This window comes from Apus apus, chromosome 2, assembly GCF_020740795.1.
Source record: "Apus apus isolate bApuApu2 chromosome 2, bApuApu2.pri.cur, whole genome shotgun sequence".
In the NCBI taxonomy this organism is placed as follows: Eukaryota; Metazoa; Chordata; class Aves; order Apodiformes; family Apodidae; genus Apus; species Apus apus.
This window is the reverse complement of record NC_067283.1, coordinates 24,157,764-24,271,652: the sequence shown is the minus strand read 5'-3', so window position 1 is coordinate 24,271,652 and position 113,889 is coordinate 24,157,764. Positions and strand designations below refer to the sequence as shown.

Sequence of the window (113,889 nt, the reverse complement as noted above, 5' to 3'; positions counted from 1 at the left end):
ATTAATATGACATTGCTGTTTGCATCCCTAAAGGTGATAATGCTGGCTACATTGACTGCCATGCTAAAAAATGTGGACAGCAAGACTGACTGTGGCATTTGCAGAGTAAAAATACTAGTGCCTGAGCAAGACCTTTTTTCCAAATATATTATTGTAAATAAAATTGATCTGATAATTAGAGCAGAAGGTTCAGTGGCCAAAATAGAACTGATGAGTAACTTGAATAATGTTCACTGTTGCTCACAGAAAAACACCTAGGTTCATAAACTGATAAATACCCCTTAAAACCTGTTATGTAAAGGTAAATAATTCTTTGGTAGAGACCAAATCTATGTAAAAACCCTCAAGACAAAATCCTCCATCTTTTTTTCAGTATCATGTGGTGGGCCTGACATGTATGAAAACAGCACTATTATATATTTGCAATACGGAACATCTCTCTCGATATATGAAATATTTTCTTGCTTATATTCCATTTATTTGGATATTCATGCAAATGACCAAAAAAGAAAAAACACATGCAAAACAGCTTCTCAAGTTTGTATTTCACTGCAGAAAGGATTTCTGTGAAGATCAAGACCTGCATAATTTTAAAATAACACCATCCTGTTAACAATTTTTTTTTTTGTGAAATACAACCATAAGTATCTATGAAGAGTTAAGGAAAAAAGGGATAGGAAACATTTTTTCTTTAATTCATTATTCTATTTTTAGAGATTTTAATGAACTACTGAAATTGGTTTATGTTTATATATTTGGAGAACAGTATAAATTCTACACTAGCCTATTTTTTAAGTGGAATGAAAGCATATTCTTGCATAAATACACGGCTTCATTCATTTATTTACTCTCATACAAAGACTGGCAGCAAACAAAGCTTTATGGAGTATTTACACAGGATCCATTTCCTCCTTTTGATGCCCATCTAGTGCTTTAGTCCTTAGTTAAAAGGATGAGATGGTGAAAATTACACTAAGTTTTGAATCATCACTGACTTTTCTACATCTTTCAAGTTTCCAAATCTGGCTGATCTACAGAAGAGGACAATAATCAGTAGACTGTCTAATTCTGAGTAGACTGTCTAAACAATTTTTTAGTTAAGAAACTAGCTATCATTATATCCATGTTTGGCTTCCATTCTTACCAGGCTCTGTGAGTATTACAGTGGGAGACTCTGGGTGTGCTGGGAGAGGGGAAGAGAAGGAGGAGAAGGTAATAGTGACAGTGGCCTTGATCAACAGATCTCTGAAACTGGGCTGTGGGGTGTAAAATGTAGTAAAACTCTGCACTCGGTAACTGCAGCATATGCAGTGAAGCCACAGCAGCAGGTGATGATGGCAAGTGCCTTGCAGTGACTAATCCAACCATCTACATTAGATTCCAGCATCTTCACATGCTTGCTGGAGGAAGCTAATTAAATTACTGTAACAACAAACAGAATAGTTTAGTGCCTCTTATCATAATGGAGGCAGTCTGAAATTTCCTGGTAACAATGGAGACTGGATATTAAGTGGCACTTAAGTAACACTAATTAGCAGGATCTTCCTAAAACATTACTCCCCCCCACTCTCTTTAGCACCACTATTTGTAATGACAAGGCATTAATCTTTCCAAAAAACAAGGGCACAATATGGGTGTAGCAATTAAAACAAAATGGTCTATTTTAGATTTTGTTCTCAAAGCTTAATGAATATAGGTACCTTATATTTACAAATCAAAACATTCAACTTACGATAAGGGTCCCCAGCCAATCTGGCACAGGACTGAACAGATCCTAAAACTGTCTGTCGTCAGTCTTAACAATCTGCTACTGTAAGTCTAAGATGTAATGAGACAGAACGGAATTAGTTTAAGTAATAAATGTTTAATCAAAGAATTTTACATATTATTAACAGCATTCATTTGGCCAAACATCTACATGGTTGTAGTATCCTACTTGTATATAAAGTGGGAATGTATCAAGTATAGACTATGAAAGTGCAAATAACAATTCAAGGTTAGAGTAATTTTTTTACATTATAAAATTAACAGGTTTACAAAATAGTCTTGCCAAACTTTATTTTTGAATTGTAAAGTCAATGACTATGGTGTTAAAATAAGTACCAAGAAAATACAAATTTAATAGGCTAATTTCATGCTCTTAAGAGTAACACAGAAACAATGGATATACTGCACAACCTAACCAAATTACAAAAAAACCAGAACCCACAAACTTCACTATCTTCACAGAGAGCACTCTTACATACCTTACTGTAACTTTGCAAGACATCTCAATGCAATACGTAATCTTTTTGAGAGGATCTTTCTATTCAGAAATTACAATTCAAGGACGTTATTTAAGTTAGACAACTTTCAGACCAATTCATGATGATAGCTCACGAAGAACTGTTTAAGTTGAAGGATTTTATACCACAGAACAATTTAAAATAGGTATTCTCAAAGATGTCATGATTATGTCAGGGCAGCTAGAGGAAAAGTTGGAAAATTATTTGAGACTATTCTATTTCATTCTCTCTAAAGATGCTTGCAAAACAAACTAGGTTTTTTATGGGGTAAGGGTAAAATATTCTTATTTCATTCTTACTAATACGAACCTTGTGACTGCAAGGTTCAGAAGCTGGATTTGCATGAATTAGTTACCAAAACACTCACTTGAACTCACAGTAATCAATACATAAACTCTGCTATCATGACACTTGCCTATACACACTCAGTAGTAATAAACTTTTATATCTTATCAAATCAACAAATCTCTGGTAACAGTTAAGCAGAACTTAAAACGGAGTGTATGCAATTTGCTTGTTTTATGACAAGTTTTGATTATATGTAATTAAAACAGCCATTTCAACAACTTACTCTAGTTGTAATTACATAAGGTACCATTGCATCTCACTAACTGTAGACTGATGCTTTTAAGCAAATCTAAAACCAGTATTATTTTTTTTCACGGTACAACAACTAGGAAAAGGGGTTTTAATGTTTTTTTTATTATTATTATTTTTTGTACTTAAAAAATTTTTTTTTTACACTAAACATTAATCACACAGCAAATGAATATTGTGCAATTGAACAAATACCTAGCAGTGTTTTGTTTATGCAAAAACACTGACTGAACATTTAGTTATTTACTGTAAAGGCAAGGCCATGGGTGGTTTTATGGAGGTCTTTGCAATTAATAGCATAGTTACTCCAGAACAGACACTGAATTTGAATTACTTGTTTAACTGTGGCAACTCTCCAGTTGGGTTAGGCAAAGGCACCATAACATGTTGAGCAGAATGTGTCATCTGAACTTTAACTGTGGGACTGGCTAATATATGAAAATTCTGTATTCCTATATTTTTATAAAATGCTATAATTAAAAGTAATTGCACTATTAGTGCATAGAATGCTTTGTAGAATTATGAAAACAAAGAACTATGATTGCACTTCCATTAAAGTGTCTCTTAAAATACAGCATAGCTGTTGCTAACTCACTGTATTTTAATATTTAAAATAACTGTTTAACAGCAGCATTAGGTTTTTTTAACTTAAGATACAGGCTACATTTAATTAAATGCAGTCACCATGGCAACACATGCCAGTTAAATTTAGAGAAGCAATGCTACCCAGTGGTTTCTTTCACTGCTAAGAATTGTGGGATTAGTTTGATAGAGTAACACTGCACTGTTTTGTTAGGTTACTGCCAGCTAACTATTCACAGTTTGGCACATTTGGACTGAAATAGACATGAAAAAATCCTTGATTTTAATGGGAAAGTACATCCCCTAAAACTTGTTCCTGGAGCAGTACTAAAGAGAAGCATTAAATACACCTCTGCTCACACTGCTAACAAAAATGAAAAAGGGGTGAGGAAAAGTTATGGAAAACAAACCCAAATGAACTGCTAAATGTTACTTCGGTAAAAGAATGAGTTCTAAAAAATTGAATAAACTATTTCTTAGGAAAACCAATGAAAATAATCAGTGTAAGCCTTTAATCTGTACTTTCAAGTTAAGGATCATCAACCTAAGGCTAAACAGATGCTGCATTATATTAGGAATGTGGAATACAACCTAATTATTCCTTTTAATTGAGAGCAAAAAGGCAAGTACTACCTAATTAAATGCAAAGGATATTCCTTGAAAGGTTCACATTATTATGAAGAACTACAATTCAAGAGAGCTCCTACATATCCATTGTTACGTCAGTGGTTACAACTGAGCTGTAATTATGTGGATCAAAGCCTCCATAATGCTTACTCCACATACTGTACCATCTGTCGTTGCCATTCATTTACTCCGGGTTTAGTTTGCGTTCATACCAGATGCACATGTTCAATCCACTCACTTGAGGTTTGAGGAGTCTGACTCAAAGTATCTCCTGAAGCATCCAGGGTTCTTGTTACCTCTCTGTTATTATCACCACTTTGTGATACCATTTCACCTGGAATAATGTTTTCTTGAGAAGTGACTTCCTCTGTTTGGGTTCCTCTGCCTTCATTTTTAAGTGCATCCTCAAACAGTGCATGCTCCTCCTGAGGCTCCAGCCCTGGGTCTGTAATATTTGGCTGCCCTGCTGACCCATCTTCAGTACTGGGTTGCTGTGAATCCTCATCTGTTTCTGTACTTGTTGAGGGGATCAGAGCAATACTCTGTGGGTTCATGTCATGAAACCAGGCCATAATATTTCCAAGTAGATTTTCACTGGTATTGGGATCTTGACTGCTGGAATCAGCATCACTAGATGTTGAGTATAATCCACTTCTTGTGTCACCGCAGGGGTGGGAATGAAGACGATCACCTGAAAAAGGATCACTGCCTGCACCTAGTCTCATCAGACTGTCACCAAGTTCTAAGAGCTCAGAGCTGCTCAAAGCACCTCTTGGGTTATCTATACTTATAGGAGCAGGGTCCAATCTTGTAGGCAAAGAGGTACCTATTGCTCCTAAAGATGCCTCATTATTTAGAAAGTCTCTAGTTTCTTCATCTATGGCCAAGCCAGATTCTTGTAATGATAACTGAATAGCTAGCAGGATGTTTGGGTCATCTTCATCCAAAGAACTCAGAGCCTGTGGAAATACATAAAGTTGCTTTTAGAATAAAACTTTGATCTTATTACATATTTTGGCTTAGAAGTAATTTTGGCTCACATCTGGAATTATTTCATTATTCCTACATGTCATTTATCAGAAACAATTATGACTGACACAGTTGACAACCGAATTTGACTGTGACTATTGTTACATTAGTGATTCGTTAGCAATTCTTACCAGTGTGTGTGTATCGTTCGTTGTCCTAGATTCTCCCTTTCTCATTGAAGAATTAAGACAATTTTCAGAGAGACAAAAGGATACAGAAAAGCAGAGCAGAGGAAGCAAACAGAGCAGAGAGAATGGAAAAGTGATTAGGGGAGATACCTGAAGAGAATCCTGATTTTCAGAGCGACTGACAGGGGTATAGTCATGAAGCGAAGAGCTGTGCAGAATACCCATAGAAGCTGAACTCACCATGGAGGTGCCATGTCTTCTACTACTGCCACCTTCCTGAGTGTCTGTTTGGGCAATTAAAACAAAAATGGTTGAAGAACTAGCAAGGAAGCTTTCACTGTTATTTACTGACAGAACCTCTTCCTTCCTGTTGGATTCCACCTCTGTAATTTTACTCCTTTATTCACTCTGAACTAAATAATCTGAAACATTCCTTCCATACCAGCTCTCACACAGTGCCAAAACACCAGTCTCACTGTTTTAGGAGTGACTGCCTAGTTCATTTGTGCCTTTCTGCTCTCAATACCCTTCTTCTTCTCTTGGAAAGGCTGGGATATGCCATCAGGAGCACGAGCCTGCTGGCAGGAGGGGAAAGTGCTTCTAAGGCACCTAAAAGATTTATGGCAAGTCCTGGAAGATACTGCACGTGGACACAATATTGGATGCATTTACAGAGGGGATTACAACTAAAGTTTGCAATTTCTTTGTTGTTTCAAAGACAACAACTCAGCTGTAATATTAACATTACATTAATTTTTACCATAACATTGCAGCAGAATTGAGTCATTACTGTATACCTCAGCAATCACTGACATTGCAGTTTTCTTAAAAACAACCAACAAGAAATAGAAGTAAAATGCTCTTTGCAGAAAGTCTGCTCTCTAATAAAAATGAATGTAACTCTTCTGATTTTGAAAAATGGAATTTTCCACTTCAAAACTTTAAATGAGATGAGCTGAGACAAACTATTTCTCTCTTGCATGCTTTAACAGTAGATACTGGTCATCACTACAATATCCAAGTGTTCAGCCAAATTATAGTCCTCAAACTAACATGCTAGTTTTGCATTTTACTTATAACAGGGAAGGAACCAAAGCTCACCAAGGTTTTTTTTTTTACTGTTTCTAAAATAAAGAATGCAGTTGTTTATTTCTCACCAGCAAAGGATTTCTCCTGGTGTTTTTAAAGGACAAGCTGTATGTACGACTTAAGTTCATCAGACACAGAGATAAGAGTTTGTGCAGCATGACTTAGAGACTGAGCCCACAACTGGCAGCTCTGAAGAAACAGTGTCAGAATATGATTTAGATTCTAGCTACTTTTTTTAATGTTGCAAAAGCCCCTGGCAGAATGGAGACATCCCAGAAAGCCAAGCTACAGTGACCTTAAGGGACTGTGCCACCAGCCATAGCACTGCTTAGAAAAGCAACATGCTGGAAGTGGTGGCAGCCTTTGCCAACTTGTTTCCCGGCTGTCTCCACCAATACAGGAGTTTCTGAGCAGGGTTTGGGAATACAGCCTTATGATTATCAGGCCTGTAGCAGGGGAACCCTATTCTACACTCATTATGCACAATTAGTCCTTTTAATTGGCATAAAAGAGCTGGTATATAGATAAGACTGTCATATGAAGTATGTGGCCATCAGCATTTCTTCAGAATGAGAGCAAACCTGCTCTCAATAGCTGAGGAGTTGTTAGTGGGAAGATCAATGCATTTCTCTTTAAAAAGGGGAGCAGCCACAATGAAGTCAGCAACACTCCTAAGATCACATAAAAATAAGCCTTTACATCGGATCCTGGAAAATACAGTAATGTATTTGAGACTTCTTCAAAGTGCATCCACAAAAGAACAAAGCTGTGCTCATTACTAACATATTCTGAAGTAGGAAGAGACAAAAAACAGCCCCAGGCAGGAACATACCTAAGGTACTCTCACTGGGGTCATCAGGATCTGGAGTATTACTCAGCAGACTGTGCATGTCTCCGCGTCGACGCTGTCTGTGCCTCCTCCGATACTGAAATTCAGCATATTCCTGCATAAACCAAAGGTTACAAAATACAGGGCAGCATGCAGTAATATTTTTCTGATGTAACAAGCACCACATTCTTATAAAAAAAATGTGTGATTTTATAAACTTATTATAAAATCACCTGTTTTCAGAAAAATAAATTGCAAGTTATACCATGCAATGCGTAACATAAATAATAATAGAAAAATTCCAAGGTAATCCTAGATCTATAAAATAATGAATTAGCAAAGAAAAAACAAAATTAATACTTGCAATCTCCCTTTTTTAAAGAATTCCAAGTACACATTTTTTGTTTAAAAGCTGCGATGATTAATTTTATATACACACACATCAACTCACTTTTTATAAAAATATACCTAGTGATTTCAGAACATAAAACCAATCTGAATTAGACCAATAGATTATCTATCAGAATCCCTGTTGCCAGCACTTGACAGTAGAAAATAACCTTTGGAAGACTAGAGGAAGCTGGCAGATACACACTAGGACTGGTTATACTTTTCCCAGCCTTCAGGACACCATGGCTGAGGAACTTCTTAAGCCACAGCTGATACTCTTGTATTGAGCAGTCTTTGATGGATTTTTATTCCAGGAATTACAAATCTCTATTTTTGCCTATCTTGAGCTGTTAATGAGCCATACCATATGGATTTGAACTCCTGCAGCCTGTAATTTCTCACATTTTGTGTATTTATCAAAGACAGTTTATATAACATTTATGGAAAATACTCCCTTTTGGCCACATCAAGCTAATATCCCAAGGATTAATAATCTTAATACTTGGAAATAAATGCTTTGATTTCTACACCTTTCCTTAATTTTAAGAAACCAGTTCTATGCATGTAGGCAAATTTCCAGATATGCTTTCTGGTTAGTATAGCTGACACTGAATCTGACTATGTAGGTTAAGATCTCTTGTTAATCTCAATTAATTCCTTTACACAAAATAGCAACAATATACATACAGGTACTAACACTTCTTTTTGGAAAAGAATATTGCTATTTTATTCCCTAATACCCAGGCTTTGTTTGGCCAAATGACTTGGGAAAGATAATATTACCCTTACTTTCCTTTCTTAAATTTACTCTTCATCCTAGAATATCTCAACATCCAAAGTATCTAAAATTTAAAGCCAGAAGTGTCATTTCTCTTACACAATAAATCTTATTCTGTCTCCAAGCAGATGCTTATTAGCCTATGGAACAGAATAAAATCTAGGGCAAACATGATGTGATTCTTTCCTAAAATATTCTTCCATATTGTAGGAAGCTCAGGGATTTCCTTATGGTAGTAGGCAGCCCAAACAACAGAAAATCGTATCTTTATATGAAAAAATATAACTGAGTTATTTTAAATATATATAATTATATAACTATGAACTGGATAAGGAATAATGAGAAGTGATCACTGAACACTAAGATCTATTAGTCAAATCAGATCTTTTATCTGTTTGCAATAAAATAACAGATTTTACTGACAGTCATTTGACTTTTGGTTGCTTTTTAACCTTTGGAAAGATATCTCGATTGCTACTGATAAAATTTGATTTGTGATTACTTGGAACAATTTTATAGATGTGAACAACAGGAGTTTTAATTTTATTGGGAAGGAACATCATGGTTTCACACAATGGTGTCTAAGAGGCAGCATTCCTTGCAAAAAACAGTAAGATTTTGCTTTCTGTAATAATCTGGCATACAAAGACATTCTACTGCTTGTCAATAAAGGTTTATGTAAAAAAATTTGTAGTGAAATTCAGTAAAATAAAGATGACCATTATTAATTCTACAAAGTTCCTTTAGCAGAGGTGGTTGCAAGTATCCTGGATAGCTATGCAGCAAAGAAACCAACTTGCATCATACAGAGTCACATGGAGACAAAGGATAAAAACTCATAAGCAATCATCTAAGCACAAATCCAATGGCACCTCCTGCTAAACAGCTTATCAACATAGTTCTTATCAGCTTTTTCTCGTAACCAGTTCCACTGGTGATACAGCAACATCCCAATGAGTTTCATATTATAAAATGTGGAATTATTTCAGAAGAAAGGACTAGAGGAACTAGACAGGAGAAGCAAGTTGATCTTTTGTAGAGAAGCAAGCTATTTTATCACCAGCATGATGCTCACCAACAACAATAGCAAAGGAAATATATAGAAAAAGTTCATGGAGTTTTCCAGGATGCTTTAAAATTACTACCTAGAAAGAAAACAGCGTCAAGGAAATGTTGAAATCAAGCTTCCTTCCTAACTGAACACTTTAATCTAATGTTCTCAAAGTATTAAATAAAAATAAAGATTATAAAGGAAACCTTTATAGGAAGCTTCTTGTATTTAAGTGCAGAGTCTTGAAAATTATTTACTCCTTCCCATATAAAGACAGTGGAATATTCACTTTAAAAAATACAATTTTCATTCTTGGTTAAATAGCAGTAGTTTTCAGTATGCAATTTCCATCCTGCTTTAATACATAAACTTTAAAATGGCTAACAATATTTAGGTGTATGCCTGTATATTCTTGTTAAAAAGTTATAGAAGGATGGAAATTTCTGAAGACTTTTTGTCATACTCTGCTGAATTTCTGTTGCATTCAAAAGTAATCACAGAGTTTCATACATTTATTACTTGAAAGTTTCCCAACACATAGACACCAGTTTATACACAATTTAAAAACTGGTTATGTACTTGGAAAACTATGAATACAACACAGCTTGTCTAATGTCACCTTAAATAACTACAGCCATGTTAGAGGCATTGTTTAGAGCCACTGCACAATTTCCTATGCATATATTTCCTTCTATTGTGAAATAAATAAAATGGTAAGCTTAAACCAGCTTGAAATGCTTTGAATCGAAATAAGGAAGCTCTTCATGCACACTGTGATCATACCTGTGTTTCTAGAATATGCAGAACTAAGTTAAAAAAAAGAAAAAGAAATAGTTTACCTCGGGGGATGCAAATCCTAAATATTCCCAATCCCATGTTCCACCAGCAAAGCTATAAAGTGAAAAGATATACCATAAAGTTTAGAAGTAGAACAAAGCATGAACAACCTCCAGAGCTTCAAAATCTGCAACATCTAAAAACTAGTGCAACTGTAACTCTCTAAATCTAACAAATCTTCTGTTTTAATTCTCACATCAAAATTAATTTAGGAAACCATAGAATTAAATTGTTGACTATTTCAGAACTACTTGATATTTTTAGCAAGTACTTGCAGACTTTTGCAGTGTACCAGGTATGCAGTGACTTGAAGGAAAAACGTGAAATAGAAGCCATGCCATCTAATCATTAATATATTACAAATGGGGAAGCAATTTAGGTTAGAGCATACAGAGCAGTGATTCTCAAAAACATTTTTCCCCAGTAAAAAGTTGTAACTCCACAAGGATCAAATGTCCAGGAAAATGTCTCTACATGGTGATTTACAGCCACCACATTTATCAGCTCCACCTCACTGTCAAAGGCTGACAGTGGACTCACCCACCCTGGCAGCTCCCAGTGAAGAGGTGCAGAGCATTCAGCTTGAATTACCTGCGCCTGGGTGCTTCTGGGGAGTCTGCAGGAGCAACCCCACGGGCCACGGAGGCCAGGAACTCCTGCCGCTTCTGCTGCACGAGACAAGCTGCACGGATGATTTTATGGCGAGGAGTCCGAAGGTAAGGCCTGTTCACTTTCTGTGCAAGGTCTTCAGTGACCATTTCTAGGTCTGTCTGCAATAGTTAACAACATACAGAAAAAAAGTAATAAACAAATAAAATAATTTTACAGTGAAATGAAAATCGGGCAGAGCTCTACACCACCAATACTGAGCAGGATGATATCCATTTCCTGGAATTACCACTTGAAATATCAAAATACCCCAAAATGTCTGCCCTTCCAGCCTACCCTTTTAGAAACCTACATGCTGTCCTCCAGCTTGGAGCAGATGCTCTGCACTCACACCTACTGAACATGTTTGAGGGCCCAAAAGGAAAGAAGGCAGATGCCACTGACAGCCAGGTATTCCCTCAATTTTGTCCCCACCACTTCTCAGACACATTAGTAGAAAAAGTCAGGAAAGAGGAGCTAGAGAAGGAGATGAAGACTGAAGGTAAAATATTACCTTCAGAAAAGCAGGTTAACAGTAAATAATTTTCTTTTTTTTTCCCCTACCACCTGTCCTTATCCCTTATCCCTATCCAGAAAAGTGTTGTTTTTAATTCATTCTAAATTTGAACTAAAACCTACTTTGTCACAGAGTAATAAAAACGCATTCATTTTCCAACTTGGTTACAAATAAACACCATGTGTATCAGTTCTACATTACAACGCCAGCAAAAATACACCCATAACTAGTATTACAAATAAGAGTAACATAAGAAAAGCAAAATATATGCATGCATTACCTGCATAAGTTCAAATATTTCTTTCTTTGTGCTTTTAGGCTCCAAAAAGAATCCGTATGGATAAGAACACTTAAGAATGCGGCGAGTTTTTAGAAGCTCCTGTACTGCATCTTCAATGAATGTGGTATCAGGACAGCCTCCCTCAGCTGTAAGAAAATACAAGCACTGTGAAAATATTTTCCTGCTGATATCAGCATTTCTTTTACTATAAGTTTTCCTCCAAAATAATAGTTTACGTGCATGTCTATTAATAATTTGCAAGTAAACAGCAGCAAGTTCTCAATGACTACAGTGCTCGTACTACAAGAATTAAGCAAAAAAACCAGTTTCTCTTTTGCTAATGCTACTTTCTTCTAAAGTCTTTAGAATACATAGGATTTACTGAACATTTAGCTTTCATCCACTACTTATGAATTCTAATAGTGGAGGAACCACATCACACAGCAGACTGATGTGAGCTCTACCCGAAAAAAAAAAAAGTTTCAGTTGCAACAGAGTTAATTTGTTTTCAAATAAAACTCACAGATGACAGCAAATACTTACTTCCACTGAGAGCTCTACTCAACTGCTCCATCTTTTCTTTGGCTGTTTTTAGAAGGCGCTGTTCTAACTAGAAAAAATAATAAAACAATACAATAATTATTATTTTTGAATTTATAAAATACAAACAAAAATCAGTAAAAATGACTTGACCCACACCTGGTAGCTAAGTTCATGGTTCTTAAATCTTGTGTAATAGTGCATAAACCTATCAAGCTCTTGAAATCTTCTATGCTTCTTTTCAGCCTGAAAAATAATGGGGAAACAAAAGAAAGCAAGATAAATCTTATTATTTAACAGTCACCATTAGATATAATTACCTAACCAACTGTTTCTGTTCCGACTGTTCATGAAGTACTGTATACAATGCTGATGAGTGCCATGTAAGGAAAGAGACAAGGGTGATTTTTGAAATTTACAAGTCTGCAAATACCATAAACAAAGAGTTGATACACTGTGTCAGCATGCTATTTAGGTAGACTTTCCAAATGCCCAAATTAAGGCACCTCTTCCTACTGCACAGCAGCAAATTACAGTAGCAGCATGCCCATTTCACAGAGGAAAACCATACCACAGCAAGCGACTTGAGTAAATTCACCAGTGGTTGTTACCAAAGCTAAGAAAAGCAGAACCAAATCTTATGTTTCTATCCACAAATAAGCAGTGTTTTCTTTCTGTCTCTTTAACAGATTTAAGTTTGTATTTTTCCATTCAGAACTTAGGTTTGGAAGAGTTTTCATGAAACTTAAATAGAAAAAGGCAGCCTTAGTCCTACTTTTCAAGCATACACATTCATTTGTTACCTCTACTGTCATCTCCTTGGACTGCTCTTCTACATGTTGAATAACCTCATAGCGAGTGCATCTGTAGTAGCCTCCAGTGGAAGAGCTGTGTTTCTTCCATTCTTCTAAGCATATCCAGCAAAAGTCATATTTGCACTTCAGGAAAAAACAAGGAATAAGAGAGGAAAAAAAAAAAAGTTGATACATTGTAGTTTTGCAGTTACTCATCATCATTCCTCCATTAACAACTGAATCAACATAATTCTGAGTGTGCTTATGTCAAAACAATTTCTGAGGAGCCTCCATCCTATTTTCCTTACTACATAAGATCTGAGTTATCAAACCATGTCAGTCATAGTTTTTGTTCTTTGGATCACAAGGTTGTGTTGGATTTACAAGTTAAGCTTTCAGTGGATTAAATAAATCAAATTATAAACACAGCTGATCAGGTTTTGTTTTTGTTTTAAAAAAGACAATTCCATTTTTAAGTGACAAATAAACTGTTCATGAGAAAGAGTTATTTTTTTCCTAGCATCACTCAGAAAACCATGCTTACTGGTATTTTTGTCGTGCAGTGTTCCTGATGCAAAATATTAGTAACAATTACTAAAGCTAGAGAGAAGAAAACAGAACATAAATTTTGAAGAGTGATCACTTCAAGGTGAGCCTCTTCTGCATCAACTGAGTAGAGAGCTTTCCAAACAGGTAACACCTTACAAAGAGATCTGGCTTATCCAGGCTTTTCTGCATCAGAGAAGATTAAACTGTAGGAAATATTCTGAACTCAGCACTGAGTTCTTAGCTACTTTATTTCAAAATAATTGGAAGCTATTTATGGATGGACAGGCAAAAGACTTTATGACTTGGTGAACCGTGTTTATCTGTTTTACAGATAAGCAAACCAAAATCCTGAAAAAATGAAGCAAAATCATTAATATGAAGACATTAATATTTTAATTTGGATATATTAAGTCGCATTTTTTTCTCTCTTTGATAACTTTAACCTTTCCAGTAATACCTAGTCCATACCAGATGTGTTCATCAGTAGATGTTTTATACAGTCAATTAGATATTTTACAGGAAGAAATTAAATCTAATACTTGCATTGTACTTCTGCCAATTTTGTGTCACCAATGGTGCTGATTTTCTTCTAAAAAACAAGGCAGACCAGGGTATTTCTTCTTGCTATTGTGCTGCACTTTCTTTGTTCTGAGACATTTTTTTCAAGCTGCTTGCTTATAGAAAATGGTAAGAGTGCTGAGAACTAAGTATGAAAATGTGAAGTGTGCACCACTGCATCATTTGCCCATCATTCGAAAACACTCATATTCATTGTAAGAAAAAAAATTACAAAACATTAAAAAAGCATTATGAAACAAGTTTTTCCTCAAGAAACAGAATGAGTAAAGCTTGACTTCCTATTAATTTATGTGTATATGCTCCTCCTGCAATATTCTCACCTCTCCCAAATTACCTCCCTCCATGATCACTCTACTGTATCTGTCTTCTAATCTCTCACATCTCCAAAAGCCTAGTCAAAAACCTGAGACTCACTCAGTGTTCCAGACCCTCCTCCAATACTTCAGTCTCACTAAACACTTGAAACCACACCATCTGTTCCTACACATCTCCCAAACCCCTGAGCTCTGTTTCATGTGCCTTTGTGATCACCTAGCCATGCAGCAGCACTGCCTGGGCTTAACAAATCACATGTGCTGTCTGGCCACTGTCTGAGCCAAGCAGAAGAGGTAACTGCTGAGGAGGTATTTCAGCCTCTTTCTTGGTACTAGTACAAATTAAGTCTCTGCACCATACAGCTGCCAAGTTTCATGAAACTTGCTGTAATTTAGTATCTGTGAACTCCCTCCTGTTCCTTCATACCTGGTTCAAGGCACACGCAGATGGTAAAAAAAACACTACAGGAAGGAGACTGAGAGGCAGCAGGACTACCTAAGCCTGTCTCCTTAGAAACTGGGCTCATAAACCAGCATGACGCCTGCTTAAACACAGAAATGTGATTTTTATGAGTAAGAAGTATCCTCCTCTACACCAAAGTACCTGCTAGCTGCTAAGAGGCAGTCGTAGCCCATCATGTATTAAGCTTGAGCAGACCTTAATGCAGCACAGGCAGAAGCTCCCTCACAGACCTTTACTTCAGCAGAGGAAGAGACACTCGAGGTGTCCACTGTGCCTTGTGTCAGCCCTGCAGGCAGCTTCTGTAGGCAGAGATTTCTCCCCCACAAAAGTAATCTGACAGATTTAAGGTCACTTTAAGCTGTTTATAATTTATAGCATCAAAGAAGAAGAGAGAGCTGTGGCTGTCAGCCAGTGCCTCAGAACAGTACTTAATAAAACTATCCGCATGTAACAGTGTTTAATGGCCAAAGTCTTCTCCAGCCTGAAGCCACACTCAGATGAACTCAGTGGCAAAAACAGCAGCAATGTGCCTTTTACAGTTTTTAGTATTATGGAATTTATTAGCTCTTTAAAAAATAATTTATGAAAAAAAACCAACAACAGCAAACTCAGCACAAACCAAAGTGGAGGAGAATCTGTTCCCTGCTGCCGCAGACAAAACCAAATAAATGACATGAAAAAAAGCCCCAACTTTCAATTCCTATCACAGAGAGACAGAGAAAATGTGACAGTAATATAAAGAAAATGGGACCTGCAGAGCAATGGAAAGAGACTAACCCATTTCCAGAAAAACAAAGAAAATTACTTTCTAAATCTCTTAGCTTTTTATTGGAGGCCAACTAGGTAAAGTGCGTGCTACCTTCTTATGTTTAATGGTGTTCCTCAAAGAGATATTAGCTATAGTTACATAAGATATAACTAATTTGAGAGAAAAATCATTCTCAAATGATACAGAACTCATGGCAAAAAATATTTTTTTCTATTTTGGTACCACAGTGCAAGCTCATGACTCATATTCTGGCGGCTGTCACCAATAAGTTTCTTTTGGAATTACTCTTTGCTGTCTTTCATTCCTACTGATTAATTCCTGTTTACAGGTTTCCATTTAAATGTCTCTGTTTTGTTGCTATGTTAGAGAAATAATGCAAAACAAAAATGTAGTAAGGCAAAACCTTCATCAGAGCTTACCACTCCTTAAAATGTCTCATCTTCTGCCAACTAAAAATATTTTCTTCTACACCACTAATGATTATTAAACTACCAATTACTTCTGTTTCCTTACGTTTCATGCTGTATTGCCAGTAACTCTTAGGTGGTTAAGAAATTTCAATCATCTGCCAGGTTTCACTAAACATTAAACATTCTCTACATGGAACCCGCCATTTGCGAATTGTCTAATTCTTGCAACAGGTTCCATCAGATCTCAGGAATGACATTTAGAGGTTTTGGGGGTCCTAAAACGTATACATAACATACACTACCTGAATTATGCTTTCCCCGTCCTTACCTTTGCACACTGCATGTGGTTGCAGCCCTCGTTCTTCTGAATTGGAGACTTGCAGTTGGCGCAGGGTTTGGAGTTTGTCAGCAACCACAGGCAGTTGGCAGCATCCTCATAAGCCTCACTCACACCCACCACTTTTTGAGGGTGACAGGAGGATGTGAAGCATGCAAAAACAGGCAAGTTGAAAATGTAAGTGTACCTAAGTGTAATCCTTTGTGATAATCAGGTTACAAAAGACAGATGTTTACCTGTTTCTTGAGAGAATTCTAATTCTTCACTATGTATCTGACATACATAAATATGTACAACTCCTAGTTTACAAATATTATATGTGATATTATTACACATATTATTTATCTATATCTCCACACGTATTTCTAAACAAATGTATATAGATGATACATGACATTTATAATACAGAAATGAGCAAATACATATATGAGAAAAATCAGCACAGTTTGACAAAGTATGGTGTATTTTGCCTCCTTTTAAAATTTTCTATGATTTCCATAGTATTTATAACATATTACGGAAAAAGCTCTGAACTATGGAAACCCAGTTAAGTTTGTATTTGTTCAAATTACTCTTAATCATTCTTTTTGTTTTGTTTTGTTTCTGTTGACCAAGAAAATGCCTGTCCTGCACAAACCCAACCTTTATTATTTTTTTCAGTAAAAGTTATTTATCATCACACCATTCCCCACAATTCCCTTGCAACTCATCCTCAACCTTACTACTACTGTCACCTGTTGTTCTGAATTAGTTTTACAGAAACACGAACAACCACATGGAATATAACTCAAACAGAAGTGCAGACTGGGCTAAAATATTCAAAACTGCCCAGGACAAATAAAGTTGTACTCAGGAATAAATCAGTGCATTAATGAAATGAAACTGTAAGAGGAAGGGAAAAGAGTTCTGTATGCCCTGGCTGAACCACATGCAGATTTATGGGGAGGGATTTATGGGTTCAGGGAGAGTGGTCTACCACTGCTCCTGCCTAATAAGCAATTAATGTGTGAAGCAGCTCCTCATTCAAGGGTTTAATTTTCTTCCCCTTTTACCCTACTACTTTTCAACCCATGTGGAGTTTTTATTTAATGCAACTAAAAAATTCCTCTAAAACCCAAAGATAACAACAACAGAAAAAAAAAATAATCCCCCTCAGGCATGACTCTCACATTCTTCTGGTTTCATTTCAGATATTTTCTGTAGCCAGTCCTTCCATGTTTGGCAGTCACAAGGTTCATGTGCTTCACCAAGACATTCCCTGAAAATGAAGGTGTACATACAATAACTTATCATTTAGAGATTTAAAGTTAAAATCAGTTGAAGCTAAAACCATGGAAACTTAGCAAGTCAATGCTTAATTAAGTCAGGAAGATAAAAAAATGACCAATTGACATTATTTTTAAATACTCTTAAGACTACGTGCTCACATTTGAAAATTACAACCTGAAATAAATAATCTGATTTGCAGTTTGTTTAAGTTATGTCTGGGTATTATTTTAATGCCACAAAGTGCTAGTATAGTTTCTCTGATAAAGGTTAACCAGAGTAAAGAGATTATCCAAAACTAGGTAGTTTGCTGTATCTGAAATGAATTTCATGTAGTATTACTTGTATCTTTTCAGTTGTATTAAATACTCGTTAACTAGAAACAAGCTTTCAATCTAAAAAAAGACCCAAGCCCGTCAGCACTGATATTAAGTATTTATGGATGTTTACTCCTTCCACTCTGAAACAGGAGCTTTAACTTAGTTACATGGACACAGTGGAGAAATGAGTCCCCTGAGCTTCTCTTGAAGTTACTACTGGCTTCAAGGATGGTAATTGCTACAGCAGAACAGCAGATATATGGCTTCCAGATGGTGCTTGGGTGTAGAGTGTCAATATGGAGTCTGGATTTGTCATGACTCCCTTTTTTACTGGAATGGCAGCAAATAGCCTCCAACGTCTGCCACATCAAACAAAAATAATTCAGAGGGAGCATTTTTCAGATGGGCACCAGCTGCATCAGAGCATATGCAAGTTTTCTGAAGATCCAATGGTGAACTGCTCTCTGCAGTGCAGGTTCAGAAAATACATCAAGAGTCTTCTGATAGATCTTGTCCACATCTTAAGCAGGAATGCAGGAACAAATAAAAGGTTATGGCAACGGTTTCAACTTTTTTCCCACTTGCTAGTCTGCTATCAAACAAGCTTCATTACACAAGGACCTCTGAATCACAGAATCACAGAATATTAGGGGTTGGAAGGGACCTCCGAAGATCATTGAGTCCAACCCCCCTGCCAGAGCAGGAACAAGAAAACTAGGGCAGATCACTCAGAAAGGCATCCAGACAGGTCTTGAATGTCTCCAGAGAAGGAGACTCCACACCTATCTGGGGAGCCTGTTCCAGTGCTCTGTAACCCTCACAGTAAAGAAGTTCTTCCTCATGTTGAGGTGGAACTTCTTGTGCTTGAGTTTGAGTCCATTGCCCCTCATCCTATCACAGGGCACAAGTGAAAGAGCTTGTCCCCACCTCCTTGATGCCCAGCCCTCAAGTATTTATAGACATTGATTAGATCTCCTCTCAGTCTTCTCTCTAGACTGAAAAGCTCCAGGTCTCTTAGCCATTCCTCGTAAGGCAGGTGTTCCAGTCCCTTGTAGCCCTCTGCTGGACTCTCTAAAGTAGATCCCTGTTCCTCTTGAACTGGGGAGCCCAGAACTGGACACAATACTCCAAGTGAGGTCTTACCAAGGCCAAGTAGAGGGGGAGGAGAACCTCCCTTGATCTGCTGGAGACACTCCTCTTAATGCACTCCAAGATACCATTGGCCTTCTTGGCCACTAGGGCACATTGTTGTCCCATGAATAACTTGTTGTCTACCAGGACTCTAAGGTCCTTCTCCATGGAGCTGCTCTCTAGCAGATCACCTCCTAGCCTGTACTGGTGCATTTTGTTGTTCCTTCCCAGCTGCAGGACTCTGCACTTGCTCTTGTTGAACCTCATCAGGCTCCTCTTTGCCCAGCTCTCCAGCCTGTCCAAATCTCGCTGAAAGGCTGCACAGCCTTCAGGTCAATCAGCCAATCCTCCCAGCTTCGTGTCATCAGCAAACTTGCTGAGAAAACACTGTCCCATCATCAAGGTCATTGATAAAGATGTTTAACAGGACTGGACCCAGCACTGATCCCTGAGGGACTCCACTAGTTACAGGTCTCCTGATGGACTCTGCAACACTGATCACCACTCTTTGGGCTCTATTGTGTAGCCAGTTCTTAATCCATCTCACTACCCATTCTTTTATCCCACGTATTCTGAGCTTGCTCACAAGGATGTTACGGGAGACTGTACCAAAAGCCTTGCTAAGGTCAAGGCAGACTACATCTACTGGTCTTCCTGCATCTATCCATCTAGTCACAACATCATAGAAGGCTATCAGATTAGTCAAGCGTTATTTTCCCTTGGTAAATCTATGCTGACTACTCCTGATAACATTCTTCTCTTCCATGTCCTTAGAGATGACCTCCAAAATTAGCTACCCCATCATTTTTCCAGGAATGGAGGTGAGGCTGACTGGTCTGTAATTTCCTGGGTCTTCCTTCTTGCCCTTTTTGAAGACTGGAATGACATTTGCCTTCCCCTAGTCCTCAGGCACCTCTCCTGTTTGCAATGGTCTTTTGAAATTGATGGACAGTGGTAGGACAATAACATCAGCCAGCTCTCTCAACACTCTTGGCTGCATCTCATTAGGGCCCTGCTTCCTTTACAAGGGCTGAATTACACCAGAATGTCCTCTAAGTGAGCAGAACCTTCTTGCCATTGCTGATGGTTCATTCACTTTTGTGGGGATGAAAAAAGAGCCTTGGAAAGGCCTTCTTGGTAATTTTGCTGCTAAAATGAGATCTGTTTCAAGACGTTAACTGTATTTGCTTGTGCAGTATCTCAAAGCATTAACATAAAAGGAATTCAGGAATACTGTCAGAAAACAGAAAAAACCCCACATTTATCATAAGCATTAAGCACTCAGAGGACGTTTTCACACTCAGAAGACATTCTGGGGTAATTCAGCTGACGTAAAGGAAGCAGAAGCTTCCACGGTCTGAAGGACCATGTCAATATTACACTAAAGTGGACTCAAGCTCTGTCCTTCAGGTTAACGGAAAAAAATGATTTTCTGTAATCGGATGCAAGGATGAGAGGATGGTACTTTTTTGTGGAAAAGTACTAAGGTTTGTTAAATGGTCACTGGTAAAAAAATGTTTTGCTTTGTTTCCACAGGATTTGCTTCTTTCCAAGTTCTCAATCCATTGTGAACAACCTCCTCCTGAGAAGTTTATGTATTCTGGCTTTTGTGGTTGTTTCATGTTTACTTTCCTCTTGTTTCTTCTTCCTTTCCATTCATATGGAGAAAGAACTAAAATCAGAGCATCTTTCATTAAGAGTCTTAAGATATTTTGAATCAAGGAGATTATTCAGCATCTCTTCTTCTTGCATCATGGTTTCGATTGAAAAATGAAAAGCAGGATTTCTCAGCTTGCCTGTCTAAACTTGGTTTGACCTTTTTGATTTTCCAACAGCGAAAAGGATGTCCCACTACAACAGTCATGAATTGTCAGTCTGATAATCTCAAGGAACTAGGATAGGGCTTTGCTCTTTGCTCAGAAAAATGTCCCACCACTTTTTTGCTTTTGTTGATACCGATTTTGTCCTTTCCTTGGAAGGGCTGAAGACAGGCAACCTGAGGGATGTTTTTTTTAAAAAACTTACAGCTTTTTACTCCTTCTCAAGCTTGCTTTCATCTTAAGACTCAACAGAAGATAATGCAAAGGAAAAGTGAAACAATGATTGGAAGAATTGTGCCAACAGATTAGCTTTGTATGAAGCAAAAGGGCCTTCATACTCCTGTTCAAACTCCTGCTACTTTGATGTGATTCTACCAAAATCCAGAAAAAGCAAAAAACTGCTGCTTTTCTGTACAATACAGAATGTGCCATGATTCAATTATACTAAAACTAACTGGAGGGGACAAAAAAACCCTCCACCAATATCCAGCTTCTTGTTCCCTCAGAAAAGAACATCACAACATTCCACACCACTGTTCCGCATCTAACAAAGAGCCAATAATAAGACAGTATGATAAGCCTTTGCTGTGCCCCAAAATACTAAAATATTTGTGCACTAGATGTTATTAAGTACAGGATGGTACAGTCATATCCCATCTTACAAAAATTTCTGTTGCATGCTTAGTTCTAAGTGGGACTTTTAAATGAATCCCTGGAATAGCTGTAACTATGAGTTTATGTAGATGTAGATGAGTTTCCATTACTAACCAGCAGAAAAGATGTCCTTTTCCACAATCTACAGCAGGGGCTTTTAGCATAGGGAAGCTAAGTGTATCTGATCCTGTTGAATTTGATCCTTGTCTTGTTAGCCTTACTGCTCTTTCACAGCCTGGTATAGGACACCATTTAATAGCAGGATTGTTTTCAACAAAGGCCTGGGGGAAAAAAGGGAAAATATTTTACCACATAAGATCAGATTTCATCATTGATATAAAAGAATTTGTACTCATCAACTTCCTTTGAAGGAACAAAGCCAAAAAGCATAAGGACAATCTTGTAGCTACTCTGGTAGGCTTTAAAAATAGTTATAAAAAGGGAAGAATTTTATCCCCACCTTAAAAATGTGATTTTTAAAAAAATAACAACAGTACTGCAGACTTACGCTAATATGTAAATTACTTATATCCCAAACAAAATGTTCAATGTGTGCAAGTCGATTCCTTTGTGATATGGCTTACTGTAAACTTCTACTACATATGAACTGGCAATACACTCATTAACAGAACTGACTTGCAGTTGAAAAGAATTAAAAATTTAAAAATTCCCATAATATATCCCACCTGCAATAAACTTGAAATCAGAACTAGACTAACTCAGGAATTTACCACCATTCTTTTTTTGGTTAATGCAGCCTGTCTTATTTTGTAAAACTTACATCTGAAAAATGAGGAGGAAAAGGAACTTTCACTACTTTTTTTCAAATCTATGCAGATCATCAGCCAATTGAAATATGAAGATGTAAAAGATTAATCAGATCTGGTAATTTAATTTGCATCTCACTGTGTAAGACACTGTGTATTACAGAGACTCATCACACAGAGAAAGTACTTCATTGTAAATGAAAGAATATTTCTCTACTTTCTTTTGCCCTGCCACCACTGATGAAGTAGCACATTATCTCAAAGACTAGTTCATTACTACACTAGTATAAAAGAAAAATAAGGTGAATTATAAGATTGCTTTTAAAAACAAGTTGCAATGATAGAAATAAACACAAAAAAATCAATCAGGAAAACCAAATCAAGATTTTTCTACTTCTCTTCCTACAAATAGCAATAGTATCAAGCACTGGATGGAAAAAAATTAATTCACTTGTACTAATAATTTTTTCTTAAATGGAAGCAGACATTGTTTCTGAATGTAAACAGTCTCTTGCTAATAAAGATAATCCAAAAACTCTTAAAAATTTCAGATTGCTAACACAAACCAGTCTGGCAGATTAAAAGCTTCGTATCACCTGATATGAACATTAGTTTGATCAAATGATTCCATTAATACTGCATGAGCTTACACATTATGGAAATACTGCCTTTCTTCTTAAGAAATAATTATAGTGTTCTTTCCTTTTTCTCAGAGGTATATAAAACATTTATATTAGGGTATGCAAGAGAGCAAATAATTCAGTGTACATACTAATTTATGAATTTCTACTTGGAAGGTTACTGTTATAATGCAGCATTTCCTATAGAATTTTTAAGTTTGTATAAAATGAAATACAGTTCAAGTGACACTTTACCTTAATATCAAATTGAAGGTATCTTTTGTCCATCTCCTTGGAAACCACACTTTCTATGATGTCTACAGGCACAAGCTGGAAACAATCATATGCTGGGCAAAAAATGTTGTGAGCTTCACCCTCCTGAATTTTCAGGTTCAAAAATCTGCCAGAATTTTGTCAGTCAGTATTTGTGAATATAAAGTGAATATTAAAACACTGCTGAATACTTTGTACTAGGTTCACAGATATTCATATTATAAATTTTTAAACAAAGAATAGGAAATACCCCTTTCTACTCATAAGGCCTACAGATATGATGAACAGTGTAACTAAAAAAACTAAAAGAACACTGTCATGGTTGAAAAGTGAGCACCATCAGCTATGCTTAGCCCTGTGTTTGTAGTTTCTGTCCTCACTGTTTATCAGAGAGAGCTATGCAATGTTTAATTAAACTCAGCCTTCTAACTTAAATCAGAAATGCAACATGTAAGTGTAATTAATCTAGGAAATAATTAATTTGATATGCAATTAATATTTACAACTGTGCTAGTCAAAATAGGTCTGCTCTTGGACTTTATAGTCCCTAAGCAGCAGAATGCAAGACAGAATGAACTCAGAAATCTGTTGAAAGCTGGACTTGGACTAACAGTGCATAAAGTCGCTTAGTTTAAAGGTTGTAACTTACTTATTAACCTGACATCAAGGATGATACTCATCTCATCTAACTTTAATCATCTAAAGGAGAGGCAGCTGTTCTAAGTTAGCTGCCTGGGATCCTTTAACAGTTAAGGCAGAGACACCCTATCTTAGATTCACACCTGAAAGTGAGACAACTCATCCCTGGCATTGATGTGACTCACTTGCAGCGCCTGGCTCAGGAAGACACCCCCCGCCGCGGGTGTGTGCTGCCAGCACGTGCCTGGCGTCGGGCTGTAGCTCTGAGTGTTGGCACAGGCTGCCACACAGAGCCCAGCACCCAAATTAGAAGCACCATGTCAAGCCCGTGATTTCTTGGTCACTTTTACATCACTGCATAACAATTTGACAGACAACAGAAGCGTGACTAACCGCATTCTAAAAGCTCATTTGGGAGAGAAAGTGCTCTCCCTTATCGAAGGAGGAATGGGTTCATGTAAATTGGGCTGAGCCACAGCAGGACTAGCTGTACTGATATAACACTATAACAAGACTCTAGTGTGGTACAGTTCATGTAGTACAATCCCCTGAATGGGGACAAAGATGAATATAAAGGCACTGCAATTATTCCTGGGAAGTATGATTCATATTTATACTAGCATAATTATCCATTTGTAAGTTTTTCCACCAGCATGACTACTCTGACTTTTGTTATCATGGAGTAACAAAAGCGTTACATTAATAGAACTTTTAAGCCGAATCTACTCCTAAGTTATTAACCTTAAATATAAGAAACAATTTTAATCGCTTTTCTGACTGGAAACCAATTTATGATGCCTAAGTTTAGTGTGCTAAATTAAGGAACAGAATTAAGCATGTACTTCATTTAGTAAATGTAAACCCCAGCACTAGCTGTTTATGGTATCCATCCCCTCCTTTTCAAAATGGCCAGTATGAAAGTGTCTCAAAATATAGAAAAGTACATGTACTCACGCCTCCCAGCATGCTCTGCAGAAGTCATGTCCACAAGGCATATCCACTGGGTCTTCAAACACAGAAATATTACACATGCAAATGTCACACTGTAGATGAAAAAAACACTTCTGATTAAGAAATACGCCAAAGCGTTTCAAAACCTCAGCAAAAACTTAAATTAGTGTTCAGTACGGGAAAAAAAATCTAACTGTAAGCAGAAAATAAGTTTTTTAAGCTACAGAAATAGAAATGGGAAAGATTAGGTATCTCTGCACAAACACACATTCGGGTGCCTTCCATCATGTCTTCTAGCTCAGTACGTGCTTCGTGCTGTGGAGCGCTGGGACCTCAGAGTTAAGAGTTCTAGGGACAAGAGTAACCTGAGTTTTTCATCAGCTTCACAGGCAACAAGAAATGGAGTTTGGAGATGACAAAGGCTACAGGAAATGTTTACAACCATCTCAGACAATGAGGTCCAAATTGAGGTGGAGCAAGTTGGTTGTGCAACAGGAGTAACTATTTTAAGTAATAATCTACATAAATACTCTATTTTAAAAAATACTTTGAGGCTTTCAATCAAAATAAGTAAGATAAGCTGCAAATACTGCAACAGAAGATACCACTGCTGTATTTTATAGAACTAGGTACTGTAGAAAAAATAACACTGAATATTGAGACCCTTTTTCTAAAAACATTTATAAGCTTAGGGATGAAACTGCTCATTGCTTGTAGTTAGACATGAAAATAAATATTCCTGTTCCTCAAGGAGTACAAATTGACAAATGGAACAAAGATTCCATGAAAATTTCTTCAACTTTCAATACATTAGATATTATACACAAGTAGGACATTTTCAAAAAGTTAGCCTATGGTACACCATTTTTTAAAAGCACTTCTGTTACAGCCAAAACAGAAACAAACCAAAAAAGGCAGCATTTAAAGGGCAAAACTTGATGAAGGCATTTATTGTTTCAGTCTTTTCAGCTTATTGTCTTGCCAAAATTAGGTATTTTAGAAGTTGACACTGCATTAAAAATGTCCACTACTAAATTTATAGGAGTTTTCAATTTTGTTTAAAATGTAACTTTAAAATAGGAATTCAATGAAGTCCTCAGGTCAAAATACCAAATACAGAACATTTACTGGAACAGTTTAATTACAAAATAGGATGCAAATGCAAAATCTGAAAAGGAGGTTTATAGCTTGTGGTTTTATTTTATCTGCTCCTTTTAGTTTTAACTTTTCTACCAAAAGGAAAGACTTCAGAAAAATATGTACTCCTTCATAACCAAAATTTAAAAAATATTATTTGGTAGCTCTTCATAAGGTTTTTAAGCTAACAGAAATACTAAATGTTTAACTCTGGATTTGGTTTTAGATACAGTAACTCTAGAATGGCAATCATTATCCAAACCTGCATTCTTGGCCTATGGACCATCAATGAAAAACAAAACACAAAATGTCAAACTGACGAAGTGTATTCTTTCTTTACACTTTTAAATTAGGAAATATTCCCAGACAATATTTAACTACAAACATAAATATATGTACGATAATATTATTTTGCCTATACAGCTTCTTTTTCTGCATTTTACAATTAAAGAAATACAAGATTTCTATGCAGGAATGCAAAATCTTAATTTTAATATGAGATCTAGGGATGAACAATTTGCAAGAATGCATATAGTATCTCAGAAAAAAATGCTTAGGTCATGGAGCAAAAGTTTTATAGTGCTGCAGCTGCAGATTATTAAAAGGAGAACTCTGTCTTCCAAAAGAACCACACTGATTTCAATGAAAGGCTCTTTCATATTTCAAATTTGCAATAGCCTTGTAAACTGCTTGAAGCAGCCCACACATAGTAAAAGTAATTATAAGCTTACAGTACACCAGTGGGCTGACATTTCAAAATGCAGACAAAGAGATTTTGTTTACTAAAGAAAAAAATTTCAAAAGGCAGGGTTCACAGCACCGAGTACATTCAGGGAAATGGATACAATGGAAGTGAACATCTTGATAAGTATGAGATGAGAAGAGAGGCTCAAAAGAGCCAAGTGCATTGATGTGACTGTAGCTGGCTAAAATGCTACATTGTGAGTGACAGTCAAGGTGAAAAGAGAGTGCTTTGTATCAGCCAGATGCTTGATTGTGTTATTATGCAGAACGTTTAGGGTGTCAGCTTCTCTGTTCACCAGTTTTGGAATGAGAAACACTTCACGCCTTTACAAACTTTATTTGCAGAAGGAGATGGTGCCACAGCTCCACCATCCACATAGGTGAGCTGTGCTTAGGAATAAGCTCTTTTGCCCTGCGAGTTTCAGACGGATTTATATCATATATATAAGACATATAATTATACGCTATATATATAACATGTAATTTATAATTCTGTGACTATAAACTTACCACAGCTGTCTCAATGTCTCCCGGCGAGGGGCTGATTTCATCAGGGGAAGTTACAGAAGAGCGTGTGGTGCGTGGAGTCCGTGGAGAAGGGAGCGTGTCCCAGGCGTTGTACCCACTTGGAGGGGGAGTTGGCATCTGAACCCCAGAACGCTGGCAGCAGTTCTCTGGATTAGACATCCATGCTTCAAGTAACTTCTCCCGGTCCCAGTCTTCAATAAACACACAGATACAGGAAATTATGCAGCTGACAAGGTTAAAAATATATTTTGTAGCTGCACCCTCAAAAGAATATATAAACACTAAGCTAAGAAGTTTATAAATAAATAAAATTGATAAAGGGTGAGTGGAACTTTAAACATTAAATTTTACAGAACACATTCCAAGATAATACTTAACAAAATGTATTTATGTAAATAATTGCATCACAAGCATCTTTCCCTGCAATATCAGGCTTAAATAAAATATTTTTTCTTATTTATTTACAGCAATTTTAGTAGCTAGGAGACTCAATCACAAACTAGAGCTGCAGAGACTTGCAAAGACAGATTAAAATATAACACCTTTCCACCACAGAATTTTCAATGCTTTCCCTTTTTATGAAAAAACTAATTGTTCAATGTGGATTCAATTTTGTGTGTGTTTTATTTTTAAGAAGATGAAGCCAAGGGCTACAAGCAAAGAAAGAAGACTAAGATACAACTGGATCACAAAAAGAATTGTGACATAATGAGTTACTAGTCTTTATATGTGCATATAAGAGTGATGTATTTCTGGGGAAAAAGAAGAAACCCTCACTAGATTGCAAAAGAAATTGCATACATTCTAACATTTTTAGTCTATAATAAAGTGTTACTGAATGCTTCACTTTTATTCATAATTAACACTTACTATTTATATATTAAAAATAATGAGGGAAAAATGATTATGTAAGAAGACCTCACAACTAAATAAAATCTTTCTTACTCATTGTTTGAAATGTTTTCTGTTTCTGACTCCTAAGACTAATACTAAAGATAGCTTAAGAACAGTGATTTTTTCCTATTAAAAATATTTAAAAGTTCTCATTTAAATATAAATGTATCAAATTCTTATATGGATTTGAATCTAAAATAATCAATATGCATGGATCAGAATAACAAGAATTTGAAAAGGGAAGTGAAAATTCCTGGTTTTTTTTCCTGTCAATAACTAAGTATTTTAAAGGTGGGGTTTTTTGTTTGTTTGTTTTCTTAATCCTTTGTTACTCCCACTAGAAACTCAACATTATTAACCATATTTTAATTTAATTTTAGATTTTATAAGAAAAAAATATATATTTCTATACTGTATTAAAGCTGGGGGGGGGGAAAAGTGCATTCTAAGCAATGAACTTAGTGAATAGTAGCAAACTTAGTAAATACCATACTAAATACCCTGTCAAATAATGACTGCTATCATTCTAAAATCTGCTCCTCCTATTATGAAAAACAGCCTTTGAGCTGGAGAAGATTTACTGATCAGGTGTTTACTTATGTAAGCTAAAACGTATCTTGGGTTAGTTTATTTGTTAAAAGACATGGGTCCTGAACATATTTACACTTCAATAATTACGTTACTATAATTTTTCAAATTACTCTGAGTTTATAATCTTTCAGAGGAGAGCTGACTGATGCTGAGATACTTTTTCAAAAAGTTTTCTGGAGCTCCTTTGTTTGTACTGTATCTTTAAACTCACCCAGCCTTAAGACATGCCACTAAATGGATTCCACTGTGTTTTCTTTACTAATTTAGGAGTTTTAGTAAAATATGAGTTAGTTATAATTGCTGAATTACATATCTTTTATCTGAAATAAAATTCTGTATAATAACTAGATGAGACACAGGAACAATGTTGAAAAAACACTTGTGGAAAAACTGTAAAGTTATTTCTTTTCATGACTTCGTAATTAGCTCTTGGCTCTAACTCTACATTCTTCTGTCTCTTAATTAAAAAAATAAAAATACAGTCTTAACTCTTACAGCCTGTGTCATTAAATGAATATAGTTGTGAGATAAAAGTAAGCAAAGTTTGTTGGATTAAATATGACATGTCCATAAACTATTAAAAAGAAATACATAAGAATGATCTTTCCAAGAATTGAAAACATGCTTGTCATATATGAAGTGTGAATTAAGTTAAGATTTCACATTTTTCTTGTATGGATTTCAAGATCAAATGCGAAAACATTACCATTTCACATTTGATGTTTCTCAATTGTCTTAGCCTTTGTAAAAATCTCGCTATTCTCCTTACAAGGCTGAACCAATTCTGTCTTCATTTCAAATAAAACAAATTCTGTTGGAATAATTTCCAGTGTATGACTACAGCTACAGGCAAAATAATTTACTTCCTCATGACTCCCAAATTGTCTGTGCTTCCTTCTCTGCATTGGCCAATTGCATTAAGCTAATGCTACATCACTAAGGCAACATCAGAACAACCTTTCCAACACAGACTGATTTCTTCTCAGCTTTCAATTCCTGCTTGCTAGATGCTGGCAGACATTTTTCCACAGCTTACATCAACTTCACTGGTTTTGTATTTATTACAGACTGCGCTGCAGGTCTGAACAGTACTGCCATAATCTTCTTCTTCAAAATACCTGCAAAGGTTACAGAATCTGCCTACCCACTTAATAAAATATTTCATAATACTTTACCTTAATGAGAGTATTCTGAGAATCCAAAATAGCATTCAAATATTGCACATATTATAAGAATTAAACAAATAATGTTAAAAAACATGTATGCAAAGACTGTGTCTTAAATATAATCATGTTGACTTAATTCAATGTTAAAAGGAACATGAATATCAACTATTGAAAATAATGTCCAAGAGATAGGTTTCAGGTACCACACCTCCTCAGGAAAGTCAGCCAAATGTTGTGAGTTTAAAAGAATATTCCCTGTTTCACTTTTTCCTCTCCCTTTTATTTTCACAAGGAGACCACAAAAATAATAGGATATGAATGCAAACCATTAACTGCCTGAGTAGTTTCTCTGGCATACAGTAACAATGCAGATGCTTCAGTAAGCACAAGTTTTGAATCACGGAATTAAATGCTGAAGCTCCCATTGAGTTTCAGAGAGATACTTTTGTCTGGAGCGAACACACTGAATTCAGTATATTCTGACAACCTCAGTTTAAATGACACGACAAGAGAACAGACTAATTCAAGTGAAAATAAACTAACTACAGATTTACACACAGAAAAGTACACCCTAGATAATAAAAGGGTGAAAATCCTTCAAAGGACAAACACTCATGCTTTAAACTCCAAGCCACTTTCCAACCATTTATTACAATTTTCATGGTTTAGTTTGCTTACTATCTCACAACTATATCCAATTTATTTATTGCAACAATAAATAAACAAAAAATAAATAACATTTTATCCTGTTCTATACACAAATATATAGTGGCAGAAAACCAATGGTCTGACAAAAAGCAGGTACAATAAATTTGACTTTTTAAATATATAAAACCATGGAAGTTCTGCTTCTGTGTATCTCACTAAAATAGGCAATCTCTGTTTCTCCACACTGCTTAACTTAAAATGCCTTCCATTATAATTTCTTGTTTGAGTTACTTTTCTATCAGCTTCTCTGTCTGCCTCAATGCTTTTCTACATACTGCAGCTGCATGTCTTCCAGAAGTACTATATGAGCTGTTTCCTGGTATTTGATTAACCATTACTTCTCTTTACTTGCAAATAAAAAGTAAACATAAATCTGCAATCTTAATTTATTGAAAATAGTTTCTTTAGTCTTCAAGTTTTTGGATTACCATGTGCCCGAAGAAGAGCTTCTGCAGTGAAGAGTGGAGCTTGGAGCATGTCAGCAGATTCCACAATCAGCATATCCTTAAGCCTTCGCAGGTCCTGAAGTCTTAGACCCTCATAGGGCTTTGAGAAGAAGAAGAAAGACAATTTATGTCTAGTGGTATTTTCCGGTTAGTTTTTAATTCCATACTAAAATGAAAACATTCAAAGCACTGTTACTGACCACCATTTCAACTGTGAGGTAAGATGTGGCAACATTTATTCATTGTGCAGACCAATGACCATGTGACATTATACGGAAACACTGTCATTTTGCAGTATTTACAGTATGACCCTCGTACATTTCAAAGTCTAAAAGACATTACAGTTCTCCATTGTAGTTGGAGGCCATGTTCAAATGATGAACTAGCTGAACTTTTTGACTCACTGTCTCTCAAACAAGCTAGATTTTCACAGAATCCAGCCGAATTTTTAAGAGGTTCAACCTCAAATATTGTGGCATTGGTATGAGACTGCATGACTAAATTCAAACTGAGGATTTCAGGGGATAGCGAGAGAAAGGATAGGTTAACATCCATTGCTTACAGGTCCTCTGACACATTGAGAGCTGTTAACTTTGAATTCATCTGGAGTAAGACACATTAAGACATCAGATAATATGAAGAGTTGCATTTGTGATTACAATAAGGTAAAGGTCTTCTGGGGCAATATCAGAGAAGTCAATAAAGAACAGGACAGATGAGATATGCAGTTCAGAGAAACACAGAACAGTTGCAGTTGGAAGGGACCTGTGGTTACCATTTGATTCAACTCTCCTTGCTCAAGCAGGGTCACTTACAAACAGCTGCCCAGGACTGTGTCCAGATGGCTTTTGAGCATCTCCAAGGTTGGGGATTCACTGTACATGAAGAAGTCAAAACTCTCTTTGAGCAGCAGCGGCTGACTCCGATAGCCATAATAGACAGTGATTTTAGGATTCTGAATTAGTTCCAACCAAGATACTGGAGATGCATACATGTATTTTGCATACTCCTTTTTAACACTAAGAAAGGAAGAAAATGAGGGCAAATAATATACCTGTTAGTGTTGCACAGGAAAAATGCTCAAGAAGTAGGAAAAAAAGTGGGAGGATCTGCACAGAAAATGCACACAGAAGTGTAAAAAATTATTCTTACATGTACTCTTTTTATTTATATAAAGGATATCTAACAAAAGATTTAAAGCATTTGACATAAAACTCGTATGTCCTAATTAGGAATCTGTCCATCAAATGGCAGTTGTCTTCAGCAATTTGGAGAAGAAAGGACCCTGAGCAGCAGTGGTAACAGATAACCACTGTCAAGACCACAAACAATTATTATTTACTATCCATATTTTGATTTTATGTGGAGCACAGTCCAGGACCCTCTAGAGCGAGATATTATGCATACACATTTATGCACACATACATGAAGACAAAGACTGGTTCTGCTGGTTCTTGGAAGTTTGCAATCCAAGTAGAAGTGTACTGTGCGTCATCCTTTGGGGTTAGGAAGCAGAAGGCCGAAGAGATGGGGAAAATGGATACCCTGGGCTTCTAAATTATTTTATTATTTTGAGATACCTACTCTAAAAACAAAACATGCTTCTTACATTCTAGGTATCATAGTAAACTCTATAAAAATGCATCTAAAACCATAACTGACTCCCAAAAGGACCTCTACTTTTAGCTAGTCAGTAAAACAAACAGGAGCTTCTCAATAATAGAAACTTTGTGCTTAGCAAGAGTAATGGTGGCACGATTCTGCACTAGGTCTTTTCTCCTTTTTGAGAAAGCAAGCGAAGCAGAAGAGAATGAACTTTGACTGTCCTGACCTTTATCTTGATTGCCCAAGTTCAAGGAGTTTCTGTATGTCCCTCCATTGCAGATCATGCATGACTCAGTAAAGACCGATCTGAATGTTAATGGCTTCTGCTGAAATACATCTGGGCTACTTGATTCATAGCATGCTGGAATTTGACTGACCTACTTCGTTTTACAAAAGAGACCATTTAAAAAAACATGTCAGAGAGACAGGGATACAAACAGCTGGGTGTCTGAATGATTATAATTGCACAAATATGCTACAAAAAATGGAAGCAAAGAGTAAATCATCTTGACTGAATGTGAACTGCATTTTGAATTGCAGTTGTAAAACAAGTAGCTTTGTCAGCACTTAGTGAAGACCATACATATCATAAAAATAAGTATCTTTTCTGTTAAACCTGCAACTTAGATGCATATTTTAGGACCTAGTATTTTATCCTGAATAGCAGATATGCTCAAAATTATATTTAACTGATTTGTTTTAGGTCAAACACTGGAAACTATCTTCCTTGAGTAACAGACCATTATATTATCTCAGCTGGAGCACTCCACACAACCCAGCAGGGATTTCTGGATCCTGCAGTGTTTAAGAATCCTAATTTTATCTTTTTAAGTAATGAAGGAAATATTTCTTAAGAATGTGTTTGAAACTTTAGACATTTCTTTCATAAAATAATATATGAGCCCACAAGAAGAAGCAGAAATAAAGGAAATTTTAGGCTGGCATTCTTATGTAATTACCCTAGAAATTCCAGAGTGATGGCTTTATACAATAAAAACCCTTAAAAATGTTAATGTGTACAAGACATAGTCCTGTGGAGACTTGCAAAGACCCAGTCGTTAGTTATAAGGATGTATAAACTTTATGGGATGTCAGAGTTTTGTTTTTAACTACTTCAAACACTGATGACTTATCTCTGTACTGCCATGTAACGTAAAGGATTTTCATTACGGGTCACGATGCTCAGAGATCTCCTTTAGTACTCATTTATGGTGAAGCTCTTTATTGATATTTTCTGTGAAAAGGGCATTGTTCAATATTATAATCATTTAACTATATAATGATTTTGGTACATACTATTTGAGTTACTATAATCTATTGATGAGCTTCTCACTACAGATTCTAACACATTCTCAAGAGCCCATTTTAAACAATTTTTTACCACTAATATTTAGATATCATAAATTATAGCATTGTTTTTCCTCCTGAAATCACTTTTAATATGCAAGCTGATTATTTTAACAGTACATTTTCATCTATTATCGTTTTCTTCACTTTTAAAGTACTATTAAAAGAGACAAGGACAAAGTAACTACCATGATGACTGTACAATTAAATGGTGTGAAATACACATAATATAAATAGCCTCCTTTATGAGGGGGATGAAGTCTGATAGTTAATAGAATAATGTATAAAAAAAAAAATCTATATTCAAATTATCTCATTTATATGCACTATATGTATATAAATGTGTAAGTCTTAACTACCTGTAGCTCCCTTCTCCCCTTTCACTTAATAAACCATTCTCTATCAGTAGAGATAAAATATATTTTCATCATTTTACATATCCCTTTGTGTTTATGATACTTGAATTATATATACATTTATATTAGATCAATTTTTGAACCGAAGAAAGCCATTCTAATTACTCTATACTCAATGAATCTGTGATACACTCAGCAGCAGTGTATTTCTACCGTATTCAGTGGCACACATATAAAATGAACTAAGAAATTCTATATTTTGCTCTTGCACAATGTATTTTCTCAGTCAACTGAGAGGCAAAATCATTCTGGATGAGTTGCTCTGAAGTACTTCTCATTCCCAGGTGTTCCTTATGTCAGTTTAAAACATTGCGTGATGTGATGGAAATGAAGGTGCCTATTATCTTCCAGGGATACATCAAGACAAATATGCTCCCATACTAGAATAAACAGCAAATTAAAAGACTATGCAAATAAGACAATAAAATCTATAAAAGTAGTTAAAAAAAACAAATCACAGTCATACTATTTAGTGTAACTTCAATCAGATTAAAAGATAAATATCAACTTTGATAATATGTAACAGATTTTTTTTTTTTGAGATTGTTCATCAACAAAGTAAAAGAAAATAATCAAGACAAAGAAGGTAATGTGAAATAATCTCCTGGCTAATTTTCTAATACCCTTTCCACTGTTCACACATCACAGATGGATCTTCTTTTGCTACAACTAATTACAGTGTTAGGAGTCACACCTTATATTCTTAAAATACTTAACATTCTTAGAATATTTAGCATTTCCATTTTATATAGGGAAACACAGATTATATGAGTGTTGGCACACTGTCTTCCTTCCAACTGCATTTTATGGAAACACACTTAACAATCACATTTGTGTTTCAAAACTATTAGGGCCCGTTTGCTACCCATCTTTAACTGCAGTCTCTTATTTGATCACTAAAAATGCTCCAGGTGTACTAAACCCAAAGTAAAACAGAAACGTTGCTTTAAAAATACGCTTCAAGGAGCACTGCAGTAAATGGGATTTTAAAAGGCTGGGTAACTGTGTGATGGAAATGGATTTTATGCAGAAACCCTTGTGGAAAGAGTAAACTGAACTGCTGGAAGACAGATGGCTCTTTGTTGGGCTCTCAAACTTGAAATGTGGGTTTACTATTTTGTAATGGCTTGAGAGTCTCTGTAATCAAAGAAAGGTATGTGGAAGTTATTTTTTCCACTATTACAAGTGTTTTAATTCTGAACATGAGCACTACCTAATTCCTTGGTAATACTTCAATATGAAGAACAACAGAAACTGGTTCTCAACATCAGAAATGATGACACTGCACAGAGTGCTACAAAGATCTGCTCTGTCAGAGAAAGCTGACTGTTTTCTGCTGGAAACACGGTAGGTCTGGAAGGTAAGTGTACTATAATTCCAGATACTACTGTGCATATTGTAAACATGATTTAAGCTTGTTTGGCTGTTTTGCCTGGGAAGAAAACTTATTTGTGGTTTTCAAAAGTTATATCTTTTCATCTAACCTTCATTCAAGAGATGAAATGACTTTGAAAATGCATTTCTTTCTTTCAAAGTTTTAAAATTCTTTATGAGTTAATTTTTTTCTTCTTTGGAAGGATGTTAATGGCAATCACTGAGCAATTACCATCTAAATACTATGCTACACAAGCACGCTCACTTCCCACAGTGTTCAATAAATTCCAAAATGAAATTGTGTGAATTTACCCATCTTTGAGGGGCAGTTTTGGTAAGGAAATGTATTCTGGGGAAGGCTTTTGGATCCCTCCTCATGTGCCATTAAGGTAACAGCTGGAGGCATCACCACAGCCAGCAGAAAGTGCAGCTTTCACTGCCCATCCCAGACATTTGCCCACAGATCTGGAGGACAAGGACATGTAGTCATTTGGATTGCTGTTCAGCCCTAGACTTCATAAATCTGGGGGGTTTTTTAACTAGTTTTGGCCACTCTGACAGCTAAGACTCAAAAATTAACTTCCCATGGCTTCATTCTCTTGGCATCTCTCTTGAGCTAGCTCTTGTGCTATTACAGTTACACAAGAAGTCAGAGAACTTACAACACTGGAAAGTCACAAAAAAAGGGGAAGAAAAAATAAAAGAAGGGAGGCACATGAAGCCAGAATTACTCTATGTGAAGCCCCAAGGCCAACCAGTGTATTAAATTACAAACTGACATTTTTTGGCTTGTAAATTTCTAGAACATGTGGTAAAGCTGCCCTTTTATGTCAGATGGACCTAGGTCTGCAGGCCTGCCTACATTTCAGCTCTCACACTCAACAACTTTGTTTAAAACAAGTCAAATGAGGAACAGAACTGTATCTTTTAACAGTCTCAGTGAAATGACTCCAAATTAACATAATTATCTTTTAATCAAAGCTCTTGTAAGTATCAAGTCTTTAAGCCGATTTTGCTCTGAGCATCCACCTTAAACTGTCAAGAGACATTATTTTCTCTTGCAGAGAACCCTCTTCAAGTGGTTCTTGATTTGCCCCACCCATGTTAAGTAAGCTCACTATTCTCTTAGCTGTGCTGGTGCATATGCCTGCAAACCCATGGCATAAATACAATCATAAAAACAGTTCAAGTTAAATAAAACAATTATATATATTACCACTCTTCAAAACTTTTTCCTCTTCTAAGCCAAATCATTGCTATGATCTAGTCAACAGCATAACCATCCAAAAGAGTGGCAAAATACAACTGTGGCAGGAAACAGCAGCAAGCTTTTACAGTGGTTTTGCCAACAGAGAAAATGTAATTTCAGACTGTACTCTTACAACAATTTAGGTGTCACTATGTGGGAATATTCAGAGAAACAGAGTTAATTACATTTGTTATTTCGATGTGGATTATTAATAAAGCTCATCTCAAAAACTCTCAACTATGAATAAACAATCTAATGAGGCTTGTTTATACTTGAATTTATTCAAGAAAATTAGTCAGAAAATGAACTGAACAGTACAAAGACCTCTTACTTTCAAATAAAAGTGACCACGTGTGGCCTTCTTCAGGGAAACAAGTTATGTGATCTAAGGCTACTCACATATACATCTGAATGAATTTTCTTTTAAGTGTCATTAGGTTATATGTGGACTAAGCTAGTAAAAGGCAAGGCCCTGCTACTTTTGAAGGTAGTAGCCATACAGAAATCTACTGGCCTTTAATTTACACATAATTACTGCATAATATTCATTGAACAATATAATTTATGTATCCTTATTTAGAATCTTACTTAATTAAAATCTGATAATGGGAAGGATACTTTTGCTCAGAATCTTGTTTGTCAAACTATCTTACCACAGTCTTCTATAAGGCTTACAGAATTCAGGCAAATTTATTTTAGCGAATTGTCCCTCTCTTACAAAAATTGACTTCAAAATAACACCACCTGTTATCTGTTTATCATACAAGTTCTCCCATCTTTATTCCACAGATTTTGTCCTTTTGAGAATTTCTCCTGCCCTCACTTCTCTGTTTCCTAGCTTACTGGCCTCACTGTATTCCCTACAGACTCACAGCCTGCAACACTTTCAAGACAGTCCATGTAATTAAGTATCCTAATAAAATTTTCTTTAGTTTTGACAATGTATTTCTGTTTTCTGAACTTAATGTGAAAGTTATAAAGAGCTGTGCTGAAATAAAATGGTTTACAAATACACAGTACAACGTACAGTACCTACTGAAATACTCTGCAGAATTTTGTCATAATATAACTGTTACAAATATAAATGCCTAAAATATCCCAAATTTGAAGTATCCTCTGACCTCTTTTTTGTCTAAAGCAGCGTATTCAGCTTCAATGCTTTCAGCTTCAGGATCACGTGAAAATACCATTCGGGATTCCAGGTTAAGAGCCAGCTCTTTGTGGTGTTGTTTCTCTGCACAGTCACATGGCGTATCTTTATTTTCATTTTCTGCAAACAAATCTCCACCATGTTTTACCAGAAGCTGAAAAGTGTAACGGCAAAGAAAACAGTTAATAATTACAAACTCTATTAATATTCTGAAAAAAAAGACATGTCAGTTAAGAGAGAAGAAAAAAAATGAACAAGGAAACAGAAGTGGCAAATATAATAGTAATGGTTTCTGGGAAATAAAGATTCTCTATTGTTATTAAAAACATTACTGCTTGATTTAATACATAATTATACTCACTGTAATTCCATGGAACCACAGATCTCAGAAATATGTTACAAAACAACATGGTACAATATGTCTCTGTCAGCCTTTAAACACTAAAATTCTGCTCTACTGATATGGTCTGTGGTCCATAGGAAATGAAGTGCCTGAGGTCCTCAAGCACCTGGCAAGATGGAGCCAGAAACATCTTTAAATATTCTTTATATATGGGTGTAACTCCAACATTCTTCCTAGCACTTGTACACTGGTGGTGACACAAAATGGGAGATGAGGTACCAATTCACATGTACTGGTAGCTCTACCTTATTTTTGAGAACATGAGAAAAGTGAAATGAAGTAATTCCATTACAGTCTAGTAATCTGTCATTTCAGCAACCCTGTCTCTTGCCAGTAAACACTCAGAAACACAGTCTCCAGCTAATAAGCACTAACTGTGCTGCTCGCATTACCTTGCCAGCCTTGCCTCCCATAATAAGTTGATCTCATATAAGCAAAGATTACAAATGCCATAGATTTTTAAGGCCAACAGTAGACCATTCTGCTGATTTATTATGACTTCTTTATAACACATGCTAAACTACTGATGGAGCACTCAGGACAATCATTTACTACTAAAATGACTAAGCTTATTTCTAAATAAAACTAAAATCTATAGACATTATCTTAAAATCTATAAACATGATCTTGCCTTCAGACCATGAAGGCTACATACAACAACAGTAGCCAGGGTATTTAAAAACTTAGCTTTTAATTTTTATACTTCTAAAAAAGAAAAAAGAAATTCCCCAAAATTATCTGTTCTCCACATAAACCTTTTGTATCATCATCAGTCAGTGCCTACTTTTTTCTTCAGATTGTATTTCCTTCATCTGCCACTGTAAAATACAGGATGTATTTTACAAATCTGGAATAATTCTTGCAGATTCTCTGGAAATTTTCCCCACGATCTTCAAAATAAAAAGAAATGCAAACCCCAATATACCACAAACCAGTGCAGTAACAAGATTTACTTCAGAAGGTATTAGTGTCATTAAGTATGACACCATATCTTATTTTCATGGCAGAGTATCAGGCAGAAAAACAGGTAATACTAGGATAATTACCAAGATATCCAGGCTACAGTTACCTTGCTTTATCTAAACTCCTTAACATTGCCAAAACTTTGAGTTTTGCATTCTGTTGGTACATTTTAAACTCTAACAGAAAGTTATCTGAGGCAACTAAGACACCTTTTGAGGAATAAAAATAATAAATACTTGAAAGAACACTCTATAGACCTGTGCACCTCAAAATCTAATCTGCAAGCTGAGAAATATGCAAATCAACAAGTTTTTAATAATGATGCCATATTTCTCTGGAAGCACTGTTAAAAAGGCTTGCATCTTTGAAGTAATTAAAAGGAGATTAGTAACTTAAATAATCACAATAATAATTTAAACAATTGCAAAAATGCCATTTAATATGCCAAATATGCTATGATATGTGGAATATGTCTGCATAAGATCAAATCTATTCAGCATGAAAGCTGTTGGTTTTTTCTATTCAGTATTTTGAGGTAAGAACATTAACTTTGCCCAAACTATCTTTAGCAACAGGATCCACACAGACATTCCATCCAGGAGAAATTTAACATCTGTGAATGGAGTAGTATCAGGGCTGCACATTTGACTGTAACTCTCAACAAATTAAGTAGTAGGTGGTTTACCCAAAAGTTTGTTCTTTCCTTATGTGGGTGTGGTGGGGATAGGGGAAGATACAAGGCTGGAGTTTTCCTTAAAAGTTATGGAAAAAGAAGGAGATGACTACGGAGGAACGCTGCTCTGAAGTGAGAGTAACCATCACAAAGCTGGGCAAAAGGTGCTCCTTGTGTTCTGAGTAATGTTCATTTCAGATGAAATATGACTTCAAGATTAGGCAATTTGGTTTTCTCTCTTTTTGCTTTTTTAAGAATTTTAATCCTCCAATACTTCCAGGAACAAAGAGATCACTGTTTTAACTCCTTCACCAAGCTCTGTTTTGGGCTTTTTGTTCCTATTCATAATCCTGTTCCTGTTGAAGAAATTAGAAGGACAATAGACTATACCAGAGGACTTAAGATAGCTCAGATACCAATTTTAGGATCCCAGGTCCTCTACCCTATGGTAGGACACATAAGGAAGTTTGAACTTGGGGGTGTACTCTATGTTTCTAATACAGAAACCATGACTACTTAGGCTATGTAACTGTTTCCAAACTGGCAAACAGCAATCCATGTGGATCAGACTATAAATTCTTCTTCAAAGACAATGTGAAAGCAAACAGCAGTCAGAAATGGTTTAGTCAATTGAACAGTGCATATTGTCTTGATAACATAACCTGGTTTATTTAATTAAATGGGAAACTATCAAGTGTAATAGCTGGATTAATCTAATGAATCACTTCACAGACAGTGAGAAACAGGAGGATAATTTGTGAAGAAACACAAACCGTGAACTTGAGTTTAAAAGTAACTGATTCTACAGTCTGCAGTTAAAAGCTGCAGCTCAGCTCCAGAATCGTAATTTACTCTGAGGTGACTGTGATTCTTTCTGACATTATCCTCTGCCTGGGTCTCACTGTGTGAGCCCACTTGCTTCATGCTCTTGAAACGGAAACTTTTGAACAGCCGTGTCTACCTCTAATAGCACAGTACAGCTCCATTTGGGGGCAAGAAGTCAGAAAGACTGACGCAGAAAACTCCTTGCTCAAATCCCTTGTAAATCTTAAATCCAAATTACCTAGGGATGTCACATGTGAAGTGAGAGATGGAAGACAAAGAAGAGTTTCTGCGGATAATATAATTGCTCTATGATTCTTTTTTATTGATATGCGTCCAACTGTAAGCACTTTAAAAATCAGTGAAATAGACATAATATTCCACAAATGTGAGTAAGCAAGCTTGTAAATATGAGAACCTGGAATATCTTGGAAACTGGTTGCTATTTTTTTTTCTGTTTGCCATTTCTTTACCACAGGCAACCACTGCCACGTCAAATAATTTTGTCAGTGTTTTTCACCAACTTTGCTCAAAGAGGCTGTTAAATGCTAAGCCCTGACATTTCCCATTTTCTGATTTACTAATTTACTTCATTTACTAATAGCAGTATACAGACTTGTGATTATGTATCAACTTTTACCTCGACACAGGTTTTCATCCCTGAGGCAGCAGCATAGTGCAAAGGTGTATTTTTTTTGTTATCAACAGCATCAATGGCTGCTCGCTCATATTGTCCTTCATCCAGCTTTGCTCCCTTCCACTTCAGGATCATTTGCAGACAATCTGCTCTTCTGCAGTCATCTTCCGAGGGTCGTGTCAGGCGAGGATGAAGGGCTCCTTCCGAGATCATGATCTGAGGTCCCATACACAGTAAGTGCATAGATGTCTCATTGTGCACATTCCGTTTATTCGGGTTACCATCTCTAACAAAAAGAAAAGTTCTGCAAGGGGGAAAAAATAAAAGAAAAATAGAAGGAAAAGAATTAGCACACAATTCCACTCATTTGGAAGGGTCTATTATGACAGCTCTCTTTTCTTCTTGCCATGATCTTGATTAGCCATGGGAGTGACAAACATTCTTAATAGATAATTACTACTGGACAGTCCTCCTCCATTTCTCTTAGGAGTCAATAGCCAACATCAGCATGAACCACTGAAATATACTTAGGAGTCATATATAGTTAATATGTCAATGTGTGATATAAATTTTAGTTGGCAAAGTTTATTCTACAATTCTGTATTTTATTGCAATAAATGTTGTAAGCCATAGGACTGATGGAATAGATAAATTTCTGTTTTTTCTACACTATGTCCTGAATAGTAGTACACTTGGTAGTTTGCAAACAGGTAATGTCAGAGCAACTTCTTAGAAATTCAGTCTTCTTCCCAGTATCTTTAAGATTGATGAAAAACCTTACTAGCTTTCTTGCTCCAGAGTACATAGAAGTGCAACATAATGCAAACCCTCACCTATGCAGATGACAGAGGCTGGCAAGAATTGAAGTTTTCTCTTGAATGCTTTAGGGACAGTTCAAAGTGAGCAATAAAATATAACCAGCAAAAAGAATGAACTGAGGAATGCAAAGGAAACAACAGACTAATTCCTGGAACCACAACTCTTGATTCCTGACAGCTCCTGAGATAATGCAGCTTTCTGCTGCTTCTTGCCAGCAATGAATTAGAGAAGTTACAATCTGATTCTGAAATGGAAGAACCGAAACATACCATACAAGCTCTGTGAATCTAAACTTGAGTTTGGCCTTTGGAGCTATACTACAGTAAGACTATTTTTTTTTTTCCTTAAGGGAGGGTGAATGGTAGGAAATGGTAGAGAAGAAAGATTGTCTCTTTGTAGGACTGGGGTCAGAGTGACAGCAAGGGTGAAAGAACTCTATGTGAAGGTAGAGAGGATAGTTTCCAGAGAGGTAATACCAAGCTAGATCAGAAGTATGGGACATCTTTCAAGAAGTCACTGCTGAAACACTTGCATTGTTCTCTCTCCTAAAACCAGCCAAAGGCTCCTCCCTGACTCTGAACAGTTTGCAGATATGAAAAAAAGTTATTCTGGAATCATCATTAGAGTCAATATGGGGGACCAGCTACCAGTCTCCCTGCTCTTATCCCTCAGACTAATTTTGAGTATCAGGAGGGTCCTTTTGGTAAACGTTAACGAGGTCTTTCCCTCTCACTTTGAGTTGCTTTATCTTTAATGTACTGATTCCTGATACTCTTCTAATTCACAGTAAATTGTTACTTTAAAATTCAGAGAAGAACTGTCTGTGGTTTCTGCTAACACTGAACCACAGCTTGAGTTTTTTTAATTGCAAGAATTAAAATATGCTTCTCTAGTATCGTTACCTATCTAATAATTACCCTTCTGGCTTGATAATACTATAATGTATATTTCTGTTTTCAATATCTAGCACTTTATCATCACAATTCCAAGTTGTGTTTTTTTAAAGCATGTGATTCACTCTTGAATCTGGTTACAGTGAATCTGATTTCAGAATACGACAATATTTTTGTGGTGACAGTGATCAGACACTTTCCTACAAAACAGTATTTTACACACAAACAAAAATATTCATAGCCTCTGCTAACATAACAGTAATGTTTACTGAACCATATCAATTAAAAAGACCATCTTGCCTATATTCATCTCCCTCCCTTTATTTTTTTAAAAAAACTTTACTGTATTTTTCCCAGGAACTCTGATGAAATTCTCTTCAATAATCCCGAATTATGGGGATTTAATCCCTATTTGAATGACTACATGCTGTAATTTACTAATTTTCCATTTGGGTACAAGACATAAATGCTGAATGGATAAATGCTCAGCCACAGCTTGAGGTAGATCATTCACCTTAACCTTAACAGTTCAATGATGAGATGGTTCTGCCCTAGACTGAAACTGCATGAAAGTAAAATTTTAAAGCTGTCAAATCAGTACCCCTTTTAAAACTAAAAATTTCTCTCTAAAGGATTACACAATAGTTTAAAAGGCAGCTTTAGTAGTGAGTAACCATTAATATAAACTTTTTCTATCATAAAATTAAGCTCTTGGGGAAAAAAACACAATAAAAATATTGTTTTAAGAATTCATGTATACATATCTGCTAACCTAAAACTACAAGTGCTTACATCCTGCCTGCTTGCAGATTCTCTGCCCTTAAACAAATAGAGGCATTTTTCTGAATTAATCAAATTATGAAAAGCTCTACACTGGATTTAAATATTTTAAAGTGTCATTTCTTTGTTTTACTATGGCTTCATAACACACAAAACATCCCTATTCAAGTAAATCTGCCAGGAAGGTAGTTTTTGAACTCCTGCAACAAGAAGTATCATTGGATTATTTTTTTTTCTGAGAGAAATAAAAAAACCAAAACTTCTCTAGAAGGCTATAAACTTGTCTAAGGTAATTTCTTGCCCTGCTGCCAAAGTCATCTGCTAAAAATTTGTCCAACCATCTCCAAATATGTTGAAAATGTCAGTAAGACCGATATGCAAATTTTTGAGAACAATTTTGTGGTGTTTGTAAGAAACAATTATGGGTTTAGGGAAAAACTAGGTTTGTTTACTTGTTCTCCTTGCACTCAACTTGTGTGTCTCATTTATGAGTATGACAAACACCAGAGTTGTCAAGGGAAATGGAAACCTCACTCAGGACACACAAATGGGCTTCACAGTGTCATAGTATTGCCCTCCTTTTCTCTCCTTAATCTTTTCCAAAAAGCCAAAGACACAGATCTTCAGTTTAAGGGGAAGTCAAACCAATGCCAACAAGTCCAGCTGAAACCATGACTTAAAGTTCAGAGGAGATGACTACTGCCCAAAAAGAAGTAAAATCATACATTTAAAATCCACAAATTCATTATTTGACAGGGATCAATTTTTACCAGTGTTATTTGGTGCATAAAACTTTCACAGAGCAGTGCTACAGACACTCGCAATTTGCCTCACAATTTCAGAGGTATAAAAAGCTACAATTTGCCTGCAAATGTACTGATGGAGTGAAAATATGCAATGCCTGTGGGAAATACCATTTAACCACATGGCATCCAGATTTTACTCTATTTGCAGTTTCCAGATTTTTCTTCATGCTGTAGCTCTTTGCAGAATCCAAACTTGAGGTGACAAAAGTGTAAAAAAAGTGTGTGAAAAAATGACAAAAAAAGAAAGAGCTGTAACATTCACACCAACTACTATCTATATTTGCAGAAAAGCAGAAAGAGACTCAAGATTACAAGGCTGTGAACCTGAATAAATAAACAACTGGCACATTCCCTCACCCTAGGAAACTAACATCAACACAAACATTTCTTAAGGTTTTAATAAAGCCTTTCATGTTTGGGACATGAAACCCATCATTTTTATAGTCTAATTGTCTCTCTAAACAAATGCTATGCATATTATAGTTGTGTATGTATATATATATATATGTGAATACATATATGCATATATATGTATGCATATAAAAACATACAGAAATGTACCTATGTATAGAAAAAAAACAAAAAAACCCAAACCTAGTGTAAAACTGAACTGTAAAGCTAGTTCAGACAGCTGGAGACTGAATCTGTTCAATGACAGTGAAATGTACTGATTTTTGAATGCAAAGCATTTATGTATACTATGTAATTACACAGCAAATTGCACTGTTGCTTTAAGCAAGACAAGGTACTAGAAAAAGGTGATCAGCAATAAGGTAAACTGATCTGCACAGGATCCTGTCACAACAGCTCCTCTGGCCCATGGGTTAGACAGCCCATCTAAGTCCAGTTTGCTATCAAAAAGGATACAGTGCAAACTTCAGTGCAGGTATAAACCTAAAGCTCATAGTATTTTGAACATTAAGAGAAGTATGGGTAAGTCATGAGTTACAGCAACATACAAAAGAGCCAAGCCCCACTACCCAGTAATTTAAAACTCATATATAATGAATTAATTAATACAATTATTGAATTATTCAGCTTCCAACACTGTAGGTCACTATTGATGCATTAAATTTTGAATAATCATGGTTATTTCACTAATTCAAAGTATTTTTTCCCCCAAATGTACTTAACAAAACGAACACAGTGCATTAGTAAGCACCTGATGAAGTGTGTCATCACTGAAAGCTGTCTAGAAGTAGAAGCTGGTTTAAATAATTTTCTGAAGAGTATTATTATTTACCTGATGTTGAAAGCCACATCTAGTAAAAGTAGTTATTGAATTTTTTATTTATTATATAGTGCTAGAAAATTCTTTATTAGTACTTACAGTTTCTCTCTGTTCCATTTAAGATTCTTAAGCTTCTCTTACAGCCCAGGAATCTCCTGCATGCACTAAAAACCTGGGCAGGAGACAGTGACTATCTCTATTCTAATGCAAAGAATCTGCTGATGTATCATTAACCATCTATCGAAGAAAAAACAGACTATTATCCTGACCTTTTGTAAGCCTTAAATTAAGTTGGCCCACTGCCTACGAACTATCAGAATTTCCACGAAAACCAGTAATATCCTGCTACAGTAAGGAGTGAGGTTATACGAGTGGTGCTTTGGTCTAACAGCAAAAAAAACCAGAAGCTGTCAATTGATACTGTACCACTGCTAATGGAAGCCTGTGAAGAGCTAATTCTTCCTTCTGAAATGTGAGGCCTTCACTGACATTTTGAGATCCCTTACATCGAGTACTCTGTTCTGGCCTCATATTCTGCATTTTTCCTAAACAGAAATGCCTCCCATTTGTTCCCATTCATATGATGCCTACCAAGTATGGTACATCTGGCAAAATGGATTAAATCAATTTCCTGAGTACTCAAACAATTTCTGCAGATTTTCAGAGAAAAACACCAATTTGAAAACCAAGTCCAAACTATGGCACATATGAATCACGTCTGTTACTTAAAGCAATCCAAGGTTCAAATGGAAATTTTTGACTCTGCCAACATATACTCTGCCTATTTCACTTACAGAATTCATGTAATGTCTCATACAGAAATACCGCCCAGAATGCAAGAGCTGTCTTCGCTCTCTCCTAAGCTGGCTCTAAAAAGCCTTATAATTTTTCTTTCACTGTATTGCTTTCACTTCACCTATGGTTTCCAAAAGACTATTAAAGTGATTAAAAGTAGGCAGGCACCTGGGTCTGAGTTCCAGTTCTGGACTGACTCATGTTAACGTAGTAATCCATCACTTGAAGACACCAAAGAAAAGTCTTGTACAAATAAGAACCAATAAAGAACTTGGTAGTCTCTTTACTAACAAGATGCAAATAAAAATGTTTCTTCAGTTCAGTGGTTTTGTGTCAGCTAATACGATTAAGTATGGCCTTCTGTAGTTTGATGATAGTCTTTGGCTTGGTACAACACAAAATCCAAGAGGAACCATGTGAAGGAGTGGCAAAGGGATACAATCAAATTGTGGAGCACAGATCCAAAGATAGCATACACTAAAAGCGACAAACACAAAACTTGGTTAATCCTTACATTTGCTATACTGTGGGCCAAAAAAAATCATGCTTTATATATGGTTACTATGCCTGTTAAGAGGAACAGCAGTACCAAAACACAGAATTAAACCATTCCTGATGGAAGAAGGTATCAACAACATCCTTAAGTTACCATTAACCAGAAAACTATTTTAGTTAGGAGTGACTTGAGCTTGGCCTTCCCTTGGAAAATCAGGAATACTCTTTCCATGATCTCTTGCCACTTCCAGCTTTTAATTAAATATTTTGAGTGAGATTTCAAAAGAAAAAGAGCTGGGTGCCAAATTAGACGTGGCTTCCACTGGAGCTGGATGCTTATCAGCAGCTTATGTGTCTAAATATCTTCTGTAATGCAAAATCTGTGTGATTTTAATCTCTGTCTCTGGCCCTTTCTTCTATACATTTCTTTACAGCTAGAACCAATTTTCAAACTTCGGTGTCATCATTCCAGCTTTCTCTCCAAATCCCTCAGCTAAATACAGCTTTTTCTGAAAAGAAATTCTGAAAATTTCACACAAAATTCTCTTCTCAGATAACTGTGAGACTATCATTTTTAGATTGGTTTCAAACAAATGTCAGAAGTAATAATAAGCATGAAACTATCAATGAGTGGGTTAATCTTCACAGCTTTGTATTTCTGCACAGGGACCATCATCTAAATATCAGCTAGTAAATCACCTCGCAGCGTATGACATCTAGTGTTGATACTACTTATATAGCAATAATAATGAAATGACACAGCAAGTATTAACAGGCTTTGCATAATTTCTACGATTTCTACTTCTTAAAAGCTATGAATGCATTACAGAGATTGTCTCATCTTCCTCTGTGTCCCCTTCTAGAAAAATCCTTTCAATCTGTATACTGCTTGATAGTTGATGACACTAAATTTTATTTTAAACGTCTCCATTAAGTAGTTTTATTACATTCAAATTGAAATAAAATTACAAATTTAAAAATTCAAATAATCCACAGTCTATATTTCAGCCAAAAGGAAAACTGGGTTTATATACAATGCCACTGAGTATTTCAGCTGGTCCTGGCATTTATCTGTAAAAGTTAGTTATTTCTAAGAACTGCAAGTCTGTCAGTTATTATTCTGGTAACTACTGAGCCAACAGATCTCTCTCGTAAAGAAGCCACGTGAGCCTCTAACCTCAGAGTAAAGGTAAGCCATTTGACACAATGACTCAGAAGTTACCAATCAACTTGACAGAGTCACAAACTCTACCTGGTAACAAAATTGGCTGAAATACAGATTCAGTCATCCTGCTTAGCAGGGACCAAAGCTGTACTCTACAATCCAAATATAATTTTACTTTGCCTGTGGTAAAATGCTCACACAAGTTCTACTAAGGAGAACAAACAACACAGAATAAGAAATCCTTAATCACGTACTGTATTAATACATCTCATCTCACTAGTCGCTAACAAAGTGATCTTATTCTACAGTATCTGATTTCCAAGGAAACTAAAACAAGAACAATGTGGGGAATAGATGACTGTTTTATTAAGAGCATTTAAACAGTCTCTAAATGTATAGGCAAGAGCATTGCAACCTAAGGTTCCTGCTTTTCTAAAGGATGAAAAAAACACCTAAGTGGGAGAAAGCAGCAATAACAACACAGTCAACAGCGGCACCTGTAACTGCAGAGCAAGGCTGTGTTTGATCAACAAACTCTGTATGCATCACATATATTCAACCTATTAAGGTTAAAATAATGAGAAATCAGCTCTTGGTTTTTACAAACACTCTGACAAAGCCTGGTCAGACCATGCTCTTCCTATATTAATCCCCTACCTCAAATCAATATTCCCTTCAATATTTCATATTCCAAAGCATTCAGTGCATGACCGAGCCTCATAACCAAAAATCTGAAGGTCTTACACAACCAAAACATGGGTACTTTTCAGCAGCTGAGCGGAATGACAACAAAACATTCTGATCAACACAAGTGCTCCTGCTCAGATGGATTCAAACCCTGCACCAATCACCCACCGTGGATCACGACAGTGAAACATTCAACATTCTAAATCACAAGCAGTATCTCCCACAAGTAGCATCCATGTCTGATATTGTAGAACTGTTAAAGTGTTCCATTTACAGCTTTGCAGGTGTTTAGTATTCCATTTTACATCATTATCTATTACCTAGGCATACACTGACTATAGAGGGAGTCTAGTATGAATAATTGCAATATAGTCATCCTAACATTTATCAATAAAATTAATCTTAAGTAAAATTCCATTCTAAATACTGAATTTATATGTGTAATTATTGATAATTAAAAAGAAGCTTGCTTTTTGTTGTTCAAAAGTGAACAATCTAGACAATGACATTGTAAAAAACTATTCAGATGAAATATTAAAGACTATAATAATAGTTTCAGTTATTAAAACAGGACAGAAATCTTTTGCTGTGTGAGAGAATGGGAAAAAATATTTAGATGGGTATTTTTCATATTAAAATCAGAAATCAAAACTAATTTTAGGAAAGAAACACATGTGACTAGCTTCATAATTTTCTTCCCAAATTAGTTGTAAACCACCGAACAAATTTAATAATTTGAAAAGTTACCAAGAAGAACAGGAAAAAGAAAAAGAGAAAAAAGACTTCTCTAGGATTTCTGAACAACCTACTGAAAATGTCTATACAGTCAATACAAATTTTCTTACACTGGGACCCTGTTGTTTTACTTAATAATTGCATGTTCTTCCCATTTGCCCTTACTAGACGAAGAGCTGCTATTAACCTCATTTTTCTTTTGCTTATATTTATACCAGAAGTACGGTCAGGAGAGCAATTTAAAAGGGAACAGCAGTTTTACTGGCAAAGCATTGAACAGATTTTCAGAAATTTGATAAAGAAAGAATGCATCTTGTAGGATATTCTTCTGAACATTTCAGCATGATTTATTTAGGTCAATTTGGTTCTCAACGTTTAAACATTTACAGAACTTCTGCATCAGTCAAGAGAGTGCAAGGTGAAGTAAACACATTTTTATTTACAACTCCAGAAGAAATCTGAAATTCAGAGCAGCTTCAACCTTATCAGAAAATAATAAAATACAGCACCTCTCTGTAGCCAGATCTGCAATGAAGTTAATAGGGTTTCCTCTAGTACTTCTCCTTTGCATATATTTTTGCAACACTAAAATCCCCTGACATCCTCTCAACTTGAGAGAAGCCGTGTTCTGAAAAACAGTCTATACACATCTCCCTCCAATGCATCCAAAACCAATTTTTAACATTGCTGGAAAAGGAATAAAAACAAACAAAAAAAGATATGGGAAGAGACAGTCCCAAATGTCCTGTGACCAATGCAATGTTCCCTCTGATGTCAACAAATATTCTTTATTATTTATTCTATAAAATACACTGGTAATCTCAATACACTTTCTTGGATTGCACTACAATTGCTTAGAGCAGTCTTTACTGAAACCTCTTAAACAGCAATAAAATCAAGATAATATAAGGTGAGATAGGATAATATCAGATAAGTGTATAGCATTAATCTACTAGAAATTCCAAGAACTGCATATTTTTTTAACATATAAGGACACTTCAGCCTAAGGTAAACCACCACTACTTCAAACTTCTGTCTTTCTACTGCAGTGGAAAATACTTTCCAAATTATAGCAATGAATCAAGAAATACTTCCTATAGTAACCATAAACTGTCTTTTTCCTGTTCTAGAAAAAAATCACTTTCACCAAGCTCTTCTGCCACCCCATAACCCCATGTTTCTATCACCTCCTGCTCCGCCAACTCTTTCTCCTCAACTCAGGTCCAGAAGCAACTGCTACAGACAACCCACTTTTGGCTTGAGTACTCAAAGTGCCCAGACATAGCAGCATGAAGTACACAATGAGGAAAATTCGTCATTGATCCAAAAATCTTCCCAGCAAAAGCTACAACACTGGAAGTCATGCCAAAACATACATTGTGAAATGACAGTATATTTAAGATGGTTCTTTTCCTTTCAATCACAAGTAGTGTCTTTGTGATTTCCAGCAACTCCATCTCAGCCACCCCCTTGTAGTATCTCAAGAGTGGTTCACCAACAGCCAGACCCTAGTGTGTAACTTTCCACATTGACAGCAATTCTTTCAAACTGAACCATCAGAAGGTCTCAAATGTACCTTAGGCAAAAAAAAAAGCCTGGAGACATCGGAGGTGCTTGATCATCTGAAGACTGCATTTTTTAAAGTAAACAGGATTTCTTTGTTTTGGGACCCCCTCTTCACCATGGGCTGCAGGGGAGACTCTGCTCTGGTGCCTTGAGCACCCAATCTGCCCTCCTTCTTCTCTGGCCTTGGTGTTTGCAGGGCTGTCTCTCTCACATATTTTTCACTACTCTCTTACAGCTACTGTGCAGTGTCTTTTACCCTTTCTTAAGACACCACTGAGGTGCCAGTAGCGTCACTGATAGACTTGGATTCGGCCAGTGGCAGGGCTGTTTTGGAGCGGGCTGCAGCAGTTAGTGTGCAGCATGGGGTGGCTCCTGAACAGGCAGCTCCTGATTTCTTCTCACAGAAGCCACCCCCAAAGCTCCCTGCTACCAAATCCTTGCCATGGAAACCCAGAATGTCCCTTTCTGTAGACCTCTCCTGGTGGGTGTTACAGCAGGGACATGGAGTGGACGGCTCTCCTGTAACAGTGCTGGAGCATCAGCTGGGATCCCCCTGCTGCCCTGCCTCTGGGCTCCCTAGGATGAGCCCTCTACCACACAACCTCACCCAACCTCCAACTATATAACTCTACTAACTGGACAGAGAAAATGAGATAGCTGCCAGTTATGGGAAACTGCTGAGAGCTATGCAGTAACTTCTGGCAACTTCAAGAAGTGCTTCAAAATGTCTTGTTTGTGCTAAGTAGCTGTGACCAGCAATTTTTAGTCTTTAAACATCAAACGCTCTGTTAAAACAAACTGATTCACTAGGTAAACATTATTTAGGGCTGCACACCAAACAAAAGTTACACGTTAACTGAATGCCTATTTTCCATTTTTTATATCAAAATTTCTAATATGATACTAATAAAAATTATTATAGAAACAATCCTAGTATTTTAACACACTCTTACTGACTCTTTAGGAATAAATTAACAGCAAATACTCCTGGTTATACCAATGAGTATGAGGCTACAGCTCGGCTATATACTAAATCCAGTTTCTGGGCTGTAAGTGCTAGATGAAAGGCACAGCAGCCAGATGACTCAGACACCTGCTGTAAAACAACTGTGCACTTCAAAATTGTTGAGAAAGTTTTGTTGGCTTAAGTTTCTGCCAAGCAGACTTCATGCTGGATTACACTCCAGGTCAGGAGTTTTGCTTCATGACCTTTTCACCTCTTTGCAGTTTCTTGTTTCTTCACTTCTGAAATGGCTGTACCAGGATGTCCCCAACTCACTTTCATTGCAAACTAAGTGCCTGTGCATCTACTGTGTCTTTGAACAATCACTACCAGCCATATATCTGGTAACAGGGAGTTTGTCCCTTTACCTCAGCATTAGGTAACAGCATTACCAAATAGGTTATTTCTGGACATCTCAGCATATCTCTCTCAATGTATTCTGTTATGCAAAAGGTGTACTGACAACTGCATTGCACTAGTCTATTTTGAGAAAATTTCACACAGTGAATTGTAAAACACGTCAGTTCATATCCACCTACAATAATACAAATATCAGCCTATAAAGACAATTTGAATGATATGGTATACATTTAAGTAACATCTAGAGTTTGAACTACAAGTTAGTGTAGCTACAGATTTGCAAATATTTAAAATGTTTAATGAAGAGATAAATATAAAATATTATAGTATTTTGGACATCCCATAACTATAAATCTCTCTCAATATACAATAAAAGTTTATTTCTAGCTACTGTATTAATCAGTAAATTGCAGCATTCATTTTAATATGAAATTTATTTAATCTCTGCCATATGCAAGACTTTCTGTATCAAAACCAGGAGGCTTAACTGGAAATCACTTGTGTCCTTTCTACTACCAACTCTGCAAATAGGTACACTTTAAGTCTACATTTATTAATTTACTATTTTGTTTAGATAAAAGGCTACATTGTTGTGAAGTATGCCTTAGACAGGAGTTCGGAACAAAGGCCTCAAAAATACAGCAGAGAAGTAGATAGGAAAAAAACTCAGCAAATTACACCTAGCAAAAGCAGCAATTGTGACAGTCTGAGTTTTTAGAAGCAGACTAGAACAAATAATAGCACCTTCACTATGTTTACTGGCAAAAAAAAAAAAAGTATTGCAAACTTTGAACTCCAACTAGAAAAAAGAATGATTCTTTCAATCATTTGTTTAGTGTGTGCAAAATATAACTGAGTTGCCCTGTGAGACTTAAGATGCTAAAGGTCTCATGCAGCTAGTAGTAAAATGTCATTACTAAATTACCTTTTTTCAACACAAAGCAATTATCTGAGATCTCATCATAATGGTGCAATATGATTTTACTAATGGACTGCTCAGAGGTCAGTAATTATTACTCTTTCTTTCCATATGTGTAAACCATTTCATGTGTCCTTGTTTCAATGAGACTATACTTCCTTAAGAGGTATTTTTCAGAGAAAAAACCTGAAAATCTTAGAGAAAAAAAAAAATCACACAGAAAATGTAAATAAAAAATGGAAATTATTTTAAATTAAGTTGATCTAAATTTTTCCTATAATTCAAGAACTGGGAATGGGGAAAAGTCTGGGGATGTTAAGAAACAAACAGATTCAGTGATTAAATGAACACGTTTTAAAAATAGAAATACAGAATACATGGGGAAGAAGAGAAAAATATTCATCAAAATTCAAGGTAAATGAGGAATTAGGGTTTTTTGAAGTCTAAAATATGGTTAGGTGAATCTAAAACACTGAGGAAAAATGTATGCTGGGAGGCCAGATACCTAGCAAAGTTGGAGTACAACTAGTAAATGAAGGACAAAACAAACCTTATGAATACCACAGGCCCATCAGCAGATATAAAACACAGAAATTAAGAGTATTAACAATAAAACAGTTCAATATATATTTATGTTCTGTTTCCTAAAATAAAGAAGAGGATATTTAAGTTCTCTCTAACTTACTACCTACTGAAGAAGAGGTCTAGCAATGTCTACTGAGTACCAGCTTCATGAAATACTAGACCAGAACAGCATGTACCTGCAATGTCTGGACATGGATAAGATGTTAATCTTTAACTGATCTTAGCACCCTGGCAGAAGTACAGAAGAATGAGTAGCTCACAAACGGATTGTTGTATATGTTGACTGCAGCAATAATAAACTTAACTCATTATCAGAATACTAATGTTAACTATTATTATCCAAAATGAAAACTAAAAGCTCCCTGAATAGCACAATATATGGTTATTCTTGTGTTATCTGAAATGAGACACAATCAAGTATGGTATCCATTAGGTATGGCTTAACAAACAGATTATTTTAAGGCAGGAAAACACATCAAGAACAGTGCAACAGTCACTACTTCCAAAGAACCATGGTACAGGGACTCTTCAGAAAGCAAGCTAAAACTGTCCAAGGCTGATATTACAAGGAAGGAATAAAAATACTAAAAATAACATTAAAAACTGTTAACATCAGTCTGTGATTATAGACTAATTTGCTTGTTTTCTATTACTACTCGAACATGTTACAAATTCTGTGTCTGCCACACACATACATATGCACATATGTGTGCACACACATAAGGTATTTATTATCTAGCTGACACACTTGCATTTCTTAGGTCAGTTATTCACACCTAAAAAAAATTTCAAATCACACTTACCCCAGTATACGATTCATTCCATGTCTAGCAGCATAATGCAGTGGAGTATTGTGCTGGTATGTTTCTCCGTAAGAAGTATTTGGGTCAAGAGTTTCTTTTAGTTGAGGGTTGCTCTCATAGATTTGGCAGGCCAAGTTTTCATCTCCATTAATAAGAGCTTTGCGGAATTTGGTGGTTGTATTTCCCATGTTGTTATCCTAGCTACCAACGGCACCTTTTCCTTTCCCCTTCATCCACTTGTTGTACGGTTCTGTAACATACTTCACAGCCTAAAAAGAGAAATAATATTTCAGTTATTCTTAAAACACTTTTCTAGATTAATTCACCCAGAAATACAGCACTGTAAGCAAGCATGTGCAGAAGTACATAGGGCCTGTAAAACCTATGCAGGAATTGCTGAAGTCCTTCAAGGTATATACACAAAAATTCCAAATTCTTCACAAGTAATTTCCCTGATAAGTTGTGCCATCTCCCTGTGCAAATATCTTCACCACTATAATCTTTGAACATACAGGAAAAAAAAAAAAAGGCCAATATCCACCTGTATTAAAAGACAGGGATGAACACTGAATTTCTGTGAATGAGAAGTGAACTAGAAATGACAAGTTATTTCAAAGCACAGCAGAACCAAGGCAACATTCTTAAACGAGGAGGTAAAATTCTTCAAAAGCATGCAAGAAAGCAGACATCAGTTTAACTTATACTTAAAGATCACGTAAAAATGTGCTTGAAGCACCTGTGCTTGTGTAGGTGGGTGTAAACAACACCCTTCCGTGCTAGCAAGATGAATGCACACGAACACAGCAGTTACCTTGGCCCCATCTTAACAGTTCTTCAAAGCAAACTCTTTTAAACACCTAACCCAACTTTTAAAATTACACTTAAGAGATCAACAATAATTGGTCCACAAAATGCCAGGCATTATACTGGCACAAACCAAGTGCACCTCACAAGCTCTTCAAAGTATTTTCCAGCTGCTGTGATCACCAGCCTCTCACCTTTATCTGATGGAGGGGACCAGCAGATTGAGTTGCATAAGGACAGTGCAGACAGATCATCTCTGCTCATGAGATGGCACAACAAAAGCTTATCAGGTTGTGCAGTCAAAAAGAGCACACACTGGTTTTTGTCAGAGCATCAGACAGGGGGACTCAGCACCAGGCTGCAGCTGGCAATACAGTGAACCTTCTAGGAGGTCTCTTTTGTGCATGAGTCATCCCATCCAGACCGCTCCACGCCAGACCTTTCACCCCACAAAGCACACACTGGGATCCAAATATGCCAGGCACAGCAGGTTAGGAAATTGAGATTTATTATGTTGGGCACATGCAATCAGGCAGGGCATGAGCTGCTTCATTGCTCAGTACCTTACACTCAACTTGCTGGGAGTACCTCAAAACTTGTATTTCTACATTGGCTTTCCAGCACAGTTACTGGTGCCCAGACAGCCTTATAGGCAGAAGAAAAAGAGGAATCTGAGGGGTCTAGAGCTGCAGAAGATCCAAGGGAATGAGAATGTGGATGCAACCCATGTGAAAAGGATTTAGGAAAACCTGGGGAAGAGCTGCAATGACGTATTTTTGTTTCCCCTGAGTTGTCCTTTCACAAGTTGCTTTCAAGCTACTGTGGTGAACTTGTGTGTTACATTCCATCCCAGTCTTCTAATAGCTTTGCTCAGATCCCATTCTGCAAAAGATCCTAACAGCAGGAGTCTTGCACTGTCTCCTCTCTGCACTTCCTCTGAAAGGTCATTTCATGAAGGGGAGGGAGAAGAGTGCTGTCATTCTATTCTCACCAGTGCTGTCAGGACTGTTAGAGAAGAGCGGTGGCCTTGGTGGCCTCCATTTTCACCTACTTTTCCTACAAAACCTTAGTCATGCAACCCTTATTTTGGAGTTGTGTTCTACCTTTTGATGTCATTGTGCGAGGTAACAACAACGCTGCTGAAACAGCTGACTCAACATGCTAAACATGTTGCACATGTTCTCCTCTGTGACCAGTTATCTAGCAAGGAACTGTGTTGAGCAGCTGCAAGTTTCTCATAATAACAATAAAATCACAGAATTACAGAATGGTTTGGGTTGGAAGGGACCTTAGAGATAATCTAGTTCCAATCCCCCTGTATGGACAAGGACACCTCCCACCAGACCAAGTTGCTCCATGCCCCATCCAGCCTGGCCTTGAACACTTCCAGGGAAGGGGCATCTAAAAGCAAATGCACACCTTTCGTATGTTTAGCTACATACACAAAACAAAGCCCAGATTCTTCAATCACACTCAGGATTCTGTGGCATTTTGTACCTTTCCATCATCTCTGTATTTTAAAATATAAACATGTAGATACTATGCATATTTAATATTTATATTATTCAAGAAAGCAACTGCATATTCACATTACTGTATCACAGGTCTCAGTGCTGTAGATGTTTCCAAATGCAGAAACAGTTTCATTCTTCCCCTCTACACTACTCTTGTGAGACCCTACCTGGAGTACTGTGTCCAGTTCTGGAGTCCTCGACACAAGAGCGACAGGGACCTATTGGAGCGAGACCAGAAAAGGGCCACAAAAGTGATCCAAGGCATCTCTCCTACAAAGCCAGGCTGAAAGAGTTGGGGTTGTTCAGTCTGGAGAGGAGAAAGCTATGGGGGAACCTTATAGCGGCCTTCCGGTACCTGAAGGGGCCTGCAGGAAAGCTGGGGAGGGACTTTTTACCAGGGTGTGTAGTGATAGGACAAGGGGCAATGGCCTTAAACTAGAGCAGGGTAGATTCAGATTGGTTACCAGGAAGTAGTTCTTTACAATGAGGGTGGTAAAGCACTGGAACAGGTCGTCCAGAGAGGTGGTAGAAGCCCCATCCCTGGAAGCATTCAAGGCCAGGCTTGATGAGGCTCTGAGCAACCTGACCTAGTAAAAAATGTCCCTGTAGACTTCAGGGGGTGCTGGACTAGGTGACTTTTAAAGGTCTCTTCCAACTCCACACATTCTATGATTCTATTACTCTACTCTAAATATTGGACAGTTCCAGGCTTCAATGAAAGAATGTATAAAACCAAGAAAAACTACACTCTTTTCAATCAATCAGCAATTCATGTTACCTTCAATAGCTGGAACTTCAAAAGTAACTTGAATGAATGATTTTCAGCAGTCTGTAATGAGATTTGTTTATGGTATTAGATTATCTGTCAATCCCTATGCACCACCAATAGCTCTCAAGAATATAAACTAAGTTAGGCAAAAACTAGTGCTTGAAAGATACCACTTTCCTAGAATCCTCACAAAAATCAATAATGAAGATCCCACTAGTGCCCATAACATGAAGAAAAGCACAAAGCCTTCTTCCATCATTTGAAATTAGAAGGTGAGAGCACCGATTGCCATGCACTTGTTTCTGGAAATTAGCACATGGAGAGCTTATGTCAGCTGCAAAAAGAACATGCTGCCTCTTGCCCCAAACAGGAACATTAAACAAACCTGGGTCGGGATGAGAAAGGGTGTTGAGAGTATAAAGAGATGAGATGGTACTGTCAGGAAGTCAGAGAGGAGGCTGGAGCAGTAGGGCTGATAGTGTTGAGATACTGTAGAGAACATCTGAATGGATTTAGGGAGGGGTCTGGAAATGCATGGGAGAACTGAGCTTCTGTGCAGGGTGTCTCCACAGAACTAAAAAACTCAAATTATTGCAGTGCAGAAAAGGCAAAAAAAAGTAAATTGCATTAATTCTATTGCACACCGAACAAACCTCACTTATTTTTGAAGGAGATGGTAGCACAGTCTTCAACAACTAATAATCTAAAAGATGTAGGCACGGTGCTTGAGCTATTATGTACATTATCACAACATCTGGGAATTTCAGGAATATGCTGCATGTATTGCATAAGTCACCGAACAAAACAGTGACATCTGCTTCCATAAAAGAAGCTTACAGTCTGTGTGCACAATATAGGGTTATATATGACACAGGCATAACATGGAAAGCTGAACGAAATAGAGTAAAATACTCATCTGTAAAACAGGAGAAGTCTCCAAATGAAAAGGTCCTCAAATGAAAGGGAAAATTTAAAGAAGGATTATGAAACAGTGCAATTATGCGGCTTTGAACACAAGTGAAACTCCCCAAAAAACTGAGAATCAGCACAGAAGTATTGAAAATTTTGCAAATGGCTAATTTAACTATAATCATCACATTATCAAAGTAAAATGAAAGATGACGGAAGGAGAGTGAGTCTATGAAATCCCTTCAGGTGAACGTGAACATCTTATATTTGATGTGACAGCAAGAAATCAACCTCTGAAAAAATGCAAGGAGGTAAGTGACAGCATCAAAACTAACCCAGAAAACAATTCCCAACTTAAAATACATGATACGATAAACTATATCAATGCCTTTCACCCTCATACACCATCCATACCATCTATGTCTTTAACACTATGACAGGCATTAACTTTTATAGTTTGGAAATTTGGTGGGCCACACTACAGTTTTCTTTTCTGAATTAGCCATTAAACGTGCCAGCAGAAATACAGAAAGACAGGGGAGAAGCTGTCTCTGTACCCTGGCTGCAACAGTTGGCTCCCAGTGTGTTTGAAAGTCCAGAAGAAACCAAGATGTGACAGCTGTGGCCTCTCTCAAGCTGCCATGGCTCATGAGTGCACTGCTGTAAAATATTCAGTATCTGCCCGTTAGCAGTCTTCAGTTCATCTTTCAGCTAACAGACCAGCTATATATCTGCCACCAAAGAAGCCTCTACTTCAACTGAAGAGGAAAGAATACAAAATACGAGCTGATACAACAAACTTTTGGATCTGAAAATGCCTGAAAGGGGCCCAGTCTGCCTTCTTTTTGTGTTGTTTCTTTTCCCATTAAAAGCTTCCAATCTGTTACATGTTCTCAGAGGACAGTAAATTGACAAGGCCAATGCTGGAACGAAACAGTGACTCCAAGAAAGGAAACTTGACTAGCTCTTTCAAACCCTCTTTTCATGTTTTTGAAGGTGAAGTGCATGTAATACATGTACTTCCTCCTGAAATGGGGGAAACAAGTGGCAGGGAAAGGGCCTGGAATATCCTGCCAACCCACAACATCAGAGACACGGACAGTTGCTGTGGGCTGAATACAGGGATTGCTAAAGCCACTTCAGTAGTTCCCAGGCTCTCATGAGTAGTGTGCAGTGTCAATGTTGCAGCATTTAAAATGTGTAGGCTATTTTTTAATGTACAACATTACAAAAATCATCATAGCAGAACAAAAAAATGACAATACGAAAATGACAATTTTCAAGTATTTTATCTTAATGAAATGCAACTTGAATAGAATTTTACAGGACAAAGACAAGATATTTGTTTGGTAGGCAGAACTATTCACTAAATTTTCAAGTTCTGTGATAATGGAAGGGCTATATCGTAGGCTTTGCCATAAGCTCCTAACATTTACCGTAACAACAAATACCAAAGAATACAGGAAAAACTAAATGCAATGTTCACTAATTATATCCTGTATTTCAGAATTCCAAAAATCAACCATCTCATTCAAAATTACAAACTGTATTTACTACTCTGCTATTGCCAAATCAAAGTTCCAGCTTAAAATAAAATAAAAGCAACAAACAAAATACTCGTTACACAACCCACCTAAAGTCTAAAGAAAGATTCTTATAAACTCAGTAAGGGGCATCCCATTTCTCTGCTTTGGCCACGAACACTAAAACTTCTAGGAGCTTATTAGCCACACTGCTAAAAGCAACACTGTAGCTCTGTAAATGTTTAACCAAGAGACAGCCACTCTTACAGGAGCTTGAAGACAGTACAAGATTAAAAAGGGTGGATACAGAAAGACATGGGCAAAGCAAGGTAAGAATGAGACTTCGAGAGCAGTTGAACCAGCTGCCCAATTACTATTGATTTTTCCATGGGCATCATCATAGAAGGGAGCTGGATGAAAGACAAGTGTAATAGCTTAACAGGATTTTAGGAGGAGTTCCTCCTTTGAAATACTGCTGCTGTGCTTGACAGAAATGTATAATGAATTCTAAAATATTTTATAAGTGGGATCAGGAAAGCATTTTTGAAACATCCTACTTCTAATACTGGTTTAGGAACCACACACTGAACACATAAGTCTTTCATGAGATGACATGCCTATCTCAATTTACATTTGAATTGCTTTAATATTGAAGCAGAATTTCTCACTGAATGTAGCCCTAGCACGTGATTATACAACAGCCTTTCTGTATCTTGGGGGATAAAGAAAGGGAAATCTATCAAAATAGGAATGCTGCTTAGGAAATCTATCAAAATCAGCAAAAAGATACTCAGGTTTAACAAAAAAATTCTTGCACACACACAAAAATAATCTATTATCATATAATGAGCAAAGATCAGCAACAGATTTAGTTGTCATTTGTAACAATTATTTTACAAGGTAACAGTGTGCTATTTCACAGTTTAACCTAAAAAGTTTGAATACAATTTGCATCTTTAAAAAAAGTCTACTTCTTATCTGACAAAAGCAGTTTTTCATGTAAACAGTAGGAACATTATTGTGGAATAGCTAAGTGAGCCAAGCTCAAAGAAGTAAGACTTGTCACAGCTCCTCATAATTAAATCTCAATATTATTAAAATAAAATGCATTATTGACTTAAGTCTGTGTACATTACATGGATTCTACATCCTTGAAAATACCTGGCTTTTGATGAAAATATAAAATACTGTATTACATTCTAAAAGCAGCTTCTGTTCATTTGCTTTGGATATTGCAGTTAAACAGTTCATTTTTAAAAACTGAGTTTCTAAACTGTTTACTACAGAAGCTGTCCTGCATTATAAATCATAATTTATTGCAGAGGGGAATCAGGAACAGCTTTGTGGTTTTCAAGAAGGCCTAGCAGACTGGCATACTTAGGAGGAGTGTCACGTCGTGATGCCAGTAATTTTAATCCTCACTACTGGGACGGACCAGCACAAATGAAGCAAGTCAGAAGTTAGGTTCAAGAACTCTCAGGCTACTAAGCTCTCTCCCAAACACAGAAGGAAACCCCCATTCTCCCTTCCCCTCTCCTTTCTCCACAAAGTAAAGAGCACCACAGTGTCAAAAATGGCTCACTTTACCAGGAGGACAAAATGAAAACCAAAGCATTCAAATGCACATATCTACTTTATGTATGGCTGGCACAGATGTCTATAATTAGGATGTAGCAGGAAAAGTTAAGCTAAAGCTAATTTTTACATGTTTACAGTAAAGATCTAAGATTTGCCAAATTTTAATTAATGGACAAAAATTGCTCTTGCTCAATACCTGCATCTGGAGGAACATCTCTTCAAAGTTTTAAGTAACAAATGCAGTAGCAAAGCTTTAGAACCAAATTACAGTAAAGTGATGGTGGAGGGGACTGTTTGGTTTTGTTTTCAGGTTTTGTTTGTTTGTTTGTTTTGTTTTTTTAATACAGTGAAATACTCAAAGGTTTGTGCCAAAAGTTCTGAAGTCATCAACAGGGAATGATGAAAACATCTCTGCCACTTTAAACCTCTTGAATAAAGCTCAACGTTATCAAATTCAGCGATATATTTTACACATCAAAGTACAGACCAAAAAAACAATTGACATGCCAGCATCTCACCCTTTGTAGAACAATCACCAATATAATTTTCTTGGTGTTTTACATACCAAGGTTGAAAAGTAGGAATAACGTGGATAGTTGACTCGAATGAAACAGTGTTGGGTAGTGACAGAATTATTTCCTCATTTATATGTTTGTCAGACAGAGTCTAGCAACTTATGTAACAAACTTTTTATGCTGGCCTGCATACCCACAAGTAGAAGGCTTAAAGTTATTGCTCAACTCAGTAAGATTTTGGCTTACTGATTTAGGCACGAAGACATTCATCCAGAAGGAGTATGCTCTTTCAGACATACTTCTTCCACAAATCCATTTTGCGAAGAAAGAAGAATTTTAAGCATGTCTTTGGTTTTCTTGGTGTTGATACACATACAAGGAAGCAACAGGGGTGGCTGCAGCAGAAAGCAGTTACCACATTAAGGAAAAACTTCTCCATAGATGTAGCTACAGTGATTGCTACATTCATTTTGATGGTGTAATCTACACTACTTGCATTCATAATCTAAATGAAACATGGTAAATCCACTGTGTGGCAGGTACATATACACACGTGCAGCCAAATCAAAGGTATAACTGTGAGAGTTAGATGAAGACAGCATTCCTGCTAATAGAGGGAAAAAAAATTCAGAAGTGCAAGCTAAAGGGAGCATTGGTTTTGGTGCATCCTTTTTTTCAATTCTTAGAAACCAGCAATTCAGTAAGACAAAAAAAAAGAGTTACCATTCTAAAATTATGCAGCGGAATACCCAATAGTCTCACCTGTAACTCCAGATTATTTCACATTCATTCCAGGGCACCATGTCTTTAGAAAATTATTTTTAAAATAGCAACAAAACCCTCAAAGTTATCTGAAGTCCAGATAACACTTCAGAGTTGTTCCCAGTGCAACTGGTTGTCAAGGCCTTATTAATCCGACTTAGTTTGCTGTAGCTTAGTTACTTACACAAGAGAGATATTCATGCTAATGGGCTTTTTAGGCTCCAGTCATAGAATACAGCAGAACTCTTTTAAGGCTAGCTCTTCACTCCTCAGGATAAGTAGACTAACCAAATCTAAAATAATATAAAACATCTGTACCTAGTGTAACACTGACACTACACCCTAAGTCCTCCTCTGTCTCCATCAGAAGACAAAGTAGCACAAAAAGAAATGTTTGACATTTTATTACATTAAGCCAAGCTAAAGACAGACATGCTTGATAGTTCTGGCATTTCATCTCAAGCACATACTTCAGTATGAAAAGTTCACTATAGACTGTTCCACTGACTAAAGTAACTCAATAAATGCTTGACACAGTGCATAAAACTGCTAGTTCAATGAATGTCCATAAAAGAGACTTCTCTACCATAGGTCAATGCTAATAGTACCACTTTTTCATCAAGCAAAAGTGAACAAATATCTCCCAGCCTCTATATAAAGAAATACCAGCAGCTGATGACTCACAGGACAGCCAGCATCAGTGATAAGATAAAGAATATGAACAAGAGACTGGTAATGTTCTTAACCAGTGCAGTGTGTCTCATGTTGGCAGCACGAGAACCTCTTTCAGGTAGTGTAGTGCGTATCTGATTGGTTTGTCCTCACCCTCACACACACATCATGCCCAGTATGTCAGCTGGAATGGGAGCCTCTTTGCAAAAAAAGACTCAAACATAGTTTAACTGTGAGATAAGAAACAGCCCAGCTCAGATCAGGTAAAGACAAACGTGTGTCCTCTCCAAAATCAGTTTCAATAGAAAAAACAGTGAAACCACCAGTTACAAGGCAATGATTTACAGAGTAATGGACAGGTGGGATAAACAGACTGACACTGTAGAGAGCGAAAAGTCTGAAGAAATTTGTGTGTTCCTGTCTGATCTGCTTAAAAAACTGAGGGTAAAGAAAACCAATACTGGAAAGCGCTGCTAGAACATGAAGCAGGAATGAAGATGGCAACATAAATAGGTACAGAAAATCCTAGGGGGAATTTGACTCACCAATCTAAATAGAGTGCAATGTGCCTTGGCCTTGACTGAGTCCAGGATGCATTTTTCAAGTATGTTTGCCCAGCTTAACACAATTAAAAAGCCATGTTAAAAGACAGGTAAAAAGGTTTGAAATCACACTGCAGCCTAAAACCTTTGGTAGAATCTGGCCAGCCAAAAGCTTTAATGTTAACCTCAGTTTCAGTGGCACTAAACTAATAAAACTGAAAACAAACCTTTTTGCCTTCCAAGGTATATTTACAGAAAGTAAAAACAAAGAGGATGGCAACACAGGGCTGTTCAGAGGCACATTCCTTCACAGTAAAATCTGAAAACCCCATATACATTTAGAAACCTTAGCTGTTTGAGGAAGCTTTTTCACAGATTATCAGTTGGTATGGTCATGTTCTCTCTAGATCTTTTATATATCTAACTGGCCTATATGGTGGATCTTAAAAAGTAAGGATCACTAGTACACCAGGCCAGCCAACTGCAACCAGACTGTACATAGTAAGCATCATTCCACCACTTTCTAAAATAATGTTGCATTCAAAAATAATGAATATCAAAAGTCGGTGCATTTCAATACAAATAGAGTTTAAACAAAGTAAAAATAGAAGGGTGAGCAAACAAATAAATCGAGATTTTTTCATGCAGAATCTCCCAAAATACCATGCTGTATTTCAAATTGTCACGGGAAAGCAACGACAGCATCCTACCACTGACTCCTGACTCATAACTACACTAGTTGAGAGGACCAGTGCTCTGTAGTCTGCTGATAGTCCACAGCTGCACTTTCTGAATAAACTAAGCAACACTTACTGTAATGTCTCTATTATTATCCAACTAACTGAAAGCACTGAAAAGAACATTACACTCCATTTCAAGGAACATGCAATGCATCTAGAGTTCCCTGTTTTCACTAAAGCAAGCTATGCTTTGAAGAGTCACAGAGTGCATCTCTATGTGGTGTATTAAAATTATTTCATAAATATCTATGGGATGAAACTTTGTACGATACACTCACATTAAAGTATCCGTTTCTTTGCTATTCAAGTGAGAGGTGAGGAAAGCACATTCAACTGTCAAAGAAAGATGAAAAACCATGTTCACAGACATACTGGACTAGAAACAAACATGCACATACTTTTATTATTTCCTGGAAGCATTCTTATGTGCTGGTTTTGTTCTCCGTAAAGCTGAAAGACAATGTGACCTCACTGATCTTTGAAAGAGATCTTGATTTTTTTCAGATGAATGAACAAATCCATTTCCTTTTAACAAAGAGGTAATTTAACTGGTCAGCATTCCTTCAAAGCAACACATTCATTTAAGGTCTAAACACAGAACACGGGATATAATTGTGTGTTTAAAATGAGATGGATTCCCCCAGCAAAATGTGTTTTCTACACAGTATTTCACAAGAGTTTTATGACATTTTTGAGACACAACTTTAGGAACTATTTAACTCTTTCTAGCCCAAGAAGTACACACCCTGCTTGTCATGGTGCTAAATTCCCAAAATCTCAAGAGTCATCACTGCTAAGAACAAGACATTCATAGAATCATAGAATCCTAGGGGTTGGAAGGGACCTCAAAAGATCATCTAGTCCAACCCCCCTGCCAGAGCAGGGTCACCTAGAGTACATCACACAGGAAGGCATCCAGGCGGGTTTTGAATGTCTCCAGTGAAGAAGACTCCACAACCTCTCTGGGCAGCCTGATCCAGTGCTCTGTCACTCTCACAGTAAAAAAAAAATTTCTGATATTCACCTTAAACCTCCTATGCTCCAATTTGTATCCATTACTCCTTGTCCTATCACTGGTCATCACTGAAAAAAGCTTAACTCCATCTTCTTGACACTCACCCTTTACGTATTTGTAAACATTGATGAGGTCACCCCTCAGTCTCCTTTTCTCCAAACTAAAGAGACCCAGCTCCCTCAGCCTTTCCTCATAAGGGAGATGTTCCACTCTCTTAATCATCTTTGTGGCTCTGCGCTGGACTCTTTCAAGCACTTCCCTGTCCTTCCTGAACTGAGGGGCCCAGAACTGGACACAATATTCCAGATGCGGCCTCACCAATGCAGAATAGAGGGGGAGGAGAACCTCTCTTGACCTACTAACCACACCCTTTCTAATGCACCCCAGGATGCCATTGGCCTTCTTAGCCACAAGGGCACATTGCTGGCTCATGGTCATCCTCCTGCCTACCAGGACCCCCAGGTCCCTTTCACCTACACTACTCTCCAGCAGGTCAGCCCCCAACCTGTACTGGTACATGGCATTTTTCTTTCCCAAATGAAAAACTCTACACTTGCCCTTGTTGAACTTAATCAGGTTTTTCCCCGCCCAAGTCTCCAGCCTGTCTAGGTCTCTCTGAATGGCAGCACAGCCTTCTGGTGTGTCAGCCATTCAGGTAACTTCAGTGACAAGGATCATCACTTGCACCTTACATATGCCAGAAAACGAGCAGAACGGTGACTGCTGCACTTCTGATAAAATACCATCGTGGTTTGACTCAGGATCGGCAATTAAACAAGAGTCAACAACGCTCTCGATCCCCTCCCCCCCCAAGTAGGGAAGGAGAGAAAATGAGGAGAGGCTTTCTGTATTGAAAACTAAACCAGACAGCTTTAATTCAACAGTAATGATAAAAGAAAATATGGGCAAATATATACAAATATGTCAGGAATATGCAAAACCCCTGCCACTTGTCTCTACCCCCAGCGACTCCCATGGCATCTCCTGAGCTGCGAGCAGTTCTAAAACGTCACAGACTGCTTCCAGAGATAGAAGCAGAGCAAACAGGACCTGAGGGTAGAGTTATGAGGGTCAGGAATGCACGGACCTAGGAACGAAAGGAAATGGATAGATGGAGTCCTCCCTGGATGCTGGCCATGAACAAAAGAAGGGAAGAAGAAGGGGCTTGACTTTCGTGATCCCAGGCTTTATACTGAGTCCCATGTAGATATATGGGAAGAAACTGGTCAGTTTTGCCATCTGTATAGTCTGCTCCTCCCTACAGGCAGGTTGTAGATATGAGTCTTCTGCTCCTTTAGTGTCTGAAGTAGTAGATTCAATAAGCTGAGTGAAGTGTCTTTGGTCTCTCAGCAGTATCTATGAACATTCGAGTGTTATCAGTCCAGTAGCTGGAAAACTTGCTGCTTAAAGGAGAGTTCACTGAATAATAATAATAATAATAATAATAATGAAAAAAACCCCAACAAACAGTAAGAAGAAAATGGGCTTCATCCTGGCTCAAACCAGGACAAATATTTAATATACCCACTGGCAAAATTCTGACTCTGGCAGGGAAATGGTAAAAAGATATATTGGACATAACAGAACGTTAATTTACACAAAAATGTAGCTTTTAGAAGTATTTTTAACTTTTGTGAGAACACCACTGCTGAAATATTGGGCTGTTCTTTCCACTGCATACAAACTGTTTAATCATTTACATAAGGCTGTAGATACCAAAATTTAATTATAGTATGCCACTTACAGTTTGTATTCATGAAGAGTATTCTTGACTCTAGTGCAATTACAACGAAACACAACCTTGTCGCATGAAAAATTTTGGCTTCAAGATAAATGTCAAGCAAAAAAACCCAACCAAACAAAAACAGTGAGGGAGAATAAAGCTTATTAAAAAAATTCAAAACAACCTCAGCTGAAATAATCAAATCACAGAATGGTTTGGATTGGAAGGGGGCTTAAAGATCATAATATCTAAACCTCCTACCATGGGCAGGCGCATCTTCCAACTTGCTCAAAGCCCTGTCCAGCCTGACCTTGAACACCTCCAATAATGGAACATCCACAATTTCTCTGGGCAATCTGTTTCACTGTTTCACCACCCTCATGATAAAAAATGTCTTCTTTATGTTCTACCTAAATCCACCCTCTTTGAGTCTAAAACCATTGCCTCTTGTCTTGCCACTACAGGTCTTGGTAAAAAAGTCTCTGTCCTTCTTTTAAAGTCCCCTTCAAATATTGAAATGTTTCAACAAGGTTTTCCTGGAGCCTTCTCTACTTCAGGCTAAACAAGCCCAACCCTCAGCCTTTCTTCATAGGAGAGGTCTTCCATCTGTCTGCCCATTTTCATGGCCCTTCTCTGGACTGGCTCTGACCTGTTTCTTTCTTCTACTAGGGACTCAGGAGCTGGACACAGTGTTCTAGGAATGCTCTCACAAGCAGAGATCAGAGCAGAGGGGGAGAATCACCTCTCTTGACCTGCTGGCCGTTAAGTTCTTTTATTATATCAGTTCTCCTACTAACATAATCAGCATACCTAGCGACTGATGTAGACACTAATACAGTACAAATTACTTCCATTCTTTACAAAATACTATTAATGACCTTTTCAATGTAAGGCAAGGAATGGAGCAAAGAGAAATACAAGATACCAGAGTCCCTTATTTTGCAAAATCTGAACCATTTGGCATCAAAAGTGCATGAAACAGAACAGAGTATACAGGCTTAATGTTAAAAAGATTTTCAAGAACCAGTCTAAAAAAAGTATTCTGTTTTACACAAGAAATTAAATCTTTATGACTTTAATCGAGAAGGTCTTCAGCTATCTACTTGAAGCTTCCACCAGAAGCAACTGTACAGACACTGGAATCATAATATAGCTAATGGTGCTTGATGGTCAGTGGAACTTTGTGACCCTATCTAGGGGTCATGCTGAAGGTAGTCAGAGAAGACAGTACTGGCAGTTATGCCATTTCTCCTATGGTCTCTCTGTTCCTGCTGGCAAGGAGATAAGGGACTGGAAAAAGAGCAGCAGGAGTAACCAGCCTGGCTGGATTGCCAGCAGCAAGAAAAATGCAGGAAACAAGAAAAAACAGTTTGCAGTAGTCAGTAGGTGGAAACTGAAAACAGAAAGGACACTACAAAACCTTCATCATCCATGGGCCATTGTCGTGCATGCTAAATAAAGCAAAACTAGCAGGTGTACTAAAGGAACATAAAGGACACTTTAATAAAGGGCCCACACAAGTAGGTGAATTGTGGTTGCTCTGAACATTCCTTATTCTGGCATTTTTTTATTTCTAGGAAATGACCAGGACTGTGTAAGTCTCTTAGAATGCTTTTTCTTCTGTTGAAATTCTCTCAAGTAGTATGGACCTATGGTTATTTGTCAATAAAATGCTCTAGTGAGGACAATGAAGCTACCTCTAGAAACAGAGAATCATAAACAATATTACTAACCTTTATGACATCCAAGCTTAAGAAAACGTATGTTATAATGTGTTTTAAAATTAGTACTTATAATAAAAATCTGAGCCATATGTAAAGAAAGCAGATGTTCTACGGTAGAAATAAAAATAATTTTTGTTTCACTTTTTCTATATTCTTTTCACAGTTAATATTGCTTAAAAGTTTGGAAGGATGAACCAGGGAGTTTTTTGCTCACTCCTGGCCTGCAATACACCTCAGATCACACGTCCAAAAAATATTCATGAACACAGATCTACTAATTTTAATCATTCTTTTAAAAGTCCTGTTACATTTGTCTGTTATGATCTTTCTTGAATAGCAAAACTTTCATATAAACCTCATTATTTGTATTCTAAACCACAACATTCAGGTTACCAATTCTTACATCTTTTCTCTGCTGGAACATTTCACTACTGCATCCACTACTTCAGTTTCCTATTATGAGTGAAAACAAAAAATCTCTGTTCGTGCATAAGTGTGTCATAACAATGAAAGAGCATCTGTGCTCCAACAAATCCAATGTCATTTGTACTAAGCAGTTTGCAGTGGGTTTTGGTTTTAAATTATTTAGTGTCACCTTCTGCATGCTAGAGAAACTGTTTTCCTGGACAAATTGATATAATCCATTCTTTTCGGCTAGCAGTCAGTCCTATATTACAGAGAGAACTGTAAAATGCTTAATTAGACAATGAACAATCTGCTATGGGAAGAAATTTCTTTAGTCCAGCAACTAAGTGAATAACCCTGTCCTGAATTCAGAAATCTTCATCATTCATATTTACTCATAAGCATTCTTGTTGCTTGTATCCACAGTGTCCAATTCTATAAAAATTATGATAGATTATGAGAGCCAATGTGTTCTTGAGATAATGAGTTCAACTGATATTCAATTTGAAAAGCTGAAAAATTACCTGGCTTCTACAGTACATGAAGAAAGCAAAAGCTTCAAAGAGCTTTTTGTAGCTATACTGTTAAGTCAAAAAAAAAAAAAAAAAAAAAAAAAAAAAAAAAAAAAAAGCGCAAGCCCACAGGGGCTTCTTCAGCTCCGTAGGTTTGGAAGGATTATTGTATAAATGAAAAATTACTGTAGGTCTGACAAAAACTGGTAAGAGTCCTTTGCTGTTTTGGAAGTTATTTCGGAATAACTGGAATATAAGTGTCAATCCTCAAAAGTAAAAATGAATTTTGCTTAGTAATAAATATCCAAAATTCTAAATGGGAGAGAAACTTCTTTACTGCTACCTTGAAAGAATTCTATCCCCAACAGCAATTCTATTTCAAGACATTAACTTAAAGCAAGTTGAAGATTATTTTCATTATTTATAGTCAAATGTTATTAATGACAAGTAGATTACTTATTCAATGCTAACAATCTTATTTACCACTTCTACTCTTTATTTGTCAACATTTTACTGATTAATACAACTCACTGTGTGCTTTCATGAAAAAGCACTATATTTGGTTTGCAGAAAAATTTCCACTTACAAATACAAAATCAAATGGTTGATATTTTAGTTCTTTTAGAAGGTTGCTGTCACCAATATATGTATTTTTCTTTCCTATTTTGTTTCCAAATAGTTATAATAATGGCCATACTAGATCAGATACTTCTCATCTAATACTTTGTCCAGAAAGTTGTCAGCAGAGAATACCCATGAAGAGTACAAAAACTGGGCAAGTGTGAAGTGATACTTTTCTCAGTCTTCAGCAATTTACCACTTCATGAATTCTTGAGCTAGATGTGCTGTTTTTCTATTAATAACCTGTAATGCATTTTTCTCCCATTAATTTGTTAAAAAATGCCCAGAATCTATGCAAAATTTTAACAGCCACAGCATCCTAAAATTTCACAGCTTCATTATTCACTGTGAAGAAAAAATCTCTTTTTAACCCAACACTTAAACTTCCTTTTCACTGCCTACAAGAACTGAGAGGTAGACAGCAAAAACTTTTCCTATTTACCCTTTCCATTCTACTCATGATTTTAGAGATATCATACCACCTTTTACAGGAGATCATCCTTCTGTCATACTAATCTTTGGCTCTTTTACAGATTGAATAATCTCTAAAAACCTCATCATTCTTAAGGAATGGATACTGTGCAACCTTTAGGATCCTCTCTGCTTATCTATTTCCAATGTCACTACCACCTTTTTGAGTTAGGAGAAGAGGATCCATGCAAAATGTATGGATGTACATGGTGGTGGCACACCCTCTATTCTTTCAAAATTTTCTTTACTTTCTGGACTGTTATTAAGGACTAAGCTGATTTCCTTCAGAGTTTTTATTATAACCTCAAGATCTTGTTCCTGAGTGGTAATAACTAAGAGAATAATATTTGACATAAATTTAGGACACTTTTTTCTTTCCCCTTCCCCCCAAACATGTGAATCTCACATTTAGCTGTTTTGATTTTCAGATGCTATTAATCATTGTGTCATAACATTTTTTTTGCAGTTGACACTGTGTTTTTAGTATTGTCTAGACACTATCATCTCACTACTTACCACCTTTTCTGGATCATTTATCCTCACATTAAACAGTAGAGGTCCTAGAACTGATCTACTAGGGACTCAGTAACCTTCAGCCAATGTGAAAACTGCCTCTTTATTCCTATTTTCCATCTTTTAACCAGTGACTACTGCAAGCAATAGGCCTGCCCTCTTTCCCAAAGCTGTTTGTACTCTTTAAGACTTGTCAGCAAGGGATTGTGTGAAATGCCCTTTGAAAATCCAAGCAAATTACATCACTTCCCCTGATAACTTCTTCAAAGAATTTCAGTAAGTTTGTGAGACCAGACTTTTACTTATGTTCACTCTTCCTGAGGACATCACATTTATCCAGTCTGCTAATTTGGTCCATTATTACATAATTTCTACTAACATTCCAGGAGCAGTCATCTGTTCCACAAACCTGTCTCGGAATCTTTCAAAAACTGCATCATGTTAACTCAGATCCAGTAATCCAACCTCAAGTTAGTTTTAAAAGAGAGGTTAAACACAATGAAAAACAAGAGTTTTCCGCAGTTTTAATTATCAGAAAACTATACTAAAGAAAACTACATTTGCACTGAGAAAAATAGCCTGAGAACAGGTTTTTATCTCTGCAGCTTTTCCACAAGATTAAACACAGACTGACAGTTCAGAGAACAGACCTACAAAATCAGACCCTGGCTCTCATCACCAAGTAATTCATTCTTACTTTAGCAAACTACACTTGATAAAGGGATGGTGTCTATTCTAATATCCTTTTATCTTGCTTGATTGAGCCAGAATACAGAAGATCTGTAAAGAACCTCTAGAATATTATTTACATTAAGATAGATGAGTGATATTCTGTCTTTTAAGAATGTTGAATTATTTTAGACTTCCCTCCCCATTTTCTTGTAAAAGACCTCTCTCACTGAAAGATGCTGAATTATAAGGAAACATGGTAGCCATGTTGCTTATCCTTACTTGCTTATCCTTACTCCTTTCTACTTCATAGCAACAACAATAAAAGGAAACTTGCAAACAAAAATTGCCATATCCCTCAATTCCCCTGTTCCAGTGGTCCCCTTTAGTCTGTAAACTTTGTCACTCTTACTACTGTTCTTTTCCACTTCATGTTTTCTGGGAAAGAACAAGGAGACACCTCCTCACCAAAAACACTTGAAGCAAACTCACACCTGAAAAATTTCAGTGGACTGCCCAACATGAAGGAAGAAATTCCTCCATCCAGAAAAAGATTTAAGTATTCAACACTACACAGTCTAATATACCAGTCAGGAAATACTTTTTATGCCTTAAACCAAAACACTGCAATCAAAAAAGGGAAGAATTATAAAAACATTTAGACTGTAACTTGACATTTATGCTGGATCCCCATAGAACCAGACCATCTGAGGTACCAGATTTAAGCCTGTTCAATATCATGTTGCTGATGGTCATACAGCAATGTTTGCTCTCCCTGCCCCCTCCTCCCCCCACTGCAGCAAAAGCCTTTGGCTTGCTATCTAGTAGCCAAGATCATCTCAGTCCTTGTCCACTAACTCATCATTGTGTACTGCCCAAGGTTTTGCAGGATGTGGGGTTTTTTTTGATGGAAAACTGCTTACTTACCTCTTTATACACCTAGTTACTGTACCAGCAAGCATGGGTTCTGAAAAGCAGTGTTTTACTAGTTATACACTCTTTGTTTCTAATCCTGCTTGCCCACAAGCCCATCAGGTACCAAAATGTATCATGTGGAGTTAACAGAGCCTGGGCTGTGTTGCTCACTCCCTACTCCTTCCAAGTCTATTTCATACAGTTCCCGGGGTCATAAGAAAAGAATGACTGACCTTGCTGCAAACACAGCTAGCTTACCAGTGGATCCGGTACTTCTGGTTAGGCAAGATGACTTTTAGGACCTCTGTGTCCCTTATTTGCTACTACATTAGCGAGAGAAGTCCTGTAGAACAGAAAGCTCCAGGTCATCCTCCTGACTTGGGAGGTGTCAGTGACACCACACAGGAGGTTCTTAGCCAGTGCTATTTCTGAACGCTGCTCACAAAGTCACAGAGGACATCCTCACATGGGCTTTTCCTGCCATGTTGGCAGTGTTGTGACTAGTACATGCATTCCCTTCCTGCTGCCTCCACCAGAGGCACGCCTCCTCACGTAAGGTAAGACTTCTACTTTGATGTCCACTAAATGTGGCTGCAAAGCAGCGACAGCAGACATCCAGTCAAAGACGGCACATGAGCACCTGAGACTACGCAACCCAGCCTGCTTATGTAAAAGAGCAGGCTTAACTGCTGTTGGTCAAGTCACCATGGCTCTCTTCAGTCTGACAAACCCATTCACCTTCCTCTATGTCATGGTTTGGGCCCAACACGACAACAAAGGAACAGCCCCATGGCTGCTCACTCAACTCCCCCTCCACACACACTCTGGGATGAGGAGGACAAAGCTCATGGGTTGAGACAAAGGACAAGGAGGCTTCTTCACCGATTACGGTCCCAGGCAAAACAGACTTAACTTGTGTAAAAATTAATAATTAAATTTCACTAATCAAACACACACAGGACAGACAACACAAGGAGCAGGGCTGGCATATGTTACTCCACCCCTCCCTTCTTCCCAGGCCCAAATCACTTTGTTCCCAGTTTCTCTCCCTCCTTCCCCCCAGTAGCACAGGGGGACAGGGGATGGGGTTTAGAGTCAGTTCACAGGCTGGTGGTTCCTGCTGCTCCTTCCTCCTCAGGAAGAAGGATTCCTTACAGTCCTGCCCTGCTTCCCCACGGGGTCCCTCCCATGGGAGAGAGTCCCCCACAAACCTCTCTTCCATGAGTCCATCCCACAAGGTCCAGAGCTGCTCCAGCCTGGGCTTCCCACAGAGTCAGGGGCTGCTGCGGGAACAAACTCCCCTGGCATTGGAGTCTTCCAAAGCTGTGCAATCAGAGTCCACTGGCAGCAAATCCTCAAATGCAAGTCCACTGACCAAGTTCACCCCACCTGGTGCCTTCAGGGAATGTTCCACCACATTCCTCCATGAGTACAGGGGGACAGCTGCCATCTTGCCATGGGTTGCAAGGAAACTTCTGCTTGGGCACCTTCTTCCCCTCCCTCCTCACCAACCACCAGCATCACTCTCCTTCCCCAGCACGGCTCTCCTTCTCCAGCACGGCTCTTCTCCCCTTAAGTGCTTCTCCGCTCAGGTGTTACAGCTGTTCTTTCTTATGTTAATCGCTGAGGTGCACCTATTGTCCCTCTAATGGTTCTCTGGCTGGTTTTGGAGCAGGGGGAGCTTCTCAGCTCCTTCCCGGAGCCCCTCCTGTGGCCCTTCCCCAGCTACCAAAAAACCCACCAAAACAAACCAGAACACTCTACCATGACTGGTAAAGCTGCTCTTAAGCAGCTAGACCGAGGCTTAGGAAAAGTTCAGTTATCAATGCAGCATTTGCTAGGTAGTGATGGAACTTATATTTGGCTGCCCAAAACTGAGTCGGAATCCACTGGGATAAAGTCCAAGAACACAAAGTTTGTTAGAAGAAGAATCCCACTGCAGTTCCATTGCACACATCTGTAGGAGCAAAAGCAAGCAGTGGTAAATGAGACATAAACTGGGAGAACCAGTTTTATTAGCTTCAGCAGCTCAAAGAGTTGTGATGCTCTGGAATGTGCTGGTGACAACCTGCTCCAGTGTATCGCATGGGCACTTCTTTAAGAACAGCAGCTCTTCCTGCTTATAAAGTAAAAAGCACCACAACAGAACCTTCTCCCCCCAAAAAGAAAACAAACAAACAAATAAACAAAAAAACCCAACAACAACAAAACACAACACAATCTCTCACAAGCGCATTTCTTTCCCCTCTACACTTCTTATTCTGTCTTGGGTTGCTCTCCTCCCCCAGGTCCAGTTCCCTGCTATCACTGCCCAGATCAGTGAATGACCTCTACCAGACTTCAGAAATTAGCAAGTAATTTTTTATAGTTATTATGAAGCATGAACATAGCAAGCCGGAAATCTACCTCCATTATCTTTTTATGACACTAATGTTCTCTGAGAAACTTCAACGGTAGTTTCTAAAGTGGTTTTAATTGACGCCAGCGCTGATTCTGCCCCTTCTGTTTCTGATCCATCCCTTCTGTTAGTCCATATTCCTGCACTTTCCCTTGTTTTGTACTGGCATGTGCCTTTATGACTGCACAGAAAAACACAATAGCAATAATTCAGATCCGTTCCCTTTTTTGAGTTTTTTTTTCCTGGATGCTGAAGGTCCAAACAGCCAGAACATGGCAGCAGGGAGGCAGGATTATTTGTACCAGCGCATACTGTAAAGAGTGGGAATGCTCTCAAAACAGCATTTGTTCAAACTGAAGTGCAGACAGAGGCAGAAACACCAGCAATGTGCAAACTGTGCAAAGCCCACAGTTGTTTGGGTGCTGGAAGCAAGGCAGGAGTACATCAGCACCACTGCATTCAAGTCAAAACAGCTTTCAGGAAATTTCTCTTGTAGCCCAGCATTATTTTAGCAGCTACTACTCTTGACAGTGGCAGAGCATTCATGACAGGATGATGGGTGAATGGAGCATGGAATGAAGGATGCAGCTGGGTGGAGTGGAAGACTGCAGATACAGAGCAGGCACCAGAGGCAGCACTGGCCACTGTAAACTGCACCCAAGCTTGCAAGTACCCACGCTGAGTCATGCACAAAGGAGTATCAAACTGTATCAGGATGCAAACTCTCAACAAATAACTGATACAGCAACTTGACCACGGCCCTGTCCAAAGATGTCATCCAAACTGGTACCTAGTTTGAGTCCAGCTTCAATCTCATTATGCAAAAAAACAGATTATGGTTGGTAGCAGCAGCAGATGCTATTCCAGAGCCTGATGTGAGGTAAGCAAGACCTAGGTGGGAAAGACAACTAAAAATGACCACCCAACTGGCAGTGAAAGCACACAAGTGAGCTTGCACTTACTAGAGGGAAAACACATCCAGAAGGGGGAAAAAAAGAGCAACAGATAAGAAATGAGAGAAATAGAACAGTATGTGTATCACAGTTAAAGAAGCATCTCTGAAGCAAGCATCTAATGAACTTAAAGAACAGCCATGACTAACAATATACAAGAACAAAAAATACACCTCTATATTGCAGCAGAAAAGCACAAGGCAGAAATGTTACAGGAATCGGGGATGCTGGAATCACCTACTCTAAAAGACACATAATCCACCTTTGCAATAGCTTGCTCATTTCCAGGATATAATCAAGTGTCTGTGTAACATGAAAATCTTATCTCCCTAATCAATTAAAGGGCAAACTGTATTAAAAAAACCAAAAAGACCAAAACTTTGCATTTTACAGCCCCGTCTCATTGAATCCATTTGGAAAACAGAATACTGCTCTTGGGTCTCCAATTCTATGTGGACAAATTTTAAAGTCACTTCCATTTTTAAGAATGCAACACATTTAAATCGAAAGAGAAATTATTCTTTAACAGAGCATCTTCAGTTGTAGGTAATTTGGGCCCCAACATACAATTACTGCATAAGAACATTTCTTGGGTGGCCTTGGTTACAGCATGGATACAGAAGCCGGGTGAGCAGTTTGGAAAGTACAACAGGAATCAAACAGTTAGTGTATGCAGAGCCAGGCAGTACTCGGGAAAATAAAATATACAATAGCTAAAGTAAGGCATGATTAGAGTGGACTGTCTGGCTTTAGGAATGCAAAGGGATTTATTTTCACAATAAGTCTTGGGTAGACTGGTTTGGAAATATTTTTTTTTTTTGAGAGTTCCTACTGAGGTTTTAAGTTTCAAAAATCAACTTTTTTAACAACTCCATTTAGCACTAAGCCAGTCTGCTTTGATCTGCACGTCATCATCACTTCAAAGGAGCTACAAGATGCTGGACACACCCAGAAAAGACAGTCTGGTTTTGCTAGTAATTGTCTAACTCTTACAGATGTTATTCTCAGGAAACACATGATTTTGGGGCTTAGGATTCCTTCCCTCGTACTCATGAGTACATGCTAAAATTGAGAATCTTTGTATGTTTGCAAAATAATGAAGGACATAGGTAAAAGTAACTCCTCATGGCTACCCTGACACCACAACCTACAAAACTGAAGTTAATTCAGTATACTTTTAAGGCTTGTAACTAAGTTAGGAGAGAAATAAGTTTCATTCTTTTCTTAGAAAACCATACAGATAGCTAAAACAGAAGGGGAAAAATAATACATAAAAATATCACCTTCTTAAAGACCGATTTTAAAACATTGATTCCTCACTTATTGTATATGTAACAGGAATGCATGGGGAAAAAAAAAAAAATCAACAGGATTTCTGAATTGAGTTCAGTGAGACTGAATGTAAAAGCTATTTCTATGAAATAAAGACCAAATCAATAGTCACTTTGCATTGCCTTTACAGTAAAATTATGTGACCATTTAAGTCAGGTTTGCTTATTTTACATTGTAATAACATCCAGAGTAACAGAGATTAAAATATCCAAATTATCTCTTCTTAGGTGAACTCCCACTCCAGACAAACGAATTTAACTTTCCATTCGTTCATTAAGCAAATAGGTATAAACTTCCGGCAGCTTGCTCCTGAGAAAGTCTAGATTTATTAATTTGAAAAAGAAAAGCCCACCACAATAAAAACCACAACCTCAACAAACAAAATAAAAGCATAAACCTGTATTCCAATTACAGTTGCACATTATTTCATTGCCTGAAAAGATGCACAAGAAATCAAGCTACTTCTGCATAGCAGGAAATTTTTTTAAAGTAGTATTACATTAAAAAAAAATCCAACTCAATGCTATTTAAACATATAAAACTCTGGAAAAAAAGATACCTCATTCTGGATTAGTCTATTTCATTACAGACATGTGTGATAATTCAAAGCACTTTAAACTAATAGCTTCAAATATTTGACTACACAGAAGTCAGGTCAAAAAACAGGGTTTGAACCATACAGTAGAATTTATAAAAGACTGTAATTGTTCTCTTCTACAAAGCTTCACAGCCTTCTGGGCCACACACTTCAGCTGATCCAGACCACTATATGGAGAGAAGGAAGAAAATGGATGGTTCCTTATTTATACTGGAAGGAACCTCTGGAGGTCAGCTGCTCCAATCCTCCACCCAGGGCACTCTTCAAAGACTGCTCAAGGCCATTCTCAGAGTATCTCCAAGGATGGAGATCCCACAGTCTCTCTGGGCTACTCGTCCCAGCATTTGACCACTTTTGTGGTGTAATCTTTTCTTCATGTCTAACTGAAACACTCTTTGGTGGAATCTTTTCTGTTGCCCCTAGCCCTGTCACCTGACTCCTCCAAGAAGACTCTGGTTCTGCCTTCTTTGTACGCCATTAGCTGAAACCAGGATTCTCCTCTTAGTCTTCTCTGAACACTGAGGACACTCAGCTCTTCCAGCTTCTCTTTTTACCTTATGTGCTCCTGCTCCTTCACTATCTTGGCAATCTTCCTCCAGATCTGCTCCAGTATGTTAGCATCTCTCTTAGACTGGGGAGAGCAAAACTGGACAATGTTTCAGATCCAGTCACACAAATGTCAAGCTGACAGAAATACTTCCATCAGCTACTGGCTTCATTCTTGCTATGTAAAAGCACATTGCTGATTCACCTTCATCTTGATGTCCATCGGGAAAGCAATGTCATTTACTGCAATGTTGCCTTCTAGCCGCTGGTTCCCAGCCTGTACTACTCTGTAGGGTTATTGTTTCAATGCTCAGACTCCTTGTTGAACACCAGGAGGTTCTTGTCAGCTTCTCAGCTCATTTCTCCAGCCTGCTGAGGTCCCTTAGAAGAACAGCTCTGCCTTCCAGCACACACTACCTGGTGTCATCAATCAGTTTGCTGACCATCTCATCCAGGTAGCTAATGAAGACTACAAATGCTAAACTGCACTATTTAATCTTACTGGATACTAATTATTATGCCCTGAAAAGGATAAAGGACTTTCAAGTAGTTTAATTTTAACTAATTAACACGTTGGTAAATGGGACATCACAAAGAACTTGTATGTCAATACACAAGCCACCAAAAAAGCCCCTTCAGGTTTTGTTTTACTGTTTTTATTTTTAATGGACAGTTTAAACTTGGTGACTCATTGAAATACCTCCAATGAAAGATTTTTCTTCAACACATCTTTCTAAATATGGAGAACTAAATACAGAAATTACCTGTGTCAGCGACTCCCAAGAAGCAAAGGAAAAAGGGCCTTAATTAAGAGCCATTGTGTATTTGTACTGCAGTAACCTACAGAGCAGTTTGTAATGTCTCAGTACTGCAGGCCACGTACCTCCATAGACAAGCTTTCAGAGAACACAAGTAACTGGAGTTCCTTCATCAAGAACAAACACTTTGTTTTAGAATTGTATATAACAATGCTGCAAAGGCCTAGATTATGAGGTATTACAGTTTTGTAGTAGAACAGTTTCTACACAATAAATGTCTCAGATAATTGCTGAAGAACCATGTTCTGCTATCATGAAGTCTGCTATAAAGCTCTTTCAAGATCTGAGCTTTAAAACATCAAAATCCTCACCTTATAGGCACAGAGGTAACTTCAACTATTCAGCGTATGTGAGTGAAACTGCAACAGTCCATAAGTTCTTCAAAATTCTAAAACATATAACCTGCATCATTAGCAAAGTAGGTCTTCATAACTTAGTAGCCACAGACTTTAGCAGTTTCTTCAAGACACTGATTAAATTCACCATTTAGACAGACTAACAAGATATTTTCCAGGCTCTACTCTGCCAGGACATTTCTACACTGCATGTCTATCTGTAGTCTTTCAACATAAGAGAGATTACTGGAAATTAATACAGTTGCTTGTCCCCCAGCTGCTTAGAGGTAGAGAACGTAGCAGAGCCACCTGGATTTAAAGAAAATCCTAAAAAATTCTGCCAATAATTTACACAGGCAAGATATTAAGAAAAAAACATCTTGGAGGAAAATTCTATTGCAAAAGGTTTTTTTACAGGTCGCTGCTGCTGAAGAAAAACATACACCGTTGTAGTATAGTAACAAGCAAACCCTTAGTACAGAGAAGAGTTAATCAGTAAATTATAAGAGCCCTAAAATTCCTATTCCTAAGAATAGGTGAAATGTTAATAGAAACAATATTTAATATAACGGTAGTGCAAAACATATATATGGATATATAATGATATTTTCTCATAATTTTTCAGCTATTTCTTCAAAGGCTGGTTCGTGACAGGAAATATTTCCATTAACATCACTATCAGTGCACTCTTGCTTTTTAATACAGTAAGATTCTGAGTTTCTACACAACAAATTTTATAGAAATATAGCATTTTAAAATTTGCCTTTAAAATTCTTATTAGAAATCCATTTGAAATAAAAAGGGAGGAGGGGTATTGCTAATTAACATCTATGAAAGCTCCTCAAAGAGGAGATCTTAAGTGAAGTATAAACACAGCTCAAACTAATAAATATGGCAAATACAATTTTCTCCACTAAGTTATTTCATTTGTAGTAATTTAGAATCAGGACCAAAACCAGATGCATGTAAACAGGACATTATGTTCTTACAGTCCCGTAAAGTACCTGCTGCAAGAACAAGCAGGGCCTGTTTTTAAAGTAGAATTATACTTAAAAACGGGGGGAAAAAAAAAAAAAAAAGGTAACTATGCTAAATTCCAAGAAGAGTGATCATCAGGTGATCATTGGGGCAGAGAATCAGTTTCAACTTACGTTTACATTTAACTGCAATTAAATACGGAGTATATAAGAGAGTTGAGAAACATGCCATTAGTATATAATTACATTACATATGTTATATTTTCCCAGAAATAGCTTTGAAATCTCCAAAGCTGTATCTTTCCTCATCATCCTTCATTAAAAAGAAAGGGGAGCAGGAGGACAGATCACCAATATTCCTATAGAGAACATTTTTCAAAGGTCAGTATTTTAACTGTTTAATACAATATCACAGAATTAAACTGCATAAGAACTTTCACAATTAGCCACAATCATCCTTTTACCACTTTTCAAATAACTTATCTCAAAGGTTACCCATAGCTGACATTATCTGTCAGAGTCAAAGTCAAATGACAAACAAATATTATGTTTTTCTCTCTATAACCTTTAATTCTATGTGAATTACAGTTAAATATAAATTCAAGTTGGTATTCACGTAAAACTTGCCCACTTGACTTAATTTTCCCCTAGTTTATTTTCTTGCTACTGCTTTGCTTCACAGCTATGCAAGACTGTGTCTCTCTCTGCTTTCATCTGCCAGGAACTGTTAAGAATTTTTACTTGCACAGAAGTGCCAAATCATTGACTGGCAAAAAAACCCACACAACATGACACCACAGCGTGTCTAAAAAGGTGTCACCCATCCAATTAGCTTCATGAGAGAGAGGCATCAGGAAAGTATAACAGCGTTTACCAGCCATTATCACAGCAGATGATGCTGAAGACAAACCCAACTCCATGAAAATGTTCTGCAGGAGCAGATCAAAGCTACAAGCCATTCCTGCTGTCAACAGAAAAAACAAACCTTTGCTTCAAGAGGTACAACAATCAAACACAAAATAACCACAAAAATAAAGGGGAAAGGATAGAAAGAAGAAAATAAAAATAAGCACAAATATTCAGAAGCTAGAACATCATATAAACAAATACAGAGGAAACACCAATAGAACACTAAGATAGAACAGTTACTGCAAGAGATGGCAGAGACACTGTATAGAATAACACAAACCTCAGTAGTAGTAGCCATCATGGTTCAAGGATATAAATAAACCCCTTATTGGTAAGTTATACTTTTGTTAACTTGCATAGATGGAAAAGGATTTAAATGCCTCAGATTTACAGATCCTATATGAAGAAAAAAAAATTTGCCTTCATTAAACGAATGTAGTGCCTTAGATTAATCTAGACTTTGAAAACAAGCAACAGACCTTTTATTTACGAAGAAAGACCTTTTCTTTATCTTCCTACCTCTGATATTGAAAAAATCCACACTTAAATATAAGCACTTACTCCACATTACAGAAGAATGTCCCAAAGTTGCAAACATTTTTAAGTTATATACAGGAAGTATACAAGTGGTGATTTACATTCTTACTTAACAGAGAGACTAACCAACAACCAATTGGTCTCTTCAAGCGAGACAACAGTTTGGGTTCTTTTAGTTTTCAAAGCCTATTGTCCAGTTCCTAGAAGGCAAGATTGTTAAACTGATTTATATACAGTCTTGCAGATGGTCCACAAATCAGTAATTTTAAATTTATTTATCTTTTCCTCTAAACCATGCTTTGTTTCAGAATGCTAAAGTGAGAGAGAGATGGTTATGCCTATGCCTTACAGACTGACAGCTGTAAATATAAATGGAATAGTTCAGACCATTCCAGCAAACTTAAGGATTCACTCAAAATACCACAATGACTTGGAAATGCCCAGACTGTATTTTTGACCACAGCCTTTAGAATAAAGCAAGGACTAAGTGGTTCACTGCAGTTTAAAATATTCCTCTAAAATGAATTTACTGCATTTGGCTACCACATAACAGTCCTTATTCCATCGGCTTTGGTGACTGCAGTATTTCCTTAAGTCTTTTTGATTTATTTACTCATACGCTTCTGGGGTGCTATTTTCACAATAAAAGCACATGTCAAAATAGGTATTCAATTTTTTGTTGTTGCATTTTTTGTTAGAGAGAATAGAAAAACCTAAATGCAGCAAAGATATACAGAGGTACCAGAATGCCATATAGCATGGCAGACTACACCACAGAACTCAGAGTAACACAATCATTTAGGTGGGAATAGACCTTTAAGACCAAGTCCATCTGTTAACCCAGCACTGTCGAGTACTGTCAAGTTGACCACAAAATGGAGTCCCATCTACTCGTCTTTTTAATACCACTAGGAATGGCGACACAGCCACTTCCACGGGCAGCCTGTTCCAGTGCTTGAAAATGCTTTTGATGAAGAAATTTTTCCTAGTATCTAGTCTAAACCTGCCCTGGCACAACTTGAGGCCGTTTTCTCTTGCTCTATCACTTGTTACTTGGGAGAAGAAACCAACCCCCATCTCACTACAACCTCCTTTTCAGGTAACTGTAGGGAGCAATAATGTCCCCCCTCAGCCTCCTTTTCTCCAGACTTAACAACCCCAGTTCCCTCAGATGCTCCTCTTAAGACTTGTTCTCCAGACCCTTCACCAGTTTTGTGGCCCTTCTCTGGACTCGCTCCAGCACCTCAGTGTCCTTCTTGTAATGAGGGGCCCAAAACTAAACACAATATTCAAGGTACGGCCTCACCAGTGCTGAGTACGGGGGACAAGCAGCCCAAGTCCAGCTGGCCACACTATTTCTGATACAAACCAGAATACTATTTGTCTTTTTGGCCATGTGAGCACACTGCTGGCTCATATTCAGCTGGCTGTCAAATCAATACCCCCAGGTCCTTTTAGCTGGGCAGCTTACCAGCCACTCCTGCCCAAGCCTGTAATGCTGTGAACCAAGCACAGGACCCAACACTTTTTATTGCTGAATTGGCCTTGGCCCATTGATCTAGCCTGACACTCAACTTGGTGTCATCTACGAACTTACTGAGCATGCACTCGATCCCCTCATCCAGATAACTGATAGAGGTATTAAACAGAACTGGCCCCAGTACTGAGCCCTGGGGAACACTGTATTTCACTGGCCATGAACTGGATTTAACTCCATGCATCACGACTCTTTGGGCCTGGTACATCCAGCCAGTTTTTTTACCCAACTAAGCATACATCTGTCCAAGTCATGAACAGCCAGTTTCTCCAGGAGAGTGCTGTGAGAAACTGTGTCAAAGGCTATCCTGAAGTCCAGAAAGACAACATCTACAGCCTTTCCCTCATCCACTAAGCGAGTCACCTTGTCCCAGAAGATCAGGTTAGTCAAGCAGCACCTGCGTTTCATAAACACATGCTGAATGGGCCAGATCACCTGGTTGTCCTGTATGTGCCATGTGATGGCATTCAAGATGATCTGCTCCATAACCCTCCCCAGCACCAAGGTCAGAGTGACAGGCCTGTAGCTCCCCACAACTTCTGGCCCTTCTTGTAGGTGGGTGTCACATTTGCTAACCTCCAGTCAACTGGGATCTCTTCAGTTAGCCAAGACTGCTGATAAATGGAAAGTGGCTTGGTGATCACTTCCACCAGCTCCCTCAGTACCCTTGGGCAGATTCCACCCAGCCGCATACACTTGCGTATGTCTAAGTGGTATAACATCTCTATACTAACCATCTCCCCTTAGATTATGAGCTCTCCATTCTGCTCCCTGTTCCTGCCTTCCAGCTCAGGGGTCCGGATACCCAGAGAACAACTGGTCTTACTACTGAAGACTGAGACACTGTTGTTTCCCCCTGGATCAAATAAAAGATGGAGATTCTCCTTAGTCCTTTTTTTGCTAATCTGTTTATAGAAACATTTTAATTGTCTTTTACAGCACTAGCAAGATTAAGTTGGGCTTTGACTATGCTAATTTTCTCTCTGCATAACCTCAAAACATCCTTGTAGTCCTGAGTTGCCTGCCCCTTCTTCAAAATATCATAAACACACTCTTTCTTCCCGAGTTCCAGCCAAAGCTCTCTGTTCAGCCCAGCTGGCCTGCTTCCCTAGCTATGGTTCATCTTTCAGCATGTGGGGACAGCCTGCTCCTGTCCTTTTAAGATTTCCCTCTTCAAGATTCCTCTTCCTGGACCCCTCTGCCCTTCAGGACTGTCTCTGACAGGACACTGTCAACCAGCCCCCTAAACAGGCCAAAGTCTATCCTCCAGAAGCCCAAGGTACCAGACTTCTTTCTTCTCCAAGAATCAAAAACCCTGTAACTTCATAATCACTATGTCCAAGACTACCTCCAACCATCACTTCACTCACAAGTCCTTCTTTGTTCACAAACAAGTCCAGCATGGTGCCTTCCCTAGTTGGCTCACTCACCAGCTGTGTCAGGAAGTTAATCCACAGACTCCAGGAAACTCTTAAGACTGTTTCCTCTCCCACTGTATTGCATTTCCAGCAGACATATGTTAAGCTGAATTCCCCCATGAGAACAAGGGCTAGTGACTATGAGACTTCTCCCACATGCTTACAGAAAACTTTCTCTGCCTCTTCATCCTGGTTGGGTGGTCTGTAACAGACTCCCACCATATATAACTTGTTGGCCTTCCACTTGATTCATACCCATAAACACTCAATCCTAGTGTCACTATCATTAAGCTCTAAACAATCAAAACACTCCCTTAAGATCCAGGACTACCCCACTTCCTCACCTTCCTGGCCTGTCCCTTCTGAAGAGCTTACAGTCATCTATTACAGCACTCCAATTGTGGGAGTCATCCCACTACGCTTCTGTGATAGCAACTAAATAATAAGTTTTCCTGCTGCACAACGGCTTCCAGTTCCTCCTGTTTGCTGCCCATGCTCCATGCACTGGTGTATTTGCACTACAGTTGGGCTATTGTTCTTGCCACCTTTTGGATGGAGAAACCCTAATTCCTACATGATCATCTTCAGGAACTTCCCTAATTTCTAACATATCAATAAACCCTTGCATCTTTGCTGCCACATGGATCTCCATCTCCTACCTCTTCTGAGATAGCAGACCAAAGGATCCTGCTAGTATATCACCCCTCAATCACTGGCATGTCAACCCCAGGCTTACTTCTAGTGAGTCTAGTTTTATTTCTTTCTCCTTTCAAATCTAGTTTAAAGCTCTTTCTATGAGTGCTGCCAACTCCTGTGCAAAGATCTGTTTCCCCTTTGAGACAGGTGTACCCTGTTACTGATCTGTTACTGCCTCTTCCTGCTTCTGCCCTCATCATTCCTTGTAACTGAAAGGACAGAGAACATTGCTTGTGCTCCACATCCCTTAACCAGTTGTCTCAAGTCCCTGAAGTCTCTCTTGATTGCCCTCAGACCTCTTGTTGCAAGTTCATTGCTGTCTACCTGAAAAACAATAACGGATAATGATCTGAGGGCCATACCTGAGTAGGAAGCTCTCTCTTCACATCTTTAACTCAGGCCCCAGGGGTCCAGCAGACTTCCCCAAGAAGTAGGTTCAGTCTGCATATTTGGCTTTCTGTTGCCTTTAGAAGGGGCTCTGCTATGACAATTACTCGTCTTTTTTCTCTTTATGGGAGCACTTTTGATGCAGGGCAAAGGTCAACTTCACCTCAGCGACACCTCCAAGCTAGATCAACCATCATCTTCGTTACTGCTTGGTTCCTCTTGCAGAGCCTCACACCTATTATACAAGGTCATGTGGGAAGGTGGGGTAGTCACAGAAGAGACACATCTGCTGTGCTGAGCAGGAACTTGTTGCCATTGCCCCCTATCCCTTATGTCATTGTGTTCAGTCAGATGGAGAGAAAGCAGGGAATCCTCCACATCATGCATCCTCCAAGTTCTTCAGATGTCCAGACGGTAAGCACAAGCCACTGCAAAACAACCTTCAGTAGGGAAAATCCCAAACAGATTTAATAAAGTCTTCTCCAACTTAAAAGACTGCACAGAAGAACTACTTTATACATAATTAATTATACACTGTCTCAGTTGTCATGATGTAATATTTAAACTACACTAACTTATTGTAAAAAAATAATGTTAGTACACTGCAGGCTATGTGCAAATGTTGATTCCTAGGTGCCAGTTTATGTACGAAGATAAAACCTACTTTTAGATAATTCATTTTGTCCAAATCCTTCTTGTCAGCACAGAACTGAACAAGGAAGTTACAAGAGTAACTCTACTTTAAAGCCACCAGAGCCAGGAAGGATCCCTGGCATTCAGCAGAGAGGCCCTTTTATTTCCCTGCAGTAACCCATTTACAACCTGTTACCGTATTTTTACTGCGATTATCCTTCAACTGTCAGAGACCAGAATTTATCTGCTTTAGAATATAAATAAAAGCAAAACAACTACATGAAAATATCTCTTATGTAACTCCAACAAACCCCCTTAAAGAAAATTCAAGAATACTAGCAGTACTACAAATTAGCTTCAGGTCCAAGTGTTTCTCTTATGTAAAAACACAGTGATTCTCTCATTTGGAAAACAGAAGAGTTTAAGATACACCTAAAAGTGAATTTGAGATGTTAATCTATATAATACCAGATGTTATCAACTTCTGAAAATTACTTTCAATTACTGAAAACAGGAAGAGGATCAGAGAAATAACGTTATCCCTCAGACTACCTCCACACACCAAAAACAGAAAGCCCTGGCTGATTTTTCAGACACTTCTTTTTCTTTCATAGTACAATTTAAGGTTTGTGAGACAAAACAAAGAAAGTAAGGACTCTGCTGTTAACAAAGCATGGAGGGTAAACAAAATTCACAAAATATTTAACAACAACAACAAAAAAGAAAACAAAGCAAGTGACTAGTACCTATTTTTCTCCAAAGTAATTTTGCACTAATAAACTGAAGATACTCCATTACCTCTATGCGTATTTGTACAGTGCTCCACTTTGAGTATTTTTTTAGATGAGACAAATGAATACATACACACATACATATAAAACATGCATTAAGAATGCAAAATATACTACTACTTCACTGATACTAGAGAAGACAATCTAATATGCCTCAGAAAAAAATTACAGGATCATAGAATGATCTGGGTTGGAAGGGACCTTTAAGGATCATCATGTCCAATCCTCCTAGCATGGGCAGGGACATCTTTCATTAGATCAGGTTGCTCAAAGCCCCATACAATGTGACCTTGAACACTTCCAATGATGGGGTACCCACAGTTTCCCTGGACAACCTGTTCCAGTATCTTATCATCCTCATAATAAAAAATGTCTTCCTTTATATACTGAAAAGTTGCAATAAGCCTTCTCTCCTCCAGGCTGAAAACCCTAACTCTCAATCTTTCTTCACAGGGGAGATGTTCCATCCCTCTGACTACTTCCATTGCCCTCCTCTGGACTGCCTCTAACTGGTCTATGTCTTTCTTGTACTAAGGACTCCAGAGCTAGACACAGTGCTCAAGGGGGGCCTCATGAGAGTGAACTAAAGCGGGAAGCATCACCTCACTCCACCCGCTGGCCATGCTTCTTTTTATGCGGCCCAGGGTACAAATGGCTTTCTGGGCTGAAGGTGCACATTGCTGGCTGACATCCAACTGTTCATCCTCCAGTACTCCAAAGTCCTTCTCTATAGGACTGCTCTCCATCCATTCATTCTCCAGCCTGTATTGATATTGGGGATTACCCTGACCCAGAGGGAGAACCTCATGCTTGACCTTCCACAATGGCAAACGCTTTTTTTACTGGTTTCACTTTAAATCTAGAAGATATTTAGAGGTTCTTAAAAAAAAAAAGTTTTTAAATATTAGATTAACTGCTCCATACTGAACTTTTAACGTAATTTAATCTTGGATGAAATACTTTTTTCTCAGAAAAACACATGGTATGTATTTTTGGAGGGGGAAGAGAAAGCAGTAAGTCTTGTCTGATTATGATGGTGCTGACAACACAACTTCCCATGTCCTTTTGAGTATTTCAGAATTTCCATATGCCTGCTCTTCAAGCAAAACAGAGCTCTCTTTGCTATGTATCATTATCAATTACCAAATACAGTAATGTGATTAGAGACTTAACTGGTTCAGCATACGCATCTGTAACCTCCAGTTTCTCAATTTTCTTTCTTGCTGGCATGAGTCACCTTAGCAAAGGTAACTAAAATTCAACAATGATAATAGTAGAGAGCAAATTCAAATTTTCCGATTCCAAGGCAAAGTTATTTAACTAGTCAGGTAATGGTAATTATATGACATGTAAACAGCAAAGCCAAACAGTACAAAAAAACCCCCCCCCAAAACACCTCACACATCCCCCCCGTCCAAGAAAAACCCAAAACTACCTCACCACAAACTCTACTAGCCAAACTAGTCAAATATTAATGAACAAAGCCCTACTACTGAAGCAAAAAGCAATTCACTGCTAATCAGTCACAGCAAAAAATGAAAGACGAAAGGGTGAGAAAATGCTCAGGACAGATTATGAGCCGTAGCCCTAACAAGATCTTACATAGTGAACAAAGACATAACATTTTCTAAAACTGTATTTTTTAAAAGTTATTCCTTTGAACAAAGGCAGAGAGCTGTACAATGCACTTCCTTTTGAATGTATGTGTTTTGTTTCCTTTCATTTTGGGGAGTCTATATGCCTGACTCAAACATAATCAAGCAGATACTTGTAAACCTACATACAATATACAACTTTATCTGGGAAATTCCATATTCTTTCAATAATCCTAATAATGCACTTACATATATGGATGTACCTAGTCCTATCTAGACATGTATGGCACATGTAAAAATTAGAGGGACTGTGTAAAACTTAATTTTTTGTCTTTTGGGTACTGTTACTATTATTATAATAGTGCATTATTATACTAGTTTTTTGTTTGTTTTTATTCTGAATTAAATTTCATTCATTATGTTCTGCTGACATATGTATACATGAAGACAGGGCACCACCAACATTGTGTAGGTTTTTAGTGTATTACTAGTAATATTTTTATTCAGGAATAATATATTAATATACTGTATTATTTTGTTTATGAAATAAACTAAGAATTGTTAAAGAAGAAATTCCTGCAATACAGGACCACAGAAACTCTTGGAATTAAAGTTTCCAGAAGCCTCTTCTATAATTTGGTCTCTTATAAGAATAGCCATCAGTCCTTTCATGTTCAGATGAAAACCCTGCTATAAGTTCTACCACTTCTGTGTAGACACCTCAACTAAAGCCACATTTTGTTAAAAAGTTGAAAAATGCTGTTGCTTTCCATATGTTTTAAGACTTCCCCCCCCCGGAAGAAGAGTAATTTTTCCCTGTACCCCAGAGAGATTAAAGAGAAATTAATCCAACACACTTTGTAAGGAAAATCAAAGAGATAAAAGTAAGAATAAAACATGCTACGTGCTTAAGGAAGACACAGTCTCTTCTCACTGCTAACCTTTAAAACTAGTAGTCCTTTCAGAAGTGGTCTCTCTCTTTAGGGAATGTACTGGTGTTATGTCTACAACTAAAAACTAGATTTCCAAAACTGTTGAGCAAAGAAACGCACTCAAAAAAAGAGCAATTTTCAATGGCTAGTAAGGATGGAGTGGTCCGTGAAAACAATTTCAGTCGTGGTATTAGTGCCTCACTCTGCAGAGGGTGCTTTGGTGACTCCTCATTTCCTCTGCATACTATTTTGAACTGTAAATAAAGGACAGACCGAGCAGTCAAGAATTATCAACGTTCTTCTTAATTTTTAAAAGCTGCCCGATTTCCAGTACGTGTTTAGACATGCCTGGGAGAGCGATCCTGCTACTTACATAAAACTGTAACACCGGGAAAACAGTAACAAGACTCAATTTTTTATCTGAGAAAAAAATAAGTAAATCCAGAGGCGAGATGATGAGCGTCACATTTCACTCACGACAGAGCGCTCGGGACGGCGCTGCCCGCCCGGGGAGCGCGGCCCCGCGGCCACAGCCCGGCGGCGGCACAGGCTGCCGCTCCGGCACCTCGGCTTCCCCCCGCTGCCTTCCAGGCAGGATGTGCAGGCGAGCAAGAAGGCGGGCATGAGCTCCGCAGCGGCCGCCGCCTGACGCCAGCCCACCGGGCAGCTCCCAACTTTCCAACGGTCCCGGCCGAGGCAGCCCCGCCGCCCCGGGGCCGCTGCCGTCGCCGAACCCCGCACCGGCCGCTTTCCAGGCGAGACCCCGCGCCCGCCGACACCGCGGCGCCCGGCGGGAGCCTGGGCCGGAGCCGGCCTCGCTCCCCCCACAAACACAACCCAGCCCGGATCGCCGCCTCCCGCCATTACTCCTCCCCACAGCCCCTTGCCCACCGGGGCCGGCGCTGCCGGCGCCCGTTCAGGGGTCGTCCAGCCTCGATAACCAGCAGCTTGTTTACCTCTGCACGCCGACGCTACCCTCCGCTCCCACCTCCTCCGCTCCACTCCCCTCGACTGCCAGCGGCGGCGAGGAGCTGACGAGCCCCCGGAGCCGCCTGCCGGCCCGCCCCGCCGCGGGGCGAGGGCTGCCGACGCCCAGAGGCTCCCGGCTGCGCTGCCGGCCGGACTCGCCTCGTCTCGCCCTCTCAGCGCCCCGCGAACCCCGCCCGCACCCCCGGGCAGCGCGGGGATGGCCGCCAGCGCCGCGGGGCACTCACCAGCCTCTCACAGGAGCTCTCCCCGGCCCTTCCCGGCACCTCCGCGCCCGCCACCCAGCGCCTCCATTTGCTCAGCGGCCGCTCCTCTCTCCGCTGCTCCGCTCCGGATACGGCGCCCTCTGCAGTGCCCGCTCCACCGGGACTCCGGCCCGCGGGCAGCCGGGGCGGTCACTCGGCGGCTGAGGCGCTGGGCAGTGCCCGCCAGGCGCCCTCGGCGCGGGCAGGGCGCTGCGGCTGCCGCCGTCTCGCTGCCCCTTTGTTCGGCGGCAGGTCGCGGCGGCGCTGACAGCTGCCAGCGACGCTCCTCAGGCCCGGGCAGCCGCCTCGCCCCGGCACCTCCCTGCTTGGCAGCAGCTCCTCACGCTCCCGGCCCGACCTGCAGCCCGCTCTCCCTCCCTCTCTCCCCGCCCGCGGTCAGCAACCGGCGGCGGCAGCACAAGTTCAGGCCGCCGACCCGGAAACTCATCGGCAGCCCAAGGCCCACGGGCCTCCGACGGGAAGCGGATCCGCCGAGCCGGGGGAGGGAGCGGGGCGGGGACGGGGCGGAGCGGGACGCGCCTCGGGCAGCGGGCCTGGGCATCGGGCGCGGCGAGAGGATGCGGCGGGGGAGGCGACGCCCGGCACCACCGAGGAAGGCAAGGGAGGGAGAGAGCGGGGCCGGGGCGCTGACCCCCCCCCCGGCGGGGTGGCTCCGAGGACGTGGGAGACGTTCCCGCTCCGCGGGGCTGCGGCGTGAGCGCTCCCCTGGCACGGCCCGCTGCCCCGCCGGCTCCTGGGCGCGCGTGGGAAAGTTCGGGGGCGTTTCCCGGCCGGGCGGCGCGGGGCGGCGCGGGGGCTGCAGGCGGCGGGGGCGGCTTCCCGCCCGCCCCGCTCCCGCGGCGGCTCCCGCGGCGGCGGCGGTCGCAGCGCTGCGGGGGAGGCTGAGGCTGGCGCCGCCGCTCCCTGTGCGGGGCCTGCGGGGCGGCCTGCCTGGCGAGACGGTGTGGCCGGGGGTCCCGCCGGGCGCCCTCGGCCTGATCCCAGCGGTTCTGGGGCTCCCGGAGGAGGGCAGCCCCGGGCTGCCGATGGTGCCGTCGGGCGGCGCAGGGAGAGGTCCGGCTGAGGCGTGTTCTCGGGAGCGGACCTCCGCTGGGACGGGGACGCGTTGCTGGCCCCTGGGCTTGGGTCTGTTCACAGGTGGTGCCTTCTGAAACTGGTCCTCGTTATTGTCGCGTCCTTGCAGCCCCACCCTTCTTCATCCTCCGTTTTTCTTTTCTGGAGTTGTATCACAGCTCTCGGGGTTGTCTCTCACCTTTCTCACCCCACTCTGGATCTGGTGCAGAGCACTGGCAGAGGGAGTTTGCCCGCTGTTTACTGACTTCCTCATCACCCACCCCCCAGGTGGCCCAGCCCTGCTCCCTCCACACAAGCCTGTGACCCAAACCCGGGATACTCGGGTACATGTAAGGAAACTCAGGGAACATGCCTTCTTCCAGCTGCCTGTAAGGGATAGTTGTTCCACGTTCTTTTCAAAACTTAATATCCCAAAGTATGAGCTTATTTAATGTTGCTAAGTGCTACTGTAATGCAAATAAATGGGTGTCCCTATTCAGATATTGCTGTCCCAAGTACCACCACTAAATCATCTAACACATGTATGGAACTGAAGATGAAAATGTGCATGCTGTTATTTATGTTGGGTTTTTTTAACATGTTTTTAGGTAGCCTGATCCCAGCAAAAATACTGGATTGAGGGCATGGGAGTCTGAAGACCTCCTGGGAGAGGTGAATAATCTAGAAACAGTAACATTGAAAATTTTTGAGGGTGGATTAATCTCCAAAAAGCATGTGCTTACTGATGCTATGGAATGAAACGGGGTTCATTTGTAGATGAAGAAACTGATCAGCTGGAAGGTGCTAATGGCCAGACATGACCACCTTTGTCTAATCTGATATGTGATGTGATTTAGCCTTAGGAGGTTTTCCCTATAATTGTCATAAAATTTTGTAGTTATAAAAAGTGTCACTGTGAATTAAGCACAAGAGGAGGCAAAGTTTTATCTTGAATCTAAAAGCAAAAACTGAAGACATTCCTTTCAGAAGCTCTGTGAATGAATTGAGCACCGGTTTGTAGCCCTCTGAAGTTAAACCAAGTAAACAAATCTATCTTGCAGTTTATCAGCTGTAGGCAAGAATGTGTTCCCCTGGGAGGGGAAGGAAAATTAAGTATTTTCTTGAAATTGCTGTGGAGCTTACAGAAGTGCAGTAGTTTGTCATAGCTATTTTGTAAATTACAGTGCTCGTCACTTTAAAATGGTTTTCCTTTTCAATTTCATGTATTTTTTTAGAATCCTGAAATTCTTTGGTGTTTTGTCTGGCTTGCGAAATGGGAAAGATCATTACAAAGTTAAAAAAAATACATTCTTTTTATTTTAGAAGTGGGTTAGAAAACAAGGTTTTTTGTATTAAATCTATGTGATGTAGGATTTTCCTTTTTTGTGAAAAGGAAGCAGAATTACATCAGCCGTTGATGTTCCTCCAGCTAAAGGACAATAAATGAATAATGCAGAGAAGCAGTGGATATAATTAGTGCATCCTGAAGTTTAGCATGCTGCTGGATTTTTTTTCTTTTTTTTTCCAACTGAACCTTTACTTCCTGTTTATTCATTATTTCCAGTGATAAAATAAGAAGGAGAGATGGGAAACCCAGAAAACTTTGGAGATGCGTATGTTGCTGTGATTCGTCCAAAAAATACTGCTAGCCTGAATTCCCGGGAATATCGAGCTAAATCCTATGAAGTAAAACTATTTACATTTTTATTTATTAAAACTTTTTAAATTATAAGTTAGAGTAAATACATAGTATAACAATAAAGAAAATATGACAATAATATTGCCTAAATTATGTCATATATCTGTACATACATTTCTAAATGTCCATCATATATCTGCTGTGCATTGCTCCATACATGTGGTATTTGAAGACTTGTAGAGTTTTGCAATACTTACGTGTTTCTGTGTGTTTCATGTCATTTCAGGGCCTTTTGTTCTGTGAGCTGCCCAGTACAATGGTGCAGCCTTTGCCTTTTCTCTTTAACTTTACTGTTATGGAGGGCATTCTGACCTCCTCCACATACAGTACTTTGTTAATTTTGTGACTGCTTTTGCAGTCATACAACAGATATTTATTTTTTTAAAAAAAGGTGTTCTGTACTTGTTTGACTTGTGCTTAAACTCCTTTGCTTTCATTATTGTTTGAAAGATTTTGTTGCTTGAAGTTCCCATTGAAGGCCAAAAGAAAAAAAGAAAGAAAGTTTTGCTGGAAACTAAACTGCAAGGAGGCACTGAGATCACCCAGAGCATCTTGGATTATGTATTAGAAGCCACCAAACCGATTTCACCAGCCAATCAGGGTATTAAAGGTAAAAACATTTTAATCTGATTTATGGTTGATATAATTTATTTTTTTTATTTATTAAATGGGCATGGAAAGATTGTGCAAAAGCATTAAATTAGTTTAGAAAAAGAAGGTATGTTTTGAGACTCACCAAAAAATCTCCAAGCCAGCTATACAGCTAAATGCTTTGATTTACCTTTTTTTTCCCTTTACCCTCCAACTCTATAAAACGCTTACTAAAAGTTTTTCATTAAGTGAAACTTTGCCTGTCTGTACTCCTGCTTCACCTCAAACTGAGATGTATAGCTAAACTTCTGCTAAACCAGATTGAAGTGGCTTTTTTATGTTTAATTTCAGCTTCAACTAGTGAATCCACTTTAACTAGTGAATTGATTGCTTCTTAAGTCTGTTCTCAAGCCAGCATTGTTCAGTAGGCAGCATCTACATGCAGATATCTCTAGCATAACTATATCACTTACAGATATAATTTGATTAGTACATTTTCATTTTTTGTTGCATAACTGGTCTAGCAAACAACCTCACAGCTTGTGCTGAGAAAAATTGGTTTTGCTGGATATTTAATTTCCCGATTGATTAAACCACTTTTTTCTGCTTTGTATTTTGTCTCTGCTTTGTGAGTGAGGTTATACTGAGGTTATACTGGGAAGGTTGTCAGTGCAGAGAAGGCAATGCAGTGCTAACAATTTAGGAAAGAAATAGCTAGTTGCGTAGGAGAATTTTTCTAGGTGGCAGTAACTGGAGTAAGATGAACTTTACAAAGCTAGCTGAGCAGTAAGCAGAATTAGTGCACATTGAGGAATGTCTAGTAAAAATAAAAACTGTATTTATTACACAGTTCAGAGTTTTAAATAGACTCAGACAGAAGGCCCAAGCATTGATATGCACAGCTTCGTGTGGCCACTACTAAAATATGCAGCTGAGGTCAGAAAAACAAGCAAAGTATTAAATTCTCTTAGGTTGCAAGGAAGGATAACGTGGAAAATACTGCCATACTACTGCAGGAATAAAGTGTTCCCCCTAACACAGGATATAGCATTCAGCTGTGCTTTCCCACTTCACAAAGAATCTTGTTCACCTTAAGATAGGTGGTCTCGGGGGTGAATTCTATGAAAAATCAGGGGTATTAATAAGTTGCTATGAGTCATGTCACTTTTCATGTTAATGGATATATACATATTTCTGTCCTTCATTTTTTCATACATATTTGTATTTTCTTAGCTTTCTTTAGGTTACAGCTAATAATAATTTTTTTCTTCCTGGAAATTAGGAAAATTGAGTCTGGTAAGCTTTCAGATAGCCAATTCTAGATTGGTTTTTTGTTTGTTTGTTTTGTTTGTTTTGTTGGTTAATTATTTACATTGAGGTTTTTTAATACTGTGCTAGGTAAGCGTGTAGTGTTAATGAAGAAGTTTCCTCTTGATGGAGAGAAGGCAGGCCAGGAGGCATCACTGTACATTGTTCCAACTGTTGTGAAAGGTAACGTTGAGCATCATTTCTGAAGTTGCACCCAAATTAGCAGAATTTCAGTTGAGGGTTTATTAAGAATTTTTATGAATATGCTATATGGTTTTATTTCTGTATTAGAAAGAAATTGAAAAGTTGAATTCAGATGGAAACCTTTCTCTGAATACTTTAGAACTTTAACAAGTTGCTTAAAATTAAGAAAAATACTAGGTTTAAATGTATTAACTTTGTTTCTGTAACACATTCTGTTTGTTTCTGTAACACATTCCTGTTTTTAAGCTCTATTTGTTAACTTGCTTATATTTGAAAACATATGCATTAATTTGTATAGCATTTACTGAACGCAAGTGTAAATAAGATATTCAGTTCAGTGTTGTTTACTCAGAGAAGAATGCTCACTGAAGTCTGTAAACGGTTTTGTTTGAATAAGGGGGAATACAATCTTTAAAAGGCAAAGTAAATTGATTGTCAGGAAAGTTATTTTTAAAAAAAACCTGAAGTAAATGTCTGTGCTTTTGGGGAAGCTCCTTCATTTTTGTCTTAATGATAGACCTTAAGGATAAAACCTATCAAATAAAAACAATTGAGGAGTTACCAACAGCAATAAACACCTCTTTTAGTCTGTTTTTTTTCTGGCAATGATATACATTTAATTCCTAAGATGAAGCTTATCTCTCTGATGGAGTAGTAACTGAACACTAAGGTTTTTAAGACTACCCTGTTGAGCTGTGAATTTTTATCTAAGGATTGTATGGAATTTCTATCAATTAACATTTGGAAAAAAATAAGTTACTCTTGTCTAAAGTTAAGAGTATGCTCTCAGTTAGTTGAGAATGTGTAACTAACAGAAGATGGAGAAGGGGAAGTATTCTTCTTGTTGATGTGTCTTCAGAGTATGTTTCCTTTTTAGATAATACAAAATATGCATACAGTCCTGGGTGCCCTGTGTTCTACTGTTTACAAGACATCATGAGGGTCTGCAGTGAATCCAGCACCCACTTTGCTACGCTTACTGCAAGAATGTTAATTGCCTTGGATAAGTAAGTAAAGCCGTCAGTAAAAATATGTTAAAAATAAGTTAAACAAGAAAATTTGCAGATCTGTAGTTTTTGTAGCATTCTTGTGATTAAGATGGAAATAGTTGTGATATCATTTTCCTTCCTTCCTGTTTATCAGAAACTGAAACCTTGACAACATATTTCTAAATTATTTTTTTTTAATCTTGCAAACTGAGGAATGGTGTGTTTACATAAATCCATCTGGCTTTCTGAAAGTTCTTGCTCACAGTGAAGATTCTGTAAAATCATGTAAAATATTAATGATTAATCTTCCATAATTGACGTAATTGCCATCTGTAAGAGTATTTGCCAGAGTCTAGTAATAATATTCTGTTAAATGTATACCACTATGATTTGCGTTTCAGTTAAACCCCTGTTTCCAAAGGAAGCATATATTTCCCAGCCATAAAGAATTATTTGTGGTAGGGAATTAACTTTAAGAAAGGTGATTAGTTGTTTAGCCAGATTTATAGTAGCTTGAACATGGAGAACGTGAGCAGTTTATTGGTCTTTTTATGTATCCTTAACAAAGAAATACCAGACCTACTTAATGTATGAACTTATTTGCATTGATAAAGTTAGGTGAAACTCTAGGCTAACATGAAAAGTTGGAAGTTACAGGCTATTACTTATAAAGGTTCTGTGTGTAGGGATTTTACAGTTTATTAGTAGAGTCATAATATTTCCGAGTATACTATTGTGCTAGTTACATTCATTTGCTCCTTAATGAGTGCCTTCAGACTCTAAGCTCTGCTTAAGGTGTTTTACCAGCTTTACAGTTGTGAGAGAAACCTTGGAAGTATAGTAGAAAGTAGTTAATATTGACTATTTTTTATGTATGTAATCTGAAACAACACTTTTCAAAGGTTCAAACTGCCATAACTAATTTATCTGCCAGCCGTTTAGAGAAAATACCTGAAAATACCTCAGAGAGGCAAGAAGGTGTTTATAGTCCAATGATCACAGTTTTACAGTACTCCTTCCCTGCATGATTATGAGTAAGGGAAGAGAACACAGCTTTTACAGAACATGATAGCTTGGATCGGGACAAATCCAGGCCTAAGCCTGTGCATTGAGCTGCAGGCCACGTTCTGCCGCCCTTTCATGTGGTTCTGGGACAGACAAGATCCAAGTGGGCTGTCAGTGGATCTATCTTTCCAAAGCAGATACTTATATTTTTTTCTATATTCCCAGGCTAAATCACTGAGTGGAATTTATTGTGTTGCAGCAAAGTACATGTTTGTCACAAGCTTGAGAGAAAGTATGTGTGAAAATCTACATAAAAACTGAGCTTTAAACTCTTAAGTTAAAATGTGTCCCAGAATAAAATATTTCAGCAATTTAGTGAAAATATATTCATCTGAAAATCCTGAGCCCTGTGTTACATTGCATATGTGGCCAGAAAAAATGCAGTAGGTATGCAATGCTGGCTTTCCCCAACAACTCAGATTAAAAGGGCTCTCAAGGCCTCCTCTACCATCAGTAGGAGTGCACGTAAAAATTAATAACCTTCAGCACAGCTTTGTGAAAAAGTAGGAGGTAGACTACATGAAAGAGGCTTGGCAGTTTGGAAACTACCAAATAACCTTCTGATTTTTTGCTTTTTCCCACTTCTCACTAATGAACCATGTGACTTTTAGAGGGCTTAAGTCAGCACAGATACTGAAACTGCAGCTTACCCTTAAACAAACTGCTTAAAGTTTCAGAATTTGTATATTCAGAGGAGTAATACTGATAAACCGAAAGGAAACAAAGTGCTTACATGTTGGTGTGGTTAAGTATTTTGGCTATAACCAATGCTTTTCTTACCTTAGTTTGTAATTTCCTTTTCTTTGAGAGCTTGCGTCTGCGGGAAATGTGTTTGAGCAAATACATTTGCTTAACTATATTTGGTTTAAAAAAGTCTTTTTCTTACTTACTTGAAGCTTGAGCTTTCTTTCCTACAGGTGGTTGGATGAACGGCACACGCAGTCTCACTCCATCCCGGCTTTATTCAGACCATCTCCTCTTGAGAGAATTAAAACAAATGTAATTAACCCTGCCTATGCTATAGAACCTGGTCAAACAGAGAGCTCATTGCACATGGGTTATACTGCCTTGGAAATAAAGAGTAAAATGCTGGCATTGGAGAAAGCAGATATGTGTATATATAATCCTTTGTTTGGATCTGACCTTCAGTACACCAATAGGGTAAGAACTATATTTTCATTTTATATTTGTGAAACATAGATACATTTTTAAATTATTAGTTTATTTGATATGAGTGTGTGCTTTATGTTTAATATAAATGGATTTCTTCATTGCACACTTACTGCTAAATAGTTCCCCAAATCTTCACATTTGAACATAATTCTCTTTAATTATAAAATGTTTCTATCATAACTTTTGGTTTCAAGAGACTACCCGGCCTGGATAGGGGATTGTTTAGCGAAATCTCAGTCAGAATTTTTTTCAGTGGTGATTAAATTCTGTCTTCACAGGTTGACAAAGTGGTAATAAATCCATACTTCGGCCTTGGAGCCCCAGACTATTCAAAGATTCAAATTCCTAAAAGAGAAAAGTGGCAACGTAGCATGAGCAGTGTCACAGAGGACAAGTATTATGTTACATTCCTTTTTCATTAACAGATACTTTTGTTATATTACAGTAGTATGTGGTAGGCTTGGTCAGATTGCGATTCCTTTTACTTTAGAGCTTTACTGTATAAATACATATTTAAAAAAAAAAAAAGTTTGAAGTCTCTTAGTACTGAAACACAACAATTAAAGGACAAATCAAGGAAGGTTTAAATTATAAACTTTAGAGGTGTTTATATGTATATATAAACATGTATTGAATGATATACATAATGAATACAGCTGCGGCTTGACTACCGCATGACGAAAATACTAGTTGTATGAATACTGACATGTTTGAGCTGCATGAGCTTAATTTTTGTTCTTCATGTGGATCTATAGTTAGTGCTACATTAGTAATTTTTTAAAAAGTCAATGTTTTCAACTATTGAGATACTCCTGAAATGTGTTTTCCTCCTCTTTCCTCTTAATTCATAGGGAACACCAGTGGGTAGATGATTTCCCTCTTCATCGCAGTGCTTGCGAAGGTGACTCTGATTTACTAAGCCACCTTCTGGATAAAAAGTTTTCTGTTAATCAGCTGGATAGTGATCACTGGGCACCTATCCATTATGCATGCTGGTGAGTCATATTAATACAGTTTTGCCAGTCAAATGCTTTCTTGCCATCATTATGCTTTAGTGCTAATAGTTTATGTAATCTCTCATACAGACTCAAAAGTGAGAAATAAAAAGTCTGCACTTTTTACACTTTCACTCTTATATATGTTAGTGTTACCTCAAAACCTAAAGCAGTCTTTCTCTTCAAATGGTTAATTTCAATCTGAATGGTTTCAGAGGAGACCAGGTGTGGAGGGTGTATCATGTATCACCTCTTACATCTATCCTGAAGCGTCTGTTCTAATTCCTTTTGGAGACACTGGGTCCACTTTAGCGTGATAACTTACAGTCTTTGTTAGTTAAAGGCTGTGAGCAGTTCTACAGCACAGGTAGCTGAGCTGAGCACATGGTGATGGTAAAGCTTTAAGTAGGAAGGTGGACTAGGTGATCTACGGAGGTCCACTTGTCTGACTGCAACGGTACAGTATCTAAGTGCTTGAGAGCTTTCATCTGTTCTAAAAATGTACTGTCTGATATGAATAACATGAAAATCAAACCTGGCTTTAAAAAAACCCCCACAAATAGATGTGATTTTTAGTGTTTGTCAGGAAGTTTGCATAAATGGTGTGCACAAGAATTACTAGTTGTCAGTGTGATGCTTAAGAATCCACAGGATCCATCTGCGTGACAATCAGGAGCTTTACTCTGATTCTCTCACAGATTGTTTGGTTTTGTTTGTTGTTTTTTTTTTTCAGACAAGGCTGAACTCTTTTAATTGCTATGATTGATTTGCTACAACTACCCAAATTTGGCTTGTTTAAAGCAAGGTTCAGTTTGTCTACAATGAATCCAATAAGTGGTCACTAAACCACTGGTTACCAAAGTAGTGCAGAACTAATTTCTACAAACTTATTAATGTTCTGTTGTCATTGGTGTAATTCCAAAGCTAAACATTTTTCAGCATGGAAATACACTTTTCCATATTTAGGACTGTCTGAAAAAAAACATAATTTCCATTTGCTGTGTCTGTTCTGCTTTAAACCTGTCTGCAGGTATGGAAAAGTTGAAGCCACTCGAATGCTGTTGGAGAAAGGCAAATGCAATCCAAATCTTTTGAATGGCCAACTTAGTTCTCCTCTTCATTTTGCTGCTGGAGGTGGACACGCTGAAATAGTACAAATTCTACTAAATCATCCAGAAATTGACAGAGTAAGTTCTGTTTGTGTATAGAAATAGCAGTTTTAGCAACATTTTCTAGTTTGTGCATGTGAAATATTTTGTCTCAGTCACATTGTGTAAACACATTTTTTCATTACCTCTGCTTTTCCCATTGTATATGAATTAAATGTTTGAACCCTAGGATCAAGGATTTTAGTGGTGTCAAAAAATGTGTAAATGTTTACCTATTTCCAGTGAAAACGATGTATGATCAGTGTTTCTGTTTGTTTGTAGCACATTACTGATCAACAAGGAAGATCTCCACTAAATGTCTGTGAAGAGAACAAACAAAATGAGTGGGAAGAAACTGCAAAGCTCCTGAAGGAAGCCATAAATAAACCTGTATGAGTTCATTTTCTGAATAGTTTAAAATTTATATTTAACTTACATATAAAACTTGTAGAAGAGCTAGGCTCACTTATAGCTGTTACTGAAAATGTGCAGTATACTGAAATTATTAGTGTAAATACTGACAAACTGACATTTTGTCTCTCTAAATGCTTTTGTCTATTGCTCAAGAAATATATGGAAGACTTTAAATCGAATGTTTGACTTCTTTGTAAGAACATCACATCAGCTACTGATTTTATGTCTAATTTTCATCATAGAACCATCATCTTTCTTTATGCATTGTCATTTAGGCTTCTACAGTTAGTCAGTGTAGGCTTCCTTGGCAAATGGTGGAGATCTAACCAGGGTAGTAAACAAAATTTACAATGCACTTTGTCTCATCCTGAAGTAGATTTGAAATTAGCCCAATGATACAAAACCGTTTCTTTTCTTTGATTTAAGGTGTAACTTGTATCTCTGTAGGTAAGTGGTAGTAAACCTGTCACGTTTTCAAATGTTTTAAATTATCTTCACTTCATATGAGTGAATAATTAATGAAGGCATTGACCTCCTTTGTTTTGGGCTTCTTACTATGCAGTTGATCAAATGGCAGATGAGCTTCTAATGACTTTTAAAGACTAATGCACACATTTTAAGTAGATTTCAAAGTACTGCTGTTGAGTTAATACATTAAAATAAAAATAAAAAGGTAGAAATTACTGCAATAGGAGTCACAGTGACTATTGCAGCAAAAAATACATCTTCCATTCAAGCCTCATCTTTAGTCAGTTTTCATTTTCCAAGGCCTTCATCTTTTTTTTCCAGAAATTTTTAGGAATTCGGTTAGTGAAGATGAAGTAGATTTGAAGATGGGAAGTAACAAGTTCCCGCAACTTTTTTTATTCAAGCAGCTGAACCATTTAACCTGTTAGAGAGATGAAAACGAGAAGTTTTTGCTGATTTCTGACTCGTGGTTATATGCTTTAAGCACCTATTGTATATCTAGGTCAGTCTTTCAGGAGGCATACTATGGGCCCTCATAAAATTCAATGAAAGCTATGGGAATTCTGGAGGGGGAAACTATTTGCTAGTAGTAATATTGTACAAGTCCTAAAAAATATTCTTGAGACTGGAGTCTTACTGTACTAGAGTCTGTGTAAAGGGTGGTGCTGCCTTCTGAAAAACAGGTCTTTTTAATGTGCACTATTGAAGGCAATAATTCATTACCTGCCGGTAACAGTGAAGTGAACATTTCAGGGTATGCACAGGCAGTTGAGCCCAGATTTCTCAGGGAACTTTTAAATGGCTGCTTGACTTAGAGTTCAACAGAAGTGAAGTCTTCATAATATCTAAGATCTTTCTTGGAGTCATTGTAGTAAAAAGCAGAGTAAAAGAACTTGCATAGGACATGAATTAAGCAATTTTGATAAATAGTAACTATGCAGGAGTTCTTTTTCTGAACAGTATGGATGTTGCTGAATTGTGATAAAATTGCTGTCCTCTTCAGAAGCACCAACAGTAAGGATTTTAACAATTTCTTTGTTTAATATGTTTCAATTTGTATGTAGTATGAAAAGGCACGCATTTATCGTATGGATGGGTCATATCGCTCCGTGGAGTTGAAACATGGAAACAATACCACTGTCCAGCAGATAATGGAGGGGATGCGTTTGTCTCAAGAAACTCAGCAGTACTTCACAATCTGGATATGTTCTGAGAACCTCAGTAAGTAACAAGGAAGGTCATTCATCACTAGTGCAGTTATTGAATTGATGCTGAGAGTTTTGTCAATAAATCTGTATTTACAAAATCTTTTATATATAGCAATTTAGAAAACATAGGGGAAAACATTTGTTAATGAGTTCTCAGTTTCAGATACTCTGGTTTTGATGCAGCATTTAATCATATATGTATGTGTCTGTGTGTGCGCTGGGTTGTTCTGTTAATTTCTAAACAAAACCTTGTATTTCAGGCCTCCAACTGAAGCCATATCACAAGCCTTTGCAGCATATTCGAGACTGGCCTGAAATATTCACTGAACTGACAAACTTGGATCCTCAAAGAGAAACTTCACAGCTTTTTCTGAGAAGAGATGTGAGACTTCCACTGGAAATAGAAAAAAAGGTCTGCACTTGGAAGTAATAGCATGAAATCATGGTCAGAGCCAGAACACTTTCACCTTCAACACTTCATGTGTTTAATGACTGTAGTATTTTCCAAACTTCTTTAAATGGGACCTCTCCTCTCCTTTTCTGTAATAGTTTGAGTCTTCAGGTTCTCCTCTTGCCCTCTCTCCCTCTTGCCTTCCCACCCTTTCCTTCTTCTCTCTCTCTTTCTCACCTGCCCAAGGTTTGGTTTATTCATAAGTCTATGTACCTCAGTCTCTGTCTGTCATACAGCTAAAAACCACCTGCCCAATTTTATTTCTCTTTCTTGTGCTGTGATTTTTCAGAGATTTAATTGGTCAGTTTCAATGGGATTATTCAAATTTAGCATTCAAAATGGATTTATGGGGGTGGGAACATATCAGTATTTCTGTGAACCTTTTGACTGGGCATGGTATGCTAGTCACCCTGCATTTTAAAGTGTATTAGATCAGGGAAGTGTCAAATTAAGGCAATGAAAGGATGTTACTTTTTCTATTACCAAGCATGACAAAAAGGCACAATTCAGGCAGGATCATTCCTTTGTCTTCTGTCTCTGAATCAGTGAGAAATTGTATTTATAGTTTCTAAGCTCATTTTCTTTTACAAAGAAATAATATTATTTAAATCTTTTTAACAGATTGAGGATCCATTGGCTATTCTTATCCTTTTTGATGAAGCTAGGTATAATTTACTGAAAGGCTTCTATACATCACCTGACGCCAAACTCATCACACTGGCAAGTCTCCTTTTACAAATAGTCTATGGAAATTATGAGAGCAAGAAACATAAACAGGGATTTCTAAAGTAAGTATGTATGTTTAGAACTTAAAATGATGGGTTTAGATTATGTATTTTTAGATAGCACTTACTACTAACTCTCAAAGTTTAGGTATGATATATTTATTATTTTTCTCCATCAGTGAGTTCTAATTCAGAGGAATCACATAACCACCATAGCATTAATAAAAGCTGGACGTGGGGTCTGAAAAAATATTGCAGTTCCAGGCAGAGGGTGGAGGTTATGTATTCTGTAAGTCTATACTGAGATACAGTAAAACCAAAATGAGTAACAGTATTCATGTGAATGAAGGGTTTTGACAGTACTGAGACTGTACAATGCTGAAGAAATCTCATACTATGTCCAATTAGACCAACTTCAGAAATTGGCTTTCCTCCCTCTTTGAAGGGGACAGACTATGCAGAGTTATTTGTGTTCTCTCATTTGTATGTGAACTGCTGTACTAGATTGGTCAGAAACATATCACCAGTAGTGCTCTGCCAGGTGGTACTTTTCCCTCCTCTCCTCTCTGCTTGGAGCACAACAGTAGCTGAGCTGTTCTTCAGTGTAGCTTTTTCCTCCCTCATATGTTTCCACAACAGTATCTGAGCACATCAGGATTCCATTTCTCTACTGTGTGCACCTTCTACCATCTCCACCTCAGTTCATTCATGTAGCAGCTGCTGTTCTGGGTTGCACTGTACTTCTCACCTCCTCCCATTCACATCACCAATAGAACTGTCTTGGTAGTATTAATATTGTTGTTATTATTATTGTTGTTGTTATTAATTATTGGTATTATTATGAATTGTATTCTCTACCATCAGTACCTCAGGGTGCATTTTCTGCTACAGTGTCTCTGCTGTAAGCGTGGGCTGCCCCTGAAAGGGCTGGCTGTACAGCCTGCACTGTTCACTCCTTTCTCTTCTTTCTGTTAGGTGTAGAGACTGAACCATTAGAGTGAGCTAGGTGAATGAGCTCACTGACTGGAAAACTTTTGGGTGCGCTCGTCAGTAGGTTCAGCTGCTGACCCATCTTGTCCTGTAGTTACACAATTGGTAGATGGAGCATAAGGAGAACTGGGTGTGAGTGGGAGTGCCCACCTGCAAGAGGAGTGTGCAGTTAAACACAGCTCGGTTTAATACGAAACTGGCCTGCTGAATCCCAGCAGCTGCTGAGCCAGTGTTCCTTTCCACACAGAGGCAAATCAGCTGAGGGGTTCTAAGTGGGTCCTGCTCAGTGGAAGTGTTTGACACCATAGACAGGACTACTTGGAAAGATAGGCTGGGTTGGATAAGCAGCATCAAGGGTGTTTGGGTGTGCTTGCCATCCATATTCAGATGAGGATGTTGAGAAATACCTTGACGTGTTCTTCTTCAGACAAATGAAGAGATGTATATTCTGATTTTTTTTTTGTAGTTGACATAAATGTTTATTAAAAGATTTGTCATTTAAAAAATATATCCAGGCAACATTCGTAGAAGGGTATCCTTGACCTTAAAGATTTGTCTGCACTGTCATGTGCAGGGGTTTTGCTTGGTAGATCATATGTGCGGTTACTGACAAATATACTTTAAAAATGGCTAAATAGGTTGTGTAACTAGGTTTTTGAGACTGTCTTAATTGTGCATAAAAGCTAACTAGTAAGGGCTTCTTTACAGTGTCATTTGCTTGCTGTATTTTGTTTTGTTGTTTTTTTTTTTAAAGGCACATTTATATAAATAGCTTCACTTTTGTGTTATGTAATATGTAATTTTCATGTGGAAGTTAATTGGGCCAAGTCCTCAGCTGTGCTAAGTACAGCAGTGAGGGAAAGAGTATCTGTAAGCTGTCATCTTTTCTGAACATGTTATATTGTGTAAATGTCTGTTCATATGTAGTTTTGGCTTTTAAACTGGAATTCACCTAATTGGTCTGTAATCAAGTTAAGTCACACATTCTTCTGCTGGCATTTTCTCTCCCTGCCATGTCCATAATGCATGACACAAAGTGTGTAACACAAAGCTGGATCTCCATTAACTGATAATTACACTATATCTTAGGAAGCCTTAGCTAACCTTTTAGGAAAGCTTCTCACCACAGGAAGCAAGATAGACTAGGAGCTGACTGTCTAGCTCAGCATGTGACTAGAAAATACAGACTGGTGGACATTGTTCTTTAATTTGTTTAGTGAAGAAAAACCTTTTCTGCTTTGTTTTTCTCTTAGTGAAGAAAATCTTAAATCTATAGTACCAATAACTAAACTAAAAAGTAAAGCTCCTCATTGGACAAACAGGATACTTCATGAATACAAGGTGAGATAATCAAATAGTAGAAAACCCTGCCTTAAACATTTTTGACTTGATTGTCAGCTAATGTACAAAAATACCGGTATATAAAGCTACAAATGTAGCTTCTATTTGTGTGTATGTATGTTCTGAATTTTTGGGATGGGTTGTTGGAATGCTGTTTTTCTTGTACAGTTACAGCTGATCTGGTTGTTAGAAGAAAATAATTGTCATTTGTTAATTTATTTTCAGTGTTAACTGTGTGTTGAGGGTACTGCCATACATGGCATACATGTAGAATAATCTACTCTTTCATTTTCACATCTGTACTGGTAGATCCACAAAGTTATTGTTGCCAGTGCAGCTTGTATGTTAGGGATCTATTAGCGCTGCTGAAGTGTGTGTGTGCACACAAATTCCTTTAACTAGAGCAGCTAACTGAGAAAAAAATTTAAATGTGGACAGTTGCTTCTGTAAAAGACAGATACCTTAACTGAGGGCTGTGGGTTTCAAATGGGGGCAGAGGTACCTGAAGATTAAACTCGTGAGCTTCATAAAAATGGTGGGAAAAGGGAGCTGTGTCAGAAAGCAAACTGTACCAGCTGACATGCATCACTACAGGAAACTGCAGAGGGACCCAGGGAATGTTTTCAGGCCTTGCTGTCTTTTGAGATGAGGTTACTCAATCATAAACTTCCCCGTGGTGCCTAGACCTGTTCTGTCAGAAGCTAGCAGATCATTCATTTATTTTCTAATGCAGATGAGGGAGGGGATGATGAAGGTCTTTCTAAGACTGTGGTATAGCACAGTAGTCACAGTCTTTCATGTATCAGATAACATGTAAGAATGAGCATAGCTTTCTTGGCTTTTGCTTTTAAGCCGTTATTTTGGGGTGTGGGGTATGGGAGAAGAGGAATGAACTTGCAGTGTTTTGTTCCAAAGATATTGATATATTTTACATTTTTGAAATGGCTGTGTAGAATTTGGGAAAGATGTAATTCAGGGTGTGGATCCAAAGAGGTTGGTCCTATCCACCATACCACAGTCATGGCCTCTAACTGTGGAAGAGTTGTGTTCTCTCTTGTGCCTGTTCCTTCTCATCTCATGTGTGGCCCAGCCAAGTTTTTTGTTTGTTAGGGTATTTTACATCAGTCTGTGTTGAAGCAGGAGCACTCTAGCAGTCCTTTGTTGTGACTGTTTCACTCTACTGAAGAGGAAGGAACAGAAGTCTGTCTTATTCTGTAGGAAGGTTCCACTAAAGAAAAGAAATCTACACCTCTGTTTTGCTTGGAAAAGAAATAAAACGTTTATTTGAGGTACTGGATCATCTTACCATGCCTCACTGGATTGGATCCATTAAAAGAGGAATAATGCTTAGTGTTAAGGATTGTGATGCATTTAGTTTCAGATGGGTACATAGCTGCTTATGATAACCTGATGAGTCCTGACGTACTTCTGAAAGAGGTTAGGTGTCTGTGGCTCAGATTTATGAAGCTTGTACAGGTGTCTGCTTCCTGCCTCAGTCTCCTGTGGCATTTGAGCCTTTCTGTGGCTCTACAGTTTAATTTAGATGTAGGAAGATGGTTGCTGGGAAAGCACTTTGAAAATACTCATTTAGAGGGATTTCAATAATTATCATGCTGTAAAAAATGTCTGTTCTTTAAATAACAACAGCTATTTGGGAAGACTTGTTGATTGCCATTGTTCTTTTATTTTTAGAATCTCAGCACCAGTGAAGGTGTAAGTAAAGAGATGCATCACCTTCAGCGCATGTTCTTGCAGAATTGCTGGGAAATTCCTACTTACGGAGCAGCTTTTTTCACAGGACAGATATTCACCAAAGCAAGTTCAAGTAGCCATAAAGTCATCAAAGTGTATGTAGGAGTAAATGTCAAAGGGCTGCACCTCCTCAACATGGAAACAAAGGTCAGCTTAAGTGAACTGCCAGTAACATCTCCTAAGCTTAATTCTGTTATCCTAAATTCTTTGTGCTGGTAGTAATTTCACTTATGACTGTTTGGCTAAACTTAAATGTGGAGATTTCCAAAATGTTAAGATCTTTGTAAGGCACTACTAATGGAAAGCCTTGGATCTTTCCACTTGACTACTTTATAAGCTACAAGTAGATTGTGGAACATACTGTTCTAAGTGAAGTAACAAGTTTGGGTTGTAAGTATGGAGTATATTTTCTGAGTGACAGTGTCCTACATTTCATTGTAGGCTTTACTCCTCAGCCTAAAGTATGGTTGCTTTATGTGGCAGTTGGGAGATGGTGATACATGTTTTCAAATCCACAGTCTGGAAAACAAAATGAGCTTTATTGTGCATACCAAACAGGTAAGCTTTATAATTTTTCATCCTTTATGCTCAATTATTTTTTCCTAAAATAGATATGTGCCTCTTCTTTCTAGAGATTGACCACCTTTGTACAGTGCAAAAGAAGCCCAACCCCAAGCCCCCCAAAAATTTATCTTAAACTTTCTTTTTAACATTTCAGAATGTTAGCTTGTTTTCCTAGCATGTGAAGCCTTTAGGTTTCAACATACATAAAATTAGGGTAAACTTTTTTGGGGGGGTTGTTTTTTTGTTTGTTAAATTTAAACTGTTGCACATGCCAAATCCCTCACACAGAGTTAGAGCTGGTAACTTTGCTATCAATACTAGCAGAGTTTGAGGTTGGATAAAGCTGAAGATCTGTAAAGGCAGTGTTGAAAAGCAACTTCACTGCAATTGCTACCAGCAACTTTTGGTGGTGTTTGTGGATTTCTGACAGAAAATGCTTGTTTTACCCACAGTTTGCAGCAATGGCAATACAACATGTTAAATATGTTGTGACAAAATTACCTCTTTAAGTTTCTTGCATACTTTGATAGTAGCTACTTGTGATTCTTATATATTGAAGTGGTTCTAGGGGAAGGGATTGAAAACTGAGAAAAATCTACATTTTATTCTTTATTTCTAAGATGGTGCAACATCTAACTTACTATTTTTATCTACTTGCATTTGTCATATACTGAAGTTAATTGTGTAATAGTTCCAAAATGCTGATAGAATTTCATTGTGTACCATTATATAGGCAGGTCTTGTCGTAAAACTTCTGATGAAATTAAATGGCCAGTTAATGCCAAGTGAAAGAAATGAATGATGGAAATGAACAATAGCTACAAAACGTCATCTTGCAGCTAAGCAAGACCCACCTTATTTCTCATCGTAACAGAAGACTTCCATGTACATTAACTTTACACGATAGAAAAGTAAATTTGTACAGTTTTTTAACTTTGTACAGAAGCTGTGCATGGTTTATATTTTTTTAAAAAACTATACAACATATCTGCTATTTTTATAAATATTTTTGTGTTTCATATATAAACTATTATAGGGCTTTAGCTTAACCAATAAAGCTAATGAAATGTAAATGGTTTACTGAGTTGGATGAACATAAACCAAGTAAGGCTTTTGTTCCCAGAGGACTGTGGGACTACGAATGCCATTACACAAGTCTCAGTTAACCTGTTTACCTCATGTCATTCTGTGGAAGGTGAAGGCAGTTGTGTATGTTACAGTATTTTGTAGACACACTTTATTTTTAAGACTGTTGATAAGTGTGCTTAAAAGACCAGTTAAACCTTTGAGCAACTACTTTTGATAAGCTCTTGATTTTTATTTGGTTTCTCACAAATGTTACAGCAGGCTTTATTTTTACTCTTAACTTTCTCATACCTTGTAGTCATATTTATCCTAAAATATTGCATGAGGATGTCAAAAGGGAAATACTTTAAATAATTCAGAAGCCATATTAAATGTTTAGCATGTGTGTTTTTTTTTTTAAAAAAAGTGTTTTTACTTTTGCTGTGCAATACAAAATGTATATATGGAAGGAGATAAAGATTTACAAATTAATCTTACTCAGAGGACTTCAGAAAGTTTAATAAATCTTACCCTGGATTGCAACACGTGCAGTAAGTAAAACTCATATAGGAGGTACTAAGTTATTTCTGTTACACTTATTTTTGTACTCATTACTTCAGTTTCCTGGGGCTACAAGTAGTGCAGGATTCAGGAATCAAGATTTATAATGCAAGAAACTCAGATGCAATTTTAAGCATTCTCCCTGCTCTTTGCAGAGTCAGGATTTGGTCTCAACAAGTTTGGTCCCAAGTGTAAGGTGGGACCCTATGCAGGCAGAAACATATCCTTGTACAATATAATAGTATCCATAACACAAATCCTTAAAATTTCTGGTTGTATTTCAGGGTTTTAAGTGCACTTGACTATTTCTTCCATGTAAACTGCATGCTAAAGCAGTGTGCAATATTTTGTAAGGAAAGTTTTTTAAAAAAATAAAAATTAGCACTTGACTCTAAGTTTTCAAATAAAATCTAAAATTAATGTTAGGAACTGTGCTGTTGTGTAGTAATTTTACTCATATCTTACTATGAGTAAGTGCAGTTTAAGAAATTAAAGTAGTAAGCAGATAAAAAAAGTGAACAGGAGACTTATATTTTGTAATCTTCTTAGCAAGCTATACTTTTCTACTTAAACTTCACTGGCATAAATAACAGTAAATCTTCATGGGTTGTATTTTATTTAAGGTAAATAATGCAACAGTCAGGCCCTTCATAGTGCATCCTTGCTACCACTTGGCACTGGTATCAGAAATACACTTCTCTACATAGCACTTTGTTAAAAAACTAGAGGGAAAATGTTAAAATGTGTGTCAAGTTGTATATTTAACAATAGTATTAATATGCCTTATTGCTGTATGGTTCTCTCTGCTATATTCTTATTTATTACTACCTAATAAATTGTTTGCAACAAGTGATGATTGTTGTTTTTATTGCTGCAGCCAGCATGAAAGTGCCATCAAATGTCTTACCAAGCAGGTGTTATTTCCAAAAAGCAGTATTTAGTAACAGGCTCATCTTTGCAAGGTGTGAAGGAAGAGTATCAGAGGGGATTATAGGGAGGGTGACCACAAATTAAGGTAGTGCACCATGGAAATCACTCAGGAAAGCTGGGAACTGTTAAGTCATGGCAAAGCAGAAGTCTCCAGGTGTGTGTCAGCGGAGTCATCAAGTAAGAAGAGCCCGGTTACTCAGTCCCAGCAGGCTTCTGGAACCTGGTTCCACAAGGAAGGTGAGTACAGACCTTTCATATGAAAGTGGGGAAATGTAGAATTGGAACAGAGAGGAATC

General features: G+C 37.9%; 2 protein-coding genes across 12 annotated transcripts; one reads left to right on the top strand and one right to left on the bottom strand.

The window, feature by feature from the left end:
• Positions 1-1,844: 1,844 nt before the first annotated feature.
• On the bottom strand, positions 1,845-93,251 carry ANKIB1 (ankyrin repeat and IBR domain containing 1). Of its 11 annotated transcripts, none has more exons than XM_051612943.1 (21): positions 92,861-93,251; positions 58,831-59,019; positions 55,359-55,627; positions 41,720-42,020; positions 38,190-38,372; positions 31,060-31,177; positions 27,255-27,463; positions 24,867-24,955; positions 23,256-23,400; positions 21,728-21,894; positions 17,592-17,680; positions 16,414-16,544; positions 13,011-13,145; positions 12,367-12,453; positions 12,211-12,277; positions 11,668-11,813; positions 10,814-10,992; positions 10,225-10,276; positions 7,170-7,281; positions 5,399-5,532; positions 1,845-5,050 (listed from the first exon to the last, which is right to left on the bottom strand). In XM_051612943.1, exons 3-21 carry the CDS (start codon positions 55,544-55,546, stop codon positions 4,298-4,300), a joined length of 3,285 nt encoding a protein of 1,094 aa, XP_051468903.1. In that variant the 5' UTR covers positions 55,547-55,627; positions 58,831-59,019; positions 92,861-93,251; the 3' UTR covers positions 1,845-4,297. The 11 variants fall into 11 exon arrangements, with proteins under 11 accessions (XP_051468903.1, XP_051468905.1, XP_051468906.1 ...); XM_051612945.1 differs by having other exon boundaries at positions 58,831-58,969; XM_051612946.1 differs by having other exon boundaries at positions 58,831-58,934.
• A 1,061-nt stretch (positions 93,252-94,312) lies between these two features.
• KRIT1 (KRIT1 ankyrin repeat containing) lies at positions 94,313-113,514 on the top strand. Its single transcript, XM_051611464.1, has 17 exons — positions 94,313-94,624; positions 95,517-95,638; positions 96,102-96,261; positions 97,641-97,733; positions 98,632-98,761; positions 100,726-100,969; positions 101,260-101,375; positions 101,833-101,976; positions 103,007-103,163; positions 103,407-103,514; positions 105,071-105,227; positions 105,475-105,626; positions 106,287-106,453; positions 108,634-108,721; positions 110,414-110,620; positions 110,915-111,031; positions 111,771-113,514. Exons 2-17 carry the CDS (start codon positions 95,537-95,539, stop codon positions 111,837-111,839), a joined length of 2,211 nt encoding a protein of 736 aa, XP_051467424.1. The 5' UTR covers positions 94,313-94,624; positions 95,517-95,536; the 3' UTR covers positions 111,840-113,514.
• Positions 113,515-113,889: the final 375 nt, after the last annotated feature.

Coding starts and splice junctions, on each gene's coding strand:
- KRIT1 (XM_051611464.1), top strand. CDS start 95,537: ATGGGAAACCCAGAAAACTTTGGAGATGCGTATGTTGCTGTGATTCGT. Junction 98,762..100,725: donor ATGTTAATTGCCTTGGATAA/GTAAGTAAAGCC, acceptor TCTTTCCTACAG/GTGGTTGGATGAACGGCACA. Junction 103,515..105,070: donor AGGAAGCCATAAATAAACCT/GTATGAGTTCAT, acceptor ATTTGTATGTAG/TATGAAAAGGCACGCATTTA.
- ANKIB1 (XM_051612943.1), bottom strand. CDS start 55,546: ATGGGAAATACAACCACCAAATTCCGCAAAGCTCTTATTAATGGAGAT. Junction 12,278..12,366: donor ACCATGAACTTAGCTACCAG/GTGTGGGTCAAG, acceptor TATTTTTTCTAG/TTAGAACAGCGCCTTCTAAA. Junction 5,533..7,169: donor CCCCAGTGAGAGTACCTTAG/GTATGTTCCTGC, acceptor TTGCCCAAACAG/ACACTCAGGAAGGTGGCAGT.